Genomic DNA, 144179 nt, shown 5'->3' on the forward strand with positions numbered 1-144179 from the left:
TACATACAATAGTTCTAGTGATGGAATATTTTTAACTCGGGGAAGGATGGAAGAGGCCTAGAATTTTATTGAATGTGAAATCTCTTTTGAGAAGCCTTTCTTTAAAGTAAGTAAGTAAATAAATAAATAATGCAGACAGTTTGGGGAGAATAAGGACTGAATTCATGCGGAACTGCTTCCGGCATTACTGCAACCTCATTGAAGATACACAGCTTACACAACCAGAAGCCAACGTAATTTCAATCTGAGAACTGAACTCTTGTTCTTTTTCCATGTGCACACACTCTTCCGTATCTATTTGTTACGCAGAGACTTGTTTAGAGTACAAGCAGAAATGGCAGAACTTTAGCGAACAATTCTATTGTGTCCTGTATTTAGAGCTGGTCACAATACTGGTTAAAACCCGTTGCATAGTATCTGGTGTTCTGAAAGTGTTACAGTTACTTTGTTTTATTTCAAACAGAGATGATAGCTGTGTTTAATTTTTAAGCCTACCTAAAAATTTTGGGGGAAGTCATGCGTTAATTTTTTGTTTTAACAAGCCAGCTGTATGTTTTTACTGCTTGTAGACTAGGGATATTTATGTTCTGGAGGAGCTAGATTTTGAGGCTGGTTTTGGTCCATTTCTTGGTTTATTTCTTATAGATTGTTAATGTGGACAAATGAATATGAATGAGCAGTTCTGAAGTAGATGGGTAATTCCATGGATACCAAATTTAGAAGGCTGTATGTAGCAGTATAAGGAAGTTACCATAGGAAGTTTCCAGCTCTTTCCCACGATTGGAAACTGGTTTACTGCATTTAGTGTTGCTTTGGTTTCAGCTGCTGAGGAGAATAACAGCTTGTGTTGAACTTTGCTTGCTAGTTTTCTCGTGTTTTCTTTGAGTTCCCCGCATATTTTTATCAAAAGTCAAGCTCTGTATTTGTTGCCACTGCAAACACGTCGTTGCTTTTGTGTTCTGTCTAGGATATAAGGGGAAGTTATGGTACCTCAAATGCTTGTGTGGCTGCAACTGTCCCTCACTGACGTTGGAGATGGTATATTGTTTTATAGGTGTTGGGTCAGGCTGTAGTATTAGAGAGTAACACGGCTATTGGAAAAAGAGCTCTGGGAGGCATTACTTTCATTATTGCTGAATTCCAATTAAAACAAATATTAGCTTAATTTGGAAGCACCTATATCCTTAGATAGTCTTTATTATACATGCAAATGGTAAGAATAAACTACGTAACTACTCATATTATTTTTAAAAGCCTCAGAATGAGGAGTTTGGTAAAATAAGAAGTTAATATAGGGAATGCGAAACCAATACAATTTCTTTCTTTGTCAGCACGTGTTGCTTGAAGTTTAGGGGAGTCTGAGAATGATCTGGCCAGTTTCCCACACAAACACCTTGTAACACCTTGCTCTATGATCATTTATTTAATCAAAAGTACCAATTTCTAAAAATGAAAAATCTGGTGAAGTTTTTGTTTGGGGCTCCTTCTTCTGTCAGTGCTATGTGTCTGCTTACTGATATGAAGAATTTGTGCATGACTTGTAATTCAGGGGCAAGAAGCCAGTTGAATCAGTCATGAAGAAGTCATAAAAGGGGTTAAATACTGTGACAATATTTGTTTACAGTTAAACTAGGTTTTGTCAAGACTGACTCCTGTGGGCTGTATCTTTAAATCAAATATTATTTCCATATACCGGAGAAAATGTATTTAAGTTCTTTCATGCCAAAGAATTCCCGGAACTTTGTATAATGCAATCAGAATGATTGGACTTGTTGTTCACTACAAAGATCTATGGTTGAATACTACAAATTCTTCAGAGCCTGAGTAGGCATTCACTGGATTAACAAAGTTCTTTTTTATACCATTAAAAATAAGGCAGGGTTTTTTTCCTAAATATTTTACAATAGACTTTTGAGGAAAAAGGATGCAAAATGTTCTTCATAGTTGAGCAGAAGGGTAGGCAACTCTGTAGGGACCCCGTGGTTTGTATGATAAAATTGATTAGAGTTCTGTTTTAGAAATAAGGGCTTGAATCTGGTCTAGTAACTATGTAGAAAGAAAATAACTTCAATTAAATCAGTGGAAATGAAATCACTAATATATAAGAATCAGTATTGTGAAACTAGTAGGATGGGATCAGGCTCAGATCTTAATTCTTTTTATGTCCTGATGGTTTCACTGCACTCATTAGGGTATGAGATAAATGCTCACCTCACCCCAAAGATGGATAGTCACTGGTAAATCTGTCCCTAATAGACTCCATGTTGGTTTGGGATAAAAGGAAACAAAGGCATCTGTATGAACATAGACTGTCAGCACAAGGTCACGCTAAAGATCCGTCTAGCTCAGTGCTCTGTCTCAGATATTGGCCAAAACCAGATGCCAAGTGGACAGTATAAGCATTGGGCAAATATATATACTTTCCTCTCCCTGCCTTCCCTCCACTATTTAAGGATAAAGGAATTTAAAGTGACAGTCTTAGCCCTCCCTGTATTTGCGATAATGGCTACCTGTCTTTTCTAGGAACTTCAAGAAAGACATTGTAGTAATTTAACCAGGCATTTTACTCCTACCTTTTCTCTTAACTTCCCGTATGTACTATTTTCCTGTTATCCTAAACAAGTCAGTTGTCACGTACTAAGAGAGCTGAGACTACTGCAAGTATCTGTATTCAAATACTTCCTGTGCGACTTTATAATTTAGAAGTGTGTATCAGCCATGGGAATAGCTAATGTTAAAACTGTCAGGTTCTCTCACTGGCGAGCAAAATTGTTCAACAAAACATAGACTGGCTATGTCAAAGCTTATAATTCCCTTAAAATTCTATTGGGTGAACTGCTTGCAATTTTTTTTTGTTTTAATTCTGTTTCAGTCCACTCTTAAAGTAATAAGTAAAGTGCAAAGTACAGCAGAATGTTTGCAGGCAATCTGCTTTTAGCCATTGTCTTCCATTTCCAGTGGAGACTTGCAGCGCTGCCTTGGTAGGTGCCTGAGTGCTGCTTCTAAGCAGCTCCTTCATTTGGCCGGCATTCACTGCACTCTGAAACCTGTTTGTATCTCTTCCATCAGCGTTTTTGTGAGTTACTCTTTCATCCTTTTACAGTAACGTATGTATTCGTTGTCATAAATTCACCCTTTCAAAGAACTGTGTGTACATATGCAGGTGTATTTTGAGGGAGTTAGGAGCACACAATGTTGGAAATCACTCATATTTTGTGCATGAATTTTTCTCATGCGGTGTCTTGGAAGGAGCTGGCCTATTTGGCTGTTCTAACATTATACTCAGTGTAGAGATGATCTCCCTTTTTGCCTCCGCAGCAGAGTTTTCTTAATGCAAATCAGAGTTTGGCTTCTCTAGCTAATGCCATTTTAAAAAGATCACCTAAGGACTCTCATATCGTGGGACTGGCTGAAATCCATTTGTACTGCCCACAGTTTTTCTTTTATGCCTAGCTTTAGAAGATCTATATTGCTTGCAGTTCTAACACCAGGCTGATTTGGCAATTCTGTTTCTCAGATCTTCACAACTCGCTTTCTAGGGTATCTTCCAAAACTCCCAAACTTTAGAGGGTGTTGGAAATTGTTCTATGTGGATGTTCAACATCTAGAGTGTCATGGTGGCATGTCTGGTTCAGTAAAGTACATTAGCTGTTATTCTGGATGTTGGATGCTAGGAAATGAATTTTATTTATTTATTTGGGTTTTTTTTTTTAGTGCTGGGTGAATGGAGTAATAATGGCAGGAAAAAAGTGAACTTTTTATAGAATTTAATTGAGAAAATAATGACAGGTGGGTAACTTTGACTTGTCATTTTGTCTATCTCAACTAGACACAATGGATTTGTTGTGTGTGGTGATTGCTAGACAGGTTTACACAATCTACCAATTGTAGTAAAATAAAAGTAGTCTACCTTGTAAATTAGATTAACAAAGAACGGGTTAGATGCATGCCGTAAGCCACTTGTTTCTGCTCTTTCCATGGAGGTCTTTCCATAACATCTAAGCCAAAACTGCTTTCTGCCTTTTATGTTTTTATTTTGCATTTAAACGAGTTAGAAAAAAGCCCAGATCAGCCAAAAGAAGTCAGATGATATGCATCTTCATGTGTCTTTCCTTGAAGATTAATAAATAATGGAAGAAACAATCCTTCTAGTTTTCTCTGCAGCCCCCTGGGTAATCTGCATCCGCCACGGCACGGACAGACCACCATACTGGAACAAGAATGCAATCCAGAATCTGTTCCCTTTCACTCCCTGATCTGATGAAGACGCTCTATACAGTGGTGGGTTCTGTGAAGCAAACACTTCTCCATGTAAAATCATCCTAGAGTGACCAACTTTTTTCTCAGATAATGCAGCTGCCCCTGCGTCAAGCAGGAGGTTGGGCTAGATGACCTCCTGAGGTCCATTTCAGCCTTAATTTTTCTGTGTTCCTATTCATCTGACATCTTCCCGGCAGCATATCTGCTTCTCTGGTCCCAGTCCAACCTGTCTCAACCTTGTAACAGCGGCTTGGAAACGGAGGGGTTTTTAGATCCCTTTTTTTTGTCATCCATAATCTGGGACTCTACTTAGTCAAGAATTTTGACTACTGTCTCCTACTCCTTCCTCTTTAACTGACAAAGAGAAAATTTCTGCATAAGCTTGCTGTGACACTGCTGTGCTTAGCAGCTAAATGTTTGTGGTGGCTCCTACTCTGTTAATATATTACATGTAAAAATCAAAATGTCTGTGTGTTCAGTGCAGTGTTCTTAAGCGGGCCTTCCACGTGCTTCCACTAGCTACAGGATACTTCCTCAGAATCTCTGCTTGCTGACAACTCTTTAGAAATATTTAAAGAGTACCAAAAGAAAGAAAAGCTTTGGGAGAAGCTCATTATACCGTCAGGTACAAAACAGTCAGTAAGTGCCTCTCGCAATCCTTTCTGCCTGTACTGCCTTGACACAGGTACCAGTCTTCAGATGATCGCCTTTGGGGACTTGGGGTTTGGTGTTTCTGTCTTTTGTTGGTTTTTCTTGGTTGCTTTTGTTGTTGAGGGAAAGAGCTTTATAAAATAAGTTCTATGTGGGCTTGAACACTCAAAAAGATCTCTTCAGTAATTTCTTTTATCTGTCTGGAACAGATGCAGATGCAGGAAAAACTGGAAGTGGTATGGCTGACTGCAGCTTCTTTAGGAGCCATTTGTGTACATGTGATTTTACTTTCTTAAAAACAGGTCTCACTTGGTGTTTGTGTGCTCTGTGCTTCCTTACAACCGTTCGTTCCCTGAACAATACATATGTGTATAGCTGCACAGGAAACAGTGGGCTACTGCAGCTTTTCTTTTGAAGGTCATTTTCACCCCAAACCTGTATCACTTAGCTTGAAGGAGGAGCTGCACACACCACATTGTAGTTTTGGTGAATAGATATTTAAGTTACTGATAAAAATATGTAATTCACTGTGGCATTGTATTAATATCAGAATGTTAACTGTTACTTGAGAATTGTCTACCTCAACCACTACTGCATGAGCTGATTACTATCTTGGACTATACTTTGGAATATTTTGACTAGATCTTGAAAAATATTTTAATATCTAATAGCCCTTCTGTGAAGGGAGTAGTGATGGCAGTCATTGATAAGTCTTTTCGAAATACTTGTAAAGAAAAACTGGCTCTTTGCTTGGTAGTAGTTGTCTGTAGGAAGTGGTGATAAACCTATTGTCAGGCCTCCAAAAACATAAAAACCTTTTTGAAGCTACAGTATAACGATAAAGAGGTGGCGGGCTGGTTCCCCAGTGTTTGATCAGGGCAAGATGCTAGTCCGTATAAAATACCAGATTCTGACCTATGAAAGTTGTATTGGTGTACTGTTTGACTATCAGATTAATGGAGTCTTTTGTTTGATGAATGAGGAGACAATTTTGACATTTCTTCTAACTTTTGAGTGCTTGACTTACTGGTAACTTTCAATAGTATTTTGTTATATTCCTCATGCTTGTGGCAGCTAATGGCAAAATAGCTTTTTCTTAACACTAAACATATGTTGTAATTTAGAAAAGGCCAAAAAATTAATGGAAAGCTTTTGAGGAGAAGTGGTATGGTAGGAAAGAGGGAGGGAATGGGTAATGGAAGGGTTATGTATTTGTATGTAGTTACACTACTAGGGTGCCCGCCTACCGTTTTTAAAGCATTTTGCTGCAGCACTCACGCAAAACGTATGACTGAAGGATGTGGTAAAAAGTCTCTCTGTGCTAAGTCACACATAGGGTATAAAGCTGTTGGCTCTGCAGTTATAGTTTTCCCTATATTGAATATAAAAAGCTATATACTCAGAGGAGCACTAAAAAGACAGTAAAGTTCAATGGAGTTTCCACTCGAAATGATGGGATTTTTGTCCTAACTTCAGTGGGAATAGGATAAGGTGTCCTTTAAAGTATATGGAGAGATGGTAAGTTTCCAGAAAAGGGATTTTGAAGTCTGATTGTTAAGGCTTGACTTATCTCTGCCTATTGTTACCTCGAAATCTTCTCTCAGAAATCAAGCATATGCTAGTGGTTATCCTTCATACTAATTCACGGTTATCTAGAAAACAATTTCACTTGTCTGCCATGTCTTCCAAATATATCTAATAAGGTGGTTGTTATTTTTTTAATGATCAAAGGGGTCCTAGGCCTGAATGGATGTATTGGGCTTGAAGGAAAAAAAAAACCCAAGAAAAAAAACCCCCAAACCCCAGGATATTGTAAGGTTATGTTGGTATTGCCTTTGAAGATAGGCACTAGATAGCTGTTATTCAGCACTGTTGTTGCCTATTAAGAGGATTTAAACCTTCTAATAAAATTAAGCTGTCTTTTCTTGGTGACTCCCCCCAAAATTACTCTTCTCATTCTGTCCACATCAGGTGGGTAGAACAGCATTATAAAACGCCTAATGAAAGTCAAAACGGAAAGAGTTAACAGCATGGATATTTTTCTCCTATTTGCCTGCCTGCATAAGTTCAGGTCTTCAGACTATGGTAGACTACACTTGTTAACTCAAGAAGTACTACTTATTTTCAAGATGGGGACAGTGTGTTCTTGTCACAGGCAGAAGCAGCTGTAATGAAGTATTATAGGAACAGGTCACGGGTGTGCTATCTAAAACTAACTTTGTATTAAGTATCTGAGCATCTACAGTTTCAGCTTGTTAGCTGTTCCACTTGTTTACTGTTTTTTTTTCCTTCTCCTGAATTGGTATTGCAGCTGGCGAGAAAAAGGAAGAGGTGTGGGAAGACTTCTTTGTCCTTGATGTGCAGGAACTAGTGAGGACTATCCCAGATTTTCTTCGTCCGTGGATATAAGACTAATTTGGGAGCAGCTCTTTGGGGTGTTGGCGAAGTGTGCTTTGAGAGACAATCTGTTCTCTTGTCATGGAAAAATGTGCAGGCTATTCAGAGTAGTTTAGGATGAGTCTTCAGATTGCCACAGGCTTCATTGACAGCTAAATACTCTCTTCTTGTTTCTTTTTTCTTTTTCTTTTTTTTTTCCAGTAAACTCTGCTGACGCAGTTGAGTGACTATCTCTGCAAGTCATGTGCAGCATTCTTTTATGCGATGACTGCAATAAAAGTGATACAGGACTTGTACTTGAATGGGCAGCCACAGAGGTAGAATACGTTCTACTGAACTTTTAAACCACTTCCCCCATTTTTTCCCATTTCAAAGTCTTTGAAGTAATATGCATGCTATACTACTATTTCTTACTATTGTTTATAAGAAGTTGTTTTACTCGGGACTTTGTCATAGTGATTGAATGTTAATATTACCTACTTTACGTTGTAACTGCTTGAATGCCTGAGCGGTTCATGCCAGTAAGTTCATTTCCTCTTTTGCACAACATGACATTTAAAACAGTTTTTCACCAGGGAGTTGGAAAATATGAGAGTTGAAAAATCTTTTATTAGAACTTTTATTTCTTATAGTCAACTCTTTCATTTATAAAATGGTATGCATGTATGTGAGAACATACATGATTAAAAACTTATCTGTTACATTAATATAACTAAGCATATATATGCGGGCCCACTGCAATGGCTGCAGCCTCCTTTTCTGTAATAAGTAGTTTGAGTATATTTTTCTCAACCTGTTGGCAGGATTCAGGTTCTCCTGTCTGTCTTGGAGGGGAAGTTCCCAAAGAGATAATACACAGTGCCGCCAGGTATCTCTTTCCTGCACTGTTAAGGTTTTTCTTTACTTCTGGAGCTTGTTTGTTGCTGCTTACCTCTACAGAAGTTTAACTTGCTAAGCACTGTTTTTGTTGCTCTAACTATTCCTACTTGACGGACTTTTGTGAACAAACTTCCTCCCTTCCCTCACTCCTATGGGTTTATCCTGTAGAGCACTAGGGAAGGTCAGGAGTATCCGCTTCTCTGAGCTTTCTTTGCACTGTAATTCAGTTTCTTGGCCTGTTTTTAAAGGGAGAGATAGGATTGCAGTCTTGAAGGAATACTGAGGTGTAGTTTCTTGCTGTTTCGCCAGATAATCACTGTGTATTGGCCAGATGCTGGCACTACCCTCCTACTCCTTGGAATCTTTCCAGGTGTGGTAGGAGGCAATGGGTCCACCAAGTCTGCTGGGTTTTCATGTTCTTCTTGTGGGGAGGACTTCAGCAGCTTGAATACATTTGCTGTCTATTGGTGCCACTTTTAGAGAAATGCTCTGGTATCCACTTAATTTTCCCAAGAAAATTTCTGTTATTTGGCCATTACAGTGGGAACAGGAGGCCACTGTACTTTTGTTGTATCGTATAGAATTCTTTCTAATGGTCACTTGGATATATTGTGGGATGTTTCAGGCATTTTTCTAAGAAACAGGGATGCTTTCCAGCGAAGTTCAAAACAAAAATGTTAAACTTTTTGCTAAAAAGAAAGTATAGCCAAACATCTAGTGCATATAATCCCAACAAGTGAAAGCAGTCATTATAAGAGTGCTTACAGAACAGAACATTTTCAGTGCTGAAGGTGCTGCAGGCATTTCCTCAGTAGAATTAAAATACATAATACTCAAGTTTAGCTTGGGAAGAAGGTACACAGTAATCAAATGAAAATGCTACTAACCACTTCTAGTTGTTCTGAATCCTCCAAACTGCTTCTTCAAGTGCTGTTGGTTATTTTGCTAATGGTACCGATTTCTCTGTCGAGACAGCCTGGGTTGCACAAGCTCTGAAGTGCACAGGGTTCAGAGAAGCCTCTCTGCACCTGCTTTCTAACCATCATACTGCTTGAAGGCACAGCAGGTTTGCAAAAGCATTTTCTGTGCACAGGACTTGCTGCTTATATAAGAGGGTTTTTCAGAAAGTGGTTTTTTACTGTTATATAAATTTGCCTGTACATCAGTCCAAGTTATGAAGTATTTTGTGACTGATCAGTTTCTCATAAAATGCTGGGTTTTTTCCATTTGTGCTGTTTTGGCAAATACAAGAAGCGAATGTTTTGAAGTGGTATTTGGAGAGAAAAAAAAATACTATAAACATTAATGAAGCCAACTTAAAGCTGTGTAGAATTTCAGGCTGAAAATGCTCCTTTAAAATAATTCCCTCTGTGTTGAAATATACTATTCTAAGCTTCTGCATTACCTTCACCTTGTAAAGGCTGAAAGTCAGTTTTGTAGAAGCACACATGTTGTATGTTTAGGCCCTCTCATCTAAGTGTTTGATGGAATATTACAACTTCATGCTATACAACACAATGCAATAATTGTAATTTTCTGCAGAAGAAGCTGCTGGCCAAACCGAAATAGTTACATGTGATTATGTACCAAAACAACTAAAATTGCCCTTTGGTTGCGAGCTCAGAATTCACGAGCTCTGAGGGAATCTAGCATGTGACCCAGAATATATCCCAAATGCTGTGATCTGTGAAAATTATTTTTGACTTTAAAGTTATGAGGTAAGTATGGTTAATCAGGGTCCTTTCTGATAAGCTATGAAATGCAAAGCAGAATTTATCATAGCCTGCACAGGTAAGACTTCTGAATCATCTGTAATTATGTTTATCAGCTAGTCCTACAATGAAATGTTAACTTGTCCATTACAAAATTGCTCACAAAAGTAAAACACAACGTGTTTTCTAAAAACCTGGTTGTAACAACTTAAACTCAAATTGAAGAAGCAGTGCTGAAATTTATTCCCCTGAAGAGACGTGTTTGCTGAAGATTGTCTAAGACAGCAGCATAATGGAAACAGTGCAAAACCTTCTCTGCAGACTCAGTGTTTGGTGGAATCCAGTCAATGTTAATACCTGAAACACTCAGGATTATTAGCAGTTCTAAATGAAGCTTTTGTAACTAGTCTCTCAACATCACTGCACAGTGCAGTACTACACAGTAACATTTAAGCTAGCTTTGAAGGAAATACCCTGTTGGCTGCTAGCAGAACGACCATGTTAGTTTGATGCTCTGCCTGTGTGTCATGGTTTAACCCCAGCCAGCAACAGAGCACCACCCAGCCGCTCGCTCACCCCCACCCAGCCGCTCGCTCACTCCCCCCGATGGAATGGGAGGGAGAATCAGAAGGGTAAAAGTGAGAAAACTCGTGGGTTGAGATAAAGACAGTTTAATAGCAGTAAAGCAGAAGCCGCACACGCAAGCAAAGCAAAAGAGGGAATTCATTCACTCCTTCCCACGGGCAGGCAGGTGTTCAGCCATCCCCAGGAAAGCAGGGCTCCATCACGCCTAACGGTGACTTGGGAAGACAAACGCCATCACTCCAAACATCCCCCCTTCCTCCTCCTTCTTCCCCCAGCTTTATGTGCTGAGCATGACGTCATATGGTGTGGGATATCCCTTGGGTCAGTTGGGGTCAGCTGTCCCGGCCATGTCCCCTCCCAGCTTCTCGTGCCTCCCCCAGCCTGCTCGCTGGTGGGGTGGGGTGAGAGGCAGAAAAGGCCTTGACTCTGTGTCAGCACTGCTCAGCAATAACGGAAACATCCCTGGGTTATCAACACTGTTTTGGTCATAAATCCAAAACACAGCCCCGTACCAGCTGCTGGGAAGAAAATTAACTCTATCCTAGCAAAAACCAGCACACTGTGATAACTCGCTCTGCTTTTTAGTAAATGCTCTCAGATGGAAGTTTGTCTGCTGTGGTTGGGTGATTGAAGCCACTGGCTTTGCTGTTCAAGGTGAAATGGCTGGTATATGTAATCAAGAGGCAATCTTCTGGTCTGTATTTTTCTTAATGACTTAGATTATATTTTTAGGCTAGGTCCAGTAGATCTTCTACAAAAACTAAGTAAATAATCGATCAAGGGCTTGAGTGATAAGCAGTTAAAATCAGGTTAGAATGTTCTATATATAGAATATATATAATAGATTCTATATAATAACCAAACCAGTCATTGTGACTTTGCTTCATATAAAAATTGGTATGTTCAGTAATACTCATCTCTGCTTGCCAACAGACTCCCTACATACCTGTTGAACTCCCATTTTACTTTTTTCATCATATTTATCAATACATATAGAGAGAGATGGGAAGCTTTTTTGCCTTATGGGCGGTTGAGTCAATTCTGAATCAAGATAACGGTCTGTCCATTGATATTATTTGGAGTTGAATCATAACTGAGAGTGCAAATGAATGACAACATACAATACATTAAGCAAAACCTCCTCCTTGTTCTCCCTGGTTATAGATGTCTGGTTTCCTAACAGTCCTTTTCATTGCCACAGATGAACTCTTAAACTCTTCTCTTAGTATAGCCAACAAATAACTGCAGGGTTCTAAAAATAAACTTTCTGTCTGTATAGGCAGTTCAGATTGCTTTCTTTATGAAGTGCAGGATACACATACAAGGCCCTGGGTCGGTGTCATACTGTTTTTCTGTATTTTTGGTAATGCTGCTTTGATAAGACAAAAAGTCACTATCGCATCCTGTAGACATACTTTGTTTAAACAAACAAGAAAACCAAAAAAAGCGGAGGGGGCCATGCTCATATGAAAGAAGATTTTATTGAAATATGTGCATAAACTAGCTTATGCAGGAACAATGCAAAATTTTCAAAGTGGGCAGTGCAAAAATAACCACACGATAATAAAACTGGGGGAACAGAGGAAGCAAATAGAAGGGGTGAATGTCCTGGGCATTTCTTGCGTGTGATGCAATTTCTTTCTCTTTCTTCAAGAAAAACCCCTTGATTTTGAAACATTTTGAAAATCCCTTAATTTGAAACAAGCAATAAAAAAGAGCTTGGGAAACTAAAAAGTGTGTTTCTGAGGGGAAAATAATTTTTCTTTAGGTCTATTTGTCATTGTTGACACAAAGATCCCAATCTTGATTTAGCAGTAAGAACAAAAGTGGAAAGAGTGTGCAATTATATACTGTAGTGACAAAAACTGTCGAAGAAGAAAAGGCAAGTTACCAGTATGTTTCCGAGAATCATAAACTTTGCAGTGATCTCCACTGAAGTATTTCCTGAATGACCTACTAACTGGCTGTTACGTTAGAGAATATAACGGTAGTACATAGGTAGAAATCAACGTAAATTGTGTTGCTGTGCCAGTTGCCTTTATCCTGTAATTAAATCCTTAGTTTATAATTTTTTGTTAAACCTTAAATATATCCATTTTACATCTTGGTTGTTGACGTCCTGAACTATGACTGGCAACTACACTTAGCTCTGGTTCCTCTTTTATGGAAAGACTGAATAGCATAGTATAGGTTACATAGCAAAAAAATGTTAGCTTAAGGCTAAAAGACCATATAGTAAAAAAGGCTGTAGAGCTGAAAAGTTCGAGCTCAGCTGCCCAAATATTCTGTGGCTGTTGTCTGTAACATAAAATGTACCTGCCAATACAACCTCTTACTGCTATCAAGAATATTGTTAGACCTGATTATTACTCCCAACCTCTTCCCTATAAGAGGACCTCTGCGCCTGCAGAAGGTGTAGATGCTCAGCACCTTTCAGACTGCAGTCCTATAGCATCCATTCCGTCATGCGTATTCAAAACTCGGATAAAATTACTCTTTTCTTAAAAGTCTTTCTGACTGGATCTACTTGTTTAGAAAATTGCTGTTTTTTTGAATCGTGATTTGTGACATTTCTTATCCTTTTGTGGTATCTTCAGATCTTTTAACGTGGAGACAAGGAACATAAATTCAGACAGTGCAGTCTGAGGGGGTTCTTCCCAGACGTGGAATGTGCCACGCTGCTTGTTGACGTGGGCTGTAGCTGCAATGCCTGTAAAGGAACTAAGTATTCTGCCAGAGTGCCCCCTCCATCCTGTATTCCCAGAACAATTTGAATGTTGTGTCATAGCCATGTGCCATTTTGAGATCTGCACAGACTTGCACATTTTCTACTCTGGAAATTAAGACATACACAGCTCTGAAACAAGAGCGTTTGGGGGAAAGGGAGGGAATGTGCCCCTCTTCCCCCTGGAAAAACCTCAGTGCCTTCCACGCTTTCTCCCTAAATAAGGCAAAGTATTCAAAATACAGCTTTATCTGTGTACATTCTATTATTGAGTTACATGTGCAGCTTTCCTGAAAATTGCGCATCTAGACAACTTAAAAAAAAACAACCACCCTACTTAAATTTAAAGTCTAATCTAATAATAAAAACCTAATATATAAGGACTCCATCTCTTGCTTCTTTGCTTGGTTCCAATTTCTGTGGTGTGGTGACTTGAGATGAGATTATAAAATCTTTGAAATAGAGACAATCTTTTAGGAAACATGTCTGAATAAGGTTTATCTTAGTATCCCACCTTCCCTGAGCGGTAATACCGCTATGGATGCAATTCATTTTCCTTAACTTCAGATATGTACGCCTAAACCTGTCTTCTGGACTTGCTTTGTTAGCAGTAGAGGAAAAGCGGTCATTTCTAGGGTGTGATTCATCTTGTTCTCAGGCAGAGGTCTGTGGGGTCACTTTGTTTCCATGCCTGTCTGTAAGAGGCACTGAGGTGTCACGGATAAGTCTATTGAAGGTTCCTCTTCAGTTAATCCAGTGTATGTGATTTTTATCCTGACTATGGGTAAACAGGTAGTTGGTACTTATTTGGTTACTAATAGAGACTGTAACTCTTCTGACTGAAGAAGATCTAATTCTAGATTATTAGTAGATTTTAAAGATGAAAATGGCAGATTAATTTAAACCGCTTTACTATAGTTGTTTTTAATGTCATTCTAATGCATGATTTTACTGCTATCTTTAATATAGTCTTTCAGTTACCTTTCAGTTATCCCTCTGTATCTTCAAAATTACAATGTGTTTTACCGTCAGGACCTTAAAGAATATGTTCTGTGGCTTTGACTTGAGTTGATATATAGTGCCTATAATAATCTACCTAATAGGGCTAGCAGTTCTCTCTTTCTTGTGAATGTTCTGAGATCACATTGCCATCTTCTCCATTTATAAATTATCCCAGTGCAGCTGGTGCGTTTCTTTTGCAGCTGTCTTTGTGGCTCTTATGGTGTTCAGTATTCTGAAAGTCATAGATACCTGTAGTAAATTTATTATTTGAGATTTCTTCTGCATGATTTGCTAAACAGATTATATAGTGCTATTTCTTTCTCTTGGCTTTGTAAATAGTCTTATGATGTATATTCATGGTCTGTATAGTGATAGAGCAAATTAACGCGTTAAAAGTGCTCAAATAGGCAAAAATAGTTTTAATTTCCTGTGAATCACAGTGGTAAATAAAATGAATGACAGACAGTTGAGGGGAAACAAGCTGGAATACTGCTTGTATATTCAATACTTTCTGATTGAACATTACCAAGAGATACAGATAGCTTTAACCAGCTCTTTGTTAGATTGCACGATGTGCAAGACTAGCTGTAAGAGGGGCGGATGTAATGTACACCCGATATAATGTGGAGAGAAGGAGGAATTTCTGAAGTAGAGAGGCAACCTTAATGCTGCTCTACTTTATGTCCAGCTATTTTTCTTCTTCCAGTCCGGTATCCTTGGGCCACAGAGACATCCACACTTTCTCCTTGGAGAGATCTGTGGAAAGTGGATGATGTAAGAGAGTTCCCATAGTATACAAACTCCAAATTTTTCCTGTGCTGTTGGAATATCTTTACCAAAAATATGTTCTTTGTTTTGTGTGCCACTCTCAATATAGAGACAATTTAGGTTTGATAATTTGGTTGATAATGAACATCCAGTATTTAATTCCTGGCTGGATTTTGGGGTGGTTGATGAGTGTCCTCCTCTTCCTTTGATTCCTTGCTGAACTGCAGGATCCTTTGCAAAAAGCAATGTCTATTTTTCAAGGGTAGCTATCTGTGGATTTCTCCGGTTCTATTAATTGTTTTCGGATTCCAACGGTGTTACAAAGATGTGATAGATCTGCCAAGCTGCTTATCGTTTGTCACGTGTTTTGATCGGTTGCTTTTATTCCCATAGTTTAAATTATGAATGGGTGGTCGTAGCCACGGTGTTTGAATTGCTCTGTTTGACTTTGCTCCTGAAGTCATCTTTCTCTATGATTCAGCTCTGATCCCCCCCCCCCCCAACATAGTGTGTTGGAGGAATTCTGAGCAGTTTTCTCGTAAAACAGTCTTTCGCTGCCAGTGCCTTAATGATGCATCTCTAAGGCATCTTCCTCCAAGATTACTGAATGTTCATTCAAAGACAATGAAACATTCTGCTGATGCCATTGAATAGTACTCTTTGTGCTGCACTACTTGCAGATACTTATGGGGTTTATTTTGAATTTCAAACACCAGCTTGGCTTACCTAGTAAGAAATTGTTTTTCATTGGTTCTTAATTTATGTTTTATCATTAAACTGGGTATTCCAAAATAACAGCTGGTACATCCTTTGCTCTGCATAAATGTATTTATTCTTGCAACTCTGTATTAAGTAGGAATTTTCTGAAATCAGAGGTACTTCTTAAGGTATATGTTGCTGATTCCTTAAGGAGCTTTATATCCTTGTGCCACTGAAATAGAAAATGGAACCTTAAAGGGGTTGGGGTATAGCTCCAGCTTTTTCAGATAGTAATTTGTTAAGCATTAGCTAGCAATTCCAACTCTTTCCATGCAGAATTTTTATTTGTCTGTAAAATATTGCTTGAAAGGATATTATCCTATCTAATTAAATACTCCTATCATTAATTTTAACTTATTCCGGTACTGTTCAATCTGTAACTCTTTTTTTTTAATTGGCTGCTGGTTTGGTAATAATATACGTTTGTTTAGGGCCCATCCATTTTCTGGAACTGAATTAATGATTAAGTCTTCCTGCTAAAGTATAGCAATGAAAAAATAATTTCACACGCATTTCTCCCTATTAATACCTTCCACCCCGGGTTGATATACAAAACTACTTGCATTAACCTTTCTGCAGTATTCTATAGGAGCATCCAAGGCTTCTTCCAATAAAAAAACCCGCCGCCCCTGATATAAAATGATCAGAATTATACTGTTTTCTGTACATTTTATTTTCCTCTAGTTCTTAAAAATACTTTTTTTTTCTCTCCCCTTTCTTGAAAAGCAAGCCTCTGTATCCAATATGCTATAATCTGTGTGGAATGTATGTGCAGAAATGGAGTGGGTTGCATTCTGGTGCCTGTCACTGGTGCAAGCCTGAAGTAATTCTGTGGGGTGAGGTTAATCACGGAGCTTAGTGTAGTCTGAATCACTGTAAGCCTGCCATTGTAGCTGACCTACAGTTATTGCAAAGACATTTCAAACCTACGTACTCCATTTTTTCCAAACATGAATAGACTGGGACCTAATATGAATTTCAAAATCAAGCCCTTCTTTTTGCATGTGGTCAGAAGCCTTTTAACATTTGAAATCTAAGCCTTTGCTATAGAAACAATGTTGGTTTCAGTGCCAATACTGAGTTGCAACTGTGATTTGGATGGAGGAACTCTGCAGCTGCTCGGCTGCTAACGCCTCACATGGTTTGAGCAGTGATAACAGAGGTGAAGAGAAAGGGCGCTTACAGCTCTTACTGCGGCTTGCCTTCCTGAGCATATCCCTGCTGAACGTACCGGTGCAACAGTTAACCGCTGTCAACTGTTGCAAAGGAAAGCACAAGAAACTTACTGAAAAGCATTGACTGTTCATCAGTTTGAGAGCCCAAAGAACGATATTCCCCCTTCTACTTTGTAGGTTTGGAGAGTAGAGTAGATTTGGAATCCTAAAACAAATATATTAAACCTCTGCCATATTTCCTGAGAAGAAAGGGATTCAATAAAATCTGTCAGTTATCGTGGGAGGTTATGAAAGCTTTATAAGACCTTTTTTCACTTTAACTAGTTCAGGAAAAGATATTACCTTCTTTCTAACAGCATTCATAAAGCTTATAATCTGTATAAGCTTTTAACGGCATCACCAGAGGAAGTTTGGTTATCTAATAAGAGCATCATCCTCAGCAACTCAGTCCATCCTTCAGCATTAGTTATCCAAGTGAAAACAACCTGCCAGTCTCCAGTGTGCTTTGTCACTGGGACAGCTGCCTAAATAGATGAGATTTTGGTAATAACAACTTTTGCAAAGTAAAACATCAGTGGGAGCATTAGTTAAGTGTTGACACTATCTGAATACATTCTCAGCCTCAGAATAATCAAGTGACATTTTTTATTGTACGCATAGTGTGTAATTTGGATACAAAAATACCTCTTGTGGAAAAGCTATGTTTTATCGCCTAACAATTTATTTCAACTGTACGACTAAGCTGGAATTGTGAAAAGTGTAACGTGATGTCGATCTGCAGTTTGCGTATTTATATTGGTAGTTTCTTTCTAGCTCCCACATAACTTGGGCAGATTTACATCATCTTTGTATTTCATGCTTCACTGCATGTCAGTTACGATGCACATTTGTGTTAGGACACGCTTTAGAGAAACAAATTCTGAAATGCCAGGAAATAATTGAAGTGCTGCTTGCTGGTATTCTGCCTACCTGAAAAAAAGACTGATGGGTATATGGGATAACAGTTTTCTCACATTGGTTTAGATTGCTACTGAGCATATGTTTTCTGTCCTTTTGGTAAGGAAATAAGAATGAGGTTTCCAGATCTTATCAGTGGCATTCCCAAGCCTCCATTCTCCTTTGCTGACCAACAGTCTACCGTTGGGACCTTTGATTTTCATCCCGGAGAAGGAACGGAGCCATAGAGCCTCATCAACGAGCAGTTGATGACAAGTGCTGTATGGTTGGACCAAAATTTTTAGGTGTGTTATACAGGGACAAGAGATCTAGAAGGAGACCTAGGATTATAGGGTGGTAGCATAGGATGAGAGGATATGGAGGTGTTTGGATGAAGTGCTGGTTATACGGTATGGGGAGAGACTTGGTAGAAAGCTGGGAAAAGCCTGTCCACAGCCCGGTAAGACAGCTGCTTCTGCCACTGGAGTAGCTCATAGGACTTCCGAAGCAGTCTAAGGTTGGGAACCCCTTTGCTACAGAACTGCTGTCAACTGATTCCTGACTTTCAAAAACAGGGCAATTTCTTGACAGAGGTGAAACTCCCCGCGTCCTAGCAAACTAAGCACAGTACTGCACAGACTGCCACATAATCTGTGGTATAGGTAGCAGCTTTGGAGCAATTAACAGCCTGGGGAAGAATCCTGTAACTCTGCCAACTAAGCAGGTTCCGTACCACTGCCTTGGTTGGGATGTTCACGGTGATCCAATGGCTCTTTTTTTTTTTTTTTAATGAACAATGTTCAATTTCTTTTTGATTGTAATGCAGAGAAAGTCCTGCAAGATTAGGCAGATGGGGAAACAAGAGTGCTGTACTGCTTCTGTTATTCTCCAAATGGCAGCCCATGATTATTATACTCTTTTTACTCAATCATTATGCTCTGAAATGGACAATAAAGATGAAGAATTTCTGTTTGTTATGCTATATGGTCTCTGGAGTGCAGTTCTATTTATGTTCTCAGAAAGAAAGCTTTAGTTTGCTGTTATGATAGATACTTACTAGTTTTATTATATCCATGAAATTATAAACTAAGCTTGCTTAAAATACAGTGTCTTCTGGGAATTTCTACACAAGGTCATATTTCTTTTTTTGTTTTTCCCTTCACAAGATCAATACTATAAGCAAAATTCAAATATGCACTTCTACAATAAGCTAGGACATCAACTGCAGAGTAAACAATTATTCTTGTAATCTTCTTTGGCATCAGAAAGACTATTCACATATAAGTAGAACTTTGTGATAGCTTCAGAATAGTCTGCCAAGGCCTCAGAAGTCATCTTTCAGGAGGTTTTTACACATTTCGTTTTGTTCTTATTCCTTAGAATGTCAATATTTTACTGGTAGAACACATTCTAAGACTGTTCAATCTGCAAAAAGATATACACATCCGTATGATGTTGGTAGTCTTACGTAAAATAGACTATCTGCAACAATATGGTAAAGAGCTCAAGCAGTAATTTAAACCTCAGTGAGATTCTTTTTTGTGGTGAAACTTTCATTGGAGGCTAGTGGTGGGGAATATAAATAGAATTAGATAATGAAGTTGCAGTTCTGTCAAGACGTTTGTTTTGGGTTGGTTTTTTTAAATAGCCAAATTAAGTTTTAAATAGTGTACTTGTTTCTGCAAATACCAGTTGAGGCATTAGATTCCTGATTTTGTTTAGTAAAATATAGTGTGCTGGGATAGAGTTAATTTTCTTCCCAGCAGCTGGTACGGGGCTGTGTTTTGGATTTGTGCTGAAGACAGTGTTGATAACCCAGGGATGTTTCCGTTATTGCTGAGCAGTGCTGACACAGAGTCAAGGCCTTTTCTGCCTCTCACCCCACCCCACCAGCGAGCAGGCTGGGGGGGCACGAGAAGCTGGGAGGGGACACGGCCGGGACAGCTGACCCCCACTGACCCAAGGGATATCCCACACCATATGACGTCATGCTCAGCATAGGAAGCTGGGGGAAGAAGAAGGAGGAAGGGGGGACGTTTGGAGTGATGGCGTTTGTCTTCCCAAGTCACCGTGATGTGTGATGGAGCCCTGCTTTCCTGGAGATGGCTGAACACCTGCCTGCCCGTGGGAAGGAGTGAAGGAATTCCTTGTTTTGCTTTGCCTGCGTGTGCGGCTTCTGCTTTACCTATTAAACTGTCTTTATCTCAACTCATGAGTTTTCTAACTTTTACCCTTCTGATTCTCTCCCCCATCCCACCGGGAAGAGTGAGCGAGCGGCTGGGTGGTGCTCTGTTGCCAGCTGCGGTTAAACCTTGACATACAGAAAGCTGAAAAACTTACTGTGATATGGCAGAAGTTGAGCAGAACAGACCTGAGAGAGTGTAACTGCTTCCTAGACCATAAGGTAGGAAGTATTTGCACAATACAGTGAAACTTTTTTTCCGAATCTGTCTGCCGTACAGGGTGAAAAAGGCATTTCGTGTGTATTTGCAATACGTATGAGCTACCAAAGAGATCCCCATGATCCTGTATTACAGCACACACAAGAGCAGACTTTTAAGATGGTGCAGTGATGGTACAGGACACCTCTTCAGAATTTTGAGAAAAATACTAGCATTGTTGGAGCGGGTCCAGAAGAGGGCCACAAAAATGATCAGGGGATAGAACACCTCTCCTATGGGGAAAGGCTGAGAGAGTTGGGGTTGTTCAGCCTGGAGAAGAGAAGGCTCCGGGGAGACCTTATTGCAGCCTGTCAGTACTTAAAGGGGGCTTCTAAAAAAGATGGGGACAGACTTTTTAGCAGGGCCTGTTGCGACAGGACAAGGGGGAATGGCTCTAAACTGAAGGGGGCAGATTTAGACTAGGTACAAGGAAGACATTTTTTACGCTGAGGGTGGTGAAGCACTGGCCCAGGTTGCCCAGAGAGGTGGTGGATGCCCCATCCCTGGAAACATTCCAGGTCAGGTTGGACGGGGCCTTGAGCAACCTGATCTAGGTGAAGATGTCCCTGCCCACGGCAGGGGGGTTGGACTAGATGACCCTTAGAGGTCCCTTCCAACCCAAACTATTCTATGACACTATGCTGGTGAGCCTTGCGCCTTTGGGTGTGCGATGATTTTCTTTTGTCTCGTCTGTCATTACGGGATGAGATAGAATGATGTTTGTCCCCTCTACTTTCACCCTGCCCTACCTAAACCTATCATGACCATTTCAGAAGGAAGGAGTCTCCAACGCGATGCCTGAGGACACCAACGCTTTTTGCAGTAATTTTTTATTTCAGAGGGATGAGAACTTCAACATGATGGAGTTGTTTTCCTGTCTTGGCTTCTCTACTGTGTTTACCCAACTGCAGCAGAACTGCACGTTTTAAATTCAAATTTGATTTGACCTAATAGTTCACCCTTCAGCGCACTGTGGGATTAGCGTGAGTTGCAGGTCAACGGCATAGTTAGAATGGAGACAAAATGTTGTACCTGATCAGTTGTGGAGATCTGCAGAGAACTGTCACTTTGACAAAGTTAGGATTAAGAACCTTCTCTTGTAGGAAACTTGGCATTCAGAAGCTGTGAATTTCTTGAGATCGATTTGAAGTAATAACAGTGTAAGAAAGCACAGCTGCTGTGTCTGAAATTAAAATGTCAGCATTTTAAATAACTTTTTAGGGAAAATGTTCTGCGTTTAGTAACTTTCATTTTCTTCATGAAGGTCTTTCAGATTCAGTCAAATTCTGCTGTTCCTTACAACAGTGAAATTCTGGAAAATTCATTTCCTTATCTTTCACTACGAATTAATTGGGAGCAAAATGTGTTGTATTAAAGACATCCCGTGTCACAGGGATGAGGTTTGGCAGGAATAACCTGGGAACACTCTGTGCTTGCACATCTGAAGCAACAGGTGGAGTGTTATTGGTGAATGACCTACGATGTTCTTAAAATGGCACAGAGCTCGTAGGAGCTGCAGCGTGACAGTGTTATGTATAAAGGAGGGATTTTTGCTACGCCCTATCCTTTACTGCCTGCGTCACCGCTCTGGGCAGTGAAGTTAACGAGAATCCCGATACCTGGAGGAAGTCGTGTGCCATTTGGGCCGTGCGAAGGTACGCCCTGCCTGGCGGCAGGGGCAGCTAAAGGCTCTCTCCCCGGCATCCCCCGCTGGAAATGACTAACGGCAGCGTCCCCCTCCCGCCCGGCTTTGCTGGGAAGGGGGCGACGTGTCCCCGAGGTGCCCGGTCCCAGCCGTGTGGGAGCGGGGAGGAGGAGGAGGCGGCCGGGCCGCGGGCCCTGTGCCCGGCGGCGCTCCCCCGCCTCGCCCCCGGCCCCGGCCTCGTCCCTTCCCCGCCCCGCTCCGCACCCCGTCCCGCCGCTCCGGCGGCTCTCGGCCCGCCGCCACTCCCCTCCGCCCAGCCGGCGTCCCGCCGCGCCGGGAGCCGCATAAATCCCGCCCCGCCGCCGGCGGCGGCTCGCCCGTCCGCAGCCACCCCGCGGCGATGGAGGCGGCGGCGGGCGGCCGGGCGCTGCGGTGCCTGCTGGCCGCCGTGGGGCTGCTCTCGGCCCTCAGCGCCGCCGGGACGCTCTTCCTCCTGGCGCAGTGGCGGGAGCTGGGCGCGGCGCTGCGGGAGCTGGAGGCGGCGCGGCCCCCCGCGGCCGCCGGCTCCCCGCGGGACCTGACGGGCGCCGCCGGCCCCGGCCAGGCGCCCCCCGCGGCCGCCCGCAGCAAGCGGAGCCGGCGCGGGGAGCGCGCCCGCGGACACGCGCGCGCCGAGAGCGAGGAGATGCTCATGATGATGACCTACTCCATGGTGCCGGTAGGGCGGCGGCGCCCGTCCCGGCGGGGCGGGCGGGCTGGCGGGCGCGGCTGCCCTCCCTGGGGCCCTGCCCGCGGAAGGGCCCTGCCGGGCCGAGGGCGGCGGCGGCGGCCCGGCCGGGAGTCGGCCCTCGGTGCCCGCCTCCGGCCCCCGGGGGCTGCGGGCCTTGGGGACGGCCGAGCTGGGGCTCGGCCCGGCTTCGGCCTGAAGAGTCCGCCCGGCGTTTTCCTTTGCGCTGCCGGGTCTGGCCCGCCCTGGCCGCGGCGGGGCTCAGGTTGTGCGGAAACACCTGCTGGGCGCTTCGAGGGGCGGTAGCGCCTGGGAAGGGGGAGCTGCCTCCTGTCGCCCGTAGGCGCCGAGGTCTTGAGAGTCGGTGGGCCGTACGGCTTACGCGATTAAACTCTCAGAAGGATAGTTCCGTGGGTGCCTGAGGGCGGCGTGGGTTTAACGGAACTTCAGAAGTTTAGTTGCGATAAAAAGTCCGCTTTCTAAGCGTTCAGATGTTTGAATCTCTGCACCGCTAACAGACCCCCCCCCCCCCGTGTTCTCTGCTGTTCAGCATCCCAAGGTGGGTGCTGGATGTTACTTCACCATCGCGTTTCTTGGAACTTGGTCATGCCCTCTCAGTAAGTCGTACGTTTGAGGTCGTGCTCGATGGGTCAGCGGAGGAGAGCTGTACGTCCTAAAATGCAAAACCGCCTGGGTTTTTGCACTTCAGCGAAGAGATGAGCCGTGCTCGGTAGGAACTGGGTCGCGTGGTTGAAAAATTATGCAGGTCATACAGTTGAAAAACTTTGAATAGCTTGAAAAACTTTTAAGTTCTGAGTCAGAAGAAGCGCAAGAAAAATACCGCTACGGAGGGAACCTTAGTGGAAATCCTGGCCCAGTCAGGACTGCGGGCCTAGGCCACAGGAGAGCAGGCAAGGCTAACTCGTGATGTAACAAACATTGCTGGTTTAAAAAATCACCTATAGAAAGTACCTTTTCGGTAACGTTCTGCTGGCGTTTTTATTAATAAACCGTTGCAATGATGATTTTACAGCGATCACATCTCTATTAATATTAGAGCTAATGAGACTGCAGAGCCATAGGTGTTCGTAGAGTAGAGTTTTGATAATGCAATTGTTTGGGGTTTTAGAATAAATAATTTTTTTTTTGGCTAAGGATATTTAAATCTTGTGCTTTGACTTTAGGATTTGCAGTACAAGACTTCTGCGATTCAAAGAACGTCTTTTTTTATTGAGAGACAAAACCAAAAGAGATTGGATATTCGGTTCTAGTTTCCGATTCTGTTTACCAGAGTAGCAACGTTTTTCACTGGACCCTGTGCATCTTACCGGAGCGTTTTAATTTCCTGAAGTCTTAAAATCACGTGGTTTTGTACTCAAAGTGGTCTTAAAAATCACATGAATAATACACATTTCAGCTCTTTGGCTATTCAGGAAAAAAAAAAAAACCCAACATTATTTTAGGTCAAAGTGGAACGTAAATCATTATTTTTTGAACTCTAATTCTCAAGCTACTGTTACTGAGCAGGGTTATTTCAAATTTGAAAACTTAAATGACTTTCTAGAAGCATATACCAAAAAAACCTTGGAAAAAAACAGTACGTTTTCTTTAGATTTTTTTGGATCAGGTAACGTTAAAAAAACTTGCTGCCCCAGTGAAATATTTGCGTGTGCTGTGTCTGAGCTTTTCATCAAAACACTTAGTCAAAACTTTTTCCTGTTTCTTTTAAGTAATCATCTTTGTGTTTGGCAGCTACAGCTCTTTTTCTTCCAGCCAATATGAATTGCGTCTTTGAGTCTGAGGGATCCACAAATAAAATTATTGGAGAAAAGATTCAGATCCTGAGGGGGCCTGAACGCTGTTAATGCCATTTACTGTTAGGTGTTCAGACTTAAATCGTTAGCGGCAGTCGGCTGTCTAGATAATTTTGACAGTGGCAGTTAAATGTGCTATTCCGCTGTCATTAGGTAGCACGTATGGATTAAATGAATTTTATTGCCCTCTCCAAATAGCACCGAGTGACACGGTGTGCGTTTTAACAGCGTGTGGCGAGGCTGCTCACTTGTGCAGCTCCTCCGTTTAAATCACCGCTGTGACTACTGCTGCGTGCGATGTGCTTCACTGAAATGTGTGTATCCTGCAGGGAGGTGCCGGGGGCGGGGGGGGGATGTTGTGCCTTTTTGTTCTTCCAAAATTTCCATCAAATGTTTTTCGTTCTGGCTGCTGCTCAGAAGAGCGTGTAACTGTGTGCAGACCCACTTGCTCAAGGGGAGAAAAGTCCTTAGAAAAATTTTCAAGCACCCCCCCTCCCACCCCTTCATTTTTGTACTTTGCGTCTAACTCCCTCTAACGTGGTGTGAAGACCTGAACGCTCTTGCAGCACGAGAGAGAGTTCTGCGCAGTTGGCGAGGTGATCCCTACCGCATTGGTGGGCCTGGGAAGGATGCTCCAGCCCCTGCTGAATGTGGGCCCTGAACGGCGGTTTTGCCTGAGCGGGGTCTCTCTCGTAGTGGAGGCGCGGATTTCTGCAGATCGGTGCTACGGGTGTCGATATCCTGCTGCTCCACACAGCTGCAGGTCGGGGGAGATCGGTTGCGGTCACCGTTCGAGAACCTTTGAAATAACTTTAGGCATCAAAAATCATATTTTAGCTTTAATAGCGTGAGTCTGTTTTTGGGTCTGTGCCTCTTGTTTATTTATTTATGTGTATATATAAATATATATATTTATTTTGTAAGAGAATAGAAATGGGAAATTGGCAAGTCTGCTGCTGTAGAAAGGCTGATGAGAGGGTAACAGTCCAATAATTTTGTGAGCAGTAAGTTTGAAAGTGAGATTTAAAACAGTGCAAGAAGTGATGGCTTACAGATATCTAATTATCTGTGTAGTTGCTTCATGGTTTAGGTTGTCTGCACTGACTGCTTTACAGTTGGTTTCCGATATGCTTTTTCTTTGCATTTTTTTAAATTTTATTTTTCTTTCTGGAGAGAAACTGTGAAGATTATATACGTACAAGACCAACAGAATGCATTTTATTACATATCTTACAATGCCAAGATTTAGTTTACTGATCAAATTCAGATTTGATCCATTTAGTTTCCAATTCATCTTAGTTTCCATCTGACGTCAAGAGTATAGCTAAGATCCTCTCACATTTCTCTCACATTTAAACCTGAAATTTGTTTAATAGGTAAAGAAAATTAGTGAAGTTCAGCTAATGCCATCATTTTTTTTCTGCAAAAATAAATACTAGTTAGGGAGAGGTTTTTTTTTTCCACCCTTCCTTCATGAGAAAACTAAGCTTTTAGTATTTAAATAACGTACTTTTATCAGCAGCTTTTCTTCACGGCAAAGGTGATGCTGGCTGATGGGATGGCTGGTGTACCATCTTCCATAGTTAAGCTGGAGGTTCTGTTGTAGGCTATTTGCTATAACCCACTCACTTCTTGAGTGCCATGTTTTTTGATTGTCATCTGAATTGCACTGATTGGTAAAAATAATGCTGGTGAGATAATTGGAGGGGCCCCCAAGGCAAGCTGTAGTCGCTTCAGCAACCTCAACAAAACCATTTAGCTTAAAAAGCCGTTTGGATTAGAGCACACATGGACAACGTGTATTTTCCAAATTACAGGGTGGAAGCGGAGTGCTTTTGAGGGGTGTGAGGGGAAAGAGAACAAGCAAATTCTGATATTGAAACGCAGTTAGCTCTTCTCAGCTAAATTAAAGCGAGCCTAAAACTTCTAAATTTAAGAGCTGTTCCAGTACAGTCTGGAATCCAGTAAATTCCCAATATGTACCTGACAGAATTGAAATCCATAGTCAAATATAGTTTGATTTTGCAGCAAAAGAATACTCGCCGTCAAAATAATTGTCCTTTATTTAGGTCTGTTAGATTTGTCACTTGAAGCTAATGATGCATTAATTTTAAAAATAAAGATTGACAGCGGCAAATAACCTTGCTAGCATTAAACATCGGTCTGCCTTTCCGACTGACTTGCACTTGTTTGTTCTGTCTTTTGGGACTAGTGCATTCCATTATTTGTAAATAGGGTAATTGTACAAAGATGAATACGTGTGCAACTCTGGGTAAATCCGTTCATAAATTATCATATATTGCACAGCCCTGAAATAATAATCTTTTTCTTTTCTGACTATAAACGTTAGACTTTCCCATAAAGAGCTGAGGCACTCCCAGTGCTCATGTTCATAACATTCTTATTTCTGCTGGATGTTTTGATGAGTTGCAAAACATTTTAGAGTGTTGACTCTGAGCATGCAGGACATGTAACGTGAATGTTTGCCCAGCCAAAACCCGTGTGTTTTGTAAAGGTGACTTTTTAACTGATGAATTTTAGTCTACTCTAGATTAAAAGCATCTGTATGAGTGTCTCGTCCAGCTTGCTTTTTATAAAGTCTGTCGTTGTTGGGATGAAGTATTTTGAATGGACGAAGGACCATTCCAAATTTGCAGATCTTGGTTATTCCCAGATAAGAAATCGCTTACTTGGAACACAGGTCATCTTTCTTACTGGATATGCTATGTGGGAAAAGTATCCATCATTTGATACGAATATAAAATAAAATTGAATGTCATTTTTGTTGGCTGATGTTGGCTTTTAATACCTTCCACCGATAGAATCAATGCATGGACAACCACACATGTTTTACAGTAATGTGTGAACTTTAACGCCTAGATGATGTATGGAGTTGTCTGCCCAGTATTTTCTTTGTATTTTCAGTGAGGTTTAAAATGAGGTGTCTTGAACAGATTCTTATGAGGGACTCGCTGCCTGAAGAGATGGATGGTGGCACAATGTTAAGGTGGTTCTAAAGAGTTTATTCTTGTAAGCACGGAGTGGACAGTTCTATCTTTGTTTTTGGAATTATTTCTGTAGGCAAAGCAAACTAGGTACTTTTGTGGCATGCATTGTTTTCAACTTTTCTTTCTTTCCAATATTAGGTCCGAGTGATGGTGGATTTATGTAACAGCACAAAAGGGATATGCTTAACAGGTATGTTCGTTGCCTAAGCGTTACGCCTTATGTTACCTTCAGGAATACAGAATTACAGTGTGTTCAAAGAACTCGAGGTCAATGACTGCGTCAAAGAACTATGCTATTTACTCTATCAGAATTTACATACCAATTGGGTTATTTATTTAAAAAAAAAATACTAGGTGCTACTTTGGGACTTATCTATACGTACTTACTATAAACGGTGGAAGTTCAGGAGCTCAGTTGATGTTGCTTGGAGCTATTCCTTTCCCCTGTAATTTTCATAATCAAATCTTACAGACTTGGGTGTTTAAAACACTAGTTGAGGTTTAGTCTTGGTATTTTTGTGTATGTCCCCACACTTCAAGGCTAACGTGGGATGAACGTACAGGGTGTAGAGACTTGCTTCCGTCGATGTAGCTGCTGTGGAGTAGTGGGACTTAGATGAGCAACGTGTTTGCCTCCCCTGCCTCGGGCCACGGGAACAGGACGTTGGGTTTCACGTGTTACCAGTGAGGAGTCGGAACAGCCGATGGCCGGGGCAAGAGAAGGTGTGAGAAGTTTCTGTGTGATTGATGAAGAGACTGTCAGGTCGTAGCCAATTTAAGGGCTACAGTCCAGCTTTGAAGTCTATAACAGACTGAGTCACGCGTTCTTTTTGGAAACGAGAAGATTAGAAATAAGCTACTTTTTATGAGTTTAAGAAAATGCTTCACTTGCTGTCTGGTTTGTATTTTCAAATGGCTGTGAGGTCCATTTGGCTCAATTGATTTCAACATAAATGAGAATTACCGTAGTACACACAGATGTTAAATACTGCTTCTGAAATTGTAGATCAGTTCCAACTGCAACTGAGGCTGAACGACAGACGACCCAAAAGTTTGTTTCCTCGGGCTCCAGACTTCTGAATTCATGCTACTTGGTGCCTTCTGCAGCTTTTTGCTTGCTTGACACTATTAAATTTTGCCTCTGTTACTGGCTTTCTCTGCTGTAGGCCGCTGTGACGTTTGCTACTTTTCAAGCACCTTTCTTATTTCTCTTATGCTTATACAAGGATAATCAAGATCCTCAGTTTTTGAGATGAGGAAGTAATTGAACGCACTAATGGACTAACATTGCAGTGTGGGAAAAATGGTCATTTACTGGAAAATTGGCAGAAAGACGTTAACTGACGTTACTGCCTGTACTGATTAAAAGGGATAATTGCTGTAATGGTATTATAAAGTGGTTTTCACTTTATTCATAAAGCTTTCTAATTAATGCTGAAAATTGACATCTTTAGGGAAATCTCGTAATTACTGTTATTTGCTGTTGTAGAGAGTTTTGTTGAAACGAGACAATACTTTGTTGGCTGGATAAAAACGTCCACGGAACTAACTCAGTTCTTTAATTGCAACTACCACCTTTCTTTGTATTCTCCTAGCCTGCTTTTCCGGTTTGTTTTTTATGGTTTTTGGGGTTGTTCCCCCCCCCCCCCCCCATGCGTATTGGGGATCACATAAGATAAATCTTGTTACAGAAACTTTTTCTGGTTTACTCCTGCTTTGCTCTTGCCTGCTATGCTTTCTTCTCATTGAGGCCCTGTACTTGAACTAAGTCAGAGAGCGTGAGACCGAGTTCATTGCATGGCATGTTGCGGCATAACTGAAGCAAGTCCGATTTCTAATACACCAGCCAGGTTCTGTGGGGAGCTTGGTCCCGTCTGGAGAACAACTACACGTGGAAAGCCTGATTGTGATTTAGATGCGGTTAATGGGAATGACAAGGCTCCCCCCCCCCCCCCATTTAAATAGTCTGAATCCTGAACTGCAATGAAATATCTGTAAAACAGAGAGAAGGGTAGCGTGTGGTTTTAATGTGTGTTTTCAACAGGATTTTTAATTGTGACATTCATCAGTATCGTAAAGCTATTCTTCTTCTACTGTAACGGGATCTTGGAGAAGACTTATGTGAAGGAAATGTAATGATTGTTAGATGCCTTGCATCCACGGCATTGTAAAGGCACCTAAGCCCCTGGCGGTGAGATTACGCTGGAGAGGTGGTTGTTTGCAAATTTCAGTTGATAAAGGTTTGACAAAAAGCAAAACGTATGCGTATATGTAACTGCTTTTAAGGGTACTCTTTCAGTACGCCTGAGCTTCTGCTAATGCTCAAATAGTTATTTATGATACAAAGCAGTTAAATCCATAGGTGTTCATTTTGAAATTTGAGGGGCTTTCCTCCCCTTTTACTGTTCTGGTCTAATGCTAATCAATTCAATTTGGAATTGCTTTTTGTTTTCTTGCTAGGTGAAACTCACCATTTCTTCTTTCTTGTGTTCTTTTGCTTGTTCTTCTTGTAGGCCCCCCGGGTCCCCCAGGTAAGACATTTGGACAATTGCAGTAATGTTTTTGGGTAATTGAAACAGTTGCTGGTACAAAACGTTGAAATGTAGAAATGTATCTTTATAGAATAGTCCTCCTTTGCTAATTAGAATGAGGGAGGGTCGAGTGACTGCCTGCCTTTATGATTTTTGTATTTAGGTCAGCTGGTGCCCGTTCAGAGAGGGGGGAGGTTTTGGACATTATGCTTTGCTGGTGGAGGGGACGGAATAGTTTCACATTTGCTAAAACATGTTTGATAAAAAACAGTTGGAATTAAGAGTGTTTAAGTAGCATTTAGCTGAAGAGATGAGTGTATATATAGCCCGCCCCCCCCCCCACCCCGAGTAAACCAATATTATAATGTAACACTAAAAACATCTCTTTAAAAGATGTTGGTTACTGATTCCACCCTCCCACCTCTCCTGTAACTTTTCCTCCTTTCTTGTTTAATCTCTCTTTCTGCTCTTGCTGATGTGGTTGCCAGGCTATATGAAGGGTAACTTGCTTTCTTTCTGTGCTTCTTTAGCTATGGGTCTGCTTAGATTAATTCTCTGTATCAGAAAAGTATCAGGTATTTTTTTGTTTCTGGGGGTTCAAATAGCGGCCAAGAGGGAGTGATGTCTTCTGTACCAACCGATCATGGTTTGGCAGTGCAGCGTTCTGGACAAGTAGGTAAATGCTTTTCTTGTCTTAGATTAGTCTGGCCAATATCACAAGCAACGTTAAAGCTTATGTGGTTGTGGAAGATGTTCTAGTCGCCGTCAAATTCAGAAATAGGATGGGTTCCGCTGTGTTTGTCCTTGAAGTGGAATCCAAAAGGCTGATCTGTGCTGGCCTTAACACGAAATGTGCACAGTATTCGTTTCAGTCAGTTTTCTTACGCTAAGGCCAGGGCAAACAAACACCTTTAAGTTTGGTTTCCTGTTTTTTTGTTTGTTTGTTGTGGGTGGGTGTGTTTTGTTTGTATTGTTTGGTTTGGTTTGGGGTGGGGTTTTTTGTTTGTCTTTGTTTTTCGGGTTTTTTTTTTTAAGGAGGATGCTCTATTGGCATGGAGAACATAATGGCCAATTAGCAGATTTTGTATGTGTGAGGAATATATATATATATATTAAAAAAACCCCTATATGTAAATATAGTAGATTTAAGGATAAATTGTATTTAACAGTGAAAATTCAGTTATGCTGTTTGGTTTGTTCAGGGCCTCCAGGACTTGATGGACTGCCTGGCTACAATGGATCAGATGGAGTCCCAGGTATACCAGGACAAAAGGGAGAACCAGGAATAAATGGAAAAAGAGGAAAAATAGGTAATTTTTTTTTTTTTGTGGTCATTTAAAAAAGAAATCCTTTCTTACTGTTATATTCAGATGTAGTTACTTTTAGACCTTTGTACAGGGAGGAGGGTTTCAGTGTTTACAAAGCAGTTGCATGTTTCATAGTTCTGTAGCATTCATTGTCTTACACTAAGCTTTGGTAGATTACTCCAGACTTACTCCACAGCGAGGAAGATGGTATACGTACACTATAGAATATTGCAAATTAAAGCTATTGAATGCATTTAACTGAATCTCAGTATTCTGAACTTGCTAGTAAATACTGTTGTTGTAAGAATGTTTCCACTCCCTCAACCTGCCAACATAATGGCCCTTTGACTTCGGATGTCTTAAAAAAAGAAAGCCAGAGTTTGGGGGTGGAAGTTGTGTTACCACAGTTTTGATTCCAGATTCATAACTACTGTGGCAGGAGCAGTACATTTCCATATTTTTCTTCTTTTCTATATTGTCCATTTAGGCTGGAAACTCTTAAAGCAGCTTTTTTTTTTTTTTTTTTTTAGTCTCGGATAAACTTTGTAATGCAGTAGGGTCTCTAGGCACTATTTTAACGTAGCTGCCACAGATAGAGCAGCTCTGCTAAATAGCCCATAGGCTGTGCGTAGCCCACAAGCAATTTTCCATGCTGGTGGAGGCAACTATTTGGCCTCTTATTGATTGCACCGTGACACGTTTCTGCTAAGAACAGAGAGAACCAGCAGCAGAAGCGCTGTCGTCTCTCAGCTGTCCAGCTCACCAGCACGTGTGGAAATGGGACAGGGCAAAGGCTGACCGTAGAGAACAGCAGTAGACCTGGCATGCTAGATTCAACAGATGGCTGCGCAGTAGCTGAAGTGGCAGGTAGGCAGTTGCTGTGCTCAGAGCCTGTAAACCACTGTGAGGTTGTAAAGCAGTAGTTGGTTTATCTACTGACTTACCTGATGCACAATAGCTGTGTGCAAGCACTGATGGGTAATTGGTGCCTTCAAGGCAGAGTGAGAAAGCAGCAGGTTGTGCGTGGTAGGAGGGTAAGGAGACAAAAGGGCATCAGAACGGTAGAATAGAGAGGGGGTAGAGAAGAGGAAGGGTATGTCGGTGAGTAGGCAGGCTGATGTTAGCAGGTTGGTATTTATAGTGGCCCATCTATTATTCTGGCTTTTGCACCTAGCTGTGTGGGCTTGCTGGCAGGTACCAGTGGAACAACTGTCTACTGTATCTTGAGACACTACGCGGTCTGTCACTTTAGTGTCCTCAACAAGTTTTTAAAATTGGAAATGAAAGTGAGAACCAGTCTTCAGAGAGGCAGGTGGCAATTGTGCCAGACACATTTCAGATTTCACCCCAAAACTGTAATTCTGCTTCTGATTTCACAAAATCAATTTAAATAGTAAAACCGTAAGTAGAAAACCAAGCGTTTTCTTCTCAAGTATTAATAAATGTAATTTATCTGAAACCTCTGCCTGCAAGAACACTGACATTTCTATTTGTACAACTGTTATCTCTCCTAAAGCAAGGAAATACTAACTGCCACAAAAGTAGAGGGTGCAAGGTTTTGATGTGTCAGCTGTACAAGCACACCATTGTTTTCCTTACTGCAAAACTAAATCACACAGGACAAAGGAGTATCTTGCTAAATATGTCACCTTATACATGATCAAGCGCAAAAAGTACGTGGACTGATCATGCTTCTAACACGTGTAGAGGGAGGGTTATAGTAGCCATGTGAAAATGTTACCAGGTGCTGTGTCTGTGCTCTGTTGGGACAGTGGAAAATGTTAAAAGTGCAATGCGTGTTGTAATGTTAGTGCGCAATTACTTCAAGAAATAGTCTAGAAGAACCATGAAAACGCCTTTCTTTAATGCCTTACAAATGTGAAATAAATATATTACTTCACATCTTTCCTTCATATTCCTACTTACCCAGAAATTCTCCAGGCAGTGTTGAGGCCCAGGTCTGTATCTTCCGTGATCAAAACTCAGAGACCACTAGGTAAAGAATGTATTATTTGCACCAAACGGATTGTACACCATTTCCCTTCATATTAGGTTACAATGTTGTTTTGAAATCAGAACAAATTACAGCTGCCCAGTTAAATACAGGTGAAAAAAACAACTAGAGTGAATACGTTTTGTATTAAAAAAATGTATTGATTGATGCTTAATACTGGAGCAGTGTTCTTGGTACTGAAATGCTTTTTATTTCTAGGTGTACCAGGACCAAAAGGTGATCAAGGACAGAAAGGAGAACCTGGAGAAATGGGTTTACCTGGCAAGGATGGTATGCCAGGAGGAAAAGGCGCAAGAGGAGCAAAGGGTGAAAAGGGGGATGCAAACAATGATGTGCTATTAGAAGGTAGGAAGACGTGCTCTTAGGAGCTCTCTCGCAACAGTGTACTTGACAGAAAAAGATATACTCTGCTTCTGAAGCATGAATGTGATCTGTGAGAGTAGGACCAACCAGCAGAACCGTGTTATCCGCAGTGAAGTTTGAGTATTGCTCTGCCCGGGAGATTATGTTCTCTTTTTAATGCAAGTCTTCACAAAAAACTTTTCTGCTTGGGCTTTGGGTTGAGGCGTACATGAATTCCACCCTTTTCAGTACACTTCCAGACAGCTGACCTCCTCCTGCTCTTTCTTGCAGTGTAGTTTTATTTTTCTAATAGAAAATGCAGGGCAGATTTCCACTCAGGAATATATGAAGCAGCCACAAAATATAAGCTGTGTAAAATTACAGCGCTGTAGGCTCTGAAATTGAGGTCTTAGAATACAGTAAGTAAAAGGCAACAGTGCTTTATAACTCTCTAATGTGCCTGTAGTCCAGACAGGTAAATTGATGTCCTACAACTTGTGAAGTTCTCTATGGTTCATCTTCTAACAAACAACATCCCAGTGAGTTTATTGCACCATATTTCTGTACACAGAAGCCTCTTAGGAAGAGAGAGGCTATTTTAGAGATCTCTCAAAGCCCATCATGCGGGCACGTACCGTTCTCTGCAGGTTGCCTGTTGCCTACAGGGCCTGTGACATCGTACTCTGCTTTGTACCTAGGTGCAAAAGGCGAACCTGGACCGCCAGGGCCCCCTGGACCACCTGGACCCCCAGGGCCTCCAGGAAAACGTAAAGGTAAAGCAAAGCTTCAGGAGAACATATACAGCAGCAAATGCACAGGTTAGTTCTTTCCAGTGTTCTTTTTAGTATTATAAACAGGTTCAAGATTAAACCCATTGCTCCAAGGCTCATAAAACAGTAAGCATGTGTTTAATTCTGCTGGCATCAGTAAAACTGCACAAACTTAAAGCTGAGCGCATGCTCAGGTGTTTTGCTGAAATAGAATTTGGATAAGGCAGCAAGCTATCTCCAGTATAATAGTAGTCTTTTAGTCGTGCTATGCTAATGCTCAGGCAAAGTATTTACACATGGTGTTTTCTTGTTAGATGGGGCGTGTATTTGGAAAGTAAGAGAAATGCAGTTGAAATTTTTAGCTTTTAAATGCTGAATTTTAATTTTGCATGTAAATATAACACCTGTTAACCAGGCTGCATTTCACTGTATTCTACAAAATGAAATTGCCTGGTCATTGGCAGAACTGAAGCAAGCTTGAACTAGCCTAAGACTTTTAAAAGCTGGAGGAATACAAAAGGATTCTGAGACTTTCTGTCCATTTGAATATGTAAGTTTTGGAGCAGGGTGATCTTGAGTTCTTTTCCATCGTTGCTATTTATCATTATTATATCCTGAATGACAGGTGGATCATCAGTGCTTTTTATTTCCTTTACTGTAGCTGTGTTGGTGGGATATACGGCTCAGAAAGGAAAAATCAAAGACAGAGTAGATTCCCTTCAAACTGTGGCTGCAGATTGCACAGCAGATACTGTTAGAAGCAAAATACGAGTATCCAGATCGTAGACTGTATGCTGAAGTGTAGCAGCTGCTACACTTTTTTTTTCTAAGTCACTGATCAGGGTGCTGACATAATTAAGAGTTTGCCATGAGATATCTCTGGCATGATTTTCAGGTGTGCCGGATAGCAGTAAATCCTCATGGATTGAACTTGATATTGCGGGTCGTTGAAAAATCATGTCAGTGTTTCCCGTCACAACTTCTGTCCATGTTTTAGGAGATTTTTTTTCTCAAATAGATTAAAGTTGTGCCTCAGATAAAATCCACGTGCGTGTCTGCATGTGCCCACGTGTGTTTTTTAAAGAGTAAAGCACTGCCTCTGCTGTGTGGGGCACACACAGAGAAAGTTAGTTCTCACTTCTACTCTTCCAGTTCTCTCCCCCATCCCACCTGGGGGGGGGACGACGGGGAGTGAGCGAGCGGCTGGGTGGTGCTCAGTTGCCAGCTGAGGTTAAACCACAACAAAGATGAGAGGGGCCGGTGGTTTGGATGCTCAGGAACATGGGTTCTACAAACATTGTGGTATTGTGATAACTGGAAAATTTTGGTTCAAGGTATTAGCTGATTATGGAAAGCAAAGAGAAGCTGGTGCAAGATTTCTAGCTTACTCCAGCTTGAGAACGGAAGCAAACTTTTGGTTTTGGATCTCCATACTGGATCTGGCTGTTCTTGTCTTTTACCCCTGGATGGTATTGTATTCGAGATGGTTGCGGCTTTCAGTGACTGTTGCTTCCCCTACAGTTCTGGGATGAATTTTCCTCCCAGCTGAGATGCCTGTTTTCAGGGAGGTCAGAGCAATCCTATAAAAATAGCAAAGGGTGTCTCGGTTACTAATCTTTCACATTTCTGCAAAAGAGGAGAGTTATCTGTGCCCAGGGTTTGGTAAAGCGGGGTTTCTTTTGTAATTGGGAATGTAGTTTCTTGATAGGCATACCGAAAGGGAATAGCACAAGACCTTCATGCAGTTATTAAGTGTGAAACAAGCAGAGCAATTTGTATGTCTCACCACTAATAGGGTGATAGGTTTTTATGTCGCCATCATTCGGCACAGTTTGCTGAGATGAAGAATCTTTTATTATTATTATTATAAATGCTATTAACCAGTGAGTATTTAATACTGAGTGGAACATATATCAATTATTTCCACCTCTTATTTTTAATATAGCATGTAATTGTAATTGTGGTAGCATGTAAGAACCTCAATCAGGAGATTCTGGCTATTGAAGTATCAGAACAGAGCCCAAAGAGCCTCCTCGCGATGGAAAGTAGATGGCTGGAGCAGAAGTCTCACCCTATTTGAGATTCAGAAATGCAGGAACAGTTGTACAAGAAATAATTGGACCATTTGCTCAGGTAGCCTCTTTTCGAGTGTTGAAACAGCCTGAAGTGCTTTGGAGGATAAGCTGTCTGATGGATTTCTGATGGATTTTAAATCCCGGTGTGCAAACGGGACTTATACTCAAATAACTCTGCAAAGATGAGATCTTCCTCGATGAGCATTTACGTTTCATGAGTCAGTAGGCTGTGAGATGATATTACCAAAATTCAAAGAATAAAACAGCTTTTGTAATTAAATATTCATATCCCTTTGAAGAAGAGAATACACATGCTGATTTACAACTGTAATTAACTTACTACATAAGAATACAAGAATGGTTTCTTTAAATTAAATTTTGAATCAGGTAAAACTTTATTTCTTTGAGGGAAGAGAGTAATTAGTTGGAAGCTCAGGTGTATTTGTTCTCAATGGTACTGTTGGCTAATTCTAAAAGAAACAAAACATCCCTGCTCCACACTCCTCGCTCCATCCTTCCCACCCTCCCCAGACAGACCAAATCAATAGTTTTAATGTCTTGTAAACTCCATTAACTCTCAGCCAGAATATTTTATGATAGGAATCAGTAGGATATTTATCTTTTTTTGATGGAAAGAAAGCAGTGAAAATTTCACATAAATCTCTGATTGAAAACTGTTTTTTTAATCTTAGTTGCTTTCTGTTTCATGGAGCTGAGAGTCCTCTGGGAGTATTGCAAATACTCTCAAATGCAAATAGCGCACTCAGCTTCACGGCAAACACTGACCTGGTCCTTGACTATTCCATAGTCGTAGATAAACTGCTGTACGGGGAACTGCTCGTTCCGTTAACTGTATCTATTAGACTCAGCCCAAGAAAATGAACTTGCGCATTGCAACTTATAATTTCCTCTGAGCGGGTTCCTTTCTTGAGATATTTTGAGAGTATTTTGAGATCCGAACTGGAAGGGGATCTAGAGGGATTGCTAGATTCTAGCTATAGGCGTTCATCTTCCCACGGTTGGATTGACTGTGCCTTGTTTTGGAGATACGCTGCCATCACTTGCAGACTTTCAATGTCATATCACCAGATGTCCTAGATAAATGGGTGGAAGAAATATGTGTTGTTCTTGCTCTATCTTGGAGTGGTTTCCTTCTGCATGAACAAAGAGAGGATATTACCTAAAGGAGAAAACAACAATGCAGTATAATCTGTCCTTTCCTTCCTGAATGTCACAGTACCCTTTCAGCATTACTTTATAGTTATTTAATATTTTTACTATCTTTCTCATTTAAACTTCATCATAGCCCTGTAAATCCCAGAGATATATTGGTGGCAACAACGAAAATGCCATGTCCAAAAGAATTTGCAGCCTGCATGTCAAGCAGTGTGAAATGTGTAAGGAGATGAAAGTTATGGAATTAGAAAATAAGGCTACAGTGAAATCAGGCTATCTTCAGCAAAGAGCTGAGAACTGTTCTCTGTGGTTATTCGTTCTGAGCAAACTGAAATGTGTTGCGGTGTTTTAAAGACAGAAGAGGTATCTGGGTTTGTAGAAAAAGGTCCATAAATAATTTCATTCAGGCGTTGTTTTAACAGTAAATGCTGAGAGAAAACCCAACCAGTTACTCTTTCAGTTGTTGAGGGGTGGGGAAAAATGTTTCCAGGTGTTTATTTGTTTCTAATGTGAACCATTTCTCTGTGTGTAAGGAATATAGTGTCTAATTTCCCTTAGTCTGTCATACTGCTTCTTTAATGGCACGGGTGACTGACCTGCATTCTTACGCGTTATGTGCTCAGTGTATGTGTTAGTACTTGATGACTGTCTCGGGCGTTAACAGCACGAGCAAAACCTCCAGTGTTGCCTGCAGAACACACCCCCTCTGCTGGTGTATGTAGATTTGGGCACGAAGCTTTTGAGTTTAGCTATCGCTCATTCCCAAGAAAGCCTTTTTGATATCACTGCTAAATCAGCCAGCTGTCTCAGTTGCCTAAAGTTACCTAAGGAAAGGGGCAACTCTGTCTTTCTAAGCAGCTACGCAGAAATTCACAGCTAAGGAATTAAATCTGTTGAGCAAAATCAGTTACTCCTCAAAGTTGACTGTCAGCCTGACAACTTTAAGGAAACAAACCAGCCTGAACACTTCATTTCCTCCGCAGAAGTGAGAGCAAGTCTTTTTTCATCTCATTTTTTGACCAGGCCAACCTAAGCTTTTTTCCCCAGGCAAAACAAAATCCCAGTTGTCATTTCTTTATTCTAGTGGCGTCACTGATGTGCACATCTGTCACGTCAAATACAGAAAAATGACGTGTTTCACCCTTTCTCTCTCAACTCTAGGTGAGACGTGTGCTGTGCCGAATGATGATACCCTGGTTGGAAAAGCTGAAGACAGAACCCCTGGTCCTTCAAAAAAAGCTGGTAACCTGCTACAGAGCGTGACTAACTGCTACTTACTGTTTTAATGTCACAGATAATGGACATGTGCTTTTTCTCTACTAGAATGTGTCATAACATCTGTAGGAAGTCCTGTTCACTTTGTCAGTGTACAGCAAACCTTTGGAACTTGGATGCGGGAACCTGCAAATACAAGCGATGAAAGGATTTGGCTTACCATGCATTTTTCAGGTATACTAGTAGTAGTCACTGATCACAAGTCAGTTGTTATGCTAACATTGCTTTCTTAATTCCTTCAGCCTAAACTAATATTTCTAATCGAGTATGACGGGGTTTTTACCCACATCTTTTTCAGAATGTTTTCCGTATTACCCGTGTAATACTTGACTATACATATGGTTATAGACGTGTAGTATCTGTAGACGTTTTCAGAGTCAACCTCAGATTTTGAAAATAGTTAGAGGATTTTAGGTTTTTTTAACCAATCCGAGTTTAAATGCCTGTTGTTCATGCCTTTTTATTCTTTTCTTTCAACAGTTTCCTATGGCTTTACTTCCCTAAATTGTAGCTAGTTTTGCCTTTTCATTTAGCTAGGCGTGAAAATGAATCAGGTGCTGCATGAGCTACATTTAGTGCAGGAAAATGTCTGGTATCAGGTTCCAGCAAGTTGAATCGCTATTGAAAACACAAATACAATTGTTGTCTGTCAGATATTTGATTGAGATGGACTTTCAGTAGAGACTGAATTTTAGGGTAGAGGTTTCAAAATTAAACGAACCAAACGATAGTCCTTTTTTTCATGTTTTCCCCTTTGTTTAGGAAACTCTATAAAAGAATACGAGAATTCCAATGCCTTGCTGAATGACAGCTACAGGATCATTAACATCACAGGATTCTTTTATGGATGCGGTCATGCGGTACAAAACAATCATCTGTACTATCAAAAGGGAGGAACCAATGTGATTCTGAAGTAAGTCAAACATAGTTGGCTTAAGGCAAGTGATGTTGTGGAAGGAGGAGCAACGGGTTAGAGTGACAGAGGTGAACCTCAGAAAAGCAGACCGCTTTCCTTGCACCGTTTTATGTTTCTTTTTGGTCCTATCTAGAACAGGAAGAATGGAGGAATGGTTCAGAATTCTTTCCAGAACAGGGCAACTAATTCTTTCCAATCTGTAACTAGAATGTGGGCCACCGGCCTTCCATCTGTGTGTGCAGATGCCATGGGAGGAGAGGAACTGGGAGGGCAGTCCAGGTCCATTATCTGCTCTGACAGTTCTTTAAGCATTGTTCAGCTCAGCGTCTAAGTGGTTAACCCGAGTAGTTACTACATGACAGGACAACTGGGCCTCCAGATTAACAAGATGCCACGTGCAGAGGTGACAACAGATTTTTCTTTTGGCTATCCTGGGGTCCAATGGGTTTCTGTTACGCATTACATTCCTGTGGGTGTTCTTGAACTTGGATTCTTTGCTGTGTTTGTAATTGCAAGAAAGAAATGGGAACTGACTAAGGAATTTGGGGGTCAGTTTCTTCCGATTTGATTTAAAAAAATAAGCTGTGCATTCACCTGCATCAGCGTAAGAATTGGTTCAGCTGCAGTAGGACACAGATAAGTGGTTGTACGATTGCAGCCCACTTGTGGAACTTGGCTTTCCAGAGGTTCTTGCTGGGGTTGATGCACGTGCTTTGCTCTCGGATAGCACTGTTCTTAGCTGGTAGGGGTTGAGTTAATGCTGCTGGTACGGAGGAATGCCCTAAGGCACCAGCTGAGGACATGGCGACCTGCTGAATTGCACATTCCATTGTGGAGGAGTGGCTCCGCTGTTTCATTCCTGGTAATAAGAAGTTCCTACAACTCGCCCAATGTCTCTCCCTGAATTGGAACTGGGAATTGCATCTCTATTTCTTCAGTTTCTACTGAGGACAGAGACAGACAATACAAATCAAAAACAAAATCTCATCTTGTGGGAAGAGCCAAAGAAAGACAGCCCAAGGGCAAGTGAAAGATTGCATCTGCTTTCAAGTTCTCTTACATGACTCTGATGTTTGAGCCAAGAACATTACAATACTTTGATGTCTATTCCCAAGCAGGTGCGAGTGCCGCCTTCCGATATCCATTTGGATGCCAAGGAATGTGAGCAAGCTGCTTGGATTCTATAATATTTATTCTGCCAAAGACAAGCCCACTTTTTGGCAACCTCCTTTAAATATCTTTAGGGCTTTTTGTTTATACGTCTGTAAAAGACCATCTCTGTCTAAGAAATACGCAGTGATAGGACAGAGGTTCCTCACCTTTGCTTGGGAACCGTTAATCGGGAAATGCCTTCACGTGCAGTGGAACACAAGCTATTTGTGGAATCTTCAAAACCTCTCTAAGAAGTTGCTGCGAGATGGCCTTTCTGTTCAGTTGTTCACTCTAAGATTATTTACCTTCAGCACAGATAGAATGAGGTGCTATGAGTTCTGTGACAGTGAAGTCCTTGATTTTGGGCCGCAGAAAGGCTTCTGGGAGTTTTTGTATTGATTTAATGGAAGGAACAGGTGAGGACCTGGTTGGTTCATTTTGCAAATGTTGAAACAAACATTTAAAAGGAATTTCCTGTCATATTTAAAAGTTGGTAAAACTACATTTGTCTGACCTTTGGCAGGTTTTTCTCATGATGGTCAGATCCCTGACATTACGATTGCTTCATCCTTTCTTCCTTTGTTTCATAACGTGCTTTCCCACCTCTGTTCTTTTTGGTTGACTTCATTCATCTTAGCGATCAGAAAAGTGTTTGTAGCTTGAGTTCCCTGCGGTTGATGAAAATATTACACTGTATCTTGTCATTTACCCCAAGGTGCCAGAAGATTAAGGAATTTCTGAACCATTTGGAGTTCTAGGCTAGAGACTGTCCTTGACTGGGGGAGCGGAAGAGAACCTCAGGAATGAAACCTCACTTTTCTGCTCCCTTCAGGGTTTTCACATAAAAGAGGAAAAGACATTGGGAGGGTGTTCTGTGTTGCAGGTCTTGCACATTTCTAACGAATCTTGAGATGCTTTTTATCTTGTTGGCTCTTTATAGAAAAAAATCCTGAAGAAAATCTGCCTCTCTCTGTGACTGTTCCTGCTAAGGGCTGTCCTTCTAGCCCTTGCCCTTGCCTGAGGTTATTTACAAACGTGAAGCAACTAACACGATTAACTGGGTTGACACACACCGTTCTCAGAAATCTTCTCCAGCCTTGAATCCTTTTTTTTTTTTTTAAATTTTTTTTTTTTATTGCACATACATGCTGCTGGAATATGGAGTTGCTGCAGACAGGAGTTTTACAAAAGCTGAGGGGAATCGTCTGGCTAGTCATTCTTGACTTTTCTTAGGATGATTTTTCCAGTATACGCTATCAACGCCTCTTCCACACAAAAATTATTCTTCCAGTATTTTTCCTTCTATTCTAAGTTCCTGGATCTGAAATGTTCCTGTCATTAAGCCTGTCTTTTGAGAAAATTTTTGTAACTGTAGCAGATTCCTGTATTGAGTAATGTTTTTCCTCTACTTGAGGAACGGAGCTACAGTTAGATAGAAGCCAGACAACGAAATGTGCTTCATTACAGAAGGCACTACTTAAGAGGATAAAGCATACTCCCTCTGCCTTTGCTAAAGCACTGCGTTACTCAGTGATTTAATGCTAACTGCCAATGCGTCTTGATGGTAGGTGATTACCCTCTTAAACTAGTAGAGGAACTCAGTTTAGCTGCTCAATGCCGCTGTCCTCAGATTATCATCCTATTAAGGAATTTCAAGGAATAAAAACAATTTTATACATTAGAGATGAGACGTTCAGGCTGTCCTGTTGGAGGCCAGCATGAGGTCAGAATTTTGGCTCTGCAAAAGTAGAATTTTTATTCCTTTGATGTTTACTTGAGCAAATCGCTGCATTATCTGAACTGTTTTCAAAAGAGGAACTCTTAAGACTAGGTGAACCTGCCCAGAATTCATGCCGGTTTGGTCAATCACATTTTCTCCCTTCAGTTCCCACCTAGTAGAAAGCAAACTTCTGTACAGATTTCACTTCACAAGTTTGGGCCTTCACCTGGTATCTAATTCTTTTTCATACCCATTCCTTTTAGTTGCTTCTTTCATCCTAGTGATAATAAAGCTCATAGACTAAATAAAGTGCAAGCTCCCAAAGCGAGTTCGTGCTCTTGCGCACCTTTCAGATTAGTTATTACTTTGGAATTTTCTCTTAGTGTTTTGGAAGGTGCTTTGAGTGGAGTACTTCATCTTAAAAGACATCAGAATGGTCCTTGAGCTCAAGTATTTTTGACAATGCTTCTGTCAGTAATAATGCGCTCTGAATTGATTCAGCCAACCAGTGTATATAAAAATGAATTTTTAACACGACATACTGAATACTTACTTTATCTCATTTCAGGCTTGGGCTTGATAAAGCATCGTTGGGCACCCTGCTAATTGAAAATGCCTTATATCACGGTCGTAACTACCTCTTTTCTAACTCGAAGACGTATTTCAACGTAGCAGTGGACGAGAAGGGTCTTTGGATTATATATGCCTCAAGCACTGACGAAAATATAATAGTAGCACATATTGATGAAGAAACATTTTCAGTCATTCGGCATATCAATACTACATACCCTAAGTCCAAGGCTGGTAATGCGTTCATAGCGTGTGGCATTATGTACGTTACCGATACTAAGGATACGACAGTAAGTTTTGCTTTTGATTTACTGAAAGAGAAGCAGGTTGATGCAAGGTTTGAGTTACGGTCTTCGCAGTCTGTTCTCGCTATGCTTTCGTACAGTCTAAGAGATAAGAATTTGTATACGTGGGAGAATGGGAGCTTAATGGTATACCCTGTACATTTTGGCAGATGAATATATTTTAAAATGGCAGGTATGGGAGCCACGTTTGGCTAAATGGATATTTAAAGCTATATGATATACCCACGGGGGTCTCTTCTCTTGGCATAATTTTCTGTTCACCGACGGTGGCTTGTGAGTGTGCACAAAAGGGAGATCAGGCACCTTGGTATAAACACACTTCAGTTACACGGGCCGTTCTCGTCCTAGCTGTTCCCTATTGCAGCTGGCACACAGTTAGCACAGACTTGCTTTTGTTTCTCCCCTGTTATTCAGCTGATAATTATATCTAATGTACATCGATTATTCCATGGCCATGTGCTCAGCAGAGACTATTTATAACTTCCAGTTGCGATCATCTTTTCTGCAGTCATTTTCTAGTCAGTGATTATGGTCTAGTACAAATGTCTAAATAATGAACTTTTGTGTACAAATACCTCTGTCATTTTCACTTAATACTTTCCACTGATTCTCTGTGAATGTTTTTTTTGGACAAAGATATACAGCTGTTAAAAATAATGGGGATGGAAATAGTTGTTTAAATAGAAAAAAAAGCAGAAAGCTTCAAATTTGACGAGTCCAGTCAACTGTTACATATTCAAAAGCAAAATCCAGCCCAAGTACAAGGAAAATGGGAATAATGGCATTATCAAATATTGAATATACATGAAATTGTGTTTAGTGAATGGAGCGTGGGAAGAAAAGTAACGAGGTATAACATTGAAGAAAAGATGTAAAATTTATGATTAAAATTAAACCCTTTTTAACAGCGTTTTGAGTTGCTTGTGTTGCTGCAGACTCTTTCTTGCCCCTCACTGCCACGTAAACTATACCACTATAACTTGCTTATAACGATACTTAATTATAGTAAGGTAGGCTTCTAAAAAAAATTGTCCCCACGTTCATCCATACAAATGAAATCATAAAATGAAGGGTATACTTTTTTGCTGCTATTCTTAGAAAAGTAAAATAGCTGGAGCAGGAATGCATGTATTCATCGTAGTGCTTAGTGACTTAATTTGTTGTTACTTGTAATTCAGAGATTGCCCACTCACATTCAAATTTTTGAGAGCTAGAGGTGAGACATAACAGGAACTTTGTGATTTTAATTTTGTTCTGGTGTTTCAGATTTCTAAATTTAACACTGAAACATAAATCCCTACTGTTGCTTTGTGTATCTAAATTCAAAGTCACGCTCTCAGAAACCCCTCACCTCCCTGAATTTCTAAGCTGCCCGTGTATATTGGTAAAGTTCACGGAGCTCATCCAATGATTTAGAAGCTAAGTATCACTTAAAGCCTGAACGGCACCGTGCTGTTTGATACCTGCGTGACATCCAGGCACCATCAAAGGGACTGATGAATTTGGGAATGTCTGTGCCTGCAGATCCTTGTCTAGCAAACGTGCTGGGAAAGTACCTCTGCTGCAGCTAAGCTTTGGTGCGCGATAGTGGTGGCTGGCCCTGGGCTGCATCCTCTCTTCTCAGCATACCTGCTGGTTTCGCTGAGGCCAGGATTCAGGCCTCGCATGCCAAGGAGAGAGATGCAGAGGGAGAAAAAAGAATAATAATACCTTGAACTAGTACATACATCAACACTCATATACCAAGAATTCTATCTATACCTATAAAGAGTGCACAACCTCACAGTCCAGAGCGATGGTTTTGTGTATGTGGGCTTCTTTCGATTTTTGTGGGGTTTTGGGTTTTTTTTTGTTGGTGTTGTGGTTTTTTTTTTAAAAATTGAATTATGGTACTAGTGAAGTAAGATTTTTAGCTTGGGCACATACAGTTCAAGCCGGACGTGACAGTTTCTAGGTCATGTGCCTATCACGTTAAATTTCTGAATGCCATTGTTGAACCACTCGAATCGACCTCTTGGAGAAGGGACAACAAATTCTGCCTCTTTTCTCAGTGACGGAACCAGTCTGTGTTTCTTGCAGCTGCCTTTGTTGGAGATGAAGAACTAAATTCTGTTAACCTTATGTTTTTCTAGGACAGCTGAAAATACAATGCAAACAGCTAATCCTTTTTATCTCAGCACAGTCCGAGGTCAAGTTAAAGCTAGCTCAGGCAGTATCCAGTCAATCTACTGGAGGTTTAGTTAAATCTAATCAAATATAAGGAAGAGTTCTGGAATGGACTGTTCCATGAAATAAAAGTAATTTATTTAACTTACAAAGGGAAAACTAAACAATGACGTTTACTCTTCTTTCATTCCATACTTCCCATACTTCACAGCCTGCAATTTAAAATCACCTTTGGAGAAAGGTGCTTTTTATTCTGGTATATTTTACAATACAGCACAGACATCAAGATTTTCATTGGAGGAATAAGACAGTTTGTTAACATTTAAATATGCAGACATCCGTTCCAGTCTCTTAAGAACATGGTTTTTGTTTACAACAGAAAAATACATCTGACAACAGTAGCTAGTTATATTACAAGCAAACAATATTGAACTCTGCATAGTTTATACAATATACTGTGGTAATAATTTAATTACCAGTTTTATCCACTATTTACTAGCTGGCCACATAAAGCCTGACATTCATCTGAAATGTGGCATTATACGTTCTATTGGTATTCTCTTAACAGCTTCATTTAATGAAGTATTTTCTGGACAAATGAATTTCAAAACTAAAAGCTGACTAGAATCATGGATGTCTTCACTACTAACATTTAGTGCTTACAGTACATTGCTAAAGTAAAGGCAGGTGTCCAATAGAAAACATAGCTGTCAGAAGGAAAGGAAAATAGTGTGCAAATTAAAAACCATCGCATTTAAAAACGTGTTGATGTGCAAGTTCCAGTATCGACTGTGTATTAATACTAACTGGGGAAAAAAGTCTCAGCATAAAATGATACGTGTCTCACAGTACGTTCTTGATTGCACATGTTCCACGGCATTTGCATCCATTACACTTTCTTGCGAAAATCGAATACACTGAGTACCCTTAATTAAAACTAAACTATTTTACAATGAGAAGTTCTGCACATGCTTCAATTAGTGGGAAAAAGGGGAATAAAAATAATCAGAATCACACCAGAAATGCTTACTGACTTGTAGAGCCACAGTGCTTGTTGAGTGACTGACAACTGTCAGAATCTTTACAACACACTTACTAACTGCAGCTTGTGGGTTACTGAGCAGTAACCCCACCGGTGACTGACTGTACTGCGTTTGTCTTTGCTTTTACAATACAGTACATGCATTTCCACCCCAGTGATCCTTATGGGCATACTCAAAATATACCTGTTGCAAAAGTCTTTTTTTTTTTTTAATCTTTTTTCCCCGTAATACTTAATGCTGCAGTAACTGCTTTGAAAGGAAACAGAGTACTTCCTTTCCACAGTGCACGTCACTGTGTTTTTAGCTACTTAAAGGGACATTATATAAAAACAGGATTAGCTCACATAACGCTACAGAATGTCAAAAATGCCTGAAGGTACATTGAAAGCATGGGGAAGAACCCTCATTTTCAGTGTGCCATCTGCTCCACAGGAGAAGATACGATTGCCTTGCACAGTTTCGATCTGGGTGACGCCAGCACCAATATTTCTGAAAATGGACTGCTTAGCATGTTCGTTTTTAAATGAATGAATTAAGTTATAGCCAGTCAGTCTCCACACCTGTATTGAAAGAGTGACAAATGACAAAAGGAAATTAAAATTAGGATTTGTATTTTTTCCCTAATGTTTCAGATTCCTGGCTGTTCTAAGCCCTATTCAGCAAAGATAAAGGGTGTTTTCTGTTGCCTATTAGCAACAATTACAACAAGTCCAAGAGTCTTGAGAGGCTCCTGATGAAGCACAAGGCCAGACAGCGTTAAGGCTACCTTAACGCGGACGAGCTGGTTACTCGGCAGGGTGGAGCTGCCCTGTGGTACCTGATCAGTAGCGCCCCTCCCAGCTTCCCCCCCCGAAAGCTGCAGAAATGGACAGGTTGCATTTTTATCCAAGATGCCTATTGTCAGCTTTCCAGCAGCTGGAAATGCTTTTCTGCTAAGGAATGCTGCAGAGAGTAGCTGCATAATTAATAAGCACGCAGAGCGGTAGCACAGCTGTCCGAGCTGTCTGTTGTGTCCTAAGGTGCAGGAGCCCTTTAAAACAGGGACTGCATTTCTGTTTTGCTTTATTTTTTTTTTGTTGTTTGTTTCTTACTACTACCACATCTCAGTAGCTGTCTGGGGCTACAGCATCAAGAGAAAAACAGAACTTGGTGTTACATAAACTTCACACAATGTTGAAGTTACTGAGCGCCCTCTGTATTACGAAGAGAAATATCCAAAGGCAAAACCAGAACATTTTTAAGAGAGAAAAATAAAGCTAAGGTTTCAGAATCATGCACTTTGCTTTATCCGCTTAAAATTCCGTCACACAACTTCAAAAAGACTGTTTAATCTTTTTTAGCAGAGAGCAAAACCTACTTGCTTTAGAAAGGTATTCGTATATTTAAGTTTATATTATAAACGTAAGGCAAGCATCCTGCATATCAAATGTAGGTTTGGGTTTTTTGGGTTTGTTTTTGTTTTGTTACCGCGTTCATCTGGCCAGTTACAGCGTGCTGATCAACGTATGTCAATACACTACTTCAGCTAAATACTCTCCTATACCACTCGGCTCCTCCGATACCTTACCTTCATGTTACCTTCTGCTGAGCCTGTAACAAAATAGTCCTCAGAAGGATCCAGTGCAAGGGCCTTAACAGCTGATTCATGTGCTTGGAAGGTGTAAAGGATTTGCCTCTGTCTGATGTCAAAGATGCAGATGTATCCCTTCCTACCTCCAGAAATTAGCAGTTGATGTTTAGGAGCATACTGAAGTACTGTGGCACCGTGATCGTGACAAGTGAAGGCTGAAGGAGAAGGATGTCAGAATTTAATAGATTTGATCTTAAAATGCATTTCTTCTATAAATTGTTTGCTGAGTATTTTCTAACTTGACAGATACATTCCTTCATATGGGTAAAGTCCTATCGGCTGACAGCTTTTTGCTCTCATGAGAGCTATACAGATCTAATGCACAAGAAAGCATGACATGCAGTCTAATTTATTTTAGAACACAGGCACATACCTGAATTTAAAAAATTGAGAAAATACAAAATTCACCATATTAAGTTCAATTGAATTCCCGAGTTAAAAAAATAGTATAGCTGAACTAAAAAATTAAAGTAAATATTAATTACCTTATAGACACGTATTATTATATTCTAATTTTCTAACCTATTTCTCATAGGAGCCCTGACTCTATTTCTTTAAAATGAGGCTGAACTTCTGTGTAATCTGCTAGTTTTAAAATATGAATCTCAGAATGCACCTATTGCTTATTCGAGTACTGCAGTTGTTTGCAGATGGTTGAATTTGCTCTTTTAAAAGCCCAGGTTATTATATTTGGATTTGTATGTATTTTTCTTTCACAGCACAACATGATGGAATTTTGCTTTAGTGCGTTACATAAAGATGAAATTATTGAACCTGGTCAAAGAGACACTAACATCTTTTTAGGAATCTGGTCCAAGTGCTGAAAGACAAGGACAGTAGACAGAAGGAGTTGCTTCTACTATTACCTACAGTCGTCTTTTCCTCTGTGCTTCAACAGAGGATATATTAATTAAGTGCCAGGTTAAGTGAAAGCCTGCATACACATAAGAGTTCAATAATGCAGCCTTAATTAGTCAGCCGTTAATTTTTTTTTCAGGACTGTGTTCAGATATTTTAGACTTTATTAATACTGTCACAAAACCAGCTTTGTGTATGACCTTCTTTCTTCATACTTTTCTATATGGATTAGATTAACTAGATTATCATGCTAGAGATGATATAGTACCAGTTCTGGCGCATGCGTTAGCGTGCAACGCATATTTAGACCAGTTCCCCAGTGCAAATTTTTCCCCTTGCCCCAAATGCATACACATGCTGTATCTCCTTAGTCAGTAAGAAGCAGGGGTTTAATTTTCACTGCAGTACTTACCATGTATAAGACTGTTACCAGATGAAACCAAAGTGTCCCAGAGGCACACGTTTCTGAGGGGGGGAAAAAAGTCATTATGGCCTGCTGCTACGTGATTCACGGGGTGACATGACTCAGAAAGCGTTCACTTTTTATGTCAAAGCCTAGAAGGTAGAACTGAACAAGGAGCCCTTGACTCTGCAGTCACTGGAGAGCATACGCAAAGTGTTAAGAACTTTAATTCTTTCTATGCTCTTTTATGCTTCTTAGTGGAACTATACTTTCTACCTTGAAGATGTGTACTAATACTAGGTTGTACCAAGAAATTATAGAAGTTGTTCTTTTCAGAGACAAAGAATTATCTTGCCTTTCCTGAACATATTTCTACCCCCAGCAAACGGCATCACGTCAAACTAGTTGCATTTGGAATACGTCTTAAAAAACCTGGTTAACTGTTGACCACTCCTCAGAAAAACTAAATTTGGGAAACAAGCGACTGAAGGAATGATGTTCAAAGAAACCATCTGGCAAGTTCAAGCTGTAGCAAAGCTTAGAACACTGAGCCTTAAAATGTCAGCCACACACTAATGCACAAGAGCTAGCAAGTTAACGGAGATGAATAGCTTTGGTGAAATTCCTCGTTGTTTCTTTAAACACACCTGTTATCATTGGACTGTCCCGAGGTAGCAACGAGACTTGAAGAGGTTATAAATGCAAAGTCACTTGTGGTTTTACTGTGGCACTGCCAACTCTATTAAAAACAAAACAAAGAAAAAAGATGCAATCTTACCAGTTGTAGTCTGCATCAAAAGTTACTATCAGTCTGATGTCACTGATAGCGTAACACAAGCAGTCTTTTAAACAAAGTTTAAAAACTGACGGGCAATGCAGTTTGAAACCTCAGAGAATGGAGCAATGGATTAGAATTCCAGTATAAAATAAAAAGATACTAAAATAACTGAACTATAACAAATTCACAATATAGTGTATCACAATAGCCTGAATTTCAAATTAAGCATGGTCTTAACGTACTGTTAAGAAGCAGTGAAAAGAACTGAGGAGTGTATTTTTACTAAGTCTTGGGGTTTTAAAGTAATTACTGTCAGCTCTGATTTTTAATTTAATCGGGGGTAATGCTGAAGTAGTATTTCTAATTACATTGCAGCTTATGATTATTGTACAATTAGTTTTCCAAAGATGTATCACTGAAACTCTACAGTTGTTTTGATAAAGTATGCCAATTAAAAAGGAGCAAAATCAAAAACATCTCAGTGAAACTCTTATGCTTTTGGCCTGTCTTGAGTCTCAGAGACTTAACTTTCCTCTATAAAAAGAAAAAAATAAAAATTTCTGTTTACTTACCAGATAGGGCTTAGGATTTGAGGTGGTTTGGTTTACTTGCCAAATACTTAGAAATCCTTCACCGTCAGCAACACCACACTGCAAGGAACGAACTGCATTTATTAGCATAACGTACTGGTTACTGGATGCTTACTTCATGACAGCAAACAGCTGACTTCAGGAAAAAAACCACCTAAAACACCAAACCATTGCCTGCACATTAAATATCAACAACAATGATTGTCAGGTACAAAAAAGTAGTTCAGAAGCCAAGCGAGTTCAGTGCCGATTGTTTAATGATTATTTAATGATTGATGCTCTCCTACATACCTAACTCTTTTCTGCAAATGGAGGTTTTTTAAGCATGGCAGCTTATCTTTCAAATCCTAATGTTAAATGCTAAAGTTTACAGAGGCATCAGTACTCCGTGACTCTACTTGAAAATGCTTAGTGAAGTAAGATGCATGACAGCATGCCATAAAAGCATGGTGGGAACAATTATGGAAGGGCTATACTGTATCATGAATGGTAAAATGACTGAGTTATATTTGTTAACCAAAATGCATAACAATTAATACTGTATATTCCATACAGCATATCCTATAAGTATTTTACAAAATGTTTTTAGAAATAGTTAGAATTATTTTTTATATTTTCTCCTTTTAGTCAGGTTTCATGAGTTCTGCCTGAGTGACCTCCATGTGGAGCAGCGGGGACAACTAGTACATCTTAATTTCTTACTTAAAATTGATTCCCATGTGATGTTAAGATTGTAATTTCTTAAAACATAACCAAAACACTAACTTTTATAAAAAGTTTAAATGAGATTTTATGCTACCTGAAGATAGGTATGCTGGGAGATACTTTTTATTTCCAGCTATTTCTGAATGTTGACCTTTGCTGTTTCATAGCTATCTTATAGTCATGCCCAAACTCCTTTAATTTACTTTTTATGGCTTTTAACTATAATGAAGTTAAATAGTTTGTCAGTAAAATGCAGACAAGACCTGCTACAATAACAGAATGGGCAACATGAAAAACTGAAGAGGTGGGTATTCCTCCCAATTTCTTTCTTTGTCCACTCCATTTTCTGCATCTCTCATACCTCACAGAGTCATTTCTGGCCAAAGTGTATTGCTCTTCTGTACTCTCCTGCTGTACTGGAGTACTCCACTGTACTGGAGTATACTTACATTCTTCAACTAATGGGCGCTATTATATGTATCTGCTGGGAAATGCATTCTGTCAAAACTGGCCAGAGCGCAGAGTGTGAAGCAGTTCTTGAAGACCGGTGCCTAGATTGATACAAATTTGCTTCTACAAAGTAAGCTCAATTTTTTTTTTTTTAATGTTTAATTTAAAAAGGTCACTACATGGGAACACAGATTTCAGAACAGGGAGAATAAAGAGTCTGAAAATGCAGCAAATGGGACATGGGATAGCAGTGTGAAGCTGACAAGAAGAGAAAGGAGAATAAGGATCAGCATTTATTACAAAGCTTCCATATTCAGCCAGAATGAACGATACAATACTGCTTATGTCATCATGCTAGGACATCTTAATGGTTTTGTGTGTCGCCAGTTAAAACTGTTTTAGAGGTCACAGCACAACCAAACGTTTCCTTATGAACAAAAAAAAAAAAAAAAGGAAAAATCCTAAATGTTGTACTTACCTTATTGCCCTGGGAATTGAAATACATTCTCGTAACCCTGGCATTCCCAGCCTGCTGGAAGCATACCAATTGCTGCGGCCTTGTCCACTCAAACATTCGAACGCTACCATCTTGTGCTCCTGTAAGATCTAAGATTAAAAGATAGATGTTCATTAATACTGCAGTATTTTATAGAAAATTATCTACTCCGTACTAGTAAGTGTGATTCACTTACAATACTGATGGACTGGATGTGAAGCCATTCTCTTGACGTTATTCAGATTTCTTTTAATAAGCTTCATATAAAACAAATAAAAATTAAAATAATTTTGGAAAAAAGACACAAACACACTCTACAATTTTGTTTGTACTACTACACGGTGAGTGTCCCCCGTTAAAAAAAGCCTGTTAAGCTAACGTTATCTGCATCTAATTATGTTTAGTTGCAGTATAGTGATTAAAGCCTGTTTATGACAGTTCAAATAGTATTAATATTATCTTCTATTATACAAAGAACTTAAGCACATGCTGATGTGTATGCTTTTGATGTTAGTCCCAATGCAAGAATTTAAAGTTTGGGACTGTTCTGGTTTTGGTTGGCTCTTTTTGTTTGTTTTGTTTTGTCCCCAGAAAACTCCAGGTCCTACCTCAGAGTTCCCATAAGAAAGAGAAAAACCTGATTGTCCCATTATTTTCTATGTCGCAATAATTCTATGCCACAATATACAAGAAAACGCTTAGTTTGGCCGCCTTTTTGGCCAGGTCTTGGTCATTGTAGGCTTTTCATATCAACATTTAATTAACAGTATGATGACTAATGTACACTAGGTGTCTCCACTAAATAATACACTAAAAAAAAGTAACGGTCTCCTGAGCTGCACGCAACAGAAGTACTTACCACGCCAGCGCCGGTGGTAGTCTGACCACTGCCTAACCATGGCATAGATGAAGATGGTTGTATCTGATTCGCTCCGAAAGACGGCGCAGTTGACTGAGTTAGTGTTGTGGTAGAACCACGAAAGTCAATATCATCAGAACTGTAAAAGAACAGCAGTGCTCTGCTTTAAACAAATGTTTCTTTGCTACCAATGCTCTTTGCTTATCTCATTGTTAAGAGCCTAATGGCAGTGGGTAGAGGAAGTGATTATAATGAGACCGTAAATTGATAATTCCTGCACTTAGATTGTACAAACGCTTTCTACGTGCTCCAAAGCTATCGGTGTTTAACCTCAAGAGGTGATCCTAACTGTGGTAGGTTGATGTCGAGAATATAAGCTCTCTTGAGAAGAATATTGTTGGAATATTCCTGACCTGCCCGTCTATATGTACATCTGTTCTGTGCGATGGAGCGTGGTACAGATGAGCGCTTGCTGCAGCTGATACATTCACAGTTCTCAGCACAATAATGGAGGAGACAGTAATTCCGGCCGTTGCATTATACAACTAGCATCAGCTACCACAACTAGCCTCAACACTGCAGTGACGCAACTGCAGTGTTTCTAACGTAGCACTTCCTTTGTTAGCTTAGGCACCATGGGATTTTACTTCACTCTGCAGTGCAGACATGCCCAAAACACTCAAACCCCTCAAAACCTTAGCTTCTCCATGCGTAAAACGAAGACAGTAATTATTCTTTTGCCTTCCCTCACTCCTTTGTAAAGCAATCTGAAACCTACTGAAGAAGAGTAATTAACTTTTTTTTGTATGATCCACTTGTGCTTACCCAGCTATTATATATGTAGCCTCACAGTAAACCAATACTCTTAATATAACCAGAAAGAAACAATCCTACCTTTTAGACTCTCTGTCATATTCTTCCCCAATCCATATAAATGACTGAGCAGCCAGTAGAGCGGAAATATCAAGTTCTTGAACATCATGTGTAGATGCCAAAACAATTTCATTGCTGTTTGCCTATGGAGCACAAATAGAAAATTTACACTAACTATAATTAAGATCTTTTTATTACACTTATTGTAGTATTTGAGGCTTACCTTATTAACTGCAAATGCCATTATCATATCTGATTCTTTGTGAATGATTTTTGCTTTTCCTCCAGGGTAGCCAAGATCTGCTTCAACCTACAAAACATTTATAAGACATTTCAATTAGCATGAAAATCCATTTTGTAGTGGTACATTCAGACTGCAAAAATCTATACAAAATTCATGCAAGAAAAGTTCAGTGGCCTCAGCATTGTTTAGGAAGCTAAACTTTAGACTTCTCATACTCTTTGGTGTTCTAGAAGCCAAAAGTTATATTTGAGTGTAAGAAACACAAAGTTGTGTGTGCAACGCTATTTACAAGGTGTTCACTCATCCCAATTATCAGGACATCCAAAGGTAATTCACTGATTAAAAGCCTGCCACACAGACTACACAGAACATAGAGCTTCTGTTAGTCACATTAGAGAAAGAAAAGCCAGTTCCACAGAACTTTTAAGAATGTGCTAGAGGTTTGGGAGAAGGGATACTACCTTGGTTTTGTGATCTTCTGCTACGCAGTTTTGTTTGACCTGCTCCACACGATCTTCTACAGACTACATAACATCACACAGTCACAAACACAAAACACATGCACAAACAAATATAAAAAAAGAATGAAACATTCCAAACTAGATTTTAAAGGCCACTCTGTCAGTAAATGATGACAAATGTATTTTTAACTTTTTATAAAAGGCACAGAAACTGAGACAGGAATCTAAACAAACTCACTTAAAATGTAATGCCTCCTAGATGAACACAAAATGTATGATATAGTAAATAAACGGAGGAGTCATACACACACAAACTCCATACTTACAGGAATTCTTAAAGATATTAAATAGTATACTTATTTCCCATGGTACTTATGCGGTGGGTTAAGTTTTCAGTTAGAACTCATTACAGTTGTAACTGGTACAATTCGTAAAACCCCACATTATATATTACTATATAATATTACTTTTATATGTATATATTACTCGTGCATATATACATACACACAAAGTAATAGCTCATTTAAATTTCTTTTTCAGTATGACACACAAAAAATATTATATGAATACTCAAATTTATTTACTTATTACCATTATTGCAAATGTTCTGTTTCTTTATTAGGACAGTATTCAAATACATAAAGGTAAGGTGAGATATGTCTTGTCTAAAAATATTCAGTTCAATTGATATTTCAATAAACAACATGACGGTCATGTTGATTTTAAAAAAAAATTCCAAACACTGTAAAATGAAAGAAAGGAAACTGAAATGCCAACGAAAAAATAGAAAGAAAAATTAAAAGAAATACTGAAGAGACTGAGGAACAGTTACAATTGAGCTTTCTTTTAAAAAAAGTTACATCCTTTGTTTACCTCACTTTGCTTTCTTTTCTTTGTGAATATATATCTTATGAAAGTCTCCTGAAGAAGTTCTTGCTTCACAAGAAAATGCCAGAGCCTTTTTGCTGGAAGAGCTGAATAATCTTTTGATCTGGATAAAACAGAAAGTGGGGGGGTGGGGGGAGAGGAAAAAAGCATCAATGTAATTAAAGGTGGACAAAAAAACAAATCTAAAGAAAGACTCTGAATGACTTTACAAGAAACTCCAATTTGAAGAAAAAAAAAATAAACAACCAACCAAAGTTTAAGCTCTAATTTGTTCAAGACAAATATCAAGAGATACTTTTTTCTTGCATTTTTTTAAAATCTGCATTATGTTACTAACTTCCAGGTACTACAGTTTAATCTGCTGACTCGCATTTATGTCTATATTTGCGCTCTACTAAAACTGCTTTTATGTTGGAATTATGCTGGCCCTACAGAATTTCTTTATGTATTTCTTTCAGTATTTGAAAGAATTCAAAAATATTTAGCTCATATATGAGCCAAATAAAATTTATTGCCTCAGATTTGGGGACAAATATTTCTAAAGAAGCAGTGCATGTTTGTAAGAATATTTTAATAAAATCCCTATAGCAGTATCAACCATGCAAATCCAAAGTCATATATAGTGAGCAAACCTAAAGTTGTATTTTAGTATATTGAGAAAAGCAAGCTATTTTTGAGTTGAAAACATGGTTCGCTATCTGCATTTAAAGATACCTGCAAGCATGACATTGGTCTAAACACAGGAGGATTGGCTTTACAAGGACCACACTACAACTTTCTTTCTCTCCTCCTCCTGACATCTGCATGTATTGTTTAAGTCTTTTCTTCTGTTGCTGAGGTAGGGCGGGAGACAGCTGCTACTGGAGGAACAGTAAAAGAGATTGAATAGGGTCTTCCCAGCAGCAGCTGTTGCCCTTGATTTGTAGTCTTCCAAGCTTCGCTCTTTCCTTCTTATTTTGCTTTCTTGCTGCAGTTGTGAGAGGTGCAGCAGAATAAGTAAAGGCTGCTGCGGGAGACAGCTGCACAAGAAGGAACAAAGGGACGCGGGAAAGTGCTTTCTGTAAAGCATTGGCTAGATCTAAGATCTAGCCAACCTTCATTTGGCTGTTTAACTTTAGGTGGAAATACTCTTCAGTATTTCTATGATCAAAGAACGTGGTTTTGCTAGGAAAAAAATACTTACTTGAATGGTGTGTTTTCAGGTTCAATCATTGCTTTATTGCGGAGAATAGCTGGTCCTGCACCTACGCCAAGGTCGCTGGGATAAGTATTGATGTAGTTTGGTGGTGGGCCTTCAAACTGGTCCATTCTATCTTGAAGAATCTGTTCCCAGTGTTCCAAATTTTTTATTACAGCAATGCCCAATGGTGATGTTACAGGCAGATCTAAACAGAAATATTAATAGAATAAGGCTTAGAAGAAAAAAAAACATTTAATTTACAGTGTGTATAAAAAAACCCAGAATAATACAACCATCCAAAAAAAAGAATCTTGAAAGGAAACATAGTTGTGGGCCATTGTAAAAAATAATGTATTAAATTATTTAAATTTAAAAATGAAAGTTAAAAAGCAAAGTCTGACAGAAAGCCACTTATACAGAAAACTAAAATGTAAAGCCGAATTTAACGTACCAGTGAATTCCAGACCAGCAATGGGAAAGAAGTTCTTAACATTGTGCAGAACTAATTTTACCATTGTCAGATGCAGAAGAGCCCAGCTGTATAAAAAAAAGAATATTTAGTTGTGTTAAAACAACATTAACACAGTTATCCGCAGAATATTTTTCTCTTTCTACTGAACACACAGATTAGAAAAACAGTGTAGATGGTTCACTGAGGTTTACCAGACACACAAGAGAAAGCTACTTACATATCAACTATGCAAGGTAAGGGTGCCTCTGAGGGCACTCACTGTAACAGATAGTATCCCCTTCTCTCTTTTACAAACCCCAGATTATTGTAGTCTTCCCCCAGATAAAAGAGCGTAAATGCGCAAGCCTCTGCAAGATGGAGAATTATGTACAAGCCCCCTGAAACGCCTCCTGAAACTCTCCATGAAATCCATGAATACAGACAAGACATTACTTGAGTTTGGCATTCATGGCAGAAGCTTTCACGCTGAAAGAGTCTCACAGATATTAAAGACACAAATCCTATACAGCGCAGCTGTAAGGACTAATGAGACACTTGGAAGAGTCTCTCATAAAAGAGCCATCATTCTTCATTATTATAATGCTGAGGTCATCCACTTTATTTCATTTTATCTTGCAACGTTTTCTTTTTTAAAGTGTTCTACTTAATCTGCCCCTCATTCAAAAACTAAAGATCATGCTTGAATCAGTAGTCTAAAACATCATTCTAGAGCTGGCATTGTGGTACCTCATGTTCTTTGTGTCTTAAAAATGAAGATTTTTTTGTTTTTTTTTTTCCCTCCCCAAAAACACAAACCACATGGCTTTGACTTCCTAATCCCGTTTTTGTAGGCAAGTAAATGGGGAACTGTCACTGTGATGAGAATTTGTCACTTCTGTAATCCTGTTGCCACAGATAAGTCTTATCCACAGTACTAAAATTATTTGACTTAAACTGGACAGTGCAGAGGACCTGTATTTTCTTTAATCTGGAAGCAAAAGTAAGCACATAACAATTATTCTAAAACAGTGGCAATTTCTGCTAACCTGTAAGAATTAGCATCTTTGTGTTCCTGGATCTGTATATCAGAGAGGAAAGCATCATCCTCCTCTTCATCACTGTGAATGCTTTCATCGGAATCATATATAACACCGCTGTCTGATAAAGGAAGAAATGGCTGCAACGCAAAATAAAAGTCTGCTATAAAAGCAATTTTCTGATCTCTTAATATTCAACTCTTACTTTAGTTATCACTGTCATAGAGTTTAAATGACAACAACTGAACCTATAAATAAGCTTCCCTGAAACATAAACAAGTAGCAAGGAGAAAAGTGTTAATCTCTATTATTGGCAAGAGACATGTTTTGAAAGTTAAGTAATAGACTTGTAGGCTCTTCATCTTTTATTACGAGGATAATATTCTGCAGCTTACTACAAAGAGCACTCACAATTTTCACATTATTTTTGTCCTTTAAAACTTAACAGAGAAGAAACACGCTTTTATGAACTGTAACTTATATTTTCCATTTTAAATTACCTTTGCCATAAAATAGTCCCACATGCTGAGTTCCGGAGGGATAAACTTTTCTTTGTAAGAGGGTCTTTCTGCAGGTACCGGTGGCGGCACGCTGCTATCTTTTACAGGTCTTCCTGGCACTAGCATTCTCATATTAAACCGACGGCGATGTTTATCCATTTCTTCTGATGGAAGAGGCGGTGCTAAATTCAGGTAATTTGAAAAGCTGATATTAATATTGCATCTTTAGAAATGGCTAGATTTTATAACTGAAGCAACTAAAACCATTGTTATTGGTACTAATTTCTACTGATTCAGAAATCAAAGCCAGCCTAAATAAAGTAAGTGTAATCACACAAAAAGTTCACTTATGATAAATTCAATAACTGTGGCATCTATACCTTGGATATATCATGAGAAATACATTTTATTATCTGAATTAAGTTCTCAGGAGATGCAGCTTTTAAGTAAAAAGCTTTTAGCTGAAAAATTTCTCAAGAGAAATGAAGAAATTTTGTTGAGAAATAAAAGTAATGTATAAAATTCCACTGAACTGTAAACTGCACAAGTAGCAGTAGTTATTCAAAATATAAGCCAAGGAACTCTTAAGATAGCGAAGAAAATTTGAGTAGAGAGACGGGCTTTTTGACAAGTCTATTTTAAAGTGTTATGATTTAAAATGTCTTAATAGTTATCAAAATATTAATGTGGAATTTGTTTTTCAAAGTGTTATTGGCCAGGCAACATTGAAGACCGACCACACTTACTTTATTACAAAGGAGCTAGATATTTAAACACTTTTTTTTTTTTTTAAAAAGCCACTACTAACATTCATCTACACTGCAAGTTTTTACAAACCTTCATTACCATCCTCTGAAACATCAGAAGCTGTAGCAGCTTGTAGGTTAAAGGAAAACAGAATACATCTCAAATGAAGACATGACTTTATAGAAGTTATTCATATTAACATCTTGTGAAAATAACTGCCCTAAATGAGTTTAAGTTATTCCATGAATGACAGATATCTGTTGTGCGTACTTATAACGGTGCATTGCCTTATTACTGTTTTGTTTTATATTTCAGATACGGAACATCTAATCTCTGCATAAGTTTCAAGCCTATCGTTGTTTTGAAAGTCTGTGACGTGATTTTCAGTATTGTCGCAGTGTGAAATCTATGACAGACAGCTGTATTTGCCTTTGTCTCCAGAGCCTGAATTCAGTCTCCACTTTTGCTTTTCCTCATGCAGTATATTAAGACATGCTCAACTGTCTCTGCAAAATTCCTGGTTTTAGTTGGAGCTTACATATGCATGAACTATTTGTCTGACAGATGAAGTTGATGCTTTTTCTCTGTGGTCTTGTGCAAGGTGAAATCGTATCTTGCAATAGAAATTGGTTTCAGAAATACTGCTTCCAAGTTACTGCAGTCGTTAAACAGTAACACTCATCTCTCACATACAGAAAACCATAGGTGCGAACACTGATTTATACCATGTTTTTTCACTAAAAAGGGACGACGAAAGTCCTGGAAAGTGTTATAAGGAAGCATCTAATAGTAATATTAGCAATATAGTAACTGTACAGTTTTTATGGCAAATTCAAAATGTGCTGGGTGCCATTACAAAGGACAATTGCAAAACTAATATTTTTTCTGTTTTTTAATTAATGTAACAGTTTTCTTGCCAGTAGATACTTAAATTCTGCTTGCTTGGTTTTTGTCTTTAAAAGGAAGGAAGTCTCTCCTACTGGGTTACTAAAAGGTATAAAATGCAAATCATTAGCATGACCTTTTGAGAACAAAGTACCTGGAATATTTTCTGACTGCCTTCGAGGTTTTACAAGAAGTTTCACTCCTCCGCCAAAAACAGCAGCCCACATTCGACTGTTCAAAGGATGGGCTGCTAGTCGAAATAATTCATTACATGAATTGGTTGCAAGGGCGTGTATAAGGAGACTCAGGTAGACGGCTACAACAGCCTCACAAAGTAGGATGTTTAACTTCGGCTGATCTTCATCCTGAGCTGAACTTAAGAGATTTATAAGTGAACTCACACCTGCAAAGAGAAAAGAGGAAAAGTTCTATGTTAAATGAGTAGGAGTACAAAAGGAAAAAAAGGAAATGTTTCACCTCTACATTTTATGTTAAACGTATACTAATAGCCACATGATACTTTTATTCAGATGAAACATAATATTTTTCTTAAAATCATAAAGTTCAAAATTTAAAAAAAGCCTTCTCGGGTCTGGGACTTCTGCGTTGTACCTCTCTGCAAATACTAGGGGCAGTTCAGCTTGCCTATGAAAGTCCTGCGCTGTTTCCACAGTTGACCTCAAAATACTAAAATTATGCTCATACTTTGGGAGTAGTTGTTTTGATAGCTATACCCAGTAAAGCACAGATGTAAGACAGTATTGTAGAAACAGCTAACAGAAATAGCTTTGCTAGGGGGTGAGGCAGACTGGAGGAAAACATTTTAGGATGACAAATTATCAGCTTACTGAGTTTATCCTAAAGATCGTGGTCTCTTCTTCAAGCAAGATGTTTGCCATATAGAAAGTTTGTTTTTATTTGTTTTGATACGTGAAAAAGTTAAAGGCTGTTATTAATCTCAGAACTAAATCAGAAACACTTATCCATCACTGAGCATCCATTTCATCCATCGTATTAGAGGACAGTGAGATAATTTTGAAACGTGGAGCTGGTCCAGTGCTACTAAAAGTAACCTTATTTTTGCCTCACCAGGCCACTGAGCAGGAGACGAGTTTGGAGTTGCATGCTCTTCAATACTTTCTGTCCTCAGTCTGCGTCGATCACTCAAAAGCAGTCCTTGATAAACCATCCCTGTAAACTGATTCGCTTCTGTTTGACTGCTAAATACAAATTAATTTTTTTCTGATGAGAAAGGATTTTAGAATATTTTTGTAATAAAGTATTGTATATATACATGCTTCTCATTTTAATCAGAAAATGCAACGTTTAAAATTCTATAGGACTAAGTCAAGAATTTTGTAATTTTATGGTATACAAAATACATTTTTTTATTAAAACTTTAAATGTTTCCATGTGGCATTATTGATTTTAATACGTTATGTGTGTAGCTCCAGATATGAAAAAGGCTTTTTCAAAAATTTTAATTACGTATTTGTTCTGAAGAATTTTTTTAAATATTTTTACAGCATTCTCTTCCAGTTCCATTTTGGAATACAAACTGCCTGAAACCTGACTTCAGTTAGGCTCAAATGTTTCCCCTGCACTCCTATTCAGCAATGAACGTGCTGTGGAAAACAGCATTCAAATATTTTTCAGAAGCATCCCAAGTGAGAGTGACACCAGATTTTCCTATTATTTATTGGAAAAAATCTGAATGACTGGTGTTATTTTGTCTGTGTAAAACTGATCTGGCATATCAAAGCTAGCAATGTGTAAACTGTGTATCTATCTATACCCATATACATATATTTAATCCCCTTTTTAGACACATGCATGAAGAATTTCCATTTTGTATACACAAAGTATACGCCAAATGTAGGACTGTAAGGAAACTTCCATTTTTACCTGTAGCTGTGGCTGTCACATAGTGCTTGATAAATGGATGCAGAAAGTGAAGCTGCTAAAGAATGAAGTGTGTACACCTAAAACAAAAAGAGCCAATAAGCTATACATAAGTTACAGGTAAAAGGTGAGTAAACTACAATTCTTTCTAAACAGTGTTGGAAACGTGTTATGCAGGAATCTTCTAGTTTTAAACCGAGTGCAGGAAATAGTAACTGAATGTTACTTTAAGTTTACAATACAGTACTTCGATCTTGAACAAGCAGTTGTGATTTTCCTTTGATTGCAGTCAAAACCTTCTAATATTATGTCAAGATAATTAACTTTATTCTAATATAGAACTGCTGCCATGAATGAGTATACTGAAGGAGTGATTAAGTATGCCCTGTTATGATAATGAATTTGATAGAACAGTTCCTGGAAGCCGTATTACATAACATCGCAGTTCAATGTAGTAGCAGTTGCTCAATATGCATAAAATACAAAATTTTGTGTAATCATTGTATGATTGTTTGATCAATATCTTCTTTACTGCAGTTACATGCTTATACATTTCCAGAAGTCTCCAGGAGTAACAAGAATAATACTCCGTTATTGCCTCACAATGCAACAGAAACGCTCCAGTTCTTAAACAGAAGAAATGCGAGGATTTCTTGGAAAGTCCGATGAAATCCACAGTGTGAAGAAAATGATACTGTCAAACTGTTAAAAACGTAAACTTTTTTAAACCCACCCTGTGTTCATTTCCATCTTTTCCTACCATCTTTCCATTTAATCAAATGCTAGACCTTAGATTAAAGCTATGAATTATCTAACTAGTTGGTTTGCAGTTAGGAAGTGTCAGCTCTTCTTTCCGAATTCTCTTTTAAAAGAAAATGCATGTGAAGTATGAGGTTTTTAGAGTAAGAAAGATGCTTGCTGTGGCATAATGCAGGATGGAAAAGGAGTCAACTGATACAAGAGAAAATGATATGTAAATGAGCTTGGGTTACAGTTTTAGAAACGTAACTGCCTGGCAGTGGGACAACCCATTTAGTTTCCTAATTTTTCCCTACTTCCATTTAGTCAATAGAAATTCAAATTAATTTAATGAATTTGAACACTGATCTAAATGTACAAAATAATGATTTAGCTTCTTACTAACTGTGTCATAGTCTCAGGCTCTTCGGCTTCCCCCCCCCCATTTACTGAATCTGACCAGAATTTATTCACCCCTGAGTATGGCGTCAGATAAAGAAATTCACCACAATTCCTTAAAAACCAGTACACTTGAGGAAATTTGCGCTAGAGTAAGGTTTAAAATATCTATATTAATAGAAGATTATAACGTAACTTACAGTCCCCCATCTCTACTTTCATTAATCTCCCTACAGGATTTGACCAGAACGATAATAATTAGTTAACTTAGATGATCGTGTTGTTTTAAGAGCCAAGAATTCAGTGTTTTAGTGAGCATTCACCTTTGGAATAGTGTCCTGAGAATGACCAGAATTTGGATGAAAGGGATTCAAAAAGATGTCAGAAAGCAAGTGGTTAACTAGCATTTTCAGTTCGCCAGACTTAAGGGAGAAGGTCAGTATTGGGAAAGGGTAAGTGTTGAAAAGTTAACTCAAACACCGCATTTTATTTTTCGCATGCTCCCCATTTTAGAAAAAATCATGTAGCATTTCCTGAAAGCTTTTAATTACCTTGACATCTTCAAAATTAGGATGTGGTGGTGATTTCATCTGCACAATAGTGTAAAGAATATCATGGATGTGGTTGTTTAAATACAGCACAGGATTAGCTATCACAGTTTTTGTGGATGCTATGCTTGCAGAAAGCAACGGTAGTGTTGTGGGTAATGGAAGTGGAGACTGAAGTTGTTTTACAGTAGTTTCCTGTTTAAAAGAAAAGATTGTATTTAAAATTATTGCTTTGAGAAAAAAAGTTTTAAAAAAATAATAACTTTACATCTTAAATGTTTTTCCAGGGTTATTTATCTTCTTCCACTGCTGTCCACTCAGTACAGACAACATTTTACTGTGACTGATGTCAAAAGTAAGTTCTTAGTTACTACAATAACATGGATCAGACCTGATAGCCAAGTTTGCAGGAACACTTTTTGATTTAGTGCAGGAAGAGTATTTTTATGTAGTTCATTAGGAAGCGTTGGGATTGTCTATTAAGAAACACCAACTAAAAATGCACTTGCAGTAGTATAAGTTGACATAATCCTCACTGGTCTGAGTTTAATAACAGAAGTCAAATTTGCACTAATCGGAGTTTCTCAAGTGGAAATGAACAGAATTTTTTTTTTTATTCTTAAAAGTATGTGCTAAGCCTAGTACCACCAAAACAGTTGTCTACTGCTCCCATTTGAAATGTGAGAAATCTAGGACTCGAGCAAGTTAAATGACTTGCCCAGTATCAGATTATCTGCTGTAGCTCAGGTTAGTCATTAACATTTGCTGGAAAATATCTCTTTTTGTATGCCATAATATAGTAAAAGGGAGCGCTACCCTGTCTGACTTGGTATTATTTGTTGAGCCTTGCAGCTAAGATCCCATTCTTTGTAGCTCCCTTGCATGATGTGTAGAGGTCTAGGGAATGAGATTTTGTCATATTTCAGCAACTGTGAATTTAATTTTATATAGGTACCCCGAATATTGTGATCAAAATTATAATTTCATCGGAACACACATATAATGCTGCAGCTATAATATAAACAGCAACATTTATATTCCATAGTTATAGGTAGCCTAATCCTCAATGTCATATAACAGATTCTTAAGAACCAACTAATCAGGATGTGGAAAAGCAGCACACTTAAATACCAAGTTCTTTCTCCAAGAATATTAAAATGATCTTGACCATTAGACTTGCAGAACAGAAGCAGCATCTATCTAGGTACAAACTTAAGCATTTGACAAAACTGATAGTCCAGAACTGTTCACGCTTGTGAAGAGAAATTAGTTGAATTTACCTGCTGTGACTCTTGCAGCAAGAACTTCAGCTCCATTCTTACAGATGCTAAACCACCACCTTGTGCCCCATGAAGACTACAATAACTTAGAAAAACTCTTAGAAGAGCTTGGTTCTTCTGCAGCCACCACTTTCGTCTTTCAGCATGTTCTCGTTTTGCTTGTAACCTACGTCTTTCTATCTGGTGCCGTTCATACGAACCGATGTCTGGCTTATCCATAATATCGTCGTGATCAAGTAGATCCCCATTTACTTTGGTATATGTTTTACAATAGTCTTTGCCCCCTGCGTCATGGTTGCATATTTCATGCATAGCGGCAATCTCTTTTTCAAGCCAGTTGTACAGCTGAAATCTGAGCTTTCCTCCATCTACTTCATAACCCGTAGCCAAAGTTCTCAGTTCAGTCATAAGGATCTTCAGACAGGCTCTGAACTTCAGTTGTTCAGCAATAACATCAACCTCAGTGTCTCCTGCATCAGAAATCTCCCCATGTGGTGGTTGTGGGATGTTGGTGTCTGAGACTCCCTCATCATCATCTCCATTCTTAGAATCAGATTTTGAGTTTTTCATCATTATACCAACATCCTTGTCCTCTTCGTCTGACCCATTTTTGTCCTCGCCCCAATCAAGAGTAAGGGGCTCATCATCAAATTTTACTGCTGGTTGACTCCAGTCAAATTGTGCTGAAGATGCAACAGTATTTTCCAAGGAAGTTGAAATTGGCTTTGACCAGTCTATATCACCACTTCTAGCACCATCCCTTAGGGCTTTGGAATCTGAAACACCAGCCTGTATTGGAGGACTAGATGAATCTTTCTCTGCAGCTACAGTAGACTTTTTTCTTACTTTTGGAATTTTGGAAAGGACTTCAAGAGCTAGTACAGGGCAGCCTACTTTAAAATGAGCATTTGCAGTAGTGAAGAATAATTTTCTTTCTATAAGATTAATTTTATCAACAAAGCTTTTCTCAGTTTTTAGACCTAAGGTGGCCAAAGTTCCTTCTGGTGAGCTGAAGTATCTTCGGATGAGCAAAGGGTGGGTCCGAAGATAATTGTAAAAACTGAACACCACAGGATTGCACGACTTGACGATAACTAAGGAATTAAACAGATATGACATCTATTGAAAATGGCTTTAAAATGGTATTATTCTGTTTTGCAGTATTTCCTGCATTACAGAGATTTCTCAAGACACAAAAACAAAGACAGTTTTGGGTCTAGTTGCCACAACAAAATGAAAGAATTGCTTATTCCCCACAGAAAGATTAAAGGTATGAGCTGCATGAGTAGAAAGATACTAAATTCCCTCATTTGCCTCACTGCTATGTTCTGCTCAGCTAAGCCTAAAAAACGCTGAGCTGATCAGCCAGGTAGAGATTTCCCCAAGGGAGGGAATATGACACAGAAACCTGTGTAGCCACCTGCCATTTAACATTAATCTCGGAAGAGACAGGATAGGAAATCCTGATAGAACACTGCTAATTCCTAGAAGCAAGAATGAGAACTTAAGTCCATTGGAATAATCTAGTCAGCATTCAGTAGTAGAGAGATACTGTAGATACCAAAGAAGGTCCTCCTGAACTTATCTGACAGCAGAATTAAGTTCGGTATTGGGGGGTTGGAGACAAGTCCTTGGGAGAAATTGGAATTTTTTTAATTTTTTTTTTTATTTTTAAGAAGAAGTAGAAATTGAACGGGCCAGTACATAAGCCAATTAATGATTTCAGCATAATGGCATCTCAGGAGAAGGGACTGCATACATACACAGAAAGTATTTCTCTTTCTCTACTTTGTCTTAGTAAGTTTGTCCCATCACACTAATGTTTTTCCCTTACCCGGGTTTTCATCATCATCTTTAGGTGTTTGTTCCAATAACGTGTCCAGTGCTCTAGTGTAATCTTTCATTATCCAGTATGCAATGCTTCTCAGAAATGGATCAGAATGCAATTTAGTACAGCTGAATCCAGCTCCATCCTTACGGCAACCCAAAATCTTTTCATAAAGAATGGAGGTGTATGTGACAGAGGTTTCAAACTCTGATTCATATAAACGAGCAATAACCATAGCCAACTGGATGTCTTCCATTTTCTCAAGGCACACCTACAATAAGAAGTGAGGAAAAGGTTGCTGTATGAGGGAAAGATCTTTAAAATAACAGTGAAATGAAGAGCAATATATGTTTACAGAACAGATACATTTTTTCTCATCATATCTGTTCTTTGAAGTATATATTCATCTTTGGGTCAAAAATGTGGTGACTGAGATCTATCTAAGTAACATTTTCTTCTGTGTTTGGAAAGAGGTGTACTTTCTTCTATTTCAGGAATTATGATATGCATAGCAGTGAATCAGCATGTCAAAAATTAATATGGCAGAAGTAAAGATGTTTATTTTTATTTTACCTAGTAGAATAAACATAACTTCCAACTTTAATGTTAATACATCATTGGTAAGATAGTTGTCACACTGTCTCATCTGCAGAATTACATCTCCGAGGAAAATTCTTTACGTTCTCAGGTACAGGCAGACATACTGCATATAAATAGGCAGGATAACTAATTCTAATTCCCATTCTCTCCTGAGAGGTACTGCTTAGGTTATGATCCTGCTTACAGCTCTCACCTCCCTTGTGGCAGGCAACATCACAGCTCCACTAAAAAGAGATCCTAGGGCTGCTTCAGAAGAGAACTCTGACTTCTTTTTTTACTTAATGTTGTAACAATAGGTCATGCAGAATAGCTGGAGGCTGAACAGAGTGCTGCAACTTAACTGTGCTGATCAAACAGAAAGTTCTGCCAGAAGGGTCATGACTGGTATTCCCAAGAGTGCTTCCACTGAGGACTGATGTATCTGAATAATTATTCTGGCCTTCAGATCAGCTTCCAAGCTGCTTTTCACAGTAGTGAAAATGGTAAATGGTATGTCTGCAGGGCACAAGGGGGTCACGTCACACCATTTGTGCTGCCACAATTTGTGAAAACATCAGCAGAGAACAGCTTGTAAGGATGCAGTTACATAAGTCAAATTAGAAACTGAAACTTAATTTCTCAAAAGTGGATACCTCTATAGCATCTTTCAGTGAACCTGCTAGCAAGAAAAATGCAGCTGATTGTTCAAAGCGTTGTTTTCCCAACAAAGCAAAAGCGTTTTTTAAAGCAGCTTTGCGCCATCTATCTTCACTGAAGTTGTGGCTGAAAAAGGCAGTCATCTTTTCATCATGCTGGGACCTGCATAAGGAAATGCAATGTATACAACCACTTATTACATAACCTTAGCATACAATCACTTGAACAACTTCATTTTAAATTAAAATCTAATCTTGAATGAGTTCTGCTTTGCATTCCTGGTTCAATTAAGATTTAATCAAACTTAGTTACCAGAACTCACCTAAATAGACCCCACACCACTGCCTTTTTCTTCATAGCAAGGTAAAAAAGTGCAGCATCTAAGGCATCATTGTTCCTCTGGAATGAAGCTTTTGCAACCTGTAGTAAACAAAACCTACTGTTATTACTGAAAATATAAAGGCTGCTTTTAGCTAAATAACATGTTCTCTGTCGGGGACGACGGTCTAGGTGACTGTATTATTTCTACAAAGCAACAGTAATTTCTGTCAGAATGTTTTATTCATACGTGACAGCTCTCATTACACTGTAAGTGTTCTTAAGAGTCAGAAAAACAGCACTATTGCAGATATTAACCCCTCTCAACCACAGTGGGACATTACAAATGTGCAAATAGAAATCTCTTCTTTAAAAGTGTTACAGTAACTCATACTATTAGGTGAAATTCCTCTTGCAATCCATTATTAACATATACTTAAGCTAAAACAAGTATTTCTTTAATGAACACCATTTATTTTTTGTATAGGACTCAGAGATTTAATTGCATTTGATTTGGAGTACTAGGATAATTAAGTTTTGCTCCTGGATTCTTTGACTATCCTGTAACTTTTTAAAATGTATTTTTACATTTACATTGCCAAGATGACTTGGCAATTTAGTCAACTAGTAAGTACTTCTGTTCCACACACATTTCGGAGACTGCATTATTTGTTGTAATTCAAAGCAAAAGCTAGTAATTATTCAAATCCATCAAACTTCAAGTTACAAGAAAGCTGACATTCTTATTAAAGCAAGGGTTTAAATCTCATTGGTAGCTATGGGAAACAGTTTTAGATATTATCTCCAAAATATATTGCATTTTATCCATTACTAGACCTCCCATAAGAAAACTCTGCATGCAAATGAGATTTGGTGTTATTTTGGTTTTACATAATATAGGTGCATATTTCTATAAAATAGTAATTTTGTGACTCTTCAGAAGAGTAAAACTTGCAGTTCAGATCTTTTCTGTTCTATAGTACTCCATTATAAAAAGTACAAAATTTGCAAAAAGACCCTTTATATAGTTTTTATTGACTAATATTTTTAGATATATTTATTTCTTAAATAAAACCCACTACTGAACTCAAAGCATAATTCCCTGTTTAATCTACAGATATATACTGTCTCGTATATCTGAAAACAAGTTTCTTCTTAAAATAGAGTATTTAATATGATCTTTAACATACTGTAAAATATGGGGGGGGAGGAGAAATTAGGTGCTTCAGAAATGGCTTTTCCCTAGATCAATTGTATTATATCTTAAAATTGAATAATGGAATTTATAAGCCAGGACTGCCAACATCAGTTGGCATAGAAAAAAAACCTAGTTACGCAGCCTCCTGGCTGGGCTGGAGTGCAAAGGAATCTGCTATATACAAGTCACCATGCGTATCTGTTAAGGCATACCTAAAGCACGTAACTATAATTTGTAAGCAATAAAAAGTACCTTCTCAATGCACCTTCGGAGTGTGTTGATATTCCTGACCCACCAACCAATACCCATAGCTCTTAATTCAGACCACTGTGGGTCTCCCTTCTGGATAGCAGGAATCATATTGATCAACTCCTCCTCAGCCTCAGAATGAAAAGCCCATGCAAAATGGCAAGTAGATAGGCCTAGACAGTAACGTAAGATAATAACATTCAGAAGATTAAGACTTGTTAATAAGAAATGGAAGATGTCAGAGATGCAAAGTGGGATCTCCAACCCACGAGTTAGGTAGGTCTGAGAGAGACCACTTCCCTCAACGGGAAGTAGAGCCGCTAAAGGAACGGCTGAAATATCTTTTTGCTCACTAGGGATGTCCTCTCCTCAGTGCTTCCTCCATCGTTTTCCAGTACCTCATTCATATATGTACTAGAGTTATACGGTGAAAGACCGAAGGAAAAATATTCTGTTATCACAGAGGCAGACCCATTCTGGGCCAGAAACCTTTCTGTCTGCTGTTTAGGTGGTAACTGCTTTACTTTCCTGTATTTCACAACTGCATTTACTCAGATTGAGCAAGGGGCGAAAACCTGCTGTGATGAAAGTAAGAAAATAATCTTTGAGGTAAGGTAAAGCCATGCTCATGTAAAGCAACATCTTCATTCTTCCAGCAGAAACAATGAAATATATGTACAATCTGTACATTACCTGGTTGGGGAACTTGCCTATGGACATCCCCTGGTTGGGGAGCTTGGAAATTCATGCCTCAAACTGAATGGGGCAGAATCTTTCTTCTGTTCTAGAGCTATACTTTTTTTAGTATTCACAGTGCATGTAGGGAAGCCTATACTAAGCCTTTGCAAGATAAGGGCCTTAATGGAATAGTTATAATCTAAAATGAACATGCAGATAATAGAAATATCATAATATTCTAAATCAAACACAACCAGGTCCTGTCAGCTCAAGTGGATCAAATGAAAGCAATACTTCGCTCTAAGAATTACCTTGGTGAAGCAGCTGAACTCGATACAGAGGTGGGAGTGATGTCAGAAGGCAGGTGTGCAAGCGCATAGCCAACAAATACCGTAAGCCACATTCATCTAAGGTATCCCTTCCTGTGAAATATAAAATACTGACTTTTGAACATGCAGGTGACTACAAGAGGCATATATACAACTTATCACATGCAGTGTGTGAGGAATGTATGTTTCTAAACTTGCTGAGAACCTGAACTACCAGTTATTTATTATCTATGAAATATACGTAGAGATTTGTATTTAAGTGTTTTTCTTTCTTGCTGTATCAAATCTGAATAACTGATGCTAGCTTTCAGCTTTGTCATCCCGAAATACCCAAGGACTAAGTTTACCTTTGCTGAGAAGAACAAGAATGTTAATTCAGTAACATGTCTGTTACTAACCTGAGTAATTCTTATCTCTGTTCTCATCTAGTTCAGTGCTTGTTGTGGCCACAGTGTCTGCCAAAGCTACAAGGAACATCTGCTCCAGTCGAGTGAGGCCTGGCAGACTTGAGTGCATCAGGTGGCTTGACAGGACACTAGCATGTTCTCGGCCAAAGTAAGTCGGACCGTACTGCGACAGGTTAATAACTTTGGATTTACTCTCCCTCTTTTCAGGCTCGAAATCAATAAAGTCTTCAGTTGTAACAGGCTGAATCTGGAATAGATCTGAGTACTGATCCTCTGTTTTTCTCTTAGCATGATCTTCAGAGCCCTGAGGTATTTTAGAAGTTTCTTCAGAAACATAAGTGGCATCTTGATCTGCAGCAAGCAGTGCATACAGTGGCAGTGGGGGAATTGAGTCTATCTCTGTGTAGTCTCGAGTACCATCTTTTCCAGCTGTGATGGTATCCTTTGCAGTACTGCCACTTACGCTAATGGTGCGAGAAAGATGGCGTTTAGGACCAGTTCCTTCTCCAGCTTCTGTGTCTTTAACTATTGCAACTTCTCCTGCAATACATTTAACTAAATGTGATAGAATGGCTTTGGCTCGGCGAACTTTACCCAGATCCATAAGTTCTAATAACTGGGTTGGATGATACTGGGGTAGAGTAGGTGAAAGAACATGAGCAGCTTCAAAAAGGCCACCATCCTGAATTACAGTTGGAGTGCCAAAAACATCATCCACAATACCTGCCCCATCAATTACACTGGTCTTCTTCGCAATCAAGCTTGTTTTGAGTGGATCTTGTGTTGTTGCGTCTTCAGTAGTAAAAACATCACTTTCTCCATCACCAAACTTGACAGCGTGTTTCCACTGGGCATAAACATGCATTTCACAGTCCATTCCCACTACCAGTATACCATCTCTCACCCAGGACAGAGAAACAGGCAGTGAAGGAGTGCCATCTACAGATGATACCAAATCAATTGACCTAAGCAACACCCACTTTGACTTTATACCTTGTTTTATGCTACCACCTAGTGGTAAAGTAATGACAGCTACTCCCTCTTTGCTGCTAGTTTGATCTGTTACAATTCCCGAAAGTCTTCCGTACATGAAGATGTTGGCACCAACTCCAACTGTTAATATATGTGAACCATCTTCTTTTGATACCCAGTCCAAATGCACCAAATGCTTGATACTGGGCAGCAGGTATTTGTCTTTATTCAGAAAAGCATCTGATTTACTGTAAACAAATAAATTACTGTCTACACTGACCCTTGAATCAAGTACACTTCCAACCTTAACTAAATCATCCAGATGAATTGTCTGTTCCAAAACCCATTCTGATCCTCCTGTAGACTCACATTCAAGTATACAAACATGCATGGAAAATTCTTTGGAAACAAAACCGTTATGCTGTATGGGTTGTTTGTATGCTACTGCAAGACGTCCTGTGTAAGAACAGCTAACGGCAACTGGCCTTCCTACTATGCTCACTGTACTGCTGTTGTCTTCTCCTTCATCGTTCATTAAAGGCCATTTTCTCCAGTGATATGTTTCCCTTTCTTCGTGTTTGCTGTTTAGGTTTGTCTCTACAGTACATCTCCAGAACCGCACTCTGTTGTCTGAACATGATGTTACTATCAAATAAGGTGCGAGGCAGACTGGGTATATTGATGAAGAACTCAGGTGACCTGAAGTCAGAAGAAACATATTTACTTTTAGTAATATAAAGTAGAATGCCTATATGAATAAGGCAGACATAACACTGTCTAACTACTGATAGAGCGCTTTACAACCTGGTATTATTTTTCTAATTTGGAGTTGGGTAAGGGCAAATGTATTAAGATTGGTAACAGTCTTGCGGCTTGAACATTACTAATCGTCTGCATTTCTGGTCACTATTCAAAGAAGATAAGCTGGAACTGAACTAATTCAGAGAAGGATTGTTAGAATAATGAGAGGAATACAAAGCCTTAATCAGATGAGATTAAGGAAGTTAAGATTAGGATCATACAGCCTACCAAAATGAAACCTAAGAGGGAAGCGGGGGGGGGGGGGGGAAGAGGAGAGACACAGACAGACAGAAGAAGGTGTTAAGTGCATCAGGTAAAAAAAGCACTATATACCCAACACATTAGTGCTGGTAGATGAACAAGCGGGTATAAATCGTTCATTAATAAATTAAGACTAGAAGTTAAGTTTCCAACTATTAGAGCAGTAAGTTCCAGGAACAGCTTTCCTGTGGGGACTCAATACATTTACGAAAGGGTAACATGACATGGACACAATGATTTGAGAGAGCCTTTTTAGTCCCATGTTCCCCATATCAGTAAATCAGAATGTGATAAGCTGAGGAGATACAATCCTATAAACTAGGAGGTAAATTAGTGGACCAACTGGATAGAAAAAAATGTTAAATTTACCTGCTGAAGGCGTTGCTCTTATTACTTCTACACCAACAGGAAGATCCAGAGGTTGGCTATACACAAGTCTGGAGCTCAGAATGAGTTTACTAGCAGTCTGAAGATTAGCAATTGATGAAGATCGTGGAATGGGACTTATACCAGGTGATATATCTGGAGAAGAATCCACAGTCTTCTGCTCAGGTACACTAAGCTTATTCTCTGATGAAGTAGCTTCAGTTGGTTTTGCTATATAAAAAAAAAAAATTGCCAACGGTGTTAAAATTGTTTATAAGTAAGGACAAGGTATGAATATCCTGTCATCAGATTTATATTTTTTAGCAGTACTTAAGTTACACAGAAAATATATGATGTGTGCAGGCTGCGTTAGTTTTATTGCATGCTGTGACTATTCGTTTTAAGAGACCCATAACATTCTGAAATACTGATAGTTTAAAATAAGGAATCCAGCGCTTAAGTACATTACTCACGCTATCAACAAATTTTTATAGTGCTATTGGTATAGAATGCAACCAATGCTTGTAAGGAATCTTACTGCTTCTATTGCATTGATAAATTGTTCCGAAGATTCCTGACTTTGAGGCTTCTGCTTGACAAAGGTGACACAATTTGTTTTAAAATAAACCACCAAGCTTTAAGTTTTATTTTAAATAATATGAAAGAAATTATCTGTCTCTAAGAAAATTAGTGTCACTCACTCACCTAAACAAGCTTGCACAGATTTGAGATGAAGATCCCACATCTGAAGAACAGAGCAGCCATTACTATCTTTTTCAATTACTACTAGGTAGAACTTTTCTGAGAAAGGTGGTGGACGATACCCTGTAATTTAAACATATTATCACGATCATGAAGTTTATGTTCAACATAACTAATTTTCAGTAACAGAAGATTCTCTAAAAATTGTTGATACTAAAAAACCTGTTTTCCTCTTTGAAAGAAATTGCTTGATTATAAAACAAAATATTCAAGCAGTACCATTAATAACATTTTTTTAATCAACATTTTGTTTGCTCATGGCTACAGAAGAATTACAAAAATAAAGAGATAGACTGACTTACAGACAGCCTTGAGTATTAGTGGCAAATCTAATTTATTAGATGTGTTTGACTTCCCAGTCAGTCTGAACTATTTTGCTAGATTGTAAAGACTCTTCCACCTGCCTGCTTTCTTCCTTTTCCTTTTAAAGTTGTAAGTCTGCTGCCTAATTCCCCAGTTACTTTCTATTGTACTAACGTGGAAGTCAGATATATTCACCTTATCACCTGGAACTACATATTGATGCAGAAAATACACTTCTGTTTTGTACACATTTTTATATATAACACACACCATTTTGAAAAGTAGAATTTGTCATATAAGTTAAGATGTTTCACTCTAAGCAAATTACAATGCCTTTGTTTAATACTATTGCCACGTAAACAACAATTCATATGAGCAACATGAAACAGCCATTTTACTGAATTCTGCAGATTCTCATTAAAAAGGAAACTAGCATATGCCGGCTAGATTTCAATATTCTTTAAGAACGTTTTTGGTACCTACTTCATTCGTATTAGTTATTTTTATGCTATACCTTGTGATGGCTGGAAAAATATCTCCGTTTCCTTCCCTTCCACATCTTCCTTATGTGGTTTGTATCCCAAAATGAAGTCTTCTTGAAAGACATGAAGCAATTGTGTGTTTGAGCCACACTGAAAAATGCATTAAGCAATAGTTATGCTTCCAGAACAGTATTAGCAACATTTTGTACTAATGCAATTATTTGTGTAATCTAGCTACTGATGAATATCACTTTCTTTTATAATGTTGAAAATTATTTTAATGCATCAGAAAAACTAAACATTTTCCTCTTATATTAAGAACAGCATATTCTAGAACCTATTGTATGCATATTCAAATAACGTCACTGAGATCTACCATGCTAGACAAATTCTGTAATAACATTTTTGCCGCAATTGTTAACTAGTATCTAATTGTTGAATTAGTATCTGATTGGTTTTTATTTCTTTAGGTGTTGAATAAATGACACTAGCAAAACCTCTTGGACTTTCATTCCTCTTCAGTGGGAAGACATGTCTGCAGTGAATTACTTGGGAAATCTAAAAAAAGGGAACGATTTGCAGATTTTCCTTCTCTCTGATATCTCAACAGCTGTTCTTCCTGACAGCAATAGATTTCTTTGCAGTGCCTCCACCTCTCTACAAAGGAGGCTGCTGGCAGTGAAATCCTTTCCTGCAGGCAAGGAAAAATATGTCCCCCAAAGACAGTGATGGCTAAGTTTTCATGCTGCAAAACACCCTCTTTTTCCAGATAAACATGGAAAGAGACTATTCCCTGTACTCATCTATAAAAGTTCTAGAAAAATATTTTGTAAATCTGAACTTAAAATTGAAGATCCTATGTAATTAATACTTAAAAGACATGGAAATTTATTGACAAATAAAGAAATACTTCTTTATATATGTCAAAACCATCCAGATGTCTAATTAAGAAATGGTAAAACACACAGTTTTCACAGGCTGCTTCCTAACAGAAAACAGCACTGGAACATGTATGATCAAAATAACTGTAAGAACAAGGTGTAATAATACTACCTCCTCATTGTTTGAAATGTACGTCTGTATTAGTTAAAAGATAAAAATTTGTCTTACAAGACAAAAGAATTGAAGTCATACATGGCTATGATTCCTACATTTTGGAATAGTTAGGTCTAGTTTTTAGGTTTGAGGGTTTTTTTAATGTTGTTCATCTTTTTGTTTGTTTGGGTTTGGGGGGATTGTTTTTTTTTTTCCCTTTAAATTATGATGGTTTGTAAACCAGTCTGTAGTTAAGTTTTGTTTTCATCAAGATTTATGCTTAGAAAATATTATTACACTCTAACATCAGGCTTTGAGCTCCTAGCAACTAAAAGTTGTCTGACTAAAACATTCAAGGTATCTCAACATTCACAAAAATTTAAGGTAGTCATTATCACCATAGAGAAATGTGATCTCTTTTCCCTCTTTTCAACAGATTAGGTTAATTAACAGACAAAGCTATTAAACACCTTTAAGTGATACCCTCAAAGAGTTAACCATTTATTTACTTTGTTAGTTATTGCATCGAGTTCAATAATGCATCCTGGTCGAGCAGTAGATTGTTGGCTCACAATGTTAAACACTTCCCCAATAAGTTTCTGAAACAGAGCAAAATGAGAAGAGTTAGTATATTTTTCCTTCAGACAGAAGGAAATTGCAGTCATTTACAATAAACTGATGCTTTAATTTTTCCTTGTTGGCATAAACTGTTACAGACTTCTCCCTGTTGTCACTTTGGCACTTATGAATAATGCGTTTATCAAGACATTTGCACTGTTGTGAGTCTGCAGCTATTCATGGGGATAGCGCACCGGTTTTTATGGAAACTAAATGCTGTTTATTTAAAGATTTATCCTTTCATAACATAACTTAGTATCTGTGCCATGAGAAACTCAAGTATACTGCTTCACTTTTGTTTAAAGCTTCAGGTTTTGTCACAACATGTAAAAAAAAAAATCAGTACAGCTTATATGTAAACTGAAGGCCCAATTGATTTTTTCTGGAATGTTAACAATCATTGCTCCTAGAACAGATTCCTCAGACTGATCTGATCACTGACAGGCTCTATGTTGCAGGATAGCTTATAAAATAACAGGTGAATGGAAAAAGAGGAAGGATGTGCTGCTTTATACAACAGCAGTGCAAGGTCAGGTTTTACTTTGCTTAAAGTCACAGAAATGAAAGATATAAAAGGATGAAAAAATTGCTTATTACAGGAAAAAAAGAGAGTTAATATTATCCTTAGCAATAACCTGCCAATTCCCTCCTATCCCACCATCTCTGCCCTTCCTCATATATAGATTTAACCTAGGTGGATACACCTAAGTCTTGCTCTTCTGTCTTAAAGTCTTGCTCTTGACTCCCCTCTTTTGAGAAGACAAAGAAAAGAAATCCTATTTTTCCTTTCCCCACCTGCTACAGGTTAGGGAAACTTGTCAGGGAAATTTTGTTTCAGTCCAGCCGCTTTTAGTAGTAACAGCTGCATTTCTGTCTGCTAATGTTATATACAGACAGCTGCAAAACATGTAATTATGCAAGGTATAATGCATAACCTATATGCAGAATGGCACAAAAATTATACAGAACTAAGTGAAGACAAACCACTGGAGGGGGACAAAAAGTTACCTTAGTTTTATTTTAATACTTTCAAACCATTGCTACGTAAAACTTACAGATGATTCAGGGTCAGATAATTCATCTAGAAGTTTTCGTGCATCTACAACAGCTTGATAGAGTCTCAGGTTTTTGCCATCAGATGCAACAAAGCAAGCACTAGCGGAGTTGCAATATGTACCTAATAGAAAACACAAAAATGTCATAATGAAAGAAAAAAGTGGCAGTCAAATGGCATCAGGTAGGCTATTACAATCCACTTCACAATATCTGAATATGTTTCCAACACAATTTTCATAAAGTACTGAAGCAAAAACCCTAAGCAGATGTGTGCGTTAAAACACTATTATTTGAATTTTGAAATAACTCCCTTTCTGCTCATTTATGTAACAAACTCCTCAGAAAAGTTGAATAATCTAAGCAAAATTCATTTACGTTTACAAACGTTGTTCACGCATGCAAAAACCAGTATGAAGTACACCTAAGGGAACGCTGCCATTCCTTAAAATGGTTGTGTTCTCTTCACTGTCACCCCTAAGGAGGTGCTCAGAAGGGCTAACTAGCTTCCCTAGGTTGTCAGAGATGACTTAGAGTCGAGTCCAAGGTAAACTGTTCAGAAAAGCTGTATTAGCTATAGTTTTTTTCCTTGTTTACTGTCCCTAGGCTCTTTGGATAAAATTAACCTCTATGAATATTCCCTTCTACCCTCCAGTTAAAAGTGCAGACATAAAAGCGGAGGGAGAAATATATCTGCAGTAGTGAATAATATATGAAAAACTCTAACTGAGTGTCTTTATTGCTTCTCTATAGTCTGTAGAACAGGTGTGACACGAGGTTTTCTGTTCTGATACACGTTTTTTCTCTTACATTCTAAGAGGGAAGCAGCTAGTTATTTGTGTTTAGAAGACTTTGTGGGATTCAGACAGCACAGAATGTTACTATGTTAGCAGAGAAAATGGATTTATTGTACTTTAAATCAAAGAAAGGTTATGCATTTATTAAGCATATTTAGGATTTTTGAGGTTGTACATCTTTGACACCCATTTAATCATTGCAAAGGTCAGACTGACCTTAGCATAATAAAATAACCTGGCATTATTAGTATAAAATTTAATGTTACATCCACAGCATAAATGACATTTTTAGTACTGTATACAAAGATGACAACTACTACAACAGCATCTTTATGATAATTCAAAAATAAGTATCTGAGTGGCTGAATAGAGTAACATTTGTAAAGACAATTTTCCTAACTGCAATAGAAAGCCCTAAAATTAAATACAAAAACTGAAGAATTGTCCTAGGGTATTACACACCAGATGTTGTACTGCCAGACCTCTGAAAAAGTAGTGTTTGCAGTTCTGTAAAGTTAATGTGGTCTATTTCTTTAAAAATATTCTGTGTTCTAACTGGGCTTTTGTAAACCACTGATGGCCTGACAAATTTCGGTACTGTTTTGGGATCTTCTAAGCAGAGTTCTTAACCAGCATGTTAAAAGATTTTGCTACTGCAAATTTTGGCTGAAAAATCTTTCCCAATAATTCAGATGTTCAAGCAGTCCAAATACTAGTTCTGTTCAACTCGCTGCCTCCTGCAGCTGTATGTGGCCAACAACCCAGATGCCCAAGTCATCAGAACATCTGCATTATTAATACCGTGTCGACACAGAGAACGCTCAGTCAAACTGCCTAAAGCACTGAGGAAAGGGATTGTCTGGTTCTTTGTGAGAGTGATGATTGCTTACTCACACAAAGAAGTTACTGAATGTCAGCTGATCCACAGTAACTACAGACGCACTCAGACCAGATGAAATGTTTTGAAGTTGCTTAGCCTCAAATGAAATAAAAATGCTTAACTTGCATAATACAAGGAAATTGCTGAAAAGTTAATATAAATATACCCCAAATACAATAGTAATTTATTTTAACATATTCATTCTATGACCCGCAGTGTTAACCCCATACGGAAACATGCTAAGTATACTCACCGAGGCAATAGCTGGGAATAAGTGTTGGAAGCCAGGCTACGTTAGAGAAAGCGGAGGTATGAAGAGAGTTAATTCGAGCCAATTCAGATACTCCTCCAGTGTATGATAAAGGTCCTATAGGGTCTACACGCCACAGAATGAGCTCACTATAGATCGCGTTTGGGTCATGGAATGTACACGTTGCTGCATTTTTAAGTTGCTGCCTAGAAGAACCTTTCACATGTTTAATAGGATCCATTATTCTGTTTATCCTGTCAGAGTCCCAGGAACTGTCTGATTCAGGAGTTAATAGAGCATTATGATGAGAAGATGTTAGCAGTAATGGTAAAACAGAATGGCAAGCTAGATCATTGAGGTGAAAACGGTGACCGCAGTACCTAAATTTATGTGATACAGTTAGCACAGTAGTGAAAGCTGATTTATCAGCAAAAGTAACTGCCCACTGATTTAGAGAGCCATCTATATGTTTGGAAATCATCATTACTATGGGAGAAATTATATTCACATTTGCACTGTCCTGGGCAAAGCTTGGTCCTTTATTTGCTAGAGTCTTATCTGGAAAGTCCATTGTCTTCTGATGTACAGCATTACTGTTATCTTTTACAAAGACAGGGCAAGCATACATCATAATATTTTTGCTAAGGGAACTAGCATCTCCTGATGGAAATGCAACAGGAATCCTAGAAGAAAATGAAACCTAAAAAAAAAACCAAAAAAGAAAAAAATTAGTATATAACAACCCAGCTCAAGTCTGAATAAATGTTAGCTGTTTCACAGGAAGTACTTAAAATTAAATTCACACTGATGTTCAGATATAAAAGAAAGGACACAATGATTGTTAAGATCATAAATAATAAAACCATTTCAAATATACAATACCTGAACTTGTCGAAAGATGCCTGGAGTGTATTCATCTAAATATTTCACATGCCACACCAAAAAGGTACCATCAATAGGATGGATGGTAAAAAGCATATCTGGATTTCTGTTCCATTCAGTTAGGAGCAACTCAATTTTCCGATCTAACAAAACTGTTGGAAGAGGCATGTGTGGGCCTGCTAGTAGAGATGTTTTGGGGCTTCCCTCTCTTTCTCCATCTTCATGTTCTGAAGAGCCTGTACCAGTCCCTGTCTCTGATTCTCTATCTATAGACAAGTCTGCAACAGAAATGAAATGTGCCATTTTATCCATTGCAAAGATTTCCCTATCAGTTTCTATTCAAAACAAGACAGTATTTTTTAATCTGCTAATAGAACTATCTGGTAAGAACATTCATGCACATTGAGGGTAGAAACATCTTTCTTTGGTCTGTCTGTACAAAAATATGAGGCTCTGGCCTTTGAGTATTGCTTCTAACTATGCAATACAAGTAATAATAAATGTAACCGTAAAAATCCAGATACTTAGAGTAATACCCTGCCTAAGATTATTGTGGGCAACTATATAAAACCACACATTGTATATGAATGCTGGTTCCAAATTAACATGGGATTTTTTTTGTATTTAGAAGGTAATCATGAAATATACGGTATGTGATCATTGATGAAGCAGTATGTATTGCATGTTCAGTAAGAATTATCGCACACTTAACTCCTGCATTGGTAATCCAGATTATGTCATTATAAATGACACAACGTATCATCAGTTTACTGCCACTAATTGGTCTTACTGGTCTTTGTAGACAGATTTTTATTTTTACACATTCTTACTGGCCAACTGACCCTCCCACAGCAATGTAGAGTATTTCTGGTAGGATATGTTTTCCATCATTAATTTCAAAATATGTCTCTCTGTTCCTTTGTGAACAGCTACAGTTGGGATCATCGGGTGATCTAAGGTTTAAGATGTAAATCTCACCAGTACTGGAAACAGTGCAGTTGCATTAAAATGGAGCTATGATGTCCAACCCTTCTTGAAGCTTGCCATAAATTGGTACGTCATTACTGACAATCAGATTGTAAGGTAAATAGAGAGCAGGTCTTAGTCATAATTTCATAGCTCAGTGGACTATATCCAAAATGGAAATGAGACAAAAGCTACCTTTCTTTTTCACTGTGTATATCGCTATTGTGTTCCAACAGAGAGTACGTAGTTGAATTTTTCATGCCTACAATTACAGCAGCCAAAATTTCAGCTGTAAATGTCTATTTATTTTAGATTAATGATAAAATGTTAGCACTTACAATTCTTGTGCTGAATAATTGCATTAATTATTGCATTAATGTGCTTCAAAATAATTCTTGTGCTACATATCTCAATATTACTAACCATGATCTAATTTCATATGTAAACCTCTCTCTTTTTCTTCCATTTCTTCTTCCTCTTCAATCTCAACATCAAAATCTTGTTCCAGTTGTTGTTCAGAAATTTTTCTTAGATGTTGCATAAATACTTCAATAGAGGATGTAAAATTAAATTCTTTATTATTCAACCAGTGAACAACGAAGCCTCCATTTCCTTCATCTATATTGAAAGCTGTTCCAGCCAAGACTGATGGAATATCTGTGGACATTTTTAAACAAATAAAAAAGCTATATATTAAACTGCTCATCTTTTTTTATATATATATATATATGCACTCACATATACACACACACATATATAGACACAGATTTCTTAATTAAAACATTTAACTTATTTTAGGTAGAACGTAATTTGTGCCTGTAAGATTAGAAAAAGTAAGATGCAGATCAAGTTTCTACCTGCAATTGTAATAAAAAAAAAGATATTTTAACATCAATAAATTTACATGAAAATTAATTCTTATGTGAACGGTAAATGATACTCAACAGTTCTAATTGCTCAGCTTCATATGTTGCAGTCTTGTTATTTCATGTACAGATTTTAGGTATGGCACATGATTGCTCTCTTTCCTTGTTTAAAATATTCTGCATTATTCTATAAAAAGCAGCTGGTTTCCTGCCAAAAAATCTGGTACAGCTTTTTTTCATTCACTATATATTCTGTAGGATGCAAATACTCTATTCAACATACACCACCGCCTCCCAAAACCCAACAATCAAATGCCAGGCAGACTTGAAATTTAGGTTTCTTTTGCTTTCTGATGTGCAAAGAATTTAATTGGCTTTTAAAAGTGCTGAAGGTATTCAGAATAATTTCAGCCTCATTTGTCTTACAAAACTCCATGCCAAGTAACAGACTTGTGAAACAAGTCTTCCTACAAATTCCCTGTATTCAATTAGGCAAAGCAAAGAATGTGCCTCTCAGCCCCCTTTATTTCTTTTTTTCATTTTGTGCAAATATATTATTACAGTTTAATAAATGGTTGTATTTCACCTGTATTAGGGTTGATGCTTGCTGCTATATGGAAGTGACCAAGCGCATTTGCATGATGTGAAATGTGACGCTGAACTTCATGAGTACCCTGTTGATCTGGCAATACATCTGTGTGGGTAACAAGAACTGAAGATCTCCTTTGTCCTTTTCTCATGTTTTTCAAATGGTGAATTGTCTGGTATAGTTATTGAAAAAAAAAATAATTAAGAAATACTAAAAAACTGCAAGGTAAAAACTCACATTTATATAAAGCCTAAAGCTTTTAAACTTCCTTCTACCTAAGAAGTGAAGACTAATTTCAAAAGGATTATTTTAAATAGATTTCAACAGAGATTAGTAACACCTATGTATATCAGTTCTGGCCAAAGGCAAAGCTCTTCTACCAGTCTTCTCAAAGTTCCTTTAATATCTGCTCCAACAACAACACAAAAATACACACTATTTTGTGTAACATTCATAAACAAGATTACAACAATCTAAAAGCAGTAACCTTTGCAATATAATTTTATAATGAATTATTTTTGTGTAACTGAAAACTGCTGAGAGCACTTGGAGAGCACGACTGATTCAACAGCCCAAACCATACTTGGTTCCACTCTCCCTATTTGTTGATGGTCACGATATGTAAGAAGTAAAAACTTGGTCTGATTGTAATAGTCTACAAATAACTGGTGGGTGGTTGTTTTTTTTTGTTTTGTTTTCTTGTTTTTATATTGACAGGTTTTCTCTTACTGTAAACAGACTTGATACAACTTCCACTGAAATTTAGAGTTCCATAATACCGCCTTTTGGAAATGCAATTATCAAATCAGATAACTAAAAATTAAAAGGAGTTTATTTACTGCTTCCACTGTTTTTATACTTACAGACTTTCAGACTCAATCAGAATGAATCCATCACTTACTATTCCACATTAAACATTGTCTCTTCCCATCACTATTAGTTAGCTATAGAAAAAGTAGATTGAGTTCGAAGAACATAGAGCTTGGGTGCAGAGTTGCAAAGTCTCTGACTTCTTCAGTGTTTAGTAACAGACTTCAAAAACTGATATGAAATAATTCAGACTATTCTGTTATGCTTATAAGAACTAGATAATACACATTCTGAAGTTCTACATCCTTTAAATATTTAAATTTTAAGAATCTTGAAATAAAAAATTGACAAAATAAGTATTTACTTGTACCTCTAGCGCATGCTGTATTTTGTCCTTTTGCTTTCCAGATTGAGAGATGGTGTCGCTAATGCTGGAAGTGCTCGTTTCACAGATCTGCTCACCGAGAAGAGTATCTTCTGGTAACGTCGTCTCTGCCCACAGCCGACAGATGCCATCAAGACATGATGTGAGTAACACATTACAGACCAAACCCCTAATGACAGACATAGCAAGGTTACTACCCAAGGTAATTAAATTAGCTGTATGGACACGGCAGAAATTAGGGGAGTATACAAGTATTTAGTAGTTATTGTTTCATCCAAATTTCTGCCTCTCCCCTAACTACAGGTTTTATATCAGCAGTGATTTTTGGCATGCTGATAAACCCATAGATTATTGGCAAAAGTGCATGCAAACTTGGAATGGTTATTATTTGATAAATGCAGCAGTTATTACAAAACTGCAGTTATGAAACTGCCTAAACTATCTGACTTGCTGGACTCTGTGAGGAATGCATAAATTTTACTAAATAATGAGAAGTGAAACTGAACAACTAATTAAACACCAGTATATACAATAAGGGACAGGAAATAGCTTACTAAATGCTAATCATTTAAACAAATATTTTATTTCCAATGTCATAGCACCATTTGGTGAAGAGAAAGCCTTACATCCATGCTTCCTGGCATAACTTGAGAAGGCACTGAAGTTTAGACCATATTTTAGTATAAATCTCACCTGTTAACACAACTATCGCTATTGTACTAGGTAATACAGAAGCTTACGGGAAGATGTTGCTATGTTTTATTTCTTGAAAGTATAAGCAGAGAAATCTAATCATGTTCTTGGTGGCCAAACTTTAAGCAGAGTGTTAAAAAACACTTGGTCAAAGGCTTGCTTCTTTTTTTAAAAAAGAAAACTTTCGAACCTGGGCATGTACTTGCTAATGTTACGCCATGAAAATCCTGTCACTGCTCGAGGATGCGCCAAATAAACAAATGAGAAGTGGACAACCCCTGAATATTTTTTCTTTTCTTCTTTCTCTTGGGGCAGAAGAGACGACTTCCAACCAGTCATAGGATACCAAACCTTTAGGAGGCAGTCATCCTAGGTAAAGCAATAAAAAAACAGGGGATTAGCTACCTCTAATTAAAAATGTCACAAAAAAAAAATCCCAAATAATAGGGAAACTGCTGTTCTTTGATGAAAACGTGATCTGTGGCCCAGAACTATTTGCAGTTTTTTCAGACAACCCATTTCTGAGACCACTTATTTCATTGATGGTCATCCTGGAATGAGCTACAGGACTGAAGAAATATTCTGCTGGCAACACTCCACTCCCATAAGGAATTTTTCTTCCAGTCCAGTTGGCCCCCTACTTTCCTCTTGGTTCTCTATGCATTTTCTGCATAGCACACATGCACGCTTAAATCCCATGTCCATTTCCCTGCAAAGACAGAAGCCAGAAATAGGCTGCCACTCACACTACAATATTAAGCTCATTAACAGTCATCATCTCCGCTGAGACAATTCATGCTGTAAGTCCCTGTTGGTTCCCATGCACAGGAAGCCTGACTTTCATGGAAAGTACTGTACCTACAGAGCATAGGCACACGATAGAGGAGCAGATGCATATTACAGCCTCCACCGGCACAACCTATGCTACCCTTCTGGTTTGAACGGTTGGGCACCACTGACGTAATTAACTGAAACAGAACTGAAACGCTGATGCAGCAATACTACAAATGCTGATAAGTGAGACCGGAGTATGACTATGCTGATGTGAGCCAAGGACAACGTTACTAGTCTGACAACAGTACGTTGTACACAGCTGGATGCCACATCCCTGGATTTCAGGACTTGCTGCTGGAGTGGAGATACAGAATAAAGTAAATAAATGAATAAATTACAAACCTCAGAGTGTAGATAAAAGATAGTATTTCCTGACAAGCATCAGAAAGTACAGTATCTGACCACAGATTCTGCAAGAAGGAAGTCTGACAGGCAACCCTGTTAGGAATTATGATCAAAGCTGTGTATCTCATGAAACAACTAACAGAAGACGACTTCTGGAACCATCTGCCTCATCTACTTAGTCAAATTCTTAGCTATATAAAAGTATATTCATGGGAAACAGAACTATGGAATGAAGCACATCTTTTGATAATTTTCTAACCACAACGATTCTAAATGTGATGTTTATTAAGGTGTTGTAAGTACGTTTTTAGTCATAAAACTATGCAGCTCATGATTCAGTTGCCCTCTTTAGTAAGTGTAAGAAAACAAAGGTTCCTAAAATTCATCTCACTGTTCAACCAACATTAAGTGCAAGCAATAAATGCTTACCTATCCAGACGTGAAAACCAAAGGGAATCACTCAAATGGGCGGGTGACATCAAAGAGAATTATTAATTGAAAACTTAGCTTGAATAGCAATTTGACAAAAAATATGCCAAACTGAAATAGAAGTTAAGAACTGATAATTGAACCCAGAATTCACTAAACAGAAAATCTTTTCTAATTTATCCAGAGGTGTGCCTATTATACCAGTTTAAATGTGTATGTGTATAATGATCTAAAATTTATCCTCATTATTTCTAACAGAAGTAGAAAAACGTGTTTATGCGTATCTGAAAGTTCATCTAAGTATACTTTATCTAAAACATATATATATATATATACACGAGTCTGTATCGCTGTCACTGTATTTCCAGGCTGATTCTCAAGTATTCAGTAAGAGTACACAGCTAAATCCAACTTCTCGCTGCTGAAATTCATGGAATTACACGAAAATACAGCATTACACGAGATGATAATTTAACTTAGCTCAGACTACAACAGAGTTTATAGTCTGGCACTATTCTATATTACTTATTTACTTTTGTCAAACAAATGCAAAGCATTGCAAACAATTATTTAATTATTGTTTTTTGTCCTTACCTTCCCAGCTGTTGCAAAGTATTCACCATCAGGAGACCATGCCATCAAATGTACTGATACTGCAGTCCTAAAGAACACGAGAGCATAGTTTCAAGTTGTAAGTAAAGTACATTTATTCTATAGTATTATTCCATGTGTATTCAGTTGATTAAGCATTACTGTTCATTATTTAAATGAAATATATTAGTATTTTATAGTTGTTGCTTTAAGCATACTTTAGAAATAGCAGAAGCATAAAAAAATATTTGCTACAATGAAACAAAATATTTAGTATTTTCATGGTTTTACAGAAAAACAGCCCACGAAATAAGTTGTTTTAAGTACGGCAAGCCTAGGCTAGATCCGATGAGATCACAGATGTGAAGTTTGTCCCACCTGCTCCTCTACTCCCAGTGAAGCCAAGACAAATAGTATGAAGAAACGGAAGCGAAGATCTTTTAGATAATTTGTGATGCTATTTCTCTGTGACTACAGCTTATGGGTCAGCTGTCTGAAAGAGGAAAGCAGCCTATGCAGTGCTTTGTAGGCACAAAATCTAAAATGGTTTCAAAAAAGTCAAGAGAAAACAGGTTCTAGGCAGCTGCTTCCCAAGTCTGCACATATATAGAAATGGCTGGTCATGAAGCACTTCTGTAACATGGATCTCAACTAGAACTGGGTAGAAAGAGTTTCAGGACTCTCTTCCTAAGATTCAGGAAGCAGCTTTCGTCTTTATCAGTGTAGCATCCTGCTACTGCTCTCCTGTTCAGTCTCATCCAATTATCTCAGCAATACTTTCAAAGATGAGAAAACGGGGACAATGTTGACACATTGCCAGTCCTACAGTTTGGCTAAGCCTTTGAGTAGGTTATCTGGTGATAGGTCACTTGAAAAAGTGAGGAATTTTTGTTTGGAATAACTTACAATGTTTGAATTTTATGGTATTTTAAGCTGATTTAAAAGCACATCTTAAAATATGGTTTTGGAGAGAAGATAGGGTTGATATATGAGGTGGCATTGCAATTTGTCTTAGAATAAAAGTTATCTCACTCACTTGCACTGCCAGACACATTTCCAGTCATTTAGAACTGGGAGAACTTTATCATCTTTGATCTGATTGTCAGGATCATCATCTTCATCATCTTCTAGAATGTCACTAGATGGAGGGGCCCACAATTGCAAAAAGTCAGTTGCTGTCAGCAGCCTGTTACCTGAAAGTGAGTAATATCAAAGCTGTGAAACCAAGATGATGCATGTATATTGAAAGATTAAGCCTGCCATCATATTTTGTTGAGAATTATTCAAAACAGGTTGAAAACTCAACTTTCTAAAGTTCATTTTAAATATGATAGGGTATTCAATTATATTATACAGCTGTTTTTATTATAACATTTTGAATTTATAATACCTTTTAAGAAAGAACATCAAGGTTTTTTTGGTGACTTCAAATGATAACTCATATTTAATAATTAATGTTGCAGATGCTAAATAGCCATTCACATCTCAAATAAAAATACGTTGTTAGACATCTTATAAATATCTGTGTCTGGGTACATTGTTGACTTCAATTGTGATAAAATTCTATTTAAATGATTTTTAGTGGTAATTTAAGTCAGCAACTTAACACTGTTAATTCCCAAACTAAGATCTTGCACAAGAGACTCAAACACTTGGCACAGCACCTTCACAAATGCTACCTGTAGCCTCACATTCTATGCAACACTGCCTGAGAACAGATAATCTAAAATTTCCATATTCACGCTCTCACTTTACTACCATAAAAATAATTTGTGTTCAAGTTCTCCTGACCACAAATGTTGAACAAATACTTCACAAACATCACATTACCTTGAGGATCCCACGCCAGGTTGTAAGTCATGGAACTGAGGAAGAATTGCCCAGTTTTAAGCCACTGACACTTTAGTTGCTGTAGTTTAAAAACAGTTAAAAGATTAATTCTCACATCAACAGCAAAATACAAAGGTATCAGTATTTCTTTGTTTCTCTATGAAATTGCTATCAAACCTGTTGCAAAAACATTCAGAACCCAGTGGTGGATTGCTGAATCTAGTTTTAATAATGTCTTTTAATTGTTTTATAAAAATTAAATGCATCACAGAGTGCCCTGCGAACCAGATCTGGACCTGTCACACATACAAATATATCTGTAGGTTACTCTAAACTAGTTAGGTCATACATTTATAACAAAGTAAGGGATGGCAGTATAGATGCAACAAAGATTGTGAAACCTGCTTGAGAACATACTTAATGCTTGAGTGCTCGGCCACGGCTTGCTGTTAAAACAAGCCTGGGTACACGTACACAAGCCTAAGTCATATTTCTGTACCACAGACCTGACAACCTCTTCAAGTTAAAGAAACACCAACTTGTCACCATGTCATTCTAGTATGAGATTCAAGAACAAGATGTTGTTGTGAACTTAGGAGGAGTGCAGTCCCCAGTTTGATTCATGCAGCGGAAGATTCTACCCATCTGATTTTGTTATGGATGGTGGAAAATATTTATTCATTAGTCTTTTGTGTGTCAATGTAATATAATAATGATAACCGGCAGACAGACTTCTGCCTCTTCTAAGAGGCTAAACCGAATTACAATGATGAAATACATACTTACACAATTTCTTTTATGAGAATTTATACCAAGCGGTTCAAAAATGCAAACAGCGTTTCCATATGATGCTGCAATCTGAAAAAAAAATAATTGAAGACTCAAAATGTAAGGTTAGGAGATAAGTGTAACTGCTCCCTAGTATTCCAAAACAGCTAAAGAATTTCCAGTACCTCTTTTATGTGCTGTTCAAGAAAAGTGAAATGAATACAGATGTCATTAATTGTGTTATAGGTATACTTTCTTAACGAAGTTGAGAAATACATACTTCTGCACAAGCCCATCTTTAAGATTTTAACTCTAAGTAGGGAAGACATCTTGTTCAGTGGGATAAACACTGTCAATCAGATCTAATATATTCTTCTAGGGTAACTACTGTTAATGCATAAGGGAAAGCTGATGCCTTCACTACTTCTGCTCACATTCTCTCTACTTCACAGCTAACTAATAAATAAATTATTAGCATCTGGGTCTCAGTGTGTTCCCAGATTCCATTTTGTACCACTAAATAATAATTACAAGAAACAGGAGGAAATGTAATTCTATTTTGAACAGTTACATACATTTTGAGGGGAGAAAAATGGTAAACAGAAAAACTGAAGTACTTATATCACTCAACCCCTCCATTTCTTTCACAGAAACTTACTTCACAGAAACCTCCATACGCAAAATGGTCTTTATTAGGAATTTATCTGGTCACGTTCCTAATACTCATACGCTTATGAGTACTTTTGACTATCTTTAAAATTCCTTTTTTTCCCCCGAAAAGATTTTTAAAAGAAAAAACATTTAAGTTCTTCCCATTCAGAATCTGGTTTCCTCAATATAGAAATGACGTAAGAGTTTCACAACATTTATTATGAAATCTTATTTCCTCTTCGGGGGGAGAGGAGCCGGGGGGAAGGTTGCAACAACACACTCCCAAAGAAAAGAACAGACCGCGAGCTGAGAGTCCTGAATGCAGAACCACCCGGGGTTCATGGTGATCTTGCAGGGCCACCGGTGCAGCTGGAATCCCTCTTCCAGTCCCACTGGGACTGCACTGCTGCAGCGCAGGGGCTGTGCCAGCTAAACCTGCCCGAATCCTAACGAGGGCTTTCTCAATACTGCAGCCAAGTTTTAACTAGCTGATATTAGTAGGCAGTGACAACTGACACACAAAATTTGCTCAGTGCACTACCATAACTCACAGAAACTAGCTTTTTCTCAGCAATCTAAACTGTCTCTTTAGCATTGTTTATGGATTAAAAACAAAACCACAGAGCCAGTCAAGGGGCCATGCAGTTATGACAGCTTATACTGTAGCACTTCTAAACACATTAAACATGCCTAAGCTTTTCTGAAAAATAAAGTATTTCTAATTAATTACTTTGCAGGACACACACGCACATAGATGTATATGTATACATGAATGATTTATCCATGTCTTCTTTAGCTAGATGAAAGTATACAATAATGGAGACAATAACAATAATTTTTGTACCATTCCAGTTCTGATACTATACTGTAACTAATACATATTCCCACATTTTGTGAGACCTGTTATTGCAGGTCCTGGAAAGGAATGAAAACCATTGTTACAAGATGCCTCCTGCTTCCCCTTCCCCCTCCCCCTCCAAAACATAAATTACTATTAAACTGAAACAATTCTCTGAGTAACACAAGAGGTGGTACTCAAAGTTACAGATCAGTAAAAACTGATCTTTGTCATAAAATTAACTCATTAATACCATTAATGTATTATGTTGCTGTTTGAAAAAATCGGAATACTCTAAATGAAATAATTAAATTCTATACAAATTTATTAAAATCCTTACCCTGCCTTGTCGTTGCGAGCACTCCACACAACTGACCTGGATGTTTCCATGTTTAGCACCGGGAATAATTTGCACACATTCAAAGTCATTTGCCAGAATTACAATGTCACAACCAGAGCCATATGCCTGAAATATTTTTAAAAAGAAATACAATTAAAAAACAGTTTAAAAAAAACTAACTCAAAACTTACTAGACGACTTAGGTTTTTGAGAGAGCTGTGAAAATCCCCATTGAAACAAGATATTACTATGTAGCGGGTTTATTCCTCGCCAATTCAGTAGCAGCAGCAGAATAAGCAACAAGTGAAAACAGTCGCAAAGGAGACCTTAAATCTTCCAGGGTTTAAATCACTGCAAACAGAAACAGTAAAAAAAAAAACCCAACCCAAAAACCAAACCCCAAACTTATTCTAGAACTTAAGCTCTGTGTGTACTTTCACTTTTCTTTATGTTGTGGAGTTTTTTTAGGTTTTAGTTGTTTTTTCTTCTCCCCTCCAATGCTTGTTGCCTCTTAGAGCAAGGCAGTCAAGAGTTCACTATTCAGGTGCACTTATTATTGAATTTGCATACAAATGCCTTAAATATATGTGTCCTGCCCCCCCTGCCCTTTTTTTTTTTTTTTTTTTTTTAAGAATATTAAGTGATTCTTTTCTATAAGAATCCAATTTCTGGGCTTTTCTGAGTTTTTAGAAGTGCACCTTACGGTAAGACTGTAAAACAACAAAGATTTGTCTTGGATATATTGTGTCTTGTGCAATACACACTACAGTAAGTAATTTGTTTAAGAATAAGTTCTATAACAATGTTACCTTGCAGCACTTTTTACTGGCAGGCTAAATATACATCTGTCTGCCAACCTTTCCCCTGTCCTGGTATGCCAGAAAATCCTAAAAAGTTTAATCGCTCCAGATGATCTGCTCCACTGAACTCCCGCGTTCAGGCATAGAAATCCCTCCCTAGCATCAGTCTACCAATAAGCCTTTTTTAAAGTAAACAGTTACAGCTAGAAGTCTCTTTCCTTAAAGTAAGTTTTCCACTGATTCCGATACAGTAGGCAGAAATTTTACAACAGCTGAATTAAGCAGAGAGTGCAAGTCCTTAACAGTCAATTTCAGATGGCACAAAATTACTTTGTCATTTCAACTTGCCCCCTGCTTCTTTCACAATAATTTCCAAATTACTGAGTCCCAGCCCTCTCCTTTGAGGTCAATCAGTTTAAAGGCTACTTGTATTATTTTTGAGACGAGCATGAGAAGTTGTGAGTATTTCTATAGATTTACAGGACCAATGCCCGTTGATGGGCACACTAAGATAATGGTGCAAGATAACCACTGGAACTAAAACGGGCAATTTAGGTCTCATGACCTTCTATGTCTACTTCTAATCCTCCCGGGGAGGAGCGACAAGTGAGAAAGTCTGAAGAAAAAGGCTTGATTTAGTGAAAGTACAGTCACTGCTAAAACCAAGAAAGGAACAGCAATACAAGCAGCAAAGCAGAAACTCAGGCCTTAGAAATTAACGCACCATACAACTGCACACACAAAAATGAAAACTGCATACAAAACAGATTGTCTAAAAGATTTCCAAGGTCATCTCGCAAAAATAAAGTGATGCAGTGTTGTCTGAGTCCTCACGCCCACAACCATTGTTCTGGGAAGCTCTGAGGAACTGATACTGGAGTTATTCACGATGTAAGCAGGAGAGGGGGAAAAACCACAACTGGTTGTTAGAGGGAGATTATCTGTGTAACAGAATATCCCAGCTCCTTGATGACTAGGCTATGCATTTATTAGACCCATGGAAGGGAATAAGTTATTATTAAAATGGAATAGGATTATTTCCAGAAACTAAGGGAAAGAAAGATGAGATTCTGAGATAAGTTCTGGCATTGAACAGAAAGTCTTTCCATTTTGTTGTTTTCCTATTTTTTTATATTGGAATTTGTTGCAAAACAAACTCCACCAGCGGTGTGGAATGCTGGACAGGCCAGCAAATGTTCACAAGTAGGAAGGAAGAAGATGGAGACCAGGATGTCAATGCCCATAAGCAGACAGGAAAATCTGTCAACAAAAAATATGCCAACAGGGAGGATCTAGTCCGCTAGAGACCTTAGTCGGAACACGTTCCCAACAGCAGGGTATCAGCCTCCAGCTCCAGGTTCTTTGAGCAAGTGCCGTCTCTTGGTTCTGGGGCAATTTTCTCAGTGTAGATATTTATTCTGAGAATGTCTCTCATTTCTTGAAAGTATATTAAAGTATATTTACCTTAAATCTTAAATTTACTTTAAGAAGTACATTTATTATAGCCCCACCTTTGAGAAAAGGTGTCCCCTCCTTTTAAAACAACCGTTCACTTTTTCACATTTACAGTCTCCAAATTTCTCAAAGCAGAAAAGGTCAATATACTTTTCTGTACTGAAAGATATTTCCATATTTCACATTATACGTCTAAATACAAGTTTTCCATTTGATTACTTTTATGAGGCTTTTCTAATATACTCAATATATTAACATGTTTATACTTGAACAGAACACATTTCTATTAAATCCTCTTTTCATTTTGTCCTTCCACTCCTTAAGCTGGTAACAAAGTAGAAGCACCCTACATTGGCAAAGAATAGGGAAGTGTCATAATATTTAACATCAGTAGTCCCTTCCTAAGGATTCAGCTGACAACATCTTCAGGGAGATCATTCATGCCACCACAGGTCTCTCCTGCCAGAATAACAGTGGACACAATATTTGTGGCAACAGACTAACAATCTGCATAGCCTGATAAAAGGAATGGAAAATCAGTAAGCCATACAAAAAGGAAAGACGGAAAATAAGATGCTGTGAGATACTGTAATGGACGAGAGCAGCATAGAGGCCTTAGATAAACAGAATTATAAGCAGTCACTGAACGAAACAAGCGCAGTAGAAGCCACCCACGTGGAGTATCTGCCAACCTCCATTTCTAATGTCACTGATAACTTCAAAGAGAAAATTAAATGGAGTTGCAAAACCGCCAGAACGCGAGGATGACTTGCAGGATCCATAAGCAACTAATAAGCTGTATTTTGCCAATGTCTGCTCTAACTCTCAAGATCTGGGACCACTGAAATGAACAATGACAAAGCTCTAATTGAATGCAGGAGCACCAGACAGAAGTAGGACATCGTGTCCTACTGTAAGAGTTTATGCTATATCCTCAATTTTCAGATAGTACAAAAGCAGCATGTGCATCTTTCTTTTTCAGCTGCCTGTGTTTTCCGTTTCGGTTCTCTAATTTTAATGTTGAACACTGGAACTAACAGACAGGGAAACAATTATTCCTTCACATTCTCATCTTGTTTTTTCTTTATATATTTTTCTCTGTATAAAAAATGATTCTTCTCTTTCTATAACCTGCAACTCTACAAATTTGTCATAAGTGAAATAGACCAGAAGTCCTCAAGTTCCAGGGTGTACTATTAGGGGTACAGAGGTATTTCAAGATGGTAAATGATGTGGAAGAAACAGAATCAGCTCATAAACATCTAAAATTACATAAATTAATTAAAATCTGTATTTAAACCTGAATTAAAGCCAGTATTGGCCTTATAGTACTCCTCCAGTATAACAACACTTATCCTCAAGTTTCTGGCTATGGATAGTGAAATCATAAGGTGCAGAAATTCCTCCACCTTCCTATTAGTGATGAAGACACCTGAATTCTGAAACATTTCCAAGCTCTCAACAGACAACATTTATACTTCCATCCTCCCCTGGCTAAGTACGAGTAGAATTACATACACTTAATGCAAACTAGCAAAATAACTGAGGAAAGAACCCCAACCCACTACTAGCCTGTGGCCTGTAGCACAGGCTTTCCCAAATTGACATTTGAGACGAATTCATGATTCAATACTTTACAATATGCTTACACCCAGAGCTTCAGAGAAAAAAGAACATAGTAAGGATTCAGATGTTAAGCGTCTGTAATCCAGTTCACATAAACATGACACAGTGGAGAACATACACATATACGTAAGTAGTAATAAATAACGAGAGGGATTTGCAAATAAGGGTTTTAATAAGTAATTTTTCAAGAAGGATGAAGTAGAGGAGAACCCTACACAGCAGAGAAAACCTATTCTCAGTTGCTGTATCTTGTGGACATAATGGTGCAGATGAAGATTTGGCTGTTTTCAATGGGGTAAAAAAAGTTTACACAGGTGTGGGAGACTTTCATCCGCAACAGCTTCTGAAATTCATTACACACAGTCCCAGGCCAAGTGTCAGTACTGGCATGGAAGACTCCGAGAAGCTTGTCCTTTTCAAAAATGACAATGATTTTTTTTTCACTTCTATCAGAAAAGTTCTTATGTACAGATACCCCTAAAATCCGATATTCTGATTTTTCATTAATAATGTTTAGAGTTCTGTATTTTGTGCATTTATTGATACCTCTTACAAGAAATAAATATTCATTATCTTCTGTTTGTGGGACACTAGCCGGAGCTTGGAATTTTTTGGAATTTTTATACTTATAGAATCTAGCCTTTAGGTAATTGACATACCTATGGATTTTTTTTTTTTTTTTTAACCCTAGACTAACGTTACTACATTCTGTTCAGAGTTTCAGGGGGAAAAAATCAACCCAGAAGCTTGGACAAAGGGCAGAAGCCATATAAACAGAATCAGAAGAGCTCGTCTTCTTTATCTGAAATCACCTTGCTCCACATCACAGAAAGTCAGGTTGGTAACATACATCCCACTCAGAGTTAGGGTCAGTGACTGAAATTGGCTCAAGGTAAAACGGCCGCTTAACAACAAAAGCTAAGTGACATCAACCACGGTTTGAAAAATGCCGTTTACTACCTTTTAAAACTTATTAGCTGCCAGTTAGACTATGAGGTTCAAGTAACATACCCTTCCTCTGTCTAGGCAGGGTGTGTGCTGTAAGGCCCTTCTGTACCAAGCTCAACCCTGACCTTCTGTAAACTCATTTGTGAAACACGGTTAACAATATTTGCTGAAATGAGAACATGAAGCAACAGCAAGTTGAATAGTGCACAGAATTATTAGCAGAAATGACAAAACCAGAACTCCTGTCATTTAGTACTTAAACCCTTTGCTCATGCAGTGTCGTTTTTGGAGCTCAGATGAAGGGAGCCTGAAGAGACTGCCTGGTAGAAAACAGCATTATGAAGCTATTTTGCTTCTAATCACCCTTCAAACAATTTTTCCCGTATATTACCCACTCTACTAGACTGGGTGCAATACAGCTACAACATCCACAAGCCAGTTTGTTAACCAAACATATCTGTGCTTTGTCCCTTATTTGGGAAATGCTAGACGTATGTCAGGATTGCTGCTGGCAGATGTGGGAGCATAGGGAGGAAAGAACGCTATATGCATTTCAGATAAAGGACTGACAAAACCTTTGTAGCCAACCTACAGCAACTGTCTATTTCTTTGGATTTGTTTTGCTTTATGGAGTCACTAATACTTGTTTTTTAGCAGGTAAAGAAAAATTAATGGGAAAATTATTTCTTTTCCCTTTCTTATTCTCAGAATAACTAGATGACTTTCACCAAAGCTTTAAAAAAGTTGAGGCAGAACGTGTTATCATCTTAGCTCTAGCTACGCTGACTTGGAAATTAAAAGCTTACCTTTATCCCCAGGAAGGAGTCATGTAAACAAGCCAAGAGCAAACCACAGAGGAAAGGAAGGATGAAGAAGAACCTGAGAATTGCAGTGTCCCTAATCAGGTCAAAAGAAAACATGTTCCTTCTCTCAGAATCCTAAGATTGCTGGAGTTAAGCATCTAAAGCAAGTTCATCTTAAGAGGACATTTCTCCTCCTCCTCAAAAACAAAGGAAATAGCTCCAAAACTATTAACTAGTGAATACGTATATACATGGACCCGAGCTGTTATTCTACTGTTAAGTGGAGTAACTTTAACACGAGCGATTCATTTTGGCACACAAAAAAAGCGGTATTTTGAAGTCCCTGTGATGAATCAGTTGTAGCAATTTTGAACTAGTTCTCACACATTTTAAACGAATGCCCTAACATCAGCCAAAACATAAGCAAGCACATGCGCACACAAACAGTGGCTCCTCTGCCACAGCCCAACTTCATATGGATTCATCTAGGACCGCACATACTGTGTAGATCTCCCTTAACCTCTTGCCTTTTACGGCTCTGCTGTGTTCTAGAGGCTGACAGGTACTGGGTCTTAAGAGCACGTCTGTAGAGTCAGGCTCTGTCGCCAACACAGATGATCTCTTGCCTAAACTGCAAATCCTGGTTCAGGATCTGAGTTAAAGTTATGACTCCAAACAGCTTAATGGTTTGGGGGGACAAAGCGATGTCAACACAGCGTTACTGATGTCGACCAACAGAATTTAAGGTTAGGCACTAACGAAAGTGACACCTGTGGCGGATGGTAGACTGTGATGCTACTGAGAGTCACACAGGTGACTAATTTCCTAAGAATCTGGATATAAGACCCCGAACTGTTTGCAAGCAGGTGTTTTTAACTGTATAGTTTACTATAGGATCAAGGTCTAGAACAGCAGGAAACAATACCACAAATACAGAGAAAGGAGAAAAAGGCAAGAAGAAAGTTACAGCTGTGGAAGTCCAGAAGATACGTTTATTACAACATACTTATCCCTTTAGCTCCTTCTTTACTGTATTATAAAAAATGGGATGCAGCAGCTAGGGAAGACAGTGAGGTCTGTTATACGCAGTTCCATAGTTAACATGCTGCCAAAGGCTTCCACTCTTTTTTGTAAAATGTGACTTTTGCTCTTGGAAAATTCTTGTATAAACCGTAATACATATTATTATTCATTTTTGATGTTATCAAAGCTATCATGAGAATTAGCATAAAGTTGTCTTTTATAATACCAGTTGATTGACTTCTCAAATTGTCACAGCAAAAAGAAACACGTTAGAATAGGAATATGAGTAAACGACTGCTTATATAAATATCAAAAGTAACAGAGGTCCCTTTAATAGCAGTATGGCTGCATAGCAGCAGAAATACAGGCAGACACGGCACCTTTTATTTCCTAAGGCTTTCAAGCATTCGTCACTGAAATTAGACATCTGTGATAATCTAAAGTAAGCTTTGAATGTTTGACAAGTCTGCTGACGGGTATCTTTGACTAAAAATGATGCCCTGTATCATTTAGCTTGGAATTGGTTTGTGCCTGGGATATAAGCTGGCAAATGTTAATACAAAATCTAATGAGACAATTTATTCCCAAATAATAACATACTGATTAGATGATAGTATGCAAAACACTGCGGAAGCTGATCACTCCTTAAACTCAGAGAAGCATATCGTAAGGCAGAAAAGTGGGAACTGACATTAGAATTGGCAAAAACAGCCTGTGGTTTATAAACAGATTTTATTATATAAACTACTGGACCCTTGAAATCTACTTAGCGTGTCTCTTTCCACTTCTTTCCTCCTCTAGTTTAAGAGGTGCATCTGACAAATTTGTGTTTTCTTAACCACAGCCACTGCGGCCAAACGCTCGTCAACAGCGGCCAGGCTTTGCAAGAAGCCTAGTGCAACAGCCAGTCTTCCCTTCGCAGGAGGGCCGCGCGCGCACAACAGCACCCGGCAGAACCTGGGGACGCACAGTGCGGGGGTTTCCCTGGCTCCCTGCGCGAATTCAGCCCATCCACCGAGCGCTGGCGAGCGGTGACGGGCGCACCCGCGGATCCCAGCCTCCATCTGCGGCTGCACCCCGGGAAGAGCGAGCAGCGACAGCCCGCCCCGAGGGCGCAGAAGGCGGCGGGGTCACGCCCGTCTCCTCCCGACCCGCGCTGCCCGGGAGCGCCCCGAGGCCCCGGGGGAGCGTTCCCACCCCGGCCTCCACCGCCCCGCGGCCCCCGCTCGTAATCCCCGCCTGAACTACCCCGGTACAAGGGCCCGCAAACCGCCCCGCCCGTACCCCCCGCCCCGGCAGGTTAATTCCCCCCCCCAGCCCCTCCCACCGCTCCCCTCGGGCCCACAAAACACCCCCCCCTTCCCCCACCCCCGCCCGCCTCAGCCCGGGCGCCCCCGCCTTCTCCCCCCCCCCCCCGTTACCGTGAAGGGGACGTCCTCAACGCTGCCCACCGAGTAGCAGTTGTCCCCGGGGTTGACGGCGCCGGTGAGCACCTGGTGGAGATGCATGGCGGCCGTTCCCCCCCTCTCCCCGCCCCGGCCCGGCGCCGCTCTCCTGGGGACGGCGGCGCCGCGGCCGCCGCCTCCGCCGGCAACGAGCGGAGGAGACCCGGATGGCTCCGCGCTCCCGCCCGCCTCGCGGGCCGAGGCCCCGCTCGCTGCCGCCGCCGCGAGCGCGCGCCAGGGAGGGAGGGAGGGGGAGAGGCGGCGCACGCGCCGGGCAGCGCCGGAATCAGGTGAGGCGCGCGCAGGCACCGCCCCTGCGCGAGGGGCGGCCGCCGGGGAGGGCCGGGGAGGGCCGCCGTGCGCGCGCCCGCGCGGCGCTTAAAGCGGGGCGGGGGGCGCGGCCCGGCCTGTCGGTGCGAGGTCCGCGGCGGCGGGGGGGGGGAAGGGAGGGGGAGTCGAGGCGGGGAGGGAGGGGGAGTCAAGGCGGCGGCGGCGGGGGGGGGGGGGAGGGGGAGTCGAGGCGGCGGCGCGGGGGGCGGCCTGGGGCGGGCGGCGTAGCGGGGGAAGAGGAGAGCGCGAGGCTTAAAGGAGGAGAGGGAGGGGCGGCTGAGGAGCCGGGGGATGCGGTGCGCGTGGCTGACGCCTCGAGGTGAGCCGGTGGCAGGGCGCCGCACGGGGGCGGGCGGAGGAAGAGGAGCTGGCGGCGGGGGGGGGGAATTTATCCGCTGCTGCAGCTGCAGCGTTCCGGCCGCGGGGCGGGCGGGCGGGAGGAGGAAGAAGAGGAGGAGGAGGAGGAAGAAGAGGAGCTGGCGGCGGCGGGGGGGGGGGGGAATATATCCGCTGCAGCAGCAGCAGCGTTCCGGCCGCGGGGCGGGCTGGGGAGGCGTGTCCCCCGGATCGGGAGCGGTAAGCGTGCTGAGAGGGAAGCGTCTCCCCTCAGAGGAGGGCCGGGGCGCCGCCTCGCTGCCTGCGAGGCCGCAGCGGCGGGCCGCGGCAGCGCAGCGGGCGGTGAGGGGTGGTGTCCTCCGCTGGCCGGCGTGCCGCCGGTCTCGCGCTGCGGCCTTTAATGAGTTACGTAGAGCGCTGCTGGGGACGGCCTGGGTTTCCTTCATTAAGCATCTTGGTCGTGACCTCGAAGAGCTTATGAATCTCTGGGGAATCCGTGAGGCCTCCCGCTGCCGGCGGCGCTGCCCGCGGCGGCTGCTGACCAGCGTGCTGGCTGCGCGGCGCCCGCTCGGTCCGTGGGGGGGGGTTCCGCCCAGCTACGGCTCCGAGCACCGGGCCGGCGTCACCGGTCAGGCCCGCTTCGTGCCGCTGCGAGGGGGGCGATGTTTCAGGGTCGTTGTAAATACCCGTTTGCAGGAGGCTGGCGAGGAAACTACCGGTTCTTGACACTAAAAGAACAACACGAGGAGGTGGGGGACCGCCCTTAATCAGCCTTGTTTGATTAAGGTGTTTGGTTGTGGTTTATGCACGTTACGTGACCTCGCAGAAAATATGGTGAGGCTTTTGCCACTGTATTTGTAGTAACCGCCAAACACTGTTGAAAACAAAAGCCTTAAAACGTGCCTATCCTTTTCTGTCGCAGAGGCGTGAAGAAGGCCGGATCCTGAAAATTGCTTGGAAGGGATTCTAAACTCTGAAGGGGGGGAAAAAAAAATACTCTCTATACCGTGTGCCATGATATAAGGGAAATTCTCCATTTTCTTGTACTAGGTCAATATGGTTGTCTTGCAGTTGCGCTACTGGTGATAACGATTGAAGCTGCAAAGCTCAATCTCCTTTATGGCAGTTTTGCCTGAGTCAGGACTGCAAGATTTATCTTGCCTTGAAAGCGTACATCTCTTACTGAATAAATGAGTTTACTCAGAATGTAGAGGTAAATGAAGACGTAATCAAGTTACCTTTGAATGGAAAAAACATTGTTATCACAACACTTAAGATTTTGTCTACTCACATGCTTTTTTAAAGGGAACAGTATCTCTAGCTGGGGTGAAAGTGGAAAAAACCATTTTGATCTTCAGTTGACCTGGTTACGTTTGAAACCACTATGTAATGTCCATATGCTTCCACTGATACTTACTACTCCATAACTTTTCTGATTGAAGGCTCTTCCACATAAAATGTTGCTAACTTACAACTGATTTCTATTTTGGATAAGATTTGTTTTTTTCAAATGCATGCAAGGAGACTTAGAGGCAAAAGCAGTGTAGGGGTGTTTTTTGTTTGGTTGATTTTTTTTTTTTTTTTTAAAAATCAGTGGAACAAAGTCCAACTAATGTCTGAAAAGACAGCTGGCTCTTGAATTGCCACAGGCAGTCATAATATTAAGTAGGATGATAGGAGAACAGTGTGATCTAAAGGAAAACATTTTCCTTTCTTAGGTGTAGTAAAGCTATCTGGTTTTGACAGCAAAAAGTCTTAAGTGAAAACAGAGTACCTGCAGGATCTGTTCAATCTCCCTGGGTAACAGACATGATGAGGGAGAGTTTTGGTTTTCAGCCCAGTCTTCTGTTACCTAATCGGAGTAAGACTGCCAGTAACTCTTGGGTGTGCCAGCTGTGAGAAAGACTTCCACCTTATTGCTTGGGTTGGTAAGAAGCTTTTCACAGTGTTTGACCTGTGTGGTGCTCTAATTCCACTGAGACTTTGCTGTGGGACAGAGAATACGTGTTATCCTGAAGCAGGTAAAGTTCCTCTTTAAAGTAAAAATAATGCCAAATTATGGGCTTAATAGTAAGATCCTCTATTTGTGGCTGTGGAAACCTATAGACGTGGTCAGCTCTGTGCATAGCGCTTTGAGCAAGAATGATTCTGCAAGTATCTGCAGATAAAGCCTTCACATTCTTCCTTAAAAACAAGTATTTTCACCCAAGTTTTGCTGACAGATTGTTTTATTTACCTTAATTGATTCTTCCTTATTAGTGACTTAAATACCTCACATTAAAGTAATTTTCAGTGCATGTAACAGTGATTTCTATGCCCAAGAGCATGAAGCAATCTCTCTCATGTATATATATTTTAAATTTTTATATATATATAAAATAATAAAAAAAAATCTAAGAGGCCTTCATTCTCTTCATTTCTCCTTTCATTCCTGACTTACCTTGTTGCTTTGTTCAATTACTTTCCTTTCTTTTTAACCCTAAGAAGAAGTACCTGCAGTACCTCTGCTGGAGTCTGTTTGCCCAGGAGTTCCCTGCTTTGGCTTGAAGTTAACTGGAGTTGTGGGAGGGGAAGTTCTGTTACCTCAGGAGAGTGGCTGCTGTGTAGAACCAAAAGGTCTGTTTAATTTCTGCTGATAAGCTGCAGCTGGAGCTGCCTTACGTGGAGTTTTAAGACTGTTAGGAATGCTGAGGGTGCTTCGCTCTTGGCTCAATCTGGCAGGATGAATTAGATGGCCTTGTCTGCATCATGTATGAGGATGACTGTACTGGTTTGCCTTCTGCAAACCAGTTCTTGCCAACTACAGGGAAAGGAAGAAAAAGAATAAGTCTATAGGTATTCAAAGGTTGAGACTTTCATCTTCTTTTCTGCTGCTTCCAAAAAGAGAGGGAGGCAAAGGAAAGAGGTCCAAATGTAGAAAACAGACATTGAACTACACAGATGCTATGGAGAAATAACTTGGTTCCATTTGCTGTAGGAAGAAGTATTTTCACTTGGCAAAAGAAGGTGCTATTATGTAAAACAATCAGAAGGAAATACCATGTTTTGATATAGAAACCATGATTACATATAAAAAAAAAATCTAACTTTTTCCTGGTTTTGCTTAGTGGCAAAAGATAGGGAATTTTTGCCTTTTGGCAAAAGGTGGAGTGTTTTATGGGAAGGGAGAAAATTGAAAAGACTACACTGAGATTTGCATAGGGAAGAAATCCTAGAGCACATGCAAAAGAAATGTGCTGCGCACAGCCTAGGGAAAGAAAGCAAGACTCTCAAGAGGCATCATGCAAGATAAATACCTACGCTGGACCGCCTTTTATTTCGAAGGTGAAATGCTCCACTCCAGCCCTGGTATCTTGAAACCTGAAGAGCACACCCTGTTTCGACCACTCTGTCAGCCTTCTGTGCTCCTGAAGGCCTTTACCTTTCCACAAGAAACAGAGAGCTTCTGAGCACCATGCTTTTATGATTCTGTGAATATTTTCCTCATGATTCATGACGATTGTCTCAAATCTTCACTGCATTCTTGAATAAATTGTATTTTTCCCCGGAGAAAAGCTGCTTGCCTGTTTTTTTTCTCTAGACCTCAAATTCAGCTGTAAACTTGGCTTGGAGAAAATCATGTGCTTCAATGCATAAGATGCAACACCTGTTCTCTGCTATTAATTGCTGAACTGTAACGTGTGTGGGGGTTGTTCTACTTTTGTTATTACTGATTGAACATGATTGCCCCCTTAATGATCTTAATTTGTAAACTGTTGTTCATTGTGTATTTCTGTAGAAGACCTTAAAGGCATTCACCTGTGAAGGATGGTCACTTCTTCTGTACTCCTGAAAAGACCTTGCTACAGCACAGTTTTTGCTTGGATTTTTTTAAAAGATCATGTTCATGGAAACTGACAGTCTCTTCCCCAGGGGTCTGTAAATGCTGAACGCTTTTGGCAGTGCATAGGTGTCTAAACATTTCCCCCTGTCTGGACCCTTACTGTCCTGTGGAGTAATCACCCACACTTCCAATTTTAAAGAATAAAAACATAAAACCCAACAGCATTAAAAATTGCAACGAAAATGAAACTTTTTAAGAATTCTTTTAAACCACAATCAGGTACTTGTGGAGGAAAGAACTAATGATTAAAAATTCTAATCCGTTAAATGGTGGGGTAGGGAAAAAGACATAATTTAAACAGCACAGAGGAGTGGAGGCTCTTATTCGAAGGTGCTGACTTTTTCCGTGGCTGAGGAGAGGGCTATGTCTAGGAGTGCCCTGTCTCTTAATTCCCTTCAGAAGCTTCGAGGCTTTTGTTTTCTTGCCAGTCTGTCTGATCACGATGGCAGTTCCAGACAAGTTGAGATTTTTTGGGGAGTGGGATAGGATTTTTCTAAGAAATGACTGAGTAGTTTCATGATTGCTCAATTTTAAGTACTTAGATGCTAAGAAAGCAGAGACAGAATAAACATAACTTACTCCTAGTAGTGATGTGTGGCATGACATTGGACTTTAATGACATAGGATTAAGTATTAACTAGTTCCATTGGCTGAATTTATTCTGTGTGCTCTCTGCTATAGAGAGCTATACAGAAATTTAGTGAAACTTTTTAGTGAACAAACATGTTTAGAATTATTTCCTTCGTACATTAGGATCCAGATACTGTAGGAGGCACTGTTGTTTTAATATAAATTTTTTTTCTTCAGATGGAAGAATTAGTACTATGTACTCTGGCAGTTTTGATCATCTGTGTATCTTGCCTTTCTATGTGTCTTCCAAGCATCTGGAAAATAGAATCCCTCCAGTGAAGTCACAAATGACCACATGCAATTAATTCTAAGTACATGTTCTTTAACTTCCACTCTAAATGATGATTTAGTAGAATGACAAATGATTTTATTGTCAATTGCACGCAAATACTTTCCTGACATAGGAACAAGCATTCTGTATCATACTGAGTGTTCTGGTGGCACTAGGCGTATATGAAAGATGTTCTGGGAATTTACCCCGGTCATTTTTTACTGGGGAAAAAAACCAAAACAAACCTCAGATGCATACTGAGTCATATTGTGCTGCAGCAAAGATTTTAATTCTGCGCCTCTCAAAGGCAGACGTTTCTGTCCTTAAGGAGGTAACGAAAGGTGTTGCGTGGGGTTATTTATAGTGCAGGCTCATATCCAGGAACTGGAGGACACCAGAAGAAGATTCCTATTATGAACTTCTGACAGCAGTGGTTTCAGGCACAGACCAGATCTTCGACACCAAGCGTTCTGTAAGCACCACAGGAATGATTCTGCATTGAAGGCCGAGGAAGACTTGAATTAAAAGCCCTTCTGGGGAACTTAAGCCAAAATATTTTGGACTGACATTTGAAAAGCTTGTCATCAGTTTAGGTTTGTGTTGCTTGCTCAGTAGCTCTTGTACTGTGTATTTCTTCAAGGTGCCTTGTCACTGATACATCCTAACTTTATAAGATAGCTATTATTCTTCTAATAAGAAAAAGAATCTGTAAGGGAATAATTTTTCTCTTGTGTTATTTTCATTTTGCTTTCCACGTGGTACCCTTCTTGAATTTTACTGGCACTTATGTAGACTATTTTTAAAACAACATGTGCTTCTGCATGTTACATGCTGTGTCATTTTGCCTAACTTATCTTCTACAGGTACCTGAATGTATCCTAAACCAACATACTCTTAAGACTCACTGGCTTTTGGTAAGACCTTAACTACCTTAAGCCTATTGTAATATTATCTATGCTTCAAAAGATTGTAGCGTGGGGTTTTAAGGTGCAAGTAAAACCACTCAAGCTCTTAACATTATAGCTGTCACTTTTGCTTCCTTTGAACTGCAGATGCAAATAAAGTATGCAATCATTTATGGATTTAGCTGTTGAAAGTCACAATGAACCTCTTATTTTCTTCTGTTTGCAATATTAAAAACCAATAAATGCTATCTTTCAATCGAAAGGTATATTTGCATTGGGTGAGGAAGAGGAGTGGAAACAGTATCCACGCTGTTTAATTTTTGTTCTTTATATGCTCAGCAGAGCCTCTGAAGAGCATATGTGAGCAACAGCTTGAGTAGAATACCTAGGTAGGTCTTTCAGACTGCCCTCTGGAACATCTTACTAGTTTCTTGACTATACAGGGAATACATTATGAAAAGAGGTGTGTAAAATAAGACTGTGAATTTGCCTCTCGTGCAACGTGTCACAGTTCAGCGTAATTGATGTACTGTGTGCCAATTGCTGGGGTTTTATTTGGCATGGTAATTTTTTGAGGGTCTAATCATTAACTCTTAAGTTCTCATGTCTATAGCATAAACTTTGTGGCCTTGTTGACACTCGAGCTGAACCATGGCTAATTAACCCCATGGCATTTTCTTGTGTTGAGAACAGCAGTGCAGTGTATGCTATATGGGCTGTGCCTTAGGCGGTGTGAATGTGTTTCCTGCGGGTAATTTTGGGACCACAAGTATTTCATTTGCTTTATGCAGTTCCAGTGAGCCTGTCAGGACAGCTATGAATCATTTGAAATGAAGTAAAATAGTTATCAATATTCCTTTTTACTAACATAACTCTGAGGCATCTCTCACCAACTCTGCTTAGTGATGAAATTTATTTTTAAAACTTGAGGGAGGTTTTCATGTCTAATTGACTTTTAAAAAGCTGGGGATATAGAACAGAGCACATATTTAATAATAACTGGGACTGTATGAGAGTCTGATATTCTTCCCCCCCATATCAATCAGAGTAAAAAGTTAAAAATACAAAATCTCCTGTGAAATGGAAAATTAAAAAAAAAAATCTTTTAAAGGATTTTTTAATTTTGTTTTTTCAAATACTTCCAATTTGGCTGCCTTGCAGCCCTAAGAAGCAAAGAACTGATGTGCTTCTCCAGCTGAAAACTAAATTCATTGGACTCAGTTCCACGGAATATTATTCAGCTGTTTTTTATCCATTTTAAAACAGTCTTAGTTTTAAGTAAACTTTAGGAGGGAGTAAGCAACAGTAACAACAATGAGCAGCCTTTTGGTGAGTTAGGTTTGAGTTGCTGGCATTTTCTTAATGAAAGAAATCTCAGATTATAACTTTTAGTATTTTTTTAAATAAAAAAAAAAACATTTTAGAGGCATAGAGTCCTGTGTTCAGTGTCAATTGTGAATTGCCTGATTAGGTAAGGGACTGATATATTTGCTTGATATTTGACTCAATGACTTTTGATGAATGGGACTTCTAGATGCTACTTCTGTGTAAGTGCTAGTAGCTGAAGTGGCAAGTGGACAGTTTGCTCAGAGCAGTTAAAGACTTACTCAGAAAAGTAGACTGGGATTTTACTTTTCTTTGCTCTTTTGACAGCGAACATGTAAGTTCTTTAATATATGTCCTGGGGAGCTTGTAATTGAAGTTGGTATCTTGATTTATATTGTTTCTGTGGTTTGTTTTTTTTCAAAGAACTCAAAAGCCCTGCAACTGAGACCTCCAGATACCCTTTCTCACTGAGCCCATTTAGTCATAGGGTATTTTATCTAGAACTGTTGCTATCCTAATTTCTTTTTCAGGAAGGCAGAGGTTTGTCATCTTTGCTTGGGGGCGTTAATGAGCGATAACTGCCATGGAGTTCACTGAACTCCAGCAGAGGTTTCTTGGTTTAACACCTGCTCATAATTCGAGTCCACAGAAGAGCCTTTGAAAATTTCTTGCATTAATATGTAAGGTATATGCACTATTTATTTGTAAATTCTGGGAGCGGCATCTAAGGAGCATATTTGAAGAGCAAAGTGCTATCTGTATTCAGTTGCTAAAATAAATCATGCATCATGTAAGGTTTCTCAGAGGTAGCAGTAGGTTTAAGGATGATACGTGTGATCTGCAAAGCTCTATGGACTTAATAGTTTTGAACTGGTGACTGACATTCTTTTGTGGGATTCGTGTTACTCATAATAATAAAAAGCAAGTCACTGTTGTCAATAAACTAAATATATTTCCCAGAAGATTGTACAAAGGTACCAGAAGGTACAAAGAACAACTCAGTTCTTTGTACCTTCTCTCCAAAGAATGTGAGAGGTCTGTACAGGTTTCTAACTGTGGAGGTTCTTAATGCAGAGACAGTTAAGGATCGTTGATTCCTATGTCAACATATTAATAACAAACGTGGATTTTGCTCTAGTCTTCAAACTTATCTGCAGAATGCTGCAGTATGTCTTAAAGTGAAATTTGCTTGACTCCTTATATAGCATTGAGAATTTCTAGGGTTATTTTGGGATGTGAACTGTGTGTTCTGATCTTGCAGACAATTCTGAGATTGTAATAAAGATGTGTGCTTATGAAAAACATCTTCTTGGTTCCTACAACTGCAAACATGATATGAGAAATGAACCGAATGCTAGCCATAATTAATTATGCTATGCAACAAATTCACTGAAAGCGCACTCTGGCTATCCAGTCATATACCTTAAATTAAGTCAAGATAAAAGGTGAAATTTGGGCCTAAATAAACGAATAGTTTTTGCCGGTGACTTGGTTAGTGGGAAGAGTGTTTCAGGTTTTCTTTAATTCATGTATATTTCTTTGGGGTTTTGTTGTGCTTTCTTAGTTTGTGTCCTTCCCCCCCTTACCCGTTTTCCCTTTCCTGTCATTTTTTTTCCCCTCCATCTCCTCAAACTCTTGAATTCCCTAACTCGGTTTAATCAAATGCTGAAGTCTCTTGTACATATTATGGAAATTCTTGACAGGGTAGAGGAGAGAGACTTTAATTAGGCCCCCACTGATGGAAAAGCTGCGGTGAGAGGCCGACAGTTCTGTCTTGTTTGGCACAGGAGGAAAATGGATGGCGGTGCCTTCGGTTAGAGGAAGGAAGTGATGGTGTTAAAGAGAAGGTTGATGTCGCAACGGACACGGCAGGGCAGTAGGAAGGGGACCGAGGAGGTGGCAGCCCGTGGGCAGGCTTCATTTGATCCACTGCTCATGTAACAACTCATCTCGGAGAGAAGGGGTCCTTGAGTGCTACCAGCCAAATGCATGTGGCAGCTGGTTTCCTGACCTGTCTCGGCTTCGCTTTCTTCTGGCTAAATTAGAAGGGGTGAAGTGGGGTTATCTGCTTTTGCTTGAAAAACCGAGGGAAATGTTAATTTTGTAGCTGTTGAAGGAGTAATGAAAAAACTAGCTGTTCATTGCGTACAATATAAGGAGAAGCTAGTATTGAGCGCTCCTTACCAATGAGTTGAGTGGTATGTGCCGAACACCTCTGACGGGTCAGCAATCCGTACGTGTGTTCTGAGGGCGTGCACAGGAGTAAACGAGTTAAATGATGGTGATATTTGCCAGCAGCGTGATATGGAAATGCTGCCCACTGCATGACACCGATCTGCTACCATCTGTTCACAAAGGTTTGCTGCATTGAGAGGAGCAGAAAATTGTATAATTTTCCTTATGTTAAAGCTTGTGGAAAAACTTGCGTTTGTTTTTTTTCTCTGGATATTTATTTTCTCTGAATTCAGGTCAAGTCTCTTTATTCTTAATATTTTGAAATTTCCATGGATGTTATAAATTTAAGTAAAGGAGCCTTAGTTACGTAAATAATATTTTCTCCTGTATCTGATCAACATTGATTTTTTGTTGTTGTTGTTTTGCTTTGCTATTCTAGCAAATATGTAAACCCAGTAATTAAGGTAGCAGGACAAGCAGTCTGTTATTTGGATCATATGGTATCTTTTTATATCTTATTGATAATGTACCCAAAAGGGATCATTTCACAATGACCTCATAGTCATAGTTATCACTCAGTCTGTATTTGGATTTTTAGAGTTCAGCAGATCAAATCGCTGCCACATTTGTTACCGATGGAGGTTTGCCTTATTCTTGGCCATATAACCTATTTAAAACAGTTTTATTTTTAGTGCTGACTCTGCAGCCCACCCAAGGCTGTGGGGTGGGGTGGTCTGTTTGTACAGGGTCTCAGACTACCAGCCTTTAGTATCAGATACTCTATTGTAAAGGTAAGGTCAGCTGGTCTTAAATACAAGCTTTTATTAAGAGGACCAGCAAGTATGAGTAGGGCCATTCAGCATCTTTGACTATTTTCCCATCTGCAAATAGCTGTTTGGACAGCAGCTGTGCCGTGTTACTGAACCGTACTAAAAGATCTGACGTACAGCGTACGGGATCTGTAAGCAGTATATTCTGATGTTCAAATGGTCTCCAGTTTTCTCTATCCCAACACCTCTTTGTGCCTCATTAACCTGTTCCGGGTCGTCAGCTTTCACTTAGCTAAAGAACCTGTCAGTGTTTTGCTGGTGATGAGAACAGTGGTTGCTACCTCTTACCTTCTGCTTCTCCCCCCAGGGGATCCCTGGAGCAGGAGACCTCCAGGCTGAACTTCGGTGTTTTCCAGCTGCTCTTTGCCAGTAGCACCACAGTACAGCTCAGCTGTTGCTGCGAGTAGCGGCTTAGGTCAACCTTGAATTTGGCCTGCTTCGTATCAAAGAGCCAAAGTAATGCTGGCAGGCTCAGGAGCAGCCAAGTGCTCTCCATTTGGTTCTTGAACTGGGCTCAGTGCCAGCACAAAGAGTAATTTTTCCCATCATGTCTTGGCCCTAAATAAATAAATAAATAACACGTTGAAAAGGAGAGATGCCTAGGAGAGATGGTTCAGCATTGCAAATGACTGGATTATTTGGTCCTGCCATGACCAAGAAATGCAGTAGATACAAATCAGCTACTTTGCGATCTGGTTATATAGTCATTTATTATGGTTTATACAGCTTAATTTGGTGCTTGGGTGCTTAGACCTCTAGCACCAGTGTTAAGTGTCCATCTGTGCAGTTGTCCTAATGAAGTAAAGAACTCAGATTAATTTATAGAGCTGGCTGTTGACCAGAATCCCTGTTCTGTAGAAAACTCTGAAACATTTTATTGAAAAAATATAAACCAGAACAACTATGAAGCAGTAATTAAAAAACTCAAATAAAGAAATGTTGAAGTAATAATTCTTCGAAGTATTTGGGAGTACCAGACAGTGAGCTGCCTGAAGTGTGATTTCCCCACCACCACCACCTAAGGTGGGTAACTTGGGAAACCTGGGAGCTGGTGCTGCAAAAGCACCAGGAATCCTTTCCAGTTCCCACTGCAGACACTGAAAGTGACCCTAATTTTTTTTTTTTTTCATGGGGAAAAGAGGTAAGAGGGTTTATGTATTTTGCTATGTAGAGCCCCAAGGCTAAGGGAATTATCCTGTTAACTGCACATATATGCAGATGAGACATACATGCAATATACATAAATTGCCAATGCATTTAAAAAAACCTATCTACAATATGGGTCCATTTCTAAACCTTGGTCTCTTGACTGCTCCAGCTTCCAGAGAACAGAGTGGTTGAATGTTGCTGGCTTTTTCTCTTGTTTCCAGCTGAGAGAAACTGAACAGATGGGAGTAGGAGAAAAAATGACAAGCCAGCACAGACAGTGTGATTAATTTGTTGTGTTTTGGGGGTTTTGTTTTGTTTTGTTTTTTTTTAATTTGGGAGGACAGTGCACTTACTGCAGAAAAGGCAGCAAAAATATACAAGGATGTTTTGAGTGTTGTTTGTCCATGCATCAAAAATGTCTTCAGTTTCTACCTGGATGTAGCGGGAAGGGAAATAGTCTGTGCTGCTATATTTAGAAAGGGTTGCATCCATAAGGTAGTACGACCACCAGCGTTTCAGAACTCTGCCAGATGGTGTTAGCTGTGAGGAAGTTCTGTGATTCATCTGGTAAAATGTTTGTCATGGCAACTGAGGAGCTTCAGACTCGTTGGCCCAGTCAACGGTAGAGACCAACATTGGTCTCGCCAGATGTGACGCTGGACATAAAGGAAACTTCTCATGACACTACTTTTCAGCCCAGTTACTTTGCCCAATGAGATGCAGTTGTAAATTGGTTTTGCTTGTAGTTCCATCTCAGGGTTCAGCAGACCTTAAATTTGCTATTTCAAAAACCTGAAACATCTACTCAAAAATATGAAAATTATTCACTAAATTTTCCTTTAGCTCGTGTTTACCCTAACTGATCAAAGGAGAAATGAGTCTTCACTTCCATTAAATTCTCTCCTCCCCGTTTTGGAACTAGCAGTAGGAAGATTAGCCCAGGAATGGGTTATCTAGTAGAAGAACCAAAAAGAAGGGGGTGAGGGGAGGCTGGAACAATGCCAGATTCTTTTCTTCAAATAACTCTTTGGGGACAAGATCTGCAAGGCGGTATTCCGATGATCTATGCTAGCCAAACAACTATACCTTTGTATAGCTTTGTTCTCAGTTATGCTGTTCTCAAACATTTACTATTGGGTTTCTAGTTTAGTGTCCCAAAGTTCAAATCGGTCCCTCCTTGCTAGTAATTAGTAAGTAGCAATACTGCAAAATAGATCAGAATAATTTCCCAAGGAATACTCTGGTAGCTGCCTTGGAAAAATGACTAAGCATCCTCAAAGGCAACATCACATAACATGTTATGTTCCGGGAAGGACATATACTGACGGAATGGATGTCTAGAGAGACACAATAGAAGCCTTTCAGACCTTTTATAAGCTTTTATAAGTTAAAGAAAATATCTCTAGGGATGTTGATGGGTGCAAACCAACTCCCTTCCCACCCGTAAAACTGAACGAGTACGAAAACCATGGAGTATCCAAGGCTATTGCAATTTATGTAGTCAGAATCACCTATTTAGGAATAGGGCTTCCTATGTCAAGAAGTGATTATGGAAGAATTCTGCCTTCCTCAGTCTCGAGAGAGACAAGATCTTCAGCTTTCTGTATTAGTGCAAGTCAAGCTTTTAGCTCTTTTTTTTCCAGAAGTGTGTGGTTTTTGCTGTTGTGGAATTGACAGATGCCAGAGAATCTTCAGTTATGAAGTAATTTTTCTTATCCCAGAATATCTTTCTTGATACTGCAATCAAGAAAAGTGTATTTAGAAAGAGCCTGTGCCAAAGAGATATTTTGGACCTTAGTTAATGTAAACCACCACGGCTTTGCTGTCTTTAACAGACCTTCATCTGCTTGCAGCATTTCAGGATCATTCTTCATCTCATTAAAATGTCATCCAAATCTCTCTCTCTCTTTTTTTCTTTCTCTCATGCATACCTATATCTCTCTTCCTTTTAATAAAAACATAAAATACATATTTTAATATCTAATGAAAAATATAAGTATGGAGAAAAATTGCAAGATAACTTTGCTAGCTTTTCCATGCTTTGTTTTGACCAGACTGCTTCTGTTCATATCATCTTGCCAGGTTTCTCGGGGCGAGTGGTACATGCTGAATGTTAAAGTTGCACAGCACCGGGGAAAGGGAAGCAGTAACGTGCATATATTGTGAACATACACGTTACATATGTATTGTCTACATATGACCCTGTAGAGCTGCGTGTTAGATGATACCTGATGTTAAATCGCAGAATAGGGGAGGAAAGGGAAGCAATCATTCTACCCTCTGTCAGTCAGCACACAGTTTTCACAACGGGAAGCCTTTATTAAGTAGGACATGGTGAGTTTGGAATGATGTATGAAAGAAATGGAACCACTGGTGGTGGTATAAAACTTTATGCTGAGGTGTACTCTTATTAGCATAACGTTTTTTTATTCCTTACACTCAATGTATTCTAGCAAGACTGTGAAAATGAAGGAGAAAATTTATTCTTTTTGAATAATAATCAATTTTCAAGAATCAAGGGAATGGGTAATGCTCTACTTTTTACTGACTAAAATATCAAAGAGAATAAAAATTAGAATTACTAATGAGAAAAGAAAGTGCAAGGATGAACTTGATCTCAGTAGTTTTAGATTTAAAATGATATTTTCACAGCTGATTCTTCCAATACAAAATCAAAAGAACTATTTAGATATTGCACTTAGAAAAACTGACTATTGAATATTGTTCTACTCTGGCAGAAACTCTATCTTATTTTATAGTGAAAACACTTTAAAAAAAGTAGATTTTGTCTTGAATGATTTATTGTTTGTACATGTTTTGTTGATAAGTGATTAGAAGGCTGACAACCTGGCACTTGACAAACCCCTTCCCTAAACCTGATGAAAGCAAATCCCTTTAGTTAATTTGCTTTATTCAGGCTGAAATAGAGCATTGCTTGTGGAAAGTTAATTTACTGTCAGCCAAAAAAGAACCAGTTTATAGAATCTCACCTCTAAACCTCACTTACAGATCAACCGTACAGGCATACAAAGCACACTGAGAAGTTCTTGTCAGTGCTGGGTTTTAGTATCGGTTGATAAAAAAAATGATAACAAAGGATCTGTTGATTTTTACCATAGGAGCGCATTGGCTTTTTTGTTCTATTTGACACCAACTAATTAGGTTGGTCTGTTCTCAGAACGACTGCATAGAGACAGTTGCTTTCATCTATTGTTATTCTATGGCAGGATTTCGTTGCTTGCTAAATTGGATCCTATTCAGTTAGAGTTGAGGCAGAGATAGTATTGATTCTTGGAAAAACACACAGAGCTCCTGAGACTCTCTACTCCCATTTATTCATCTGTTTAAATTTAATGCTGGTCCTAAATATGTGGGTATTTTATGAAGGCTTGGGGATTGCCAAAGCATGCTGAAATATTTCCACCTGAAAATACATGTAAAATGCAGTAAATTGCTAGTGGTTTTTTTTTATATATAGAACATTAGTGACACCCAGTGGTTATATTTGGTTATGGACTAATATGCATCGTAAAATGTATTCTAAGGTTTTTTTCCTTGTAAAAACTGGAGCTCAGAGGACCCATGGAAAAAACTGTTTGTGTTCCATGTGCCTTTGTCAGGTATATATTCTGCCTGTACTTTAGGCTCACAAATTTGAATAAGCTTAAGTAAAGGGAATGAAGAACAGAAGCACTTCAAACTTGCTTTGGAATGGTTCTCACTTTATCACAGACTTAATGACAATGGGGAAAGTGCTGCTCTTGTGCTGTAAAGAATGCACTCCTTTTCCTCCTCTTCTCTTTCTTTTCCCTACCTCCCCTCTTTATTTCACATTTTAAAATAGTGCACTGTATTAACATATGATTTATTCTTCTCTTTTGCTATGGCTTAGGTAATTCAGTGCAGAAGCTGAGTTTACTATTTTACACTCCCCTTTTGTACCTTGCTTGTTTTGCTAGGACTTGATTTGTTGTTTTGCAAATACATTTAATAATTGATTAATGTTTGCAAGGTGTTTTGAAATTACGGGTCATAAACTATTCATCTTTTTACTATGTCAACTGTTGCCTTATTCACAAGCAAAACCTGCTGCTGACGTCAGTGCGAGTTTTGTCCTACTAAGTTCCTTAGGATTAATTTTTTTGATGCAACCTGTAGCAAGAGGTCTGAGCATTTGTCTAAAAACTCAGACTTGGAAATAAATATGGATGGTCCCAAGCGCAGTGATTCCAGCAGAGGATATGAAAGGGCCAGACAGCAAGACTTCATACCCCAGTGACATAAAGGTGATATGCTCTTAGTAGTACCCTTTTGGGCTCGAGAAAGTTGGAGGAAGGAAGGAAAGGAGTTGAGAGGGAGGTGGAGGGCGGGGGGTGAAGGTAGTCTAATGCTTATAGAAACTTAGCTTATGAACCTATCTCTGTACAGCTAGGGGATGATGTAAACTTTAAGCTTCATGGCGAAGATTTGGGTTCAATTCCTTACTTGTACGCATACTTGGGCAAGTCGTATAGTTCTAAATATGTCTGGTCTTCATCTGTGAAATGGTGATATCGGTGTTTCCCTGTTTTTGAGAATAAATATACTAAAGCCTAGTGACAGTATTTTTTATGGGAGCCAGGCCAGTGCAGTATGCTTGGATTAGTGGACCTAAACTGTACCTTCTCTCTCACCGAGAAAGGAAAATGAATCTTTTACTGATAGGAAGGAAAAAAAAAAAAGATGGCTTTGTGGAGGAGAAAGCCTGTTGGCATTGATTTTAATCAGGATAAAATCCTACTGCTGGTAGGGAAGACTATAAGACTTTCTTCAAAGGCAGGCATCTTTTACCAAGCATGGAGAACCCAGCAGTTTCTTTTATCTCCATTTTAGAAGGGAAGCTTAGCTAGGATGACTTACGACCTTATTTCAGTGTCATCGCCTTTGTATGAATTTCTTCCAAACTTTTATTACATTTGTTTCTTAAAATGAAACATCTGTGTTTTTCTTGCCTGGCAGCGTGCTGGTCCCATTTCAGAAGATGCTAAGGGTAATCTGAGGGAGCATGGCTGCACTCTTTCAGCGTCTGTTTCACAAAGAGGTGCTGCTGTTGTAAAGGGGCTGATTTTGAGTCTTGGAATGAGCAGCAAAATGAACTGATCATAAACCTGAAAATAGTCACTCAGCCCTCAAAGTTTGTCTCCTGGGCACGTAGTCTCCATAGCCTTTGCTGTCCATTTCTGTGTAATATTGATCAATTTAGAACAGGTAATGTTTCCATTCAGATTGGCTGGTACTCTGCGTTATGATTGCAGAGGAGAATCCATGAAATTGAAATGAGACCAGTGTGGGATTGATTTTCTTGTATCATCTGTCTTACTTCATCAAGACTTGAGCTGAAATATTCAAATATTGTATTTTTTTCAGATTCATGCCTTTAACTACAGAATATATTTATCTTATCTCCCAGAGAAATGAATAATACCATGAGGAGCTGTTTAATCATGAGCATGGAGATTGCTCTGCAGATTGCTGTGCTCTGACAGTGCCAGTCAAGATGGAATAAGAAAAATAATGCTGGGAAACAAGGTGTCAGATTCATAGTTACTTACAAAGCAGTAAACATAGCCGGTACTTTCTAAACAACACAAAGAGAAATATATACAGAAGGAAGCAACAGCATCTGTTCTTACTAACTAAACTTAGCAATACAAAATTAAAATTATAATTTATAGTTCTTTGTGATGTCTGATACGTCTCATCATGTTACCAATACTGGGAGGCAGCCTTGTTGAGGAGACTGGAATTAAGAATATTCTGAAGGAGACTGAGTTATTTAACCCTCTTTTACATTTAAAGTACTGAGCATATATTCAGTTAGGCTATGAAGCTTGGTAGACAGTCAGCTCCAAAGCTCTAAAAATTTATCTTAAGCCTATTCTGTGTTTTAGCAGTTCTTCCTGGTATAATTGCACAAGGTATTTTGTTTTGCTGCCAGATAAAGTCAAGCTGGTGTCAGCTGAACTTGTGAAGGTGCAGCACGTGTGTGGTGTATGTGTGTTCCAGCGTGACGATATTAATGTAGTTGTTGATGAGGCATATTTCTTTCACATAGACGGTGGCCTTAGGCTACTAGCTTTTAGCTTGTAAATGCGAGGACTCCTGTGCACAACAGGAATTTTAGTGGAAGAGATGGTGCTATGTGGGAGCCTGCGTGAAGGCAAGCTAAGCGAATGGAAGAAGATCAAGTGAGAGATCAAGTGTAACGGTATGCCTGCACACCCCGGAGGAAGCAGCGATGCTTCACAGTGACGGCTATAGGACTTTTGTTGCTCAGTGTTACAAGGACAGTCTGTGTTCTGGTTGTCTACAAATCCCACCTGGTTTAGTGACAGGGCTTTCAAGGAAGTACTTTCTAAATGAAGTATATCTGCCTGCCGTTGTTCACTTGACATCACCAGAAGAGCATATGGATATGTGGAGGCCCACCAGTTTTGTGGGCTTAAATGTTTTTGCCTTATCCAGTGGTCGAGTACAGGTTTGTAACAAGAGAGCATAGATGCAAGGCAGAGTTTGGACAGGAGCACAGCTGTCAGTTTGGGTAGCATAGAGTTGTCGCCATTAATGAAATGACATGGTTTGCTCTGGCTGATCGTGTGTGCACTTTGTAAGTTTAAGTCAGATTTTAATCTCTCTAAGTAAGAGCGTTTCTCTTCTCAAATCATGACTGACAAGAAAAACTTCAATAAACTGAGAAGAGAATTTCTTCTGCTTTTGCATGAAAAACCTACAGCTGAGGAGATGTAGTTAAAATCCTTGGCTGGGTTCAGCTATTTGGAAGAATGGAATGTGGATAAGAGAGACTTTGGGAGACTGAATATTCAACATGAACAATTCAGGAAAAGAAGAATGGGCTAAATTTAGCAAAGTATTTATTTATTGCAAATAGTAGTAGCTCTAATCTCAGATTAATAGAAACTGTTTCCAAACAGAACAGTCACTGCCAGAGACTGCTGAAGTATTTCTTTACATTTAATATATATTTCTCAAAATTAATCAGCATGATAAGTTGCAAAATTACAGCTTTATATATTTTTTAAAGAAATAGTAGCATTTACAAAATACAGCAGTAAATTCAAACTAAATATGCCTGTGATAAAAGTAAAAGTCAACCTCAGGGCTTAAAGGCGAAGTAGTCCTTAAAAAAAAAAACCAAACCAAAATTCCAAAACTGTTCACGCATACACAATCTCCTACTGGAGTTAATAATCATGCAATGAGCCCTGCTGCTGGTTCTGAGTTTCTTCTGTGCCTGATACGAAAAAAAAAAGTACTAGATTTAGACAGGTGCATAGTCAGAGATTTACCCAGCATGGGAGTAGGAGCTGAGTGCACAGGTACTTTTATGGAGAAAAATATTTCCAGATTTGAAAATGTAGCGTAGGAAGCAAAGTGGTGGCACTTGCAATTATGGTAACATTTATAAATATTCTGCTATTAGATAACATAGATTCAGCAAATAATTTGTCTTATTTGTATTGTATTTTAAAATATTTACTGAACTGTTGAAAAGCACTTATCCATAGGACAAAATCCACTAATGTGACATATTTTATGGCACATTCTAACACATTTTGCAATGTATTAGGAAAAAGCTCAGCAACTTTTTTTATATTGGAGCTTGATCCAAAGCCTATTTAAATAAATAAGATTAATTAGTCATTTGATAGGACAGTGTCTTTTATACTTTAATTTCTGGCATCGCCCCAGAAATTATTAAAAGCGCTAAAAATATTGTTTTACGAAAGCTGTAACTGGAATACAGTATTTGCATTGAGCATTACTTATTTGAGTGGAAGGGCTGCCACTATAACATTCCCTTGAAAAGAACATACTTGTAATAAATAGAGTGCTTATATGGGTTTGCTAAATGGATTAAACTGCTAATAACTGATGGCTATTTTATGTCCTCCAAAAAAGAATCCGTGGAAAAAAGAGCCCAAGTCAAAGGAGATCATCTCTTTTCATTTGGTGGTCCCCTGGCCTTGCTTTAAGGTAAAACCCTTTAAGAAGAGGTCATCTATAGAAAATGTTCAGATTACCTGGGAGTAGATCTGTGCTATTTATGCCATCCAAAAAAGATTGGTTTGAAGGAAAAGATATAGAAAATCGATTTTTTTAATTTATTTTTTTTAATGACAAAACTTTGGAGCGATATATGGGAACAAGTTATCAGAAAAAGGAAATCTGGAGTAAGGAAGCATTGACTTCATTTTTATTTTACTTTATCTTTTTTTAAAGCGCTGCACGTCATTGGTGGGCTCAGTAGACACCCCATGAAGAAAAAGGTCGATGAAAGTTCTTCTGCGTTCGGTTCTTGCTGTAGTAAGACAGCACAGCAACGAAAAGGATCTTAATGTTTTTGACAATCTAAAGAGAAGCTTGTGACATAGGCTAGGACAAACATGAAAGCTGCTGGATTGTTACTTCCAATCCAGCATAACCCACAAGATCTGGATGGTAAAGAATCCCAGTCATTCTTGATGCTCGTTTGCCATTCCCCTCCTCACCAATGCTTACACTCTGTCTTCACACATTTAGGTGATAATTTCCTTGCTGAGGAATGATAAAGAAATGACAGTCATCAGTGCTGTTCATTTGAAGAGGTTGCTTTTTTTTTTTTCCTTGTGAAAATTGTTAGGTCAGTGTAGCTGGCAGACGTGGTCAGCGTAGTGACTTATTGGGAAATGTAGGCGATGATTAGACCAGTCGTGTTTCCCAGGAACTGCTCTAAGTATCCTTTTTGTTCTTGGGTTTGTTTGCATTTTGGTTTGGTCAAAGGTGTATGGCAGCTTAGTGCATGCTGCCAAAGCACTTAAAATGTTTAATGAGTTTTGATTCAATACCTTACTTGAACAAAACTGTGGTGATTTCATTTGAAAAAGGAGACTGCCCTGAAGAGCAGCTATAGCAACATCTTTTGTGATCACATTTTGAAGTGGCAGAAAATACTGGATTCTCTTATATTCTTTAAATTTAAACTGTAAAATTCTAACCCCCAAAGTGCCGCAGAGAAATCAGCCAGCTGGGATTCGCTCTGAAACAGCTCTGCAGAAGTATCCCCTACTCAGAGGTTTCTGTTTTTATCATTGATTGTGCAGCTGTGTGTGAAACTTGCAGGGTAATTTGTTTTCTGTTCCTCTCTGGTTTGGTTTCCTTTGCAAATTGCTGTGGATGTTATCTCAATTTTCAGATCTTCTGCATTATTTTTTATGTTCCCCTACCTATTTCTTCTGAGTTGAATGAGTCTGTGAATACCTTTTCATTTCTTGTTGTTTCTTGTTTACAGTCACTCATCATGTGTCCAAAATTCATCAGTTTGAAACTCATTGTTAAGAACCCTTGCCTGGATTGAAAAAGTGATAATCGCAAAGATGCTAACATTCTTCAGTGTTCACAGGGACTTCTTATGGTGTTGCCTATATGTTCTGGGTGGAGCTTGTTTGTCAGAAGGCAGTCTTCAGCACTGCTTACCAGGTGTGCCTTGTGTGGATCAGCCACTTGCAAGGGAAAACTAGTGATTCAGACAGGTTTTTAAATGTAATTTTATAGTGTTTAATGGTTATTGCTAGACTACAAGCTTTTCCCTTTCAAGGCTTCTGGTGCAGAGATGAGGTATTTTAGCTGGTTTCCATTGAACAGGATTGCTATGCTAAATACTAGTTGGCTTTCATCTGAAGGGTCATAGGAGTCCGTAATAGAAAACTGTCAATGTGTCAACATGGGCTGACGCATTGACATGAGATAGTCCATACAGTTTAGCTGTTAGCATGCTTGCTGCCGTGGTTCGTGCCAGCTGGCACTCACCCTGTGTTCACGGGGAGAGCACAGGTAGGTGCTATTCCCAATAGGCAGCACTGATAAAGCTTGGCAGTATGAACGCAGGCTGCGCCATGCTGAAGAGTACAGGCCTTATAGAATCATAGAATCATTGAGGTTGGAAAAGACCTCTAAGATCATCGAGTCCAACTGTCAACCCAACACCACCACCCACTAAACCATGTCCCTAAGCGCCTCATCTACTCGTCTTTTAAATACTTCCAGGGATGGGGACTCAACCACTTCCCCGGGCAGCCTGTTCCAATGTTTAACCACTCTTTCAGTAAAGACATTTTTCTTTAGCCTTCTTATATGCTAGGATCTTATAGGCTGAATAATGGTTGGGGGACACAAAAGATTTGGGCTCCCAATACCAGTTTTCTTGGTATTATAAATGGTTGCATGGCAACAATATTGCCTATAGATGAAACCTTACCCTAATGGACAACTGTGCAAAATCCTTTTGCATTCTAATTCTGTTAATGGATGAGCTGGTTTTGATGTCAACAGACATGGGACAATTTTGCATCTGACCATCCAAATGCACCTGATTTGGATAAACTTTTCAGCTTATCCCCAGTCCAGAGGCTTGGGATTGTCACAAGAGTTGTGTTGATCCAGCTTGAATTTGTGTCTGGCTTTTTTTTGTGAGAAGTAGACAATATTGAGACTAGAGAAAGATGAATGTTTTTGCATCATACTTGAAAGTGTTTTTCTCTTAGGGCCATAGGAACAAAAGAGTTGTAGCAAGGTCCTTCTGCCCTTTTAACCTCCCAGCAACAAACCTGACAGATGGTGCTCTTTATCTCAGCTGGCTGCATACCAAAGAATTTAAAGTACTGTAGAGCTGGAAGGATAATACATAATTTTTTTCACAAGAGGAGACACAACACAGGAGGGTGTCTAAATCGGGCCTTGCTGATTGAAAGCAATTCTTGGGGTTTCATGGGGTACTACTTTTCCATTTAATAAGATCTTATTTTTTTGACTTGCAATTAGGCTACTGTTTTGCAAAACTCATTACAGTTTTTTCTTTTCAGAAAATGGGTTCAATCATGATGCAATTTAGATAACTAAGTTGAAGACTGTCATCCTAAAGTGTATGATGTAGCTATTAAACAAAACAAATGCCACATTTAAGAAATTGCTTTTTGATGTGTTGTTTGTTCCTTTTCTGATAGTTCTTCTGACAACTTGAGTGGAATTTTGGTAATTGGTTCTTGGAAACATTGGAGTGGTTTGAATCTGGATAGGTATCCAACCCAAATTCATCACTGTCTGTCAGCTGTATTTTGGCAGCAGATACTTCCAGCAGCATGGACGTGTCTCAAAAAATTAATATCTGTATATGTATTTCCTCTGTATAGAGGTTTGCTTGCACATGCTTACCCCAGAACCTCCGTACTCCAATATGTTAGGGAAACCTCTTCGCAATGTTAAACGGTGGCAAGAGTTATGCTGGTTGTGAAATATTTCTACAGAGTAACTAATCCTACCAGTTCTTCATCTTAGTGGACAGTTTTCTCCAAATTAGCTTGGTTACTTGCTACACTGTCACTGGTGCCAACCACCAGGTTGCACCTAAGCATTAACGTCAGCATCTCTAGAAGCTAAAATTAGTTTCTCTTGTACGTATCTGTGTGTGGAAGTTCTTATAAAGTAATTGCATACTGACCCATTTTTTTTGTCCACTTAGAGAAACAATGGGTTTCTAGAATTTCAGCATTCCTTCCCTCCTTTCTGAAAAAAGTGCCTGGAAGGAGACAATGTGTGCGTTAAGGAAAATTCAAGCACGATCAGTTTTAAAGTTGTCATCAACTAACAGTTTAACTGGTAACTGTTATAATCCCTTGACTTCAGATTGCAAGTCAGTCACAAAAATGAAGCCCCTACCCAAAGTGAAATTTAATAAATTATTGAGGCAATGCAGCATTCATTATAAAAGCACTGAGCTGTGTTTGGGTTAAAGTCTTGACCTCTCCCAGCAGGAGGAGTCAGAGAAGTATGCTATAGTCATACTTCATTTTTATGCATTTTTGGATTGTGTAGTAGGATGGATTTTCCAGCAGAGGGAGAAGTATACTGAATTATTGGGAACTGAGCTATAATTTTGCAACCCCTAGTTTAGCAAAGCTATATGCAAAGCTGAAAATTCCTATTACTTTGCTTAGAAGACATACTTATTTTCTCTGACTGATGTTCTTTTGAAATGTCAGTATATCTTTCTGCCAAATTTGTTACCAGTGATTTTGATATAATCATTGTTTTGGTATTTTTTAAACGTAATCAAATAGCTAAGTGCCTGTTTTATAGGGTTTTTTTTCCACATCCATAATAGCCTGGTCTAATGACTTGCACTTTTCACTGATTACAGTGATGGCTGTTCCTTAATTCTTAATTAAACTATGTTAAAATATGCTTTAAGGGACATACGTGTGATAACATTGTTTGTCTAGTCGTTATCAGAGTAACCTATCGATAACAGCTGTAAAAAAAAAAAAAAAAAAAAGAGTACTCTTTGTTAGAACAGTGTGTTATTTGAAGAGAAACGTGAATGAAGAGTACAGCATGCTCCGGATAAAGAACAAATCCCTTGATGTGCCGAACTTGGTATATAAGTTTTGTCATCACTCTTCTTCCTTTACTGGCCCCAAATCTGTTCTCTTCCTTGGCCCTTGCTTGGTAAAGCACTTAGCCGTGTGCTGGGTGCTGCTGATGGTTAGTGATTTGTTGGCAGTGCATGGTTTGAAGTATGTATCAGTCTGTGGAGCTACTGTGCAAAGTCTTTTAGGTGCTATTTTATGAAAAAGAGTAGTGTCATCCCCAAAGACTTTTAAGCAATAGAACATTTTGTTGCAGAACATGATAAATTTTGATCACTGCTGTCTCAGCAGTTTCAGCTTTGTTTTAAGAGACTGTCAGAGAGAGAGAGAGGGTGGTGGAGGTTGTTTAAGCTTTAGTGAGGCCACTTTTTACTCTCTGTAACAAAATTAACCAATATGGAAATAATTATTCTGCAATAACTACATCCTCTGTCCTTCTTGTGAAAGTGGCCATGTTCAGCAGTGAAACTAACGGCACTGGGAGTATTACTGGATAACGTGTCCTCAGAGACCAATTCATGTAACACTGTCAAATTACACAATGTCAGTGCAAGGTATTGAAGAACACATTACAATGACAAATTAGAAGTGCAAGGTCCTTTGAATAATGTAGTTCCTGTGAAGATGGAAACTCATTTCAGAGTAGCTCTTGGGACTTCACACTCTATCTGGGATTTATGAATATGGCAGATATTTTGCTTTTAGGGTCTGGGGGAGGGACTGTAGCTCTACGGTAAGGCTCTTGTTGAGATGAACTTACTTGTTCATATGAGATGGCAATATATCCCGCTGCCTCCCGTCTACAGGGAATTTGCATGTAACAGTTGTTTAGGTAATTCTTTAACTCACAGAGCAAGAATTGAAAACTTAATTTATTACAATAAGGAATTACTGCAGCTCTGTTAGTAGAATCAATGATGTATAGAAAAGGACAGTCAGAATTCTAAGCCTTTGCAGGGATATAGCCTGCTTTAGCTGACACTGAGTATAGTAGCACTGAGCAGATACTGGATCTCTGTGAAAGGACAGACTGAAAACTTTCATAACCAAATGGTATTGGGGACAGGGACTGAGCAAAATAAGATAAAAACCTGGATACATAAAAGGATTTAGGAGCCCAGTCAAAAATTGCAGTCCTTAAAAAACTCATTTGCTTCCCAAGCTTGGAACAGCCTGCCAGAGGTCCAGAGGAATTCAATTTTTCTCAGTAATGTTTCTTAGACACCCTTGGCCATGTTTTTGGTTCAGTGTTCTTGATAAAGCAAAGCAGTCTGGTGCCTAACTTCTGAGCCTAGTGGCATTCCATCATTTGGGCCTTTTGAGGCTTATCTCAAGGTATATTCTCAGAATATACCTAGCAGATCATGCTTCTCAGTGCCTCAGAAATTTTTTCCTGGATAATGGTTTCCCTAGTGAGTTGGCATTTGCTACACACAAAACAAACTAGGAAGAAACTGTAGTGTGAGACTTCAACAATAATGCTGATTTTCAGAAGGTGGAATTTTAGACTGTTAGTATCTGCAATATGATGATATGTCATTGGTCACATAGACCGAGATGTTTATGTGTGCTTAGGCAGCTCTTTAATGTGGGGAAGTATTCTTTGTCTGTTCCTTTCTCAAAGAAGAAGATGCATCATTGAATATTGTGAATTTAAGTCATTATTAGCAAGTTTCAGGAGTTTTTCTGAAATGTTTGAACAATGTTTACAAAGGCTTTTTTCCTTAGAAGTCCTATGGAGTTTGGGACGGAGTGGCTTTCTCAGTGTTTTAGATGTATGTAAAGTGATATGCTTGCTTTTTAGAGACCAAGTGGTGTTGGTTGTTTTTTTTTTTCCCTTTTAAAGCCTGGATTCCACAGTAATGAGCACAGATTTGCTTTAGCAACATTTAGTTTAATTGATTTTACTTGCTCACACATCTACCTCTCTTGCCAGAATTGCGTGAAACTTGGAACTTCAGCTCTTCACCTGTGCTCCACTGAAATCATGTGAAATGGCCTCTTGCTTTGTGATGGTACTACAAAGCCATAATTCTGCTGCGGTTCATTTCACAACAGACCTGGAGCATCAGAAGATTTAGCCTACCATGACCCGAGTTCTAAGCTTATTGCAAAACCTAAAAATGGGCCAACTTGCATGATTTCTTGCTTTATTATGAATATTTCATGGTGAGCTGGTTTGGTTCAGTGGTTAGCAAATGGGTTGACAAACAGCATGTTCTTACATTGGTGAGTTCATCACTGTGACATCTGCAGTGGTATTTGAAAATGTAAGATTACTTGCTGAAAGCTGTCTGTGAATTTTTAAGTGCTTGTGTTTTAGCAGTCTAAGGATATTGAGGTAAAGTGTTTCTCCACTTTCATTTCTTGGTAGTCTTATGAGCAAAAATGCAAGAGCATCTACTAGCCAAGTGTCTCTGCTGAACTGTGTAGTTTCCAGTGGTCCTAACTCGGCAGCAATGAGGTTGACAGTTTACTCCTTTGGAGAGCTGTCAGCAATGCCAGTGAGGCAGCAGCAGGATGCCCTGGCTAAACCACGTATCTCAGTGTGGAGAGTCCTTTGGCCTTCTCCTTTCCCTGTGGGAAAAGGCACGCTAAACAACATGACACTGTTAAGCTCTATTTAGTAAGTGGGCCAAGTGAGGGATAGACTACGTCAGAGAGGCTTTAAACATAAACACAGGCACAGAGTTAACTGCGATCTGCCCCAATTATCACTCCAGCAAGTAGGTGCAGTCAAGCCTGGGCAACTGGACACTTGCTCTGGCTCATCTCGGTGTAAGGTTGTGGTGGCAGCTCAGCGCCAATCTGTAACTGTTTTACCAGCGTTTTTTTTATTTATTGATGTGTGCATACCAGCTCTGTACCCTTCCTCCTGTTTTTTTTTTTTTTTAATATCCCGGTGTCAGCACAGTCTGCTGATCAAATTAGTCCGTGCTAGTATCAATGGTACAACATTCCAGCAATTTCAGGTATTCTCCTGTCACTTGTTAACCCAGAAATCCTACCAAGGCTCATTATGCTTAGTTTTAGCTTGTGTTGTCCTGTTGGCCATGGCTTGTTATGCTCAAGTCTTCTTTGCGTTGTCCTGTCATCCATGGATCGGTCAGCAACTCAACTCTTCGTGCAGGCAAAGCTGCTGTGACACACTTTGTCAAACAGGAGCAATGTTAAGACTATGTGTAGGTATAAGTAGAGGCAAGTAGTTATTTGGGCTGCATTTATTTTCACTGGAAGTAGTTAGATATTAGCGTTGGCCAGACCCAGATCTTCAATCATTAAAGTAGCATGTCTCTATAGATGTTACTGAGGTAATTGTAAGAAATACGGGTTATTAGTTTCAACAATAGAAACTATATTTAAGTAGAAATTATATGTAAATCAAACTTGTAATAAGATGAGGAAAAGATGGGAAAGCATAAGAATTTATTTTAGTGTAGCACCAGACCAGCAACATCTAAAGGTCAACTGGAGGATGTGTACAATAGCAAAATCCCTTTCTCTTTGAATTCTTGGTCGTATTTACCAACTTATTTCAGAAAGAACTATATTTTATGTAGCTGACTGAATTCTAATGACAATATCATCCTCAATGTGTGGGCAGTTCATATTATCAATAAAAAAAGTTGTAGAGTTTTTTGGGTTCTGTGTTCTGTGCTGCAGCATTGGTTTGCAATGCTCACTTGTGAAAAGTGGAGGTTTTGTTACTGGACAAGTATAAAAATGAAAGATACAAAATTGCTTTAGTCAACAACAATGTTTTGTTTCATTTAATTAACCTTTGGAACCCTGCTTAAAATTCTAGGTCAATTTAAATATTTGACATAGTATTTTCATTCTTAGGCCATGCAGATTTTTTTTTCCTCCTTTGGCCAAAAATATTTGCTCCATTCATGCATAGTTTTCATTGACTTGAAACTGGGTTTACCAGTGACTGTCTTCCTTTGTGCAGTGAGGTTTTTTGCTGATTTCACTCAGCCTGCTCACCAAGAGGGTGGACTCATGCACAGTCAAGCTTGGCCTAAATGCATCTTTGGCAAGGCAGTTCCCTTTAGGACCAGTCCGCACTACTGTAAATTGAAAGGGAAAGTGAAACAAAAGGAGAAAAGAGTGAAACACAATCATTCTAGGAAAAAAACAGGAGGAAAGGAAGCAAGTAAAGGGGAGATGCTATGTGCATTCAGCACTTTTTAGCATGCTTAGTGCAGCCTTAAATATTTGGTAGGCATTGCCAGGAAGTGGAAGTGGCCTGAATGCCTTGGTAATACTCAGAAAAGATAGATAGGCCTGTCTCTCTGAACGCCTTCTCTTTTCTTCTCTGACCTCTAAGCTTTTATTTAAGCCCAGTTACTCCTGCCAGGGCTTGCTGAGCTCATAATTTGATCTCACATTCTCTCTCCCTCTTTTCCATTACAGCACAGCTTCCCTAAACCTAGAATAAAATCCTGCTTCATCTGGCTGTACTGAATATGGTGGCATGCATGACAGGAACTGGTTGTGTGTAAGGGTGTGATTGCATTGTCATTTACTTACCCTAGCGTGCTATGGAAGAGAAAAATACTGAGGTCATGGTAAGGTTTTGGTATTCTTTGTCAGGCATTACCTGGTTTCCTCTGAACTTCCAGTCCATTGTCGTAACGCTGTTATTACAATTATTATCATTTAGTTAATGTCTTTAGTGTTACTAATAAATTACTGTATCCAGATTTACAGTTGTGGCTGGAAATGCTGCTGTGCTTTCATTTTGCAAGTCTGCTTTTATGTGTTTGGTTTTGCTGCTTTTATTTCTTGCACAATATAGTACAATTTGCGGATATTTCTGCCTGGAGTCATACTGACTGTTGACCAATTAAACTCTGGCAGTTTTATTCTAGTTAGCATCTATATGTGATGTCATATTTCGTGTACTTCATCTGTACATCTAAATCTGTATTGTAGTTTGATCTAGAATATTCTTAGGTTAATTGGCTGTTTAATACACGGGGAGATATACTTTCCACCTTGATCTGCTGTGAGTTACAGTACCTGGCATTTGCATTTTGAAGTCTTGGCTAAAAAGGCATAATGAACACTTAACCAAATGTCCACCAGTCACATCAGATACTGCTCCAGAGAGGTTACGCTTAGCCCTTGCTTTCTCTCTTATCAGGAGACACAAAGGTCTGACATTGCCAGACTGTCTGACTGCCAACTGGCAGTGCAGTCCTATCACCTCAATTCAAGTGAACTTCAATGTGCTTGATGAACGCTTTGTGCCTTCCCTTCTATGTGAGTAACTGTCGTGTAACTGATTTCACGTACTGCAGCAATGAAATGCACCCACAGGCACCTCCTTTTAAAAAGGCACGTTATATAGTAATTCTGTAAATAATCCCAGCAACCGTTTTCCCCTCTGCTAATCTCTACTAATTCCTGCTCTCCCAGTGGGAGAGAGAAGGGGAGGGCTGCAGAATGGGGAAATGTGGATGGTTCCTGTGGCCGATGTGGCTGGACAGAAGGGGCTGCCACACCAGCACCCTGGGCTGGCAGTTGGGCCTAAGAGAAGGCGTTTTGTGGACTGTCCTTGGCTAGGACAGACACTCCCCCGCTCCCTCTGGGGAAGGGCACGGCCTGGATGCAAGCAGTAAGGTCATGCTGGGCTAGAGGACCTCGTGAAGTCCATGTTGTTTTGTTCAGACCTCATCCTCTGCTCTTGTGTGCCAAGTGATTCTAGGCAGGACTGCATACAGGCTGGAAAGGGCTTATGCCATGTGCTAATCTGGATCTATAATAAACAGCTTCTGGTCTGATTTTATGCATTTGTGGGTACTTGGAATCAAAGTAATCTATTTTGGTATACACAGAGCCGTGGTGACTGCAACTTGTATTAATTTACCTGAATTGTCTTGGATTACAGCTATGTAGCAGCACAGAGCTCACGGCAGGCTGCGTGCTGTTTAACCAGTTTATTAGCCCATTTTCTTGCACTAATTCTGCACTTGCACTCAGGCAGTTGGTTGTGGCAGAAACTGAGCTCTAGGTATCTACCAGGTTATTACATGTGCTGGCTGTAGAATTAGCTCTATGCCAGCCAGGGATTTCCTCTACGCTACAGGAATGCTCAGGGTTGAGAGGGTTGAGCACATTTCTAGCTGCTTTTTGCCATCTTGTGTAGGAAAACTCTTGGAACTAAACTGAGTCTTGTGCTCATGGGCTTTTGTTGCTGCTGTGAGCAGAGCAACTTTCCTTAGCTTAAATTCAAACTAGACAAAGATTTTACAGTAAGGGAAAGGTAAGTTTTTCAACAGAATTGCTTGGTCAAAATGTTAATGGGATATTTCACTCTTGCATATAGCTGAATAGATATTAAAAGCTGGGAGGTATTAAAGTATGAACAAAGTAATTTTGTACTGTAAGAGTTTTGTTAGGGACAGGCTATCAAGTTGTATTCCTCAAGAAAGAATTAAGTCAATGAGGAGAAAAGCTAGGCATGATCTCAGTGATAAAAATGTGTTTGCTGGTGCAAAACTTTCTGTACCAGTTACTCTTGCAAGTTTTCTCTTCTTGTGTGTGCTGGATTACCTCTGCACATAGTCTGTTTCTGCAGTTTCTTCAGACTAGGCTCAGAAGCTGTGAGTGTATTCTACATGGGATAGAAGGAAGGAGATTTCAGGTAAGTTTATCATGGAGAAACTGGGGTTTTTTTGGTGTTTCCATCACTGACCTAACACTTTTGGTTAGTAAGCAAATTAGATCTAATCAGTTGTCTAATGCACTAATCACCATGTGAAATTAGTCTGCCTTTATCTTATCACATGCAAGGTGTGGACAATCCAATGTACCTTTGAAGTAGCCAGCTATTGTGATTTAGGTAGAATTGTCTCTGGAGTAATAACTTACTCCCTGGACCTTACTGCAGAATAAACTTCTACAGTTTCCTATTTTTGAGGGTGCCCACTCCTTGTTCAGCTGAGGGGAGACTATCTCTGAATCGAATTGGATTACGCTTTCTCATGTTCCTCAGTTAACGCCTAAAGAATAGAGGAGAAACAAGTGATAAGCGGAGGGAAAAATGTGTGAAAGAGATGAATAAAGAAGATGAAAAACAAGAAGTTTGCTCATGACAGATGCATGGACTAGTTATGTCAGTGCTTCAGATAATTTCTACTGGCACCACAGAAAGAATAGGTCTCCTGTGGCCTTGATTTTTCTCTTGCACCTATGTGGAGTTCATAGGCTGGATGCTTAACTAGTGTAAATCAGTACAGTGCTGCTGAAGACAGGAGACATGGCTGAGGAACTGCTCCAGGAGGAATTATTCTGGTGCAAATGTGGTGTAAGCAAGATGAAAATGATAATGTGTGCCTTCATTTAGCTCAGGTCCTTGAGCAAAGGGGTGGCCAACAGACGAATAACGTTGTTAGTAGTGCCTTCAGTACTCCTTGGCCTGAAGGACAATCAAAGCGATCAAAAGAAGCAGAAATGTGGAAGTAAGAAGCAGGCAATGAATGGGGTAGAATCACTAAGCAAGAAACACTTTGAAGGCAATCAATACCTTAAGGTAGATTACAGTTAATATAAAGGAGCTGGACCTTGGGAAAGCGGGAAATACCGGGCGGTTTGCTGTGTTCTTAGTGTGATGGTATTGTCTCTCTGAAGCAGTTGGTCTTTTGCCTACGCCAGAGTTTGTAACATGACCTGCTACTGTTGAAAAATGTTCCCCGTACAATTATATACCACAGACCAATTTTCATATAACAGGATCTACATTTCAAGTGCATCTGAAGGGCTAACTGTGCTGTTTGAATGTATCTAAATGATCCTTCATCTATAATTTATGTACATCACTTTTGTCAGGTATGTATTGATTACCATTCTATTGGATGTCAGTTCACTCTCTCCAGAGATGCACGGAGCAAAGCTGAGAGCTGGTCCTTCTGTTAGAGCTCTATTAAGCTGTAATGATTTGCAACCTTGCATACCGCAGAAGCTGTGTAAGGTCGTGGATGCTGGGACTAGAGCAGGCTGACCTGTGCAGCATGGAGTTTGGCCTCTCCGTGGAAACACTTTGCTGTTTCTTTTCACATGTCATAGCCGCACAGAGCTGTAGGGGAATACTGCTCCGGAAACCCAGTTGTGATACATACCTGTGTTACTGGAAGATTTTAAATGTGGGAAGCTACTCCTTGGAGTTATCAGAGTGCAGTACATCCCTATATCTGCCTAGGCAGGTTTATGACCTGGATCAAAACTATGACTGGTTTTTTTAAAGAATTGTAGCACACACATCATTTCCACTCCTCTTCTCTTGTTAGTCACAAGACGCGAGATCAACAGTCTTAGGTTGGGGTTTTTTTTCTTCTTTTTTTCATGAACAGCAGGAAAGGTTAAACATCCTCAAGACAGCATTTGTTTAAAAACTTTTTTTAAAGCTGGTGTGTCTTTAACTGTTTTTACTGGTCCTTATTACAGTAGCACTGCAAGGCTTAAATGAATATCAGGGATCCAATGTGCGAAATTTTGTATAAACACAAAGCTGATTAGCTTTAAAGAGTTTACTTATCTGGGTAGAATTACAGGTTGACATTGTAGGTGCTCTTCCCCTAAATGACATAAGCCAGCCTGTTGCCAGCTGTGTGTAGTCAATGTGCCCCTTGTATAGCTATGGCAGGCTACTGCAGTGACAGCTTTCTCTGCACCGTTCTGAGGATACATCTAAGGAACCAAGCTAAGCCCTGTGTGGTCAGGTGTGCCTAGAAGTGGAAGGGGGCATTGTGGTAGACATTCTGGATGGTGCAGTATTTTACCATATCCCAGTATGCCAGGAGCCAACAATTTTGGCTGGCTTTTTTATACTCTTTAACTAAGCTAGATAGATATCCCTGAACTATGTCAAGCAGGCTCCTTTTGCAGTGGGAGGTTGTGCAGGTGGTGCAAGCTTGCAGAGCTCAGCAGGACCTGTTAGCTTGAGTGCAGTATTGCACTAATGTTCTCTTGCAGAGTGGTACTGTGCTCTGCCATGTAGAAGTACTGCTTGGATCAGCTCAAGGCTGGCTGTCCATCCCATACAAACGTATCCTTAGCTTCCTGATCCTCACTGCTACAAGTCCATTAAGAAATTTCTCAGAGGCTCAGCTTGGCAAGTAAGAAAAGCAGGCCTTGTTAGGTATTTGTGAGCACTTTGTGCCTTTCCACAGCTGAATTTTTAGTATCTTTAGTGCTGAGTCACGCAACTTGGTAGCTCGGTACAATCAGAGTTAATTTTGTTTTGCCTCCAGTCTTGACTGCCATCCTGAAAAGAAAGGTTGGATTAAAAGAATTTTTCAAAAACATATCCAGAGGTAACAAATACCACTGATTAACTTAATAGGTGAATGAGCATCATTGCACTACAGAAATATACCTCTAAATTGGATTCTCAGTGCAAGAAATCCAAGGGAAGGAGCTTGACAATGACAGATAGTTCTGTGTGTGGTTTATTTGTAGACAATGAAACAGTTGGTTGGGTTTTTGGGGGGTTATTTCTTTGTTTGGGTTTTTTTTTGTTGTTGTTGTTGGGTTTTTTCTTAAATACCTAAGGAAAGCCTGAGTATTTTTATTCATTTTTATTCACCTACTTATGCTTTAGATATTCAAAGTCAGGAAGACTGTTATTTAAGATGGAACAGAATCAGTGTGGGTGTAGGGAAAATGGGGGAAATGCCTGTTTTCCTTTGGTGCCATTTTTGATGTTTCCGAGACCCACATCATTCCCTGCAGCGTGCTGGCTAGGACTGGTTTTGTGTTAAAGTTGCTGGTCCTCTTCTGTCTGGCTGGCTCTGTCTTTTACACCAGGCAGCAGAGCTCATGATCTGGCTTTCTTGGGTCTATTTGAGAACCCGCCCAGGAATGCAACACTTAAGTTTGCAAGTATTAGCCTGTGCTGTATGTACAGCTAGATAACACGTACACTCAGATCATGCTTCTGTCAAAAAATACGTTGCGAAACCTTCATAGAAACAGGGCCCTAACCTTTAAAATTTACTCATTTGGTGGCTTCCTAAGACAGAGGGATGCTTCATTTCTGTGTTTCAGACGGATTCTGGGCAGGAGGCAAACATCTGGGTGTCCCACGTGTCCTGACATTGGCATAGAAGACATTAAGTAAAACAGGAAGGCTGTTAGGCTATTTTAGGGTTATGTACTAAGTCAAAATCTGGCTTCTGACTCATGTCCTTTACTGCATCTAGCCCTCCATCTCCTATAAACAGTAAATTTATATGCACTGGGACGTGTTACAATTTCTTAAATTTCACTACCTTTTACCTTAGCTTAGAGGCTACTGAATTATTTCAGAGAGAGGTCTTCTTTACATCAAATATCTATTTTTTCCCAGATATGACTGTAAATATCTGTATAAACTGATCAACGATATAGAAATTTTTGTTTCTGGTACACTCTGCTGAAGTATCACTGCCTGTTAACTGTGATCAACAAAACCTTTATTTCATGTCTGACCAATGACTGGGACAACTCACATGAGAAATGCTAACATAGTTCTTATTTGTTCAAGATTTGCCCTTGACTTTTTGTTGTACATCTACAAGCAGTTTTCTCTGCTTCAGGGAACTCAAGCAAGTGGCTTGTAGAAATCAAAGTTAATATTTTTTCTCTTCTACACTAGGCTTTTGGGATAATATACCTTGTACTTGTGGAAATCCAGTGAAGAATTTCCCTTTTTGCCATACAAGTTTTATCTGCAGCCTACCTGAGCAAAGATGTATGTTGATAATTTCTGGTATTTCTGCACCAGTAAACGCTCTAGTTAATGTTGCAAACAGACTTTCATTATAGCCCTCTTTTTACCCACCAACTACATCTTTGAAAAATTCTGCTGTCTCAAAACTGCCATCATTAGTCTCAGCTCAAAAGTTTTGAGGAAGGTTTCGATTAAATGCAGTCAGCTATTATGCAAGTGGGAGGAGAATACAAAATTTCCATTACTTTTGTTTTGCATATAATAGCTTGAAAATAGTTACATATGTACTTAAACTGTGGTGAAACATGATTTGCACATGCAGAGCTGTTCATCCTTTCAAAGCTTAGAGTTGGTTTTTCTTTCTTCCTATCATAATAATTAAAAACTAACCTAACCTAACCTAAAAATCCTATCAACTTGGTTTTCCCATGTTTTAGAAGCATTGTTATAGAATGGCAAATGGTTTGTTCTTTCTATTGTATGGGTGGATTAGAAAGGCATTCAGCTGTTTATCCAACAGGCTGTATCTATGATTTTAACTCTTGAGGATACTTTATCAGTGGGCACAAAAACGCACTTATGTTTGAATTTCAGTTGAAGCAGTATTCCTTTGCCAATTAAATGTATTTTTTGTCATAAGATCACGTCAGCTTCAAAGAAACATCTCTTAATTTCCTCTCCCTTCAATACTTCCATATAAAAATTAAATTTTGTTCCAGTATTTTTTTGGAAAATATTTGTCACTTTATTTTTTTGTGGTATCCTATTAAGTCAGTAGTACTGGCACAGGAGATCATATACCTTATTACGTCTTCCATGATTTCCTAACATGTATTGGCACAGGAGAAGACACACCTTATTATACTGTCCTGGGACACACTGTGTCCTGTTACTGACGTTTCCTGACAGAGAAACAGACAAGCTGGTGTATTTTTTAATTTTGTTTAAAAAAAAAATCTTATTGATAGCCACAGTTTAGCACTCGCTGAAACACCCTGTAATTAAAATCAAGATCTCACATTTGCATTTGTAATGACAAAATCTTGATATTTTGACACTTGATGGAAAAACAGAAACTGAGCACTCCATGAGGCAGAGGCAAAGCTGTCTTCAAAACCTTTGTGTTAGCTCCTAATATTCTAAAATTTTGGGACAACTATTTTTCAGAAAAGACTATGTTTCTTATTAAACTTTGAGTTTATTTCTGAAGTGGAATTTATTTTCCGGATTTACACTAGTTTGGAAATTTTCCAGTTCTGACTTCTTTTGGTGGGGAAGCAGAAATGGCAAGTTTCGATCAACTCTTTTGGCATCACTAATGATGTGGAGAAAATGAGTATTCTGTAGTTTGTTGGAGTTATTTTACCCATAATATAGACACAGAATTCGTAATCCTTGGGCTTTGCAAAGGTCTGATCTATCACACTAGTATTAAGCTCTTTCAGTGGTACAGTGGGAAGAATACAAGTGAAGGGTTGATTAACTTTGTGATTTTTAACATACTCTCCCTTCATTTTTAATCTGAGATCATTGTTGATGATACTAGTGGAGTATTCCGCTTCTCTGCTTTAAAATTAACGCTATTTAAACTATCATAGGTTTTGGGGTTTTTTTGTGAGAAAGTGGGTTTGCCATTCGGTGTTAACCACGTGTAGATTCATAGCTGTGAGTCTTGAGGTAGCAGGGTTTTCCCCCCTCAGTGCTGCTGCAGCCCTGAGTGAACCAAAGGCCGCTGGGTCGTTGACTGGCAAGGCAAACTTTCTCAATCTGTCCATCAGCCTGTCAAATGTTTCTCTGCCTGTTACAGACAAGCACTGAGCCGTGTCCAGAAAACAAATGCGTAGAGTTGGCCTCCTTTTTCTTTAAAAGAGAGCTAATACCTTCTCGCTGCTAGGCTTTGAGCTTCAGCTCACATAAATAATAATTACTTCTGTTGGCTCAGAGCGTTTGCACGTGTTTCTTCTTTTGCTTCGGGGCTATGAGAAGCGATGCTGTTGGTAGTTTCATATGCAATTTCTGCTCTATACATCTTTTAGAGTTTCCTAATGAAATCTGACTCACAAAAATAAAATTGTACTTCATTAATACATTTAAAAATATGCCTTAATGATCTTTGACCTTCAAATGAATCCGCATTTCAAGAAGAGCTAAACAGAAAGTGTTTTCCAGATGCCCGTAGATCGGGCAGTCCATCGCTCCCACGTGCTGGGACTGGAGCAGGTGTTTCTCTCTTCACTCAAAGCCACCCAGTTGACATCTGATTTCCAGATGCTCCAAAATACTACCTTCTAACAGTCTACTTTATGCAGTCCTGCTCATGTTCTTATCTTTTTTTAGCTGCTTTCAGGACCTATATTAGTTTCCTCTGACCAAAAAAAATGAAGTGATGGATTTGAAATGAGCTCGTGCACCTTTGTAAAGTTATAGGATGTATATGACCAAGTTTACATCAGGCTGCAACTTTGGAAACTTATTTCTGTGGCTGCAAACTATTATACTTGTGGGGTGAGCATCTCAGCAGTGCTTATCTACAAGCTTTTAATTTCATCTGTGTGATTAGTACTGTTTAATTTTTCTCCTGACACCCTGTTACTTTTCTGGCTTTCGCCTGTGTTTGTCCTCTAGTATGTCCCTAATTTCTTTCAATATTCTTGACATCTACAGCAGGTGTCTTTGGCCTGAATGCTCCTCAACACCTGCTGCCTTCTTCCAGATTCCCTTTTAATAAGTATCTCAACTGCTACGTACTGGGGGGGAGAAACGTAATTGTTTACATATTATGTGAAAAGTTATTGTGATTTTTTTTTTTTTTTTAGTCAAGCTAATCTTCCAGTGAAAAAATAATAGATTCCATTTTTTTCTCATTTTCAGTGCTGTGTTTTTTTTTTTTTTTTCCTGTGTGTATGTGGAAAAAACCAATACTTTCTATTTTTTTCCTACCAAATGAATGGGCAATGACCAATGAAAAATGAGATAAAATGAGGAGAAAGACTCTTTTACTTTCTTCTGCAGGAATGAAATGTCAGTATTACTTTGTGTTGTCTTTTCTTGTTTAAGAGAAAAGATGTAAAACATACAGGTTTTTGAAATGCCTTTTTCCTCGTATCGCAGTAGGTGAAGAAACAAAAACCTGAGGCATTGGTATTCTTCCATGCTTCACCAAAAATAAACCTTACAGCTGTGTAACGTTGGGAGGGTTATACTGCCCTGAGATTCTGAACGTATAGTTGGTTCTCTGTGAAACTAGAAGATATCAAAAGAAAGTTACTGCAGCTTCTAGACATGGTAGTAATTTTGTTGTGTCAGTGATGGCCTAGGATTTAAGAAATGCAGTGTTCGTAGGGACACATAAAGTCTTTTATGAGACCAGCTAGAATATTTTCCTTTTCTGTCTGCCTCTCATAACTGATCTAATAAAAGATAGCTTGTTATTACAAAGCTCATGTCTCTGGACTTAGGCTTTTTTCCAGGTTTTTTTTCCACCACCCTCCTTAATCACTGGATTCAATAAGTGTCATCAACCCTTTCTCTCACAGCAGTGTTTTTCAGAGGAAGAGCGATGATGACTACCACTGATTTCAGTGAAAGCTATGTATGTCCATCACCCCGAAAAGCAGTTCTGTCCCAGACTGGTCATTTGGGAGTCCAGACCTGATTCTCCTCAGTTTGAGAAGAATTATGACATTCCTCTCTATTGGAAAGCTTCCATCTTAGAGGATTTTGGGTTTCCCCGCCCCCCACCTGTGGTGCCCTCAAGCTGTGAATCTGGCTTCCTCAAATAGAGAATGGGGACAGTCAATTCCAAGGTAAACTTGATCTGAAATTAATTGTAACGATAGATTTATACAAGTAATTGCATCTCTTCAGTTTAGGAGTTCTGACTTCTGGGTCCTTGGGCTTTGAAGGCCACATGCTTTTTGAAGCTGGGATATATACAAATAACTGGGATCACAAAAAAATTTTTTCTTTTACCTTAAAAATATTGTTCTTACATTCTAGTCACTTTTTTTTTGTTTACTGAAGTCTGCAGAAGTGCTTTGAATCGTAAATCTGTAATCTGGGCCCAATCCCTTTTCTTTCAAAGTTAGCAGACATATGAGATGTTAAGTAGTTTCAACAATCAATGATGAGGGAGAAGCTTTAAAAGCCTGTTCCTAAGTGATCATTTTATGGTATGTAGACTTTTCCTTTAAAAAAAAAAAAAAAAAAAAAAGGAGAGAGAGGGAGGAAAGCAATAGTTTTAGAAAAAGCCAATCTCTCCTCCCCAAACCAAAGCACAAGTTTCAGCATGCAAGTTGGCAAGGTGAAGATGGGCACCTTTTATTTTTGACTCAGCCAGCTCTGTGGAAACCTTGTTACACAGTTTTTGGAGTCCCTTATTTTCTCACAGGGAATATTTCCATTCACAATACGACTTGCATCAGGACTGGTATGTATATGATTGCGTATGTTCCCTTTTATCTGTTAGTAGACCAAGTTCCTGTTTGCCCCGGGAGAAAGTAAGTCTATGAATTTCACACGTTCACTGAAAAAGGTCAGTGTAATGTTTTAGATAGAGAAGTCCAGGAGTACAGTTGTAGAGGAAAAGGAATGGGAAAAGTATGGGAAAAATCTGCTTCATCATCGTGCTGTGTTTTGAGCAACATGTCTGACTGGTATCCATGCGCTAAATAAACCGTTTATCTCTTCAGAATGTCTGCAGAGAAGTAATATGGCTGATTTATTTTGTGAAGCCACTGTGGTCGCTCTACCTTGTCATCAGAATCCACATGGACATGTAAAACTAGGTCATGAATGAATAGTGTCTTCTGGTGGGCCTTGAAGGAACACAAAACAAACAAAACAACCCCAGTGTTTGATTTGCACCCTTGGAAGGTCTAAGCTCTGTGGATGTCATTTTAAAATATTTCCTGTTTTCTTTTACTCAGTCTCAATACGTCAGGCTCAGCTAAACGAAGAACTAAATTAAAACTGTCATTTCAGCTCATAAATAACAGATGTCTCGCCCATTTAATTATTTATAGTCTTGAATCTTTCAAAAATGAAAATGGCTATACACATTTTTAATGTAGTTCTTGGTAATTTGCTGCATGAATGATAAGATTCCAGATAATCCCAGCACACAAACATGAAAAATAAAACTTTGACTGACTCGCTTATCTTATGTGACTGCTTTTTCGATCCCCTGTGACTTTTTTAAATTAAAATTTAAGTGAAATCTAATCACAACAAAATGATGTTCATATACTTGCATTAATAATTTATCTGCTAGAGATCACAGTGCAGGTAGTATGGACATTAGAGATTCATTTGCTGCCTGAAAATCAATGCTTTCTCTTTTTGGTAAGATCCATCTTTTCATCTGTGTGAACTGTGTTTTGGATGGATCACAAGTCTGAAATATTAATGTTGAAAGAAAATGAGACTGTTCCAACATTAAAAAAACCAGCACTGCCCCTCCCCCCAAACCCACCAAAGCCCACTCTCCCGTGTTCCTTAGCTGATGATAAAATTATATCACTTGGCTTAATAACGTATTCTCTTATTATGAACATAGCTCATCTAGTGAAAGATGAACTTACTGAGTTAACAAAGATTCACCGGCACAGCACACAAACCAAACACGCGGCGTGTGAGCTGGAAGAGGAAACGTACGGCTGTAAATGCTACAATTCATTTTGGAGAAAAGCAATCCCCCCAAGAAAACACACCTATTCCTCTCAGCAGCACAATTTAAGTTCCTTTATGAGAAATAAAAGGGAATCACTGACAGTCCTCACATAAGGAGGTTGTCTGGAATCTATGCTATGTGGCCTAAGAATATTTTATTTTTGAGCTGAAGAGGTCAAGCATCGTTCCTGGGGTGGAAGAAGGGCTCTTTTGGGGGTGGGTAAACTGAGGGAGGCAAAAACTCCAAAATGTGATTATGAAGGAATCCTATGTATGGTTAGAAAAGCATTTGCAGAGCGACTATGGAAAAAAAACGAGCGGGAGTTAGCATCTTGGCGAGTTGCAGGCTGCCAAAAGGCTTAGAACAATGGCTAAAGAAATTGTATTGCTGTTTGGTTCACAGTGCGTCCAGGAACACAAAATCTGTTTATGCTCTGTTAGTAAACAGGAGCAATATCCAGCGGCTGATCATACCGTTCTAGCTGAAGCAATCTTTGAGACACAAACCTTTCAAAAATGCATGAGGATCAAAAGGGTTGCGTACAGAAGGCTTTGGTAGTTAAGGCAAAATATTTATACAAATAAAAAGAAGGAAATCTGATGCACTCCACCAAATTTCTTCCAAAAAGGAATGATTTTGCTACTTCTAATCAGGTACAGCAGCATTTATTAGCAGGCATTTGTTAACAACCTTTGCAGGCATAAGTCAACATAGATCCTTTGAATTAATGGCGTTGCTGTAAATTGTACCTGCTGAAGTCCAAGTCCAGTGTTTTCAATCAGGAACTGCTCCTTTGAGGGGGGGGGAAGACTCTACCAGTTAAAGCGGAGAGACTGTACCTGTACTTGGCCTTGAAGGGCTGACTAGGAGAAATAACTTGTACCTGCAGCATATTGAAGGCATAACTACTTACCAACTGTTGGATTACTCTAAAGAGAATTGGAAAAGCACTGTAGCACTGCCTACCTTTTTGGCGGTTGTTCAGGCTAACCATTTTCATACTTGCCGGAAAGAATCGTGTGTTTGCAGTCTCTCATCATGATGCATCTAGGGAAGCGTCCTGAGAAGCTCTGCTTCTGAGGGGGAGGGAGACTGACTGTAACCTGGGTTTGTGGGAAGTGACAGATCAGAAATCCGGGGTGGAGCTGAGTGGATTTAAGTACTGATGCGCCTGTTGGCAGGGAGATGGGGCTGGACAGTTTGGGGAGAGAGAAGCAGAGGATGGGAAAACAGAACGGCTGTGGCCTGAGAGAGAAATGGGTAAGGAGGGTTTCTGGCATGGTCGGTGAGGACTTGGCCATACAGGATAGCCAAGCGGTGGCCTCCTTGAGCATCAGAAGCTGCTAGCTACGTGGCAGGGAAGAAAAGCGAAAGAAGCAGGCTGTTGAGTGACTACAGAAAAATACAACCCGAGTGCTACGAGGAAGGGAGGATTGCCAAGGGCAGGAGAGAGATGTCAAGTCAAGGAGCTGAGGACAGCTGAGGAGAGCTGCTGGGCCTGGCTTGTTGATGTGAAAGGCAGCTTATATTTTGAATATGAGTGACTGGAATACCCACATAAACTAATTAAGACTTCCTTGGTGCTTAATAAGGTGAACCGATGTTGGTGAATAAATGTATAAAAGCACTTTCATACATGCCAGGTGACAGAGCCAGGGAAATCAATCTTTTGCAAACACCACCCATCCAAACCTAGCTTCCAGCTCAGTGTGTTTAGTAAATATTATGTCAACAAGATATTGCATAATAAAGGAAAAAGGATATGCTGGCATCCATTTTCTCAGCTGCAGGGAAATCTCACTGGCTATTGTAATTGGAGAATGACAAATCAGGATTACAAACAGATTTCTGTTCTCTGTATACACTGTGTAAGGACTGACAAAGGTAAGTAAAATAATGATTTTAAAAATCTGATTTAAGCTGTGGCCATGTCCCTTTAATGATGTTTTGCACCAGTGCAGAATTACATATTGCGGCTTTTTACCAGACACTGCCCTTTGCAAACTTTCTGGAAAATATTTTCCATCATTTTGACATTTCATTTAAAATGAAATATAGAAGATATTAGAAATTCGTGTTCATGACAGGTATTATTTGTTTGACTTTGAAATATACAGAGAACACACATTAATGCACAGGGACTGAAGTGTTACAGGGGTGTGCGTCTGCATATTCATGGGACACTTCTTTACTCCACAAGAAACCGTTGCAGAATCAGAAGAGGAGTGACCTTTTATAGTACTAAAAATCTGTGTGTGCAACAACGAATAATTTAAAAAGGGGCCAGCTGAAATGACCTCCTTTGCAATATATATACACGTGTGTGTGTGTGTGTGTGTGTGTATAACCAAGAAAGATAAAATGTTATTTTTCCTTGCAAAAGTGCACAATTCCACAATGTTTTCTAAGTTGCTTCTGTTTACACATTCACCACAGAAATTCTTATCCAAACTGTTATATTCATATAGGTATATCTACATTTTGGCTATAAGCCCAGGATACATATTTAGGGACTTGTACAAATGTGCCTGCTGTGAATGCTACTCCTTACAGGGAGAACACTGTCACTGTGTTTGATCTGCAAATCAACTGAAGAGATGTGTCTCCTTTCTAATCATCTTTTTGCAGTTCCACTTGGGGAATATGAGGGCATTATGGCTCAGGGCTGGAAAAGGTGTGACTGTAAGTTTATACTGAAGTATAAACCTGGAGCTAATAAGGTGGAAGTTCCTGTTGAATTTTATACTTTTTTTTTTTTTTAATTCTTTGAGTGAGTTTATTTGGTTAGGAGTCCTTTTAACATGAGGCAAGTTATATTTCTTTCATACTAGAGAGGAAACAGGGTCACTGAATGGGGTTTTTATTAAAATGCACATATGCGCATGCATGATTGGAGCAGTGAATAAGTTGTACAGTGGTTGAAGCTGTTATGAGCACAAGAGTATTGATTGACAACTCCTGTTTGTTGACCAGATAAAGATAAAATCCATTTGAATTTGAATTGACA

The 144179-nt window shown here is 39.3% G+C and overlaps 2 protein-coding genes across 4 annotated transcripts; one reads left to right on the forward strand and one right to left on the reverse strand.

Annotated features, from left to right (window-relative positions):
* Positions 1–21886: 21886 nt before the first annotated feature.
* Positions 21887–44546, forward strand: GLDN (gliomedin). Of its 2 annotated transcripts, none has more exons than XM_076347779.1 (10): positions 21887–21945; positions 27623–27674; positions 29998–30015; positions 31218–31325; positions 33535–33681; positions 34377–34496; positions 38861–38941; positions 39023–39148; positions 39737–39887; positions 43331–44546. In XM_076347779.1, exons 2-10 carry the CDS (start codon positions 27632–27634, stop codon positions 43788–43790), a joined length of 1254 nt encoding a protein of 417 aa, XP_076203894.1. In that variant the 5' UTR covers positions 21887–21945; positions 27623–27631; the 3' UTR covers positions 43791–44546. The 2 variants fall into 2 exon arrangements, with proteins under 2 accessions (XP_076203894.1, XP_076203893.1); XM_076347778.1 differs by lacking the exon at positions 21887–21945 and adding an exon at positions 22336–22653.
* Positions 44547–45924: 1378 nt separating this feature from the next.
* DMXL2 (Dmx like 2) lies at positions 45925–100588 on the reverse strand. 2 transcript variants are annotated; one of them, XM_076347780.1, is made up of 44 exons: positions 100465–100588; positions 92389–92514; positions 90578–90649; positions 89792–89870; positions 88998–89154; positions 87965–88031; positions 85953–86131; positions 85055–85238; positions 83872–84046; positions 82843–83076; positions 81454–81731; positions 80575–81271; positions 78647–78768; positions 77483–77572; positions 75971–76088; positions 75097–75216; positions 74395–74622; positions 71983–73662; positions 71567–71677; positions 70581–70750; positions 69135–69232; positions 68809–68974; positions 67583–67847; positions 65749–66842; positions 64472–64663; positions 62787–62863; positions 61971–62101; positions 61036–61284; positions 59250–59431; positions 58759–58889; positions 57713–57798; positions 57265–57466; positions 56067–56184; positions 55194–55256; positions 54712–54798; positions 54510–54631; positions 53616–53754; positions 52953–53013; positions 52739–52866; positions 51088–51165; positions 50385–50476; positions 49747–49799; positions 48414–48631; positions 45925–47406 (listed from the first exon to the last, which is right to left on the reverse strand). In XM_076347780.1, the coding sequence occupies exons 1-44, from the start codon at positions 100549–100551 to the stop codon at positions 47197–47199; spliced, it is 9216 nt and encodes a 3071-aa protein (XP_076203895.1). In that variant the 5' UTR covers positions 100552–100588; the 3' UTR covers positions 45925–47196. The 2 variants fall into 2 exon arrangements, with proteins under 2 accessions (XP_076203895.1, XP_076203896.1); XM_076347781.1 differs by lacking the exon at positions 55194–55256.
* Between the last annotated feature and the right edge of the window lie 43591 nt (positions 100589–144179).

The sequence above is a fragment of the Aptenodytes patagonicus genome, chromosome 10, assembly GCF_965638725.1.
Source record: "Aptenodytes patagonicus chromosome 10, bAptPat1.pri.cur, whole genome shotgun sequence".
NCBI lineage: Eukaryota > Metazoa > Chordata > Aves > Sphenisciformes > Spheniscidae > Aptenodytes > Aptenodytes patagonicus.

Coding starts and splice junctions, on each gene's coding strand:
- GLDN (XM_076347778.1), top strand. CDS start 22,336: ATGGAGGCGGCGGCGGGCGGCCGGGCGCTGCGGTGCCTGCTGGCCGCC. Junction 38,942..39,022: donor TGGTCCTTCAAAAAAAGCTG/GTAACCTGCTAC, acceptor TTTCTCTACTAG/AATGTGTCATAACATCTGTA. Junction 39,888..43,330: donor GGAACCAATGTGATTCTGAA/GTAAGTCAAACA, acceptor ATCTCATTTCAG/GCTTGGGCTTGATAAAGCAT.
- DMXL2 (XM_076347780.1), bottom strand. CDS start 100,551: ATGCATCTCCACCAGGTGCTCACCGGCGCCGTCAACCCCGGGGACAAC. Junction 85,239..85,952: donor ATTAGCAAGTACATGCCCAG/GTTCGAAAGTTT, acceptor GTCTGTCATTAG/GGGTTTGGTCTGTAATGTGT. Junction 56,185..57,264: donor CCTGAAAACACACCATTCAA/GTAAGTATTTTT, acceptor TGTTTTATCCAG/ATCAAAAGATTATTCAGCTC.